Raw genomic sequence first — 121,896 nt, 5'->3', positions numbered from 1 at the left:
ACCGAATAATCCTTTTGGCCACACCACCAACATTAGCGTGGCGAAACGGCTTGTCGGACTATTATCGGTAGCATGGCAACATTGCCACGCCACTGACATTGGCATGGCAAGACGTACTGCCACACCGACCCGACAGCGTTTGGCACGCCATCAACACTGGCGTGGCCAAAAAGTTCAGTTTTAAAAAAATTTTGTATGGTGGTTTAGTAATAAAATTACTTCTAAAAATATTATTTAATGGAAAATTTCTGGTCAATGATTTACTCTCATGTACTCCTCCAGAACTAACTAGTGTTCAGGCGTGTGCACTAACTGAAGCAGCTGAGCCACTTGTCTCGTGTACCAATAGGATCACGGGCAATACAAGAGAGAATTAGTGTGTTTTTCTGATCAACAAGTTGCCAAGTTACCCATGAGCCACCATGCTATTCTTTCAACTTATACTCCCCTTTCCTCTCTCAAAAAAACATGAAAAAAGAGGTGGCTCCAAAGAAAGAAATATTTTACATAGGGTTCAAAACAAAGAAAAAATATTACGAGAAATGGCCTTTGCCATCTCACTTTGTTACTTCGCTAATTACTACTAGTATCACTAGCATCTCGCTGCTGGCGCGTAGCACTCCTCGTGTATGGTCTCCAACGTCGGCCGCCTCGACCGGCGGCCGCCGCTGATCCGCTGCTTGAGCTCGCCGATCTCCGCCTCAGCCGCCGCGTCGCCCACGGGCATCTCGTCCAACTTCGGCCGGGCGCCGTCGTCCGCTGCCGACACAACCGCGACGGAGGCGTCGTGCGGCGCCACCACGGCCGCCACCTTGGCCGAAGCGGACGACCTCCGCGCGGCGGCCTCCCTGGAGACCGCGGCCGCCAGGCGGGCCAGGTCGGCCGGCGCGGCGGGCGCGCCCAGGCGCTTCATGGGGAACGCGGCGTACAGACCGCCCAGCTCGAGGTCCTCGTCGGCGCCGAGCGCCGCGACCCTGCGCCCCGCCCGCAGCGCGCGCGCGTCCGCGAGGAAGTGCCCCGGCGCCTCGAGCATCAGCTCCGCCGCCTTCGCCGGCACCCTGACCACCCTCACCGCGCCGTCCGGCAGCACCACCTTCGCCCCCCTCGCCGCCCCCGGCACCCTTGCCATCGTGCACGACGCGAAGTTCCCCATGCTGACGACTGAAGAGATGAGTGTGTGTGCCTTTGGTTCTGACGAGTGAGCTGCCGCGAACCGCGAGAATGTGTCTGCCTTGTCGCGGCGGGCGGCGCTGCGAGATATATAGGTGGGGCGCGCGGGCGTGGTGGTGGTGGTTGCGGCTGCGGTTGCGGTGGAGTGGATTTGCTTGGCGGAAACGCGTGCGAGCGAGCGCAACAGCGGGCTAGTTCGCAATACACTTCAAATTCTCTTTTTTTTTCCATACGCACGTTTTTCTCTTTATATGAAAGTTGTTTTAAAAAATCATATTAATCTATTTTTTAAATTTATAATAGTAAATACTTAATTAATTATATGCTAATAACTGTTCTGGTTTTGCGTGCGTTGATTTGATGGCTTTGAATTCCCTCCTGCGAACGACCCCAGCGAAAAGGGCAGCGGGCCGGCGGGCGAACTGGCGTTCGATGGCGCGATGGATGTGTTGTGTTGGGTGACTCGTGTGTCAGAAATGACGGTGGTGCCGGGCGCTGCCGGCTCGGTGGTGGGTTCAGGGGCGCCTCGTTGTCGCGGTGGTGGTGGAATCGGAGTGGATTTGCGCGTGGTGTGCGGTGGGGGGCCCGACGACCCGACCACGGCGCGCCGGGGCGGGTTCCCGGTTGGGTTGGGGTGAGGGATACGCTACGGCTAGGCCGGTACTACGTGCTCGGCAGCTTTGGTGCCGTGGTACAGTGCATGCGTGCCGCCGTGTGACGTGACGACTGACGGCCGACGCCGATCGGGCTCGACCGGGGCGCACGGCGTGTGTTTCCGGATGTGCTGGGTTCGTTCCCCCTCGCCCCCGTCTCGTGCTCGCCTGAGGCTGCATTCGGCAGTCTCTCCCCTTAGTTAACTTATTTCTCTCATTTTCCGTGCGCACGCTTTTTGAACTGTTTAACGGTGTATTTTTTAAAAAAAATTCTATAAAAAAGTTGTTTTAAAAATCATAGTAATATATTTTATATTTTTTAATAATTAATAATTAATTAATCATGAACTAATTTATTACTACGTTTTTCGTGCTGCCAGGGCATAAGTTATTATGCCCCAACTTTGAACGCGGCCTGAGTCTCCCAGCACCCGAGAATGGAAAGCCGTTGCCTGGTTGCGGCCTTGCGGTTGACGATGAGAGCGGAATTGGGCAAATCTGCGAGGAATATAGTTTATCACAAAACACAGGGACATAAAGGTTCGTTTAGAGCGCTGCATCTTCCTTGATACCTCGAAAGATTTCTGAACAAGGCAAATAAGAATCTTTAGGATTCAAATAGTACAAAATTCCTCAAAATTTTGTTTATTTTATTGGAGGCCTTTTAACGATGGACGTGTTATAATGGGATAGTTGGATAACTTATGGAACGAGGAAAATTGTTCTTATGGACGGATTAATATCATGGCGCTGCTTATGGACGGATCTAGCAAGAGCGCTGCGGAGGCTAAGCCCCACTAACCCCGTTAAGATCATGAAAGCCCCCACTAAACCTCTTTAAAATTTAATGTCAAAGGTTAATGGAAAGGAGGGCTAAAATTTTTGTAGTATAGATATATGTGAGGCATGCAAAAAAAATCAGCACCATCGTCTTTTCGCTTATACTTATGTTTTAAATTTTGATTTTTTTTAATCTTATCTTAGAGTAGATTTTATGGTTTTTTCATCGTTGTTTATTTTTTAGACTTGGTTTTTAGATCGAGCATCTATATAAAAATTTTATCTATAAATTAAATTATTCATGGGAAAAGACAACTAATCACCCTGTGTCCTTTTGGAATTGAGGAAGTCATAATATCCCCTTTGTCATTTTTTGATCTGCCCACAGTGAATAAAAAGTTCAAAAATTCGGGTGCAATCAACGCGTTGCGCAAGAACACGTGCATGTGTTGAGGGAACTGTGGTACATGGTACCTTGATCAATACGGTTTAAATTCAGGATGTAAGAGATTTTCGTTGTGCTTGGTCTCGATGCAGAACCCTTATGCGCATATCAAAGTTGGATGGAGGGAGTAATTTAAAGAACATATATCTAAGCAATGCTGATGTTGATCGTTTTAAAGAAATCCTACTTTTAAAAGTGTGAGAGAAGAACAACCCATACCTAAATTAGATGTTTAGATGTGGCATAAATTATGCGAGATTTACGGTGTTTCAATACACATGGTATCCCCCAGAATTACCCCTGCACTGCACCGAGGTCCTGGGCCTCCCCTCCACTCTCTCATCGGGCATGTTTAGGAAACAAGCACATACGTGCGTATTGTGGCGTTGGTGTAGCGTACTCACCCTGCCCTTGTTTGTTAAAGAAAACAAATTAAGCATCGTTGCTGTTACGCGCATTTGCACGCGAATTGACAGGTCGGTGTGTGGACAGATGCTCCGTTCTTTTTTCTCTAGGAAAGATGAGAGAATATTTGATTCTTTTAGCTATTTAATAATATAGATGATAAAATTAACTATTATAAAACTTAAAATCTACTCAATAAATATAAAATGGTAAACTTATATATATCTTTTCTTAAAAGATAGTATTACGTAAGAGGCGAGAGATAATCCATCGCAAGCTCTACTTGAATGACTTGACACAGCTAGAGCACACTCGATCAGCTGGACAAATGACCCAGAACTTGCATTGAGTAACCAGCACCGCAGCACGCCCCAGGACACCAGAAATATTGTCACCAATTTCACTGTCACTGCACCACGAAGTCGCGCCTGCAAATTCCAGGTACAAGCCTGTACGACCTGTACCCAAACGGAAGGACGCCGACAGTGAAAGTGACAGTCCAGTGTGAAACAATCCATGATTAGTGCAGTAGTGCTCAACTACTTAAGGGGACATGCAGCTTGACTCCGGAGGAGGGCGCAGGCTTGACTCCACTCTGCTCCTCCTTGTCGCATGGGACCGCTCGTTCGTCCGAAAATAATTTTATTTTTCATCAATACTACGCATACCAATAAATAAAAAATATAATATCATCAATATTAATGTAATTATTTTTATTTTATTTACTTTTAATGTATTTATTTTTGCTTTCATAAATTCTAATGCAGTGGATCTGTGGATGCAATAGATAAGGATAAAAATAAGCGTATTTTAGAACGAAAGTATTACTCTCTCGGTTTTCTAATATAAGATGTTTTAACTATATTTAGGTTAGTCATCACTGATTTATCATGTGGGGCCATGGCCTTATTGAATACCTCGAAGGTACTATTTTTTCACTATATTGATCAACATATATTATTTGTATATATCTCTATATTTATTAGCATATATATATAATATTAAAAAAATATTATATCATAAAATAGATGTATTATTGATCATCATCAAACGTGACATGATTCAACCGTAACCTGTATCAGTACCAATACAGCTCCACGACCACGAGTCCACATGGAATGTCACCGACGAAGCTGCCCGGAAGCTGCACGCGCGGGTGCGCTTTGCAAATGGCAACGGAGCTAGCGCATGACACAGGGCGGCGCACATGCCCCGCGCCCCTGGGCACTACTATGCGTACAGGCGACTGTGCGTTCTGTGGCTGTGGGCCTGTGGCGTTGTGCCCCGCCGTCAACACCCGTCGTCGGCCACCGCGCGATCTCGCCGTCCGCCCCTGGGCACTATGCGTACACGCTCGCGGCGGCCTGTTTATCCTTGCATTTACTGACGTGTCAGTGAACAGTGCTGGTAATTACTTGTCCAGCGTCCGATCAACTTGCGCTGTGCGTACCTGCGGCTCTGACTCTACCCGGCATTGCAAGGCAACTCTCTCGTGCCGTCGTGCGGGTGACTGAAAAGCATGGTGCAGCTGTCTCATGGTGTTGATGGAATGATAGGCACAATGTAGTGTTCTCGTTTTGGTTGGATCTTTGGCGGTGATGGGAAGTGATTTGGGACAGGATCAGGGGTGAAAAGATCATGTCTTTTTTTTTTTGCTTTTATTTATGTTTATAAACCAGAATTTTTAAACTTAGAATTGATTTGGTGTTTTATCAGATTCTATCTTTCAGAGTTTGTTTTTAGGTCAGAAAGAACATGCACATAAAGTTTTATGTCACAAACTATTTTTTGTTTACGCATAAACCATTTCTCTTTTTTCACGAAAAAGCCTAACGGTGGAAAAAGGCTGTCCTGTTTGTTGGTTGCTGGAGTCAGTCAAGTCAGTCTTTGGGGGCCTGCTCACTCTGCAGTGGCACACATCATGTTCGCCCGTTCAATACGATAGCTTTCCATGTCTCTAGAACTCTAGGATTCTTTCAAGTAGTCAAGTGGAGGGAGGGACAAAACAATTACCACAATCAAGAAATTTCTATCTTTTTTCGGGGGCAGATATGTAATGGCAACTATCCACGACACGGGCATTCATAAAAGGGAAATGTTTCGTGCTGCCGAGAAAGCTGTACTGAGCAGAAGCTAATGTATAGAGCTGTTTTTCTGGTTGCAGAAAACATTAAAACAATTGCAGTAAATTAGAACAGTGCTACTGGAAGGGCCGACTATCGTCGACCAACATAGGCAATGGCCTCCGTCCTCCGACAAGAAAATGCAGTCAGGTTTCAACTACGTACATAAATTCATCTCACGAAATCCCACAGCAGTTAAGCCACCATTCCCTTGGCCAGATAGATGGCGAGCCGCCTTTCTTCAAAGGAGTACTCGATGTCGTCCGGCAACGTTACCTCTGGTTTATCGTAGACAAGGGAAACAGGAGTTGCTGAAACCTTGTTGGCCAGACCGGGAGTCATTGCCATCTGCATTGGAGCCGTGACAGTCATCGGAGTCTTAGGGTTCAGTGCTGTGAATGTCTTCGGGGTCCTGTTCTCGTCTTCCTCGGTGCTATTGGTGATAGGTCGCACAGGCGTCGACGAGACATTGCATCCTGGCGTGATCTGAGCAAATGGTTTACGAGGTGTCTCCATCTCACGTAGAGTACTGGCATTGAAAGATAACTTCTTGATAGGCAATCCGGCAATGTCCAAGCCTCTACTACCTGAAATTATTCATTTGCGTTAGACATATGTAGTGAAAAGAGGAAAAGCTTACAGACATGCTAGCTAGTAAGGGCTTACCAGGGGACAACGTGCCAATTTCTTCAGTTTTCTTAACAGCACGAACAGACTTTGAATGCAGAATATCAGTCTTTGGGGGTTGCAACGTGGCTCCACCAAGAGACAGCCTTCGGTTTGCACCACCCATAGAGTGTCTAGGTGCCTTCTTTGTGCTTTGAGGCTTGGATGGACTTGGTTTTGATCCGTACAGAGCTTCCTGCTCAGCTTTGAGCTGATCCTGGATCTTCTTCTGATCCTGCAGGTATAGTCAACAATTAAAGCATACTCACAGAAGGTGAAACAGATGATTTAGCCAATACAAAAGGAGCAATTTTACAGTTTTTAAGTAGGTACTGTGAGGTACTAAAATTTTAGTGTAAAATTTGATACCTACCAAGAGGTACCAAAATTTCAATGTAAAATCACTGAAATTTTGGTACCTCTTGGTACCTTCTCAAGAACTATAAAATTGCTCATACAAAAAAGTTATGGGGTAGCATAATACCCTTTGTCTCTTCTTCTCTTGCTCTTTCTCCTGACGAACAATTAAGTATTCTTCAAGCATTGTCAAAAGACTAACCTGTAGGTATTGCAAGCAAGGCACTTCAGCAAGAAAAAAAAAATAGACCCCATCCATGTAAAGCGTAAAGAGTAAGAAAACTTACACCATCGTATGTGAATTCCTTTTGCCTTTCATGTTCCCAAGCTACAATTTTTGTTCTCAAAACGTCTACCATTCCTACGCAACATGAATCAGCAGTACATCAGAGCATAGTAATGACAAGAAGTAAAACTGTTAATTAAATATACATTTGATCAAGAAGCTCAAACACACAAATCATTGAGAAACATTACCGGGAATCTTGTTGACTAAAATACGAGCTTTTTCAGCCCTCTTCAGTGTTAGATGTGCTCCCCTCCCAGCATTGTAACGATTATCATCCTAAAAACGCCAAGGCCAGGGAAATATCAGTATCACATTATTTGTTAAACAAATACACAAAGGCGATTACATATAACTTCATCCAACATCCATACTTTGTTGTAATCTTCCAGCCATGCTTCCTCTTCACAAGCATTTCGCCATCTTTCAACTTTCTCAAGAATATCCTTCCGGCTAAAGGCTTCCTCCTTCACTGTTGAAATATGAGCTTCAATTTGTTCCAGTACTAGTGAGGGATCAATAGCTCCTGCCAACAGAAATAAAACACACATTACGTACATGAATCTGTCTGGTATAACACTTTCCAGGCACTTTGAAAGGTAGTAATCCCTCCAGTTTCTAATAGTGACGTTGTTGACTTTTAAATTTATGTTTGACTATTTGTATTATTCAAAAAAAATATATAGTTATCATTTCTTTTGTTATGATGTGGTTTATCATTAAAGGTACTTATGTCTTACATTTCTACATATTTACAAAAAAAATGAACAAGACAATGTATACGAAAAAGTCAACCGCGTCATCTATTAAAAACCAGAGGGAGTAAGAAAGAATATCTTACCTGCTTCAATAGCTTCAATGCTAAACTCAGCTGCATAACCCTCCTCACCAATTAGATGAGCGCGTCTTCTATGTTCTTCTAGTTCTGCTTTCTTTTTTAAAACAAGATCTTTCATCTTACTTGCTTTCAGCTGTTCAAGCCTTAACACCTCAGATTCCACCTACAGTTATAAATATAATCGATGAAGCATTCATATGTCAATAGAAAATAACATAATAGGAACACAGACACTTAGCTATCTTTGTGACAACTTACGTAATTCAGGAAATCAGTGGAGAGGGTGTTGGGTTCAGTTATCTCTTGTTCGGAAGCAGCAATGTTGCATGTTATATTCTGGAACATCTGCTGCTCTTCAAGTGGAGTATCCATGAGATTCCATAGTTCAAGCATGCTAGAAGCAAAATCTTGAAGCTGGCAGAATCAGATTAACCAAGTTAAATGCTGAACGTGGTCTTTGATTTTTCTACAATGATACAGGAAGTGCTGACCTTTTGCATCCTTTGGATCTTGATTTCACGCAATCTGTTTACAGCAGCAGCAAGCATCTCAATTGTAGTGTTGCTGAGGTTCTTTGATCCTTCAGCTTCGTCCAAGCTAGGGTGCACCTCGTATACAGTTTGCTTGAAGTCTATGCCAAGCACCTCACATAAGGAATGCAAGGTATTCAAATGCTCTATCACTTGCTTTAGCCGATCGCTCTGTTAGAAACACACACATAGATGGCATAGTGAGATTTATACAAGAAATGAGCAGTACTCCTGATGGACAGGGGCAGAACATGACTGGTGAAAATGAATCAAATTGGCATTAGTGATGATAACCTTCTCCTTCTGAAGGGATTCCAGATCCTTCGTCAGCTCGTCAATCTTTCTTAATGACATATCAGACTGATCAACAGGAACTTTAAAGGGAACAAAATCGGCTGGCCTTATTTCAGACGAAATCTTCTTAATCTGCTCTATGATATCAACAAACTGGTTCCAGCGTTCCACCTTTTTCTTTCTCATTTCCTCCAAATATGGAACAATTGCATTCAACTCCTCCCTTAAGCCATGAAGCTTCTGATTTGACTGCCAAATTTACAGATGAAAAATGTATGTTAATGCATGAATGGCCGCAGCCGCATTAGAGCCTACAATCAACAAGATTCAAGTGCCTTGCAGGTACAATGGATTCAACAAATCAAACGTACTTCAATCAGTAACTTAGTCCTATTGCCAGTAAAATAGTACTAATATTTTATTCACGTCGGACTGGTTCAAAGTGAATGAAACAATGTAATATCCTAAATTGCTAATGCATGGGAACAACAGTAAAATGTATGAAATAGATTGAGCGGTAGCTTATGAAACCTATTGATTAAGTGAGCGCAAAGTCCTCTAGAAAGTGAGCGAAAGGAATGTAAATTTTATCAGCACTCTCCCCTAATATATATTGACACATCGCGTACTAAGAAACATTAACCGTTGATGGAATTCCAGACGGTTTGGCTCCAACAGATCAACAATGCACGCAATATTACTATCTCACATTACAACAGAAATTTTAGGTTCTAGTAGTTCTCTACTGATATTTCCTTTTTTTTAATTGCCAAATAGCACTGCTGAACAGCAATTCAACTTCCTTCTTTTGATCTAACCATGCAAAACATCGTTGGCAGCAACTGGTGGAGCCAGAAACAAACCTGTCTAACGTGCACAGGCGGCTCGCCCATGGATGAACAGATGCCGGCGAGCTCTGCCTCGGCCTCAGCTATGGCCTGGCGCAGCTGGGCCCGGCTCCGGTTTGCCTGGTCGACCTTCCTCCTGTAGACCTCCAGGCACTCCTGCTCGAGCTCCAGCAGCATCCTGTCCCTCGCCGTGTCGGGTTCGCCGACCTCATCCCATATCACCTGAAACAGCGAAGAGGGAGAGAGAGAAGGGGTAAATTCATCGCCACTGTCACGCACAGAACCAACACTGGTGGGTAAGTGGTGGTGGTATCACTAAGCGCAGGCATACATTGAGCTCGAGTAGGAGCGAATCACATGTCGTCGACATCTGCTGGAGCTGGTCCTTCACCGCGCTACTCATCGCGAGGAGCGAAGAACAGAAGGCCTGCAGAGAGCGGTCACAGGCATCAAAATCCAACCCAGCGAGAACCCCGCGCGGCGAAGAGCACACGGTCACGCCAGTGGAGCAGAGAGAAAGGGGACGGGATCGCAACCAAGCCTAGGGTTTCGAAGCCCGAGAAAACCGCGGGCGAGACGCTTTCGATCCGAGGCCGAGGGTGGGGTGGGGGGGGGGGGGGCGCTCACCTCTTCGCCGCTCGGCGCTGTCTCGTCGAGCGGGGAGGGCGAGACGGTGGGCGGGGGCGGTGGCCGCGGCGGGTTCCTGCGTCGCCGGCGATCGGAGCCTCAGATGCGAGGGGGGGGGGAGCGGAGGAGAGGAGAGGAAGAGCGTGTGATTTGAAATGTTTTGAAATACTGTAGGAGGGGGGAGGGGAGAGAAGAATTTGGGATTTCAGAATTCGGGAGAGATCAGGGGAGGAGAAGGGGGGATAGCCGCAGAGAGACGTTGGCGTGGGGGAAGGAAGCCTTTATTGGGCCGGCTCCGGAGCGATCGCATCTCTGGGCCTACGTTTTGAATTGGGCGGTCGCGATTGAGCTGTTCCGGCCTTCTGGGGGAAGGAGCTTGCCAAGTCGGACGGGAATGGGATAGGCATACTATATGTGAAACGGCGTACTGAAAGGTGGGGCCAGTTTTTCTATGCATGTTTATTATGGTTGCCGCCCGTTAACGGTTACATTGCCGAGCATCCCAACAACTCATCTAAATTTAGTCCTCTATATCTTAGTTTGGATGGTCGTCTAAAATAGTTTTATCCTCTATATATTTGTGTGCTCCAGTAGATCATCCATATTAGAGCATCTATATTCTAGTCTATTATATTTTATATTTTATTGATACATGTAACCATCATGCATTTGTTTTATGTTTTATAGTGGCCAAAGTGGGAACATTTAAGTTTTAGATGATGGAGAGAGAACATCTAAATATAGAGGTTCTCTCTTCTAATATAGAGTACATTTAAAAATAGAGGATTGAATAGATGTTCTGTTGGAGCACTATTTTTACCCTCCATTATCTATTTTTAGGATAAATGATGGGATAAAAGAGTTGTTGGAGATGCTCTAAGGGTAAAGAAAATTTTTGAGCATCGCGTCAAACTTTTGACCGGGTATCGGAAGGTGTTTTTAGACACGAATGAAAAACGAATTTCACGGCTAGCCTAGAAACTGCAGGACAAATCTTTTAAGCTTAATTAATACGCTATTAGCACATGTATGTTACCGTAGCAATTGTGGCTAGTCATGGACTAATTAGGCTCAAAAGATTGTCTCACTATTTCTCTCATAATTGTGCAATTAGTTTTTTTGTTTTATGCTATATTTAGGTGTCTAAACTTCGATGTAATGTTCTTGGTGGGAATTTTTTTGGGAACTAAACAAGGCTGGCTTCCGAAAACTGAAATGGTTCAGGTACAATTTTTTTTGCGATTTGCAACAATTCCATAGGGCTTTTAGGGCCTGGTTTGGAGGAAAAAATAGATAACTGAATTTTTATTTTTTTTAAGAACACAGTACAACGCACGCACACCCTCCACTAAGAACGCACGCATGCAAAACTCCCTATAAGCACCTCTAAAAACTGGCCGATAAATCTAGAGAATCCCGAAGTCACCACGGACGTCTCATTATCGACGGACACGTCGACTTCCACTGAAAGTAGAGTCATTTGGTTCATAGGGACGAGCTATACTAAAACCAAAAGAAGTTTGTCTTTCCTACAAATTGTAAAGAAAAGAATAGAAAATTTCCATGCACCCAAATCTCTTTGGAAAATTTTCCGTTGATTGATATAGACATACATTTTTATTCCTCTAATTTTTCTATTCTATGGATCGAAGTTCATCTAAACCAAATAAGCTATTGGGATGTCAACCAATCTGATGACAAGTAAGTTGGTGTTTTAGCTGAGGTTAAATGATTAAACTATTATCTGATTTCTGGTAGCATATAAACTAAAGAATTTGCGTTTACTCCCACCATTTTACATTACAAGAATTTATAGACATATAAATTCATATTGACCAATTGATACTAATGAATTTAAACACATATATAAATACTAGTAATTTGCCCGTGCTAACGCTACGGTCATATTTGATATGTAAAGGAAATAACATAAAAACAATAATTAATCTTCAACCAAAGCATATCATGAGATTATTTCGAGGCACATAAACATTACCCTTATATCACTCCCTGGGGCTAAATAAAATATTGAAATGCTCATAGATGTATGCCTTCAAACCAACTCAAGTATAGTTACACTAAAAAAAAATTCATGTCAAGGTGTATCCAATTAAGATGCAATTTTTAAATATTCACTACTACTAATTAAAATAGTCAGCTTCCTATATATCTTTTGTCTTTTGTCATAAGACAAAATTTGAATGTTTAATCTTAAGTTGAAGTTGATTTTAATGTTTTTTCATTGTAGTTTATTTTTTAGCCTTTGCTTTTAGATTGCTATAAACACACACATAATTTTTATTTGTAAATTATTTTTCATTTGCAAATATATCATTTGACTTTTTCCTTGAAAAAGCTCAAAACCCCAAACTGCAAAGTACGAAAGAAAATCATTAATGGTATCTAGTGTCTCAAACAAGCACATTGTGCATTTTACAAGTACCGTATACAAATATCAATACACCAAACATTAAGAACCTTGATCTATTGGATTACCAATAGTTAGATCTAAAATTGTAAATCAAACTATTTTATAGATGGCATAATATTTTTTTTACTGTGAAAATGTGAGCATGTAACTTACATGCTATCAATAATCAATTATGACTGAGAAAAACGGATGGATACGTGAGCAGAGCAACATAGTTAAAATCAGCGTGAATTTCATTGCGAACATGCAAGTTACAAGTACCTGGGGATGATCTAATCCTCGACTTCCAGAAAATCCGCGAGAGATCAGCCAAGGCCAGCACCTCCACGGTTTGCTTCTTTCCTCCAGCATACTGAATATTCTTAATCTCCTAAAAGCGTACAAAACTAAAACCAAATCAGTTACATGATAATATGAGGCTACAATTACACCAAGTCTAACATTTAAATTGGAAATACATAAGCGAGCATTGAAATAAAAATATACCTTAAGAAAAATGAAGTTTCATGGTGCCGACCTTCAGAAATGATGATGATCTTGTGCGTGCTACATCAATCAGCTGGTTAACTGCACTTTCTATCTAGATCGACCCATTTTTTCTGAAACTTTAAACTGAAGGCATGTAGTCTCTATCTCTGCATCAGTCTGATTGGAATTGAGGTCCAAGCAACTGGGAATACTGACTGGGATTGATGATCAAGATTATGGAAATACCTGACTGTAGTATCTCATCATGTAGTCTTCAAAGTTCAGAGAGGAAATCGAACAGTTAGTAGTAGTGCGAGAAAGGCAAGGCAAATGGTTTCAACTGCAGTGCTGCACTTGCTGAAATCGGAAGAGAAGATGGAGCCATAACGTGTCACACCGATTGAACTATTCAAGTCAAGCAGAAATGTCTTTGGTAGGTTATCGTTTCTTGAGAAGTTGAGCTCACCATACATGCATACCACACAAATGTACAGGTCAGGACGACAACGAGCCGACCGGCCCGACCCTTAGCGTCAGTGGCTTCTGCCGTCCTGCGCGGCTGCCTGTGCCCGTGCCGCGCGACCGCACCTCGACCACCTGCCGGCCTGCGCCTCCTGCCCGCCGCTACGCCGCTATGCTGCCGCACCGCAACCCACCAGTCCTCAGCCGGCCCGGCAGCCCGACAGATGCCATAGAGGCGCAATCATCTCGCCTTCTCCGGCCTTTCGCTGCTGCCGCCGCACCATTGGAGATAGAGAGACTGGAATGGCTCGTTGGGACACCGACGCGAGGAGGGGGTGGTTTCGGCCGGGGTCGATGGGAGCTCCACCCCTGTTTGAGGCCGTGGGGGAAGGGATGGGGTTGCGGCGGTGGTGGGAGAGGGTTTTGGGTGAGGCCGGATGGAGAGGCGGTGCATGAGGAGGACGACGTCAGTTGCGGCGGCGTCGTTCGCGGGGGCATGGGGCGGGAGCGAAGGCGGCGTCGGTGCGGCGACGACGGTGCGTCGTTGGGGGCGGCACGGTGGAGGAGGGAATGCAATCTGCGCACGGTGGAGGGACGAGGGCGATGCGGCGTCTGCGGGCGAAGGGCGAGGCGCCGTCTGCGTCTGCGCTTGTGGAGGTGAGGGTGGCTCAAGTTGATCTCTGCCGTTCTATGGATGTGGATGCAGATAATTGTGTCCGTTAGATGTGTCCAATGAGTAATGAATTAAGGAGTAAAATCTCTTGGTGCACTGTAGAGTAGATCCAATAAGTAAAACCTCTTAGTGCACTATAGGGTATAGGGTAGATATACATAATTCATGAATTCCCTCTATTTACATAATAAAAAACTTTGTAGCATTATCTGCATATAAATACTAATGCATATATACAAATTATATAATTGATCAACAGGTCTTAGAGTACAAAACAAAGAAACTTCAAAGTAAACAAAAAAAATCTTACTTTAAACACGTCGGATGAAAAACTTTCATATCAACATTTTTTCATAAAAAAACAATTTAGGAGTACAATGTCAAATCCAAATTTTGATTCAAACGGGTCCTATGAGGCTATGAAGATGGGAAGTGAAAATCGAAAACTGCGGCATTGCAGGTAACCACGCAAATTGAGTTCAGAACAGAACTCAAGGAGCATCATGAACAGCAAAGAAAAAATGCATGCCTCATAACGAATGTGTGCGGTGTCGGCTCTCAAAACATGATGCGAGTATAAATATAAACTATGAGGATGATGCCGGAAGTATGGAGACCAATATTTCAGTGTTCACGGACTAGCAGCACATGGATCAAACAAAAAGAGAACTCAATTCTTCCTTGAAGGGCAGTAAGCCAGACAAATAGGTCACTGCAAATCCTTATTTGGAAAAAAAGTGGAGGGGAAAACATCGATCAGCAGGGCCGGGCCTCCTGCATGTAAGTACATGTCCTGGCTAACAAACATAAAAGACAACATGTTGACCTCCAAATGTTAAAAATTGCATCGCTTATGAAGCGGACTCCTTGGCAATCTTCTCTGCCTTGGCAATGACCTCATCAATTCCTCCAACCATGTAGAATGACTGCTCCGGCAGGTCATCATATTTCCCATCCAACACACCCTGTGCCATGTAGAGAAAATTCATTACTCGGTAGAAATTTAAACAGCACAGAATGAAGAGTCATAATTATGTGACTGCTGGGGGAAAATAGGTAGTCAATAGTCAGAGTAATGATTTTGCAAGAATCCAAGCCACTGAGGACAAAAGATAAACAGACATATTGCTTTTAGACATGTTTTGGATGTATGCAATACAAAACCTACAGCTCTTCACTTATCAAAAAATGGCCAATGTATAGGGGTAATGTTCGACATGAATCCACAATAGTGTTAGCACTTCTACTTTCTATACTTCCTATATGGTACCATGTTTGACATGTTTCAAATAATTATCTCATTATAAAGTTAGCATAGCTGAATAGCTGGTAAAAATTGACCATGTCATGCAACATCCAGTTTTATCTCCATAACCATAACAGACAAGTTCATCTATGTTAGGTTACATCCAGTCCCAAGTGTCAATAAAAAAAATATGAACATCAATTCTTGTCAAATTTGATTCCAACTAAATCATAAAATCATGTACTTTCTTGTATCTAAATAATAAGCGATAGCCTAAGCATGCTAACTTGCAACCAAAAACTCTAGTGCAGAAATGCTATTCTAAATGTGGATAAAGAGCAACAGTCAAAGTCCATACCTGGAAACTTTGAACACTCTCCTTTAGCTCGACATACTTTCCAGGTGCACCCGTGAAAACTTCAGCAACATGGAAGGGCTGGCTAAGGAACCGCTGAATCTTCCTAGCACGAGCGACTGTCAACTTATCATCCTCACTGAGCTCATCCATTCCCAGAATGGCAATAATATCTTGAAGATTCTTGTAGTTCTGAAGAACCTTCTGAACACCACGAGCTGTGTTGTAGTGGTCCTCACCCAGCACATGGGGTGACAACATTCTGGATGTGGAATCCAAAGGATCGACAGCAGGATAAATACCAAGCTCAGAAATCTGCATATCCACATATAAATCCATTTATAATAGGAATGATGTTAATACTTCAAATTGTAATAAGATACTAGCTGAATGCCTGTTCTTCGTTACAGAATTAAAGGAAATACTTCTATCCCAAAATGTAAGCATTTTTATGTTGTTTAGCAGTAATTAAGGTTGAGAAGAAAAGAATATGGTGCCCCTCAATAAATGAGCAATGGAGGAATGGATGGGAGTACAAGGGTAGGTGGGGATAAAATGGCAAGAATTTTGAATGAAAAGTGATTGATATGAGAAGTAATACTATGAATAGTGCCAGAAATGCTTATATTTCAGAACAAGATTCAAATCCACCTTACATTTTGGAGCAGAGAGAGTATATTATAACATAAATAAAATAAAAAAATCATGAAACGTGTTACCCATCCTTTTGCTATGGGGAGTATTCATCTTAATTTGATTTTATATGTTTAGATTTTTTGTTTTTAATATTAAAGTTCAAGTGGTGTTTTCCAAATTTTGCAATGGGAATAGTTGGGGTGGCAAATTCACTGCCGGCACCACTAGATCCTTATAAAGGAGTAACAGCAGTTTATAGTAGAGATTAGGTAGCCATACCTGTCGTGACAACACAGTAGTAGCATCAAGATGGGCAAATGTAGTAGCAGGGGCAGGATCTGTCAAGTCATCAGCAGGCACATAAATAGCTTGAACAGATGTGATAGAACCCTTCTTTGTGGTGGTAATCCGCTCCTGCAGTCCTCCAAGATCAGTAGCAAGGGTTGGCTGGTATCCCACGGCAGATGGGATACGTCCAAGCAGGGCAGACACCTCAGAGTTTGCCTAATACAGAGTAATCAAATGAACAGTTTTGTCAGGTGTAATAACACATATCAGCAAAAAAATATGTAATGATACATAATGCCAAGAATAACAAATTTAAAGCTCCTGCACTACGGTGCTAAATATACAGAAGTACAACCAATGATGTGTGTGCATTAACATGAATACCGTTGCTGATATTGCCAGACTCACATCCTGCAGTGAAACGGAAAATGTTACCTGAGTGAAACGGAAAATGTTATCGATGAAGAGAAGCACATCCTGCCCTTCAGCATCACGGAAATGCTCGGCAACAGTCAAACCAGTCAGTCCAACACGAGCACGAGCACCGGGGGGCTCATTCATTTGCCCGTAGACAAGAGCACATTTGCTCTCACTCTGCCCAAGGAAAATATGGCCGCTTAAGGATAAGTTCCATTAAAGAGATTCGTAACAATGACATATTAGAAATGTGAATCATTCACCTGCTTGTCACCAAGCTTAATCACACCACTCTCAATCATTTCCCTGTACAAGTCATTACCCTCACGAGTACGTTCTCCAACACCAGCAAAGACAGAAAAACCACCTAAAATAAACAACTCAACCAGATAAGGCAACGCAAAGAACCAAGAACTCAACCACCGAGCTCTATAAAAAGCAAACCATGAGCCTTCGCGACATTGTTGATCAACTCCATAATAAGCACAGTTTTGCCCACCCCTGCACCACCGAAGAGACCAATTTTACCACCTCTTTGATACGGTGCAAGGAGATCCACGACCTGACAGAAGTGCAATCCTTGTGTTAAGACAAAATGGTACATAAATGATTAAAGGGATGTATCCTGACAATTAAGAAACCTTTGAAGAAAATCAATTCAGTCGAGACAGAAATGAGTACCTTAATTCCAGTAACGAGGATCTGTTGCTCTGTAGCTTGCTCAACAAAAGCAGGAGCTTCACGATGGATAGGGAGAAAGTGGTTTGTCGCTGTGGCAAAGGAAGGTAATCAGTAATGAAAGATCACAGAGCCACAACTGTATACATACACCTATAGTGTATAAATGGAAATAAGGTAGACTTACTTATATCTCCCTTCTCATCAATAGGCTCACCAATGACATTCATAATACGCCCAAGTGTAGCCCTACCAACAGGAACCTAAAAGGGGCAAAACAAAGAAAAATATATAGAACATGGTTTAGATTTAAAAAATGGGTATACTAATATGACAATATCTAAGTTCAGGAAAGTATATATAGATGGCTATGATAGGTAGCTTTTAAAACAGGTAATAACAATTGGTCTTTGTATAGATGTAAGTTGTGCTACAGAGAACACACCACAATATATGTAAGCACAAAAAATGGTTAACCCCTATCACATAATTTAAAACTTTCTAAGCTTCTCAGGAGACCAAGAAAGTGTAACTATTTTCCCATTATCCCATAGCACATTTTTGGGTTGGGAACCTACATTGGGTCACTTGCATTCTCTCTCAACCCTCCCTTCATAAAGCCCCTACACCAAAAAAAAGGGCCCTTCTTGATTTCTGTGGTTCTGGGACCATATAGGTGATAGGAAAAAGTCACAACAGGGCATGCACTACGTCACTAACTTTACTAAGCTATCAGAGGCAAGTGTTTTCTCCATCTCCAGATGGCATGAATGGACTGGAAAGATGAATTGATGCGACAGCATTTGAACATAGGAAAATTATGAATGCTAGCAAGAGTCAATTTGCATTTGTTTCCTCGCCATTTGATATGTAAATCCACGCCGAATCAGGGCATGGATTCGTTAACAAGCTACATCTGTAAGGTGAGTATGCCCTAATCAACACGCAGATCCGCACATCTCGATCAAATCTACCGTTACTGATATGTCATTACGTCAGAGTAGATCCAAATAAACAGTTTCGAACACGGTGAGGTAAAAGGAACAAGAGCGGAGGGCATTACAGTGATGGGAGAGCCGGTGTTGAGCACGTGCTGGCCACGAACGAGGCCCTCGGTCCCGTCCATGGCGATGGTGCGCACCATGTTCTCCCCGAGATGCTGCGCCACCTCGAGCACGAGGCGGATGTTGTTGTCGAGCACCTCCAGCGCCGTCAGGATCGGGGGCAGGCCCTCGTCGAACCGCACGTCCACGACGGCACCAATCACCTGGCACACCTGCCCCACGGCGCCGGCGCCCGTGAACTCATCGGTGATCTTGCCACCACCGGTGGCCTTGCCCGACGCGGGGGGAGGCGCGGGGGCCGACTGGGCCGCGGCGGACGACGCGTAGGCGGCGGCGCGGTTCAGGAGGAAGCCCGCGGGGGACGGGCGGTGGTGGAGCGGCGCGCGGCGCGGGCACGGGGAGGGGGAGGCGGCGCGGAGGCGGGAGGCGGAGCGGAGGACGGAGGTGAGGGCCCGGCGGGTCGCCATGACCGCCGCCGCCGTGAGGGGAAAGGCTCGGATCTAGGTTTTCCGAATGGCCTGCGGGGTGGGGTGGGGGGGGGGGGGGGGGGGGAGTGGCGGCTCCGCACTGCGGGGAATGGTAGGGGTTTGGGGATCGGGTCGGGGAGTGGAATATGGAGGAGGAAGGGAGAGGGTGGTGGCCTGGGGTGGGGTGGGGTGGGAGCGCACGGAGGGATTCACGGAACGGATGGACGCGGTCTTCGGTGGACCGAGATGAGTGGAGTGTCCCAGCTGATGTGTCATTACTCCTACACTCTGGGGGGCTCGTTCTTGAGACACATTTGAGTATAATTTTTCGTTTTTTTTTCACGCGTATATTTTTCGAACTGCTAAACGATATATTTTTTCTAAAAAAAGTTTATACGAAAATTGTTTTAGAAATCATATTAATCCATTTTTCAATTTTTAATAGCTAAAACTTAATTAATCATATACTAATGGTTTTTTTGTTTACGTGAACTGATTAGACTGCTTAGCAATCTCTCCTGCGAACGAGCCCTCAGTATCCTCCGTCGACCCTAACCAGAACAATCCTAATGCAAACACTAAATCTAATTATAATTATATTTACTTCGATATTTGACTTTTTTTCTTATAATTTTTGACCATTTGTCTTATTCAAAAATTTTTGAAAATATCATTTATTTTGCTTGTGACTTGCTTTATTATCAAAGTAATTTTAAGCATGACTTTTCATATTTTATATTTATACTAAAATTTTAAATAAATGAATACTCAAACGTTGCAACCAAAAAACATTTTATACTATGAAACGAAGGTAGTATTTCTTATTATGTCTTAGATATTATATAGAAACTATGTCTCATGCAATACGTTGTTTCATTCTTAATCTTTTAGTTACTCACTTGCCAATCTCCTATCCTATAGACACCATTTTAGCCATTATATTATGAATGCCCTATTGGTTGTGGTTAACTATTCTCAGGGTTGGTCTTAAACTTCTCGGAGTCCTAGGGCGAGGTGAGAGTAGAGGCCTTTGTATCATCGTGAAAATCTAATTACTTAGGTTGCATTGTTTTGAAGATTATTGATGAAAGATAAAAGATTATTTGATTTTATGATAGATATTTAATAATATAAATAACATTAAGTATTGTAAAGTTGAAAATATACTTAAAAAATATGATATGATGAACTTCTCTATAGAAACTTTTTGTAAAAAACACAGTTTAGCCCTTCGGGAAGCGTGCACATAAAACCCGAGGAAAACTCGGAGAAAATCTAGCCTAAAGAACCCAACCTATTTGTGTCTTCATAGGTCTAGTGGAAATACAAAGTTCTAATAGCAAACAAAAATTTAGAGAATGAGAACGAGGGAGTGATTTTGTAATCTAGAACATTGAAGCAGATTATTGTAATCTAAATTATTATAAGATGAAGTAGGTAATGCATGTTAAAATTGATAGTGGATAATTAATTTAAAGTATCAAAGAGTAGTGTGACCTTAGCCACTCAATAATCTAGAAGAAACCTATGTAGAGAAGTATATCAGATTGCAGTAATATGGGATCTAGATTATAATAAGTCGACACAATAATCTAACTATTTGTTTCAGATTATTTCTATAATCCAGATTACTCTAATCCTAAGCTGAAACAAACAGAGCTTGAGGCACTCGATGTTTGTCTTTCCCACTGAAAAAGCCAAATAGCATATTAACAAACGAAAAATAATGTGCGAATAAAACTTTTATATACATGTTATTAATGATCTAAAAACAAAGGCCAAATTATAAACTATGATGAACAAACGCCCAAAATCAACTCTAAAATTTTGTTTTATAAGATAAATGAAAGTGAAGGGTGAGTATGTAAAAACATCAAACTACCGTTCATAATAACATAATATGAAATCTACAAGTTTAAAGATTTTTTTGGATGACTTTATAATTTGTTGCTCCCAAGACATGACTGAGGTTGACGGTTTGGCATCATATATCTCGATATCATTGAAACATGTAAGGACTCCATTAAAACACATGATTCTTAAAACACATGAACATATAACACATGGTATTGTGTTGCCTAAGAAATTTAAATCCTTAGGAATTAAAAGAATACACAAGCATCCAGATAAGTTGTTTAGATGTTTCATAGGTAAAAAGACCAAAAAAAAAAGAGAGTAGGACACAAGACAATATTCTTATGAGGTTAGATCACATGTTATAAATATCTTTTAAATTCCTATGAATTGAAAAACCAAAGATGAATAGGACACAGTTGGTTTGGATATGACCATACAAACATTACGCAATGATGAACCAAAGATGCATGTTTTCTATATTAGATTTACATTTTACATATTTGAAAAAATAACGATGAACCATGAATTTTGTATGCTATCGGTTGCAAATGTACTTTCATGGGTCAAGAAAAGGGGAGTGAGCATACAAAATACATGGATGATAAATGAAGTTGATTGGGGACTAAACCATGGCCTGTCCTAAGTCTACTCCTACATCTCCATGTCACTTTTGGCTCATACAAGACAAGAGATAAAGTTTCATATGTTTTTTTTATTCGGATTTGGTTCTTTTGAAAGTGTAAACTTCAAATAGACTTTCTCGCTGACCCAAAAGGTATCTCCAAACCCATAGTACTTGTTGGAAATCTTAGGAAGTATTCTTTCAGAGGATTTTAGTACCACGTCAAAATTACGCATAAACTATCTAGAATCATCAAAACAAGCCACATACCCAATCTAGTCTGAATAGGTTTTCAGCCGTGGGTTGTAATTATGTCATGAGTTAGGCTTAGGTGATAGACACCCCTATGGCTAACCCTAGGACATCATAGTCATGTTATTCCATAGCAATCATCAATTATTTTGGTATCGCAGATTCACTGCTAGATTGGTTTGTGGAACCACAAATTTATGAGACAATTTTTACATATGCAATTTAGATTGTGTTTTCCTTTCTGTTTTCCTTGTTCTTATGAATTTCTTCAATTATTTGCATGAGCAAAATCTTTGTGGATGAGGTTGGCTGCATGACATCGTGGTTGATAATGATTAGATGTGCATGTGCAGTGATTGTGAGATGATGATAGCTAATCGGAAGCCTAAAAACGTAAACATCTTTATATCACCAAATCGAACCTATCAGAAGATTAGACACATAATCTTGCATCAATAGGATTTTGGAACGATCATGCCTTTGTTTCAACACAAACAAACATGAAAAGAAACACATTCGATTCAAATATTTAAAAAATCCTTCAAATACGCTTTGTTCCAAAGGAGCTCTTAGATGTCCGTATGGATTGAAGGCATTTTAGATGAAAGGTATATGGATCCAATCCAAATAAGTAACTCCTTCATCAGTCGTTTGGTTTGTAAGTTTGATTCAAATGAAAATGGGACATGGAAATTTCCTTGACATTTTAGAGGAATACTTCTTATATTAATAAATAAACTATACCTAAAAATGTACATACCCTTATAAGATGAGTTATGGTTGTTGATGTGAATTAGAGAAGAGTTAATCCTAGATTATATATTTGAACACACCCTAAGGTTGTTTTTCGGATTCCTTTAAGAGCTCCAAAGCATCTGGATTGATTGTTTAACATATTTACAAACAAAAAATAATTTATGAATAAAATTTTTATATATATGTTGTTGGTGATCCAAATCAAAGGCCAAAAAACAAATTACAATAAAAAAACCACAAAATCAACTTTAAATTTAAGGATAAAAATTTAAACTTTGGCTTATAAGTATAAACAAAGTGAAAAGCCAAAAGACGGGAACGTTGTTCTCTCTTTGCGAAATAAACATGTAACCTTTAGGATGTGTTTGGATCGTGGACTAGATGGGATGAGTTGGATCCAACCCTGTTTTGCAGGATGAGTTGGTTTCATTTTCTGTTTGGTTGTAGGGATATCTTATACTTTTTTTGTTTGGTTGGAGGGACGTGATGAGATATATTGAACCCATCACTTGTTTGGTTCTAGGGATGAACGTGGAATGGTTGGATGTGATTACCTCTCCATAATGAGTTGGTGAGGTTATCTCTCATATTCAAAATGATATATTGAATACTAGGATTAACATATGAAGTAATTAAATATGTAGTTATACATTTAACATATTTTAAATAATTTTAATAAAATAAAATGGACATTTCACAATAAATATCACATATGCACATGTAGTGCGATAAGCTTCTCAATTTATGTTTCATCATAAATACATTCACCGGTTAAACAACATCAAATGATACATCAGTTAACACTATAAAAACTCTAACGTCGCATGGATCCATTCTACCATTTTGGTGGGATGGTTTAAACCCGAATCTAAGAGAAATATTTCTCTCATGGGTCGAACCCATTTTACCCATCCACCAACCAAACATGATCAATCTATCCTATTTTTAGAACCAAGCTCATCTTAGATTTTCGGTGTTTTTCCTATAGTACAGCTAAATATATTGTTGTCTTAAGTAATTTACGTCGCATTAGGTCCTGTAGGATATAATTTCAGCATCTTAATTCGGTATATATATCTATTCATGTATTTCGAGAATAATGAGTACAAAAGGTTAGGAAACCAATTAAATTTGCTAAATTTTCCTGCGTTTCTCTAATCGTACTTTCCCGTTCTCCACTCGTACCCTCCTCTGTCGCGCCACACGGCACGGCGGCACCGCCATGTCCTTCGTCGCCGCCGTCGCGTCGCCTAAACCCTAAACCCGCCGCCGGCCGCCGCGCCCAATGGCGTACCTCTTCTCCTCCCCGGACTCCAAATCGCTCTCGATCACCACCTCCACCCTGTTCCTATCGTCGCTCGCGTCCCTCCCCAACGAAACCCCCTCTACCTCCGCCGCGTCCCCGCTCTCACCCGTCCCCGCCTCCGTGCCGGCTACTGCGCTCATCCCCGGCTCCCGCTTCCTCGTCGACGCCTTCCGCCACGCCGGCGATTACTCCGTCTCCTACTTCCTCTCCCACTTTCACTCCGACCACTACGTCGGCCTCGGGCCCTCCTGGCGCCGTGGCCTCGTCTTCTGCTCCGCCATCACCGCGCGCCTCCTCGTCTCCGTGCTCTCTGTTCCGCCGCAACTCGTCGTCGTAGTTGATGTTGGTACCCACGTCAACGTAGATGGGTGGGGCGTCGTCGCTGTGGATGCTAACCATTGTCCTGGTGCCGTTCAGTTCCTCTTCCGCTCATCTGGACCAAACGCGGAGAGGTATGTCCACACCGGTGATTTCCGGTTTTCTCAATCTATGAGGACCGAACGTAATTTGCTGGAGTTCATCGGTGCTGATGCTGTATTTCTAGATACCACGTATTGCAATCCCAAATTCACATTTCCTTCACAAGAGGAGTCACTGGATTATGTTGTGAACACAATCAAGCGGGTGAAAGATGAGAGAGGAGCAGCTGGAGAGCGTGTGCTATATTTGATCGCGACCTATGTTGTGGGCAAGGAGAGGATTTTGCTGGAAGTTGCACGACGCTGTGGCTGTAAGATCCATGTGGACAGTAGGAAGATGGAGATTTTGACTGTGTTGGGGATTGGTGGGGAGAATGGAGTTTTTACTGAGGATGCTGCAGCAACAGATGTGCATGTCACTGGGTGGAATATTTTAGGTGAAACATGGCCCTATTTCCGGCCAAATTTTGTGAAGATGAATGAGATCGTGGTGGAGAGAGGATACAACAAGGCTGTTGGATTTGTACCAACCGGCTGGATGTATGAGACCAAGAAGGAAGGGTATGCAGTTAGAGCGAAGGATTCACTTGAGATCCATCTTGTACCTTATAGTGAACACTCAAGCTATGACGAGTTGCGGGACTACGTGAAGTTCTTGCACCCAAAACGGGTAATTCCAACTGTGGGACTTGATGGTGGAAAGCTCGATAGTAAAGAGGCATTTGCTCTGCAGAAGCATTTTACTTGCTTAGTGGATGAGACTGCAAACAAACAGGAATTCCTGATGGCATTCCACCGAAAATCAAGAAGTGTTTCTCTTGGCCCTGAGGATGCAGTTACTAGATTGAGCCAGCAAGAAATGGAGGAGGCTACTTTGTTACCTGCAATAAGTCCAGCTCTTGAGCGATCAGATAATTTGCAAGAGAAAATTACAGTGGAAATGAAGAAAGATTTGTCAGATTTCCTACCCTCATGGGTCAGCCAGGATCTAATCTTGGACCTGCTAATTAAGTCAGGCGGTGATGTTGTTCAAGCAGCAACTGATTTTTTTGAGAAAGAAAGAGATTTCTTTGAGCAAGCAAATGTTTCTAATAGTGAAACGCCTAAGTCAGAGATAAATCTCACTGATCATGGATCATCTGTTGATGCAAGTAGTCAGCAAGAAGTTCCCTTATTTTCACAGAAGCCCATGGATCAACAAAAAAAGCTGATTAATTTGAACTCTATGAGAATGAAGTCAAATCCTCCTAAAAGGGAAAGAAAGAGGGGCTCTAATTCTGCAGACAAGCCAAAAAAGAAAGGACGGTCAATTGCCTCAAAACCCTCAACAGAATCCAGTGGGCGCAAACAGTCCACAATTACAAACTATTTTGTTAGAACTATCACAACTGCTTCTAAAAGCGATATGTCCGATGAAGTAACCGTGGATGCAAATCAAAGCAATGTGAAGAATGGTGATCAGTTTACTGATCTTGTAGAGTCAGAGAAGCAGAGTGTAAGCCAGCTTCTTCAGATTATAGATGGTGGCATTTCAAGAGAATCTGCAATTTCTTTACTTGAGAAGGCAAAAGGGGATGTGAATGTGGCAGTTGATATATTTTACAGTAAAACTGACAGCAGTGATGTAGATGAAAATGATAAGAATATTGCCGTAAAAAACATAGAAAATGACATGTCAGATAAATCTAGTAATAAAAGCATGCTTTGCAACTCTTCTGAGGCTACTCCAAAGATGCCAAACTTATGTGTACAATCTTATGTAACACAAGCAGAATCAGTCAGTATATCATTGCCAATTGAAAAGTATGTACCCATCGAGCATGGTTAGCACCTACTGACCTACCTTCTGGTTCTTAGCATCTTGCTTGACACTGACTAATGCCATAAATGTGCTCTTCTACAGCTTGCTGGACAGCAGGACAGTCTGCACCGTACTTACATTTGGCTCGCACTTTTGATCTGGTTGAAAGAGAAAAGGGAAAGATCAAAAGTACTGCCATGCTTTGTAACATGTTCCGAAGGTTTTTTTGTACAACTCCTAATTTAACTACGCTTGCAGTTTTTGATTGGGGATTATAATTAACACCTTACCTTCTTGAATGCAGTTTGCTTGCCTTATCACCTGATGATGTGCTACCTGCTGTTTATTTATGTACTAATAAAATTTCTCCTGACCATGAAAATATTGTAAGTGTTTTATTTCCTGCCCCCCCAACACACACACAAAAGAAAACTGCTGTTTGCTTCTTTCTAAAACTTTGTTTGAAATATAAAGAGTTCTGGAGGTATGGACGTGGATGTCCTACAGGCTGAAAATTTATAAAGTTGCATTTCAATAAGCATAAGTTGATTCTTTTTTTTAAGTTGTTGAGTAATACCTGCCCTTTCCTTCTGAAACTTGAAAGGCTTTCTTTCTGTCATTATTTTCAAATGAATAACTGTGTCATATCCTATGGTACTTCTTGTTATGTACAAAATCTATTATAAATACTTTAGCTTACCCTTCTGTTATGCCTTGTCATTTGGCACATCAATACAATAACCCATGTTTGTTAATGAAGCTAGGAACTAAACATTGGTGGGAGTCTGGTTGTATCTGCTCTGGAGGAGGCATTAGGATCGAGCAGATCTAAAATACATGAGATGTACAAAACTTACGGTGATCTTGGTAAGGCTGGAGGTTAGAAGTACCAGCACTGTTGATGTTGATAGTGTGAGCAACAAGCCTACTATATGGTGTAATTTTTCATGGCTGTATCTTTACAAAATAGGAGTTTGATGCATGCTTGCATGCATTTGGCAGGCTTATAGCGAGTTCCAACTGCCTTGTGTAGCTTCATCTACTGGTTATTTATTCTGAAATGGCCTTGTGTAGTATTAACAGTGGATGTAGTATAATTTGTAGGTGATGTTGCCCAAGAATGCCGCCAGAATCAAATGTTACTTGCTCCTCCTCGTCCACTTTCAATTTGCGATGTGTTTTCCACACTTCGCAAGCTAAGGTATCACTTAACAATATACTCTATCAACATATGGAGTTCCTTAAATGATAATCTCCTTTATTTCATCATTTGTTATTTTCATTATCAGTGCGATATCAGGTAGTGGGAGTACTGGAAGGAGAAAGGCTCTTGTCTTGCATCTTATTCGTTCTTGCAGAGAAATGGAGATGAAGTTTCTTGTTAGAACACTGGTAATGTACCCTTGTTTCTTACTGACAGTTTCCAATTTTATTTTGAGCTGTCGTATGGCATGAAATTATTTTGTACTGTACATAGTTTTTTTTATTTCATGTGCAGATGTGTTCATGTATCGCCTATTTATCTTCTCAATTGATTTTGTTTGATTATTGTTTTTAATGGATAGTCGTCATCTACTTACACACTCAAAATTGTTAACTTTTGATATTTGATGCTCTATGTTCATAAAAGTGGTATTTAGGAAAATTTAGACCTCAGTTCTGTTGCTAGTAATGCATTCAATCTTCAACTGATCTCAACCTATTAAAATTACTACAGACAGTAACTATTTCATGCTATAATTTATTTTGCTCTCTATACGTGTGTTTTACCAACAGGTCCGTAACTTGCGTATTGGGGTTATGATGAAAACAATTTTACCTTCACTTGCACATGCTGTTGTTATTGATGGAAAATATTCAAATAGTCCTGTGCTATCTTTGGAAGGCATAAAATTACAACTACAGGTTTGTTTAACTAGCGTGAATTTCCTTTTGTGCAAGTAAATATCTGGGAGCGCTATCTTGTTCGTAAGACATAAGCTCTAAAGATCCAAAAGTTGCGCAAATGTAATTTAAACTTACTGCTGATGTTGCTTAAGCTTTCCTGCAAAGCCACCTGAAGCAGCACACTCAATAGTTTTACCGAATTTTGCAACATCTTTTGAACTCCCTATTCTGTTATTAACTAAGGATATGGGGAGGTTTGTTCTTCTGTCTCTTATTATAAAATATTTTCTGAAAAATGGAGGAAGCTCAATTATGAAATCAAGGATAGAAAACCTAATTTCCCCTTTTTCGTATTCTTGTGATTATTTCTATACCTACAATAGGGATTTTTTTTGGGTATTTTTCTCCCTTTTTTGGCAGGAACTTTCAGCTGAAGTTGCTGAGGCATACAATGTCATTCCTAATCTTGTGAGTATTCTAGCCTTTTCATTTGATACATCATGGTGCATGATCTATAATTATTGGATACATCCTTCTCGAATCTGTTAGTCTTGCATTGCTGGAAAATTAGACCTTCCATAAATGAATTTTGTAGTTTCTATAAATCATGGCCCCTGGTTACGAGATCTAGGTTCTGATCGGGTCGTTTTGGTATTTCTATACATATGTTTTGTTTTCAGGTTGTGTGTGAGGGTGTTATGTATGACTCTTTTATTGTGATAATGCAATGATACACATCTCTCCTGTGTGTTCGAGAAAAAAATATGAATTATATTATTGAAACATAAGTTTGTATTTTATAGTATTGAATTTCCCTCTACTATTTGGCCCTTGCACCCTGACCTTTTCTAAAAGGTAATAATGTTGTCTTATTGAAGGTACATCTCCCTTTAGTACTTGACAAAATAGTGATCGTTAGCCAATCCATGTGCTTATAGAGAATTATGCAAGTTATGGCCATGGCATTCTATAGAATTGATAGAAATAATAATTGTCTGTAAACTACTAAACTCTCTATAGCCAATTATGATTGGATAAACTCAATCCAACCAATCAAATTCTTGCTTCAGGAAAAAAAGGCCTTTACCTTTTTAATGACATTATCATCAGGATTTGCTTATTCCCTCTCTTCTGAGAGAAGGCACTGCATTTTCGGCTTCATCGTTAGCAATGGTACCTGGCACCCCTATCCCACCTATGCTTGCAAGGTATGTACATGTTCAGTACAAATTTCTTTACAACCATTTTTTTATCAATTTATTTTCTACTGTAGGAATTTCATGGTTGCGTTCGTTCTTTTGCAGAATTACTAATGGGGTGACTCAATCGCTGAAATTGTTTCATGGTAGAGCATTTACCTGTGAATACAAGTATGTTCATTGCTCTCTAGGAGATTTCTATACAAACCTACCTAGATGACTTACATTCGTTTTTGTATAAATTGCTGTCTTTTAACCCCATGGTGTATAGCCACGCCATGTTGCAGTCTGCCTGTTTTAAGCCCAGGCTAATTGTTTTCCTAGATTAACCTACATATAAGCTTCGATGGGTACTGTGAGATTGGGGGGGTGGGGGGGGGGGGGAGGCTACTATTTAGTTCTTGATGGAGTTCTGTCATGAAGAGCCAATACCTAGGAAAGAGGATTGTGTTTGAGGAATTATGGTAACCATGGAGCATGGATGAAGAAAGAACTGACCCTATTCTCATGCTAGTTGTCAAGCTTGAAGTTCATAAGTTGTCTAAAAATGTAGTAGTTAATGGGAGAGCTACCATTATCCTTTCTCTTGTATCTGTTTCTAAGAGAAGGAATTGTCCATTTCGTACCCACGATTAACATAAGTTCAAGCCTTTTCTTGCATAACCCCTTATCAAGATCTTAAATAACTCCAGTTTATAGGAAATACTATGACCTAGTAAGCATATCTTTACTGCCGAATAATTGCACCCTATTCTCATGCTAGTTGTCGAGCTTGAAGTTCATAACTTGTATAAAAACGAAGTAGTTAATGGGAGGGCTATCATTATCTTTTTCTTGTATGTGTTCCTAAGAGAAGGAATTTGCCCATTTCATACCCACGATTAGCATAAGAAGTTCAATCCTTTTCTTGGATAGCCCCCTCTCAAGATCTTAAATAACTCCAGTTTATAGGAAATACTATGACCTAGCAAGCATATATTACTGCTGAATAATAGCACTCTATTTTTAATGTTGCTTCCAGGTATGATGGTCAGCGAGCCCAGATTCACCGATCAAATGATGGATCTGTGCAAATATTTTCAAGGCAAATGAAGGAGTCAACCTCTCGATTTCCTGATGTAGTTAACATGATCAAAGAGCTGTGCAGCATAGAAGTGTCCAGCTTTATAATTGACACTGAGGTAAGTTGTGTTTGTGAGGAAATCATATTTGTTCGTTTGTAATATAACACTGCTTCACCTTAGGCCTGTGTTTGTTGTACTTGTGCATTAATAACAAGGTTGTGGGAATCGATAGAAAGAAAGGAAACAAGCTGATGTCGTTCCAAGAGCTGTCTTCAAGAGAAAGAGGGAGCAAGCACTCCTCAATTGCAATTCAGAACATAAAGGTGCTGTCATTATTATTTTATTTACAGAGTTAATTACTACACTACTTTGGGCTTTTGAACATTTTCTGGGCAATGCTTTTACGCGATGAATTCCTATAACTGTAGAATTTCACCAGGAAACATAATCAAGGAAATATGTACTTAATTGTTTATGTTTATCACCCACAACTTTAACTGAATGAACTGTCCCTTAGCAGGTGCCAGGTCCTGTTCAGTGCTTATTACTTATCACTAAAATAATCAGATACGCAGTTAGCAAATTTTCAAGATATTCCTGCAGTTCCATTACTACATAAATATTTTGTAGTTCATAGCATGAATCAGTTTTCCTAGCATATAGGATGTTCCTTTATACTCCATCAAATAGTTAGTCAGTGTATCTATTAGGAATGCATAATATTCTTACTAGTTACTCCATAAAGTTTCCTTTTTTGTAAGTTTTGAGCTGACTATATTTTGACTACTTTGCAGGTGGACATTTGTGTTTTTGTTTTTGATATTATGTTCTGCAATGGAAAAAGGTAACACTATGGAATATTTTACATACATAGAGTGCGTATAGGTGGGGTTTGTTTTTTTCTTTGGATTAATCGGCTCGATTTTACGGTTTCTTCAGAAATCGTTTTTTTGCAAAACACAAACCCAATAGATGTTCTAAAAAAAACATAATCGAGCAAACAAAACCCGAATAAAATCGGTTTGATATCATTCGGGCTCCGGTTTTTACCGAAGATGTGCGTAGCGTGGCCTCCTTCTGTGCCACCGGTCTTTCCGTGCAACTAGCAACAACAGTTCAATCTAATCTATCTGGGGTTGGGGCGGCACTGCTACTTGATTTGCTTGATGTAGGAAACGTGGATAGGTAGGGGAAGAGTTAATGGGCCTTGGTTCTTGGGCTATTGGGCCAGAAACACGTGGACAAGTTGGTTTAGTCGGTGTCCTCGGTTCACACCAGATAGAAACTGAGAGAAAACCAAGCACCAAACTACGTTAATAAAAACCGAACGTACACCGAAGACTGAAGAAAACCAGAAATTCAGGTCGGTTCGTCCCAGTCTTTCGTTTGCGGTTTTTTTCCTCACCCCTAAATATTACATCAAACTGGACACTTTTTAAAAATAGGAAAGGGTTAGGAAATGTACTTTTGCAATCACTTTTCAGATATCATTACCTTTTAATTTTAGGTCGCTAATGATTTTATTGGTACATAGAAATGAGAAATTCTTGTGCTTAGACAGCAAATGATTCAGAAAGCTTAATTCATGTTAGTTAAAGGTTATGATGCATGGTTTATGTATTGGAAACGTCCACCATTAAGCTGCAAAGGTGTAAAAATATTGTACATGCATGTCAATTGTTATATGAATTGTTTGTTAACTTTATTTCAATTCAGAAAATTTACACAGTTTTTTTGCAGGCTACTGAATTGCCCACTTCGGGAAAGAAGAAAGTGTATGTTCCAGTACCACGAGTACTTGAAAAAAAATATGAACTAGCATAAGTAGGAGATACTTTAATGGTGAATGCCTTGGAAAATGTGACAGAACTTCTTTCTGCATTTTACATTGCAGACATCAATGAGCTTTTTCAGGAGAAGCCAGGACATTTTGAGTTAGCTCAGCAGCTTACTGTAAGTTGCATCCTTTTTCTGGATTACATTTTTTTGAATGTATTACCGTTTGCCTGTTTTAAACTTTTCTAATGATATCACCTTCTACATCGTGCCATGATATTATCCTTCCTTTTTGTTTAATTTATTTGAATTGAAATTGCATGAGATGCAAAGCTAAGCAGCTATATTATTTCGTTAGCATTTTCCACTTTCAAATGAAGGATGGTAACCAATTTTCTGAATCACAGAATCAGGTTATATTCTGAACCAATCAATCAACTAGAATGGACATCACAAAAACAAAGTGCCTGCCTTTTCAGGCAATGCAAAATCAGTCCTGCTCACAACTAATTCGTTAACACTACGGCTACCATTCCTGTGCTATTGCATGATACTCAAAACATTGCATCTGTTAATGTAAAGCAGCTGGTCCATGATAAGAAGACAAAGTGGTTATACTGGATATTATCCCTATGTCCACACATTTAGGAAAACAAAAATTCCGTTTGATCTTCTCTTTTGTTTGATTTTTGCCAGGTGAATATCCAGTTCCCCAAAATTTCCCCTTGGCTAATTTCCTAGCTTACGTTTCAAGTTGGCCTCCTGGATCCCATCAAATTTGTCTATTTGGGCCAAACTTGTTGTTAGGGTTGTCTTGCTGTTCCACATCAAGGCACTAGGCACCAGTGTATGTATAATGATTATTTCCTCCCTCATCATAAGAAAAGCTGGATTATGCCACAAGGAGAGCTGCATATACTGGTTGAAAAAAGAGAGACTGGGATAAATAAAATCAAGGTGAATGAAATAGCAAACCCATTTTCTGGTTGTAGTGGTAGAATATGCATTTTCTCAAGATGAATCAGCTACAAGAACACAAATCATTTGACTCAAACGTGTAAATGTGAACTACCATGTATGGTAAGTTCTTTGGCCTAGCACAGAAAGCTAGGGGACCTAGGTGGCCATTTCGTGAATTCAGCCATGCCTGCTGTCTTTTACACTATGAGCAAAAACAACTAGTCACACGGCCTGAATTGTTAGACTTCAGCAAAATGACATAGCTAGCCTGGGAAGTTGGGGGCATGTACCAATTGAAGACACTGCAGTAATGCTTTTGTTATGTTTTCAGGGTAATGCCTCAGCATATCACTATATGCTTCTGCTCAGCATACTAGTTCTTCTAGAATAATAACCCACTACATTTTGGTCGACATTGCAAAGTACTCTTGATTTTCTTTTTCTTTGCTTGCTTGTTTACGATCTGTTCGTGCATGCTGCACTTGGATCAATTTACCATACAGGTAGAAGCAGATGAAGCTTATGTGGATAATTCTACCACTTTGGACAGAATGAACACCTTTTTCAAAATGGCATGCCATTCTTCTTGTGAGGGTATTATGCTGAAAACACTGGATGTTGATGCTGGATACTCTGCGTCCAAGCGCTGTGATTCATGGTTAAAGGTGCAAACCTATGTATATAATCAAGTTCCTGAATTTATTGTGATTTACTCTAATGCTTATTATTTTATCTGAAGCATAAAACTATGCATCACATGTGTTGTTTGCAGGTTAAGCGTGACTATGTTGAAGGCTTAGGTGATAGCCTGGACTTGGTTCCAATTGGTGCATGGTATGGAAATGGCCGGAAAGCTGGATGGTAGGTTTAGTCCCTGTGCGGAGAATCTCTTTATCCCTCCTACCACGCTACTTGCCCCAATGCTTCTCTTCTCTATAGTTTTATTTTTTTACAGGTATAGCCCTTTCCTTATGGCATGCTACAACCCTGAATACGAAGAATTCCAAAGTGTCTGCCGTGTTATGTCTGGTTTCTCAGATGAGTTCTATAAAGAGGTATAAATTTCGATTTTTGGTTTATTAAATCATGCAATACTTTTGCCTACAAGCTTTATATCGTTGTTCTGTTTCGTGACATTCTGAATGATTTTGATAAAATGACATGATAAATAAAGAATGAGGTTCAAATCTTGTCATATTAGGTTAATATATATACAACTAATGATGGAAATTAGACCAACAGTGGGGTGATAGTATAGTTATTCCTATCATGCTATTGCTATTTACTCCCTCTGTTTCATATTGTAAAACATTTTGGCTATGTCTAGATTCATCTATATATATCAATGCATATTGTTTATATATATATATATCTAAATTTATTAGCATCCATATAAATGTAGTAGACAATACTAGAAAGTCTTGCATTGTGAAATAAATGTAGTACTTCACTGAGAGGCTTACTCTAACAAATATTGAAGATTTTATTTATTTGTTTGGGATGTGTAGAACATGTCACTGAAAGGAAGAATTCTCTTTGTATCTGCTTTGGTTTATTGTTTTAAACTTAACACAATTTACTCTAGGAAATATTGCAGATTTTATTTATTTTTTGAGATATCTAAAACATGTCTTGACACTGGAAGGATAAATTATCTTTGCATCCACTGTGGTAGTGGTGGTTTATTGTTTAAATTTAACACAATTTATATCTATCACCTGGACTTTGTGTTATTTCTGGAAACAAAGCTTCTATGCGTATTAGTATATATATGCCTTGTGATTTTGGAATGTTGACCTGCAGATGAAGGAGTTCTATTCTGGAGACAGAATACTGCCTAAGAAACCTGTCTACTACAAAACAGATGAACTTCCGGAATTGTGGTTTTCTCCGGAACAAGTTTGGGAAATCCGAGGTGCAGGTAATCACGCATCTCTAATTAACCCCTACTAGCAAATAATATTGCATGATAGCACATAGGGCTATATACCAGGTTTTCCCTGGAACACGTAAGATTTGTTTCAATAGGCTTATATGACATGCACTGCATCTCTATCTCTTATTTTTACTGTATAATGTTGGTGATGTTGGGTATGTAGCCCCATCACCACCTTTTCGAGCCTTGTTTGGATGGGCCTCAATTCTGACCCACGCATATAGATAGGCTAGGATTGCAATTTAAAATCCTGGTTGTGACCCACGTGAGAATGGGCTGGAATCGTGGCCTGCCAACCCCCTCCCCCCCTTAATATGATCCGATTAAGAAGAACTTCTACATTTGGCTTTTAATAATGCTATTTATGGATTGATGTTTAGTTATAAATTATTTATTATTTCTTCTTGGAATTTAGGCCTTTAAACTTAAATCGTGACGTGTTTTTTTTGGGGTGAAATTCACTATTGCATGGCAGCATGCGTAAATTGCTAGTAGTGTAAAATCACGAATTGGGTGTATCTCTTTTTGGGCAGACCTCACGCTATCCCCTGTTCACCATGCGGCTATTGGTCTGGTCCATCCGTCGCGTGGGATCTCAGTGAGGATGCCGAGGTACATATGCTCTCGTCCTGATCGGAGCCCAGATGACTGTAGCACGGCTTGTGATGTTGCTAGCTTGTTCAAAGCTCAGACCCGGAAGATGGAGGTCAGCAGCGATGCCCAGGACACAATTCACTAGCCAGAGCTGATCTGTCCCTGCCTTACAGGGTGTTTTTGTAGATGTACAGATGCAGAATAGTTGGAAGCAAACACCTTTGTTGTCCACCTTCTTTATTACTACTACTGTGTAAATACTGAATGGCACTAGCTTTTTAATTCTTCTTACTAAAAAAAAAAGAAGTTTGCTTACGTCTTGTGACTGCAATACTTATCTTGCATTGGGCAGGCATTTCTGATTATTTTTTGGGGGTCATCTCCGATTTGTGTGGGGCTTTCACAACTAAATCATACAAAATAAAGAACAAAGACAATAGGATGCATTCATTCTAGTTACCTTCCAAGCCACGAGGGCATCATTTCCATGCGCTTGACAATCATATGTGTTCCTCCAACGAGAATAAACAACCACATGACACGCTAACATGCTTAAGAAACAACTACTAAAAGCCCCACAATTAAAAGAACAACTCCAGGCAAGGCTGCCCCAGCCGACGCTATCTTTGGTTGCTTGCATCTGATAAACTCTTAAGAAAAGACGTCGGTTTTTCCAACTCACTAATGTGACTTGACAGCCTCTCAAAACTAGGTCAACGGGAACAGGAAAATGGCTATTATTGCTAACAATAAAGTCATCAACTTGTCCAACTTGTCTAAAGAAAAACATCAAAGGGAGGAAAAACATCAAGGTCGATCTGAATTCTGAAGTCTCCATTTGGAGTTGCATGGCAGATTGCATATAGTCATCCTAATATATATTTCTTTCCGTGTTTGCAGACTCTTCATTTTTCAAAGCATTCCGCTTAATTATAATACATACAAGTCTATCTTGTAAGATCAATGGACCACTAGGTTCACATAAGTTTCCATGATAACCGACTTGTTTATTTATAATACACAATTACACTCATGTATCATGCTTAACGTGATCAAACGCGACGACCAGTTTGACCACTGTGTGAAAGCCTGGCCTTCTTTGAACTACACACTATTGGCCTATTGCTAGCTTGGTGCTGGTTATTATACTCTCATGCTTTGGTCTTTAGACTACACAGTATATATGTCATGACAAAATGTACTATTGACTTGTAAAGTTTGCACAAGCTAAGACTTAAAGGTGGCAAGTCGGCCATTCTTTAAAAAAAAACAGATATAGAAGAAAACCCAGGATATTTTTGGCTTTTAAAAAAGACATATTTGCAAACAAAAAATAATTTATGGTAAAAATTTTATATATGTGTTCTTAGTGATTTAAAAACAAAGATTAGAAAATAAACTATAATGAAAAAAACTCAAAATCAACTCCAAATTTAATGTTGAAAATTTAAAATTTGGCTAATAAGCATAAGTAGAAAAAAAAGACAAAGGTGCAGGGTTTTGACACAAATAATGATGTTATGGCTATCTAGTCCCTCTTTTCCTAAATTAATTTTATAATATAATATAATATAAGTATTTCCGTTACTCTTTACTATACCGCGTGTTCCACCGATAACTTCACAATTAAAATTTTATTTTTTTTATTCTTATATATCCTCCTACCACGTTCATTCCCTTTTTTTTTCTGATAGGTATTATATTCTAGAACCGAGGAAACACAGTGACTCCTGCATGATGGCTATACCTACACTAGTAGACATCCATACGTACTCCGCGTTCGGCTACGGCGGCTACGGCTAATTTATACAGCACGAAAAATATAATAATATATATTATGTATAAAAAATTAAAATAAATTAATATAATTTTTTAAAACAATTTTTTTATATAAAATTTTTGTAAAATGTGTAGTAGAGAAAATGTGCGTGTGAAAAACGAGTGAATGTGATATGAGCAGTTGGAAACGAAGGGGCCTAGAGCTAGACAATAACCATATATACTTTCTTTTTTTCGTTGTTGCAAACCTATCTACTACTATGTATATATAAAAAGTCGTAACTCGCAACATTCTCCGGCTGCATTTACTCTAGCTAGTTTTGATGACGAGGATAAAATAAAAGTCAGCACCCTCTCCATCAACTTTTGTTATTCAGCTCTGAAAAGCGGGCATGACAGGTAGCCATAGGGTTACATGCAGATAACCTTGCTTGAAACGCCTCTCCTTCCTGTTCCTTCTTTCAGCAATTAGATGTACTGCACCCTTGTCCAATCTCTCCAGTCCAATGACATGATCGCAGGGCAAAGAAATGAAGAATTGTACTGGCTAGCTCGACGATGCAGGTTTGGATTGGAAAGGTAATAGCCTAGCTGATCTTTCCATTTAAACCTGCGAGATAATTAAAGGGCAAAGTTGACAACACCCCAGATGGGCTAGCTAGCTATATAGCTAGCTCGGTGTCGTCACACACACACACACACATGCGTTAGTGGGTGTCGCGATCCATCTCGTCTTGCCTTTCATTTCACCTCCGTTTCATCTCATGCATTTCTCATTTTTCTCTCCGGTTGTTTTTATATATATAGGCCTCTCTTTTTTTTCATCTCTGACAAAGTGACAATCATGGAGGCCTTTTCGCACTGTGTCCTGCTAATAAAGCAAGGCAGCCGGCCATAGCTTTTTTTTTTTTCCAATCTCTTCCCCATCTGGAGCACTGCGTGCATGAGAAATCAGTGACATGAAATGAACATCGAGGCGAGGAGGAGGAAAAAAAAGTCTCGGAAAAAAGCATGATCCTGTCGTCTGAATGGTCGTCGTAGATACGCTGCCCCCGTTGCGTTTGTGTAGTACAAAAAGCGAGGACAAGTCTGTACGGTTGGTGAGGCCGACGTACGGCGTGCGTATAGCCGTCGCCGTCGCCGGCGAGGCGAGTGAGTGAGTGCGTCGTTCTTGGCCAAAATTTTGACTGCAATATTATACCAGTGCGTGCATCCATCGCCCAGCTTCAAAAGCATATGTGTACTGGTGTGCTACGTGCTGCAGTAATGCCTTTTTCTTTCTTGGTGATCTGGTTTGTTCATCATGGGTGCCAGGACTGGTTGAGACGACGACGATGACTTTCAGAGAGGTGAGATCGATCCGTGCAAGTGGAGTACAGTGCATGAGATCTTTTTTATCCACCGGGGGGGAATGCAAGGACAAGAGGACCCGTCCAATCGGCCATCGCACGCGTGAGGGAGCTTGTCAGCACCGTGCTGTCCGTCCTGGCAGTTGCAGAATTGGGAATATATACTCCTACCGGAGGTGAAGGCATGAACAGGCAAAGGTAGTACACGCTTGATTTTACTAGCTACGGTAGCATAGCAGCAGCAGCAGCAGCAGAAGAAGAATCATCTTGTTCAGAGACGTTGAGGGAGGCCATGCCGACCGACGACCTATCTATCTAGACATGCATGCGTGGCTTGTGAGCATATATTTTGATGTGTCAGCAGAAGCAGCGTTGACCTTGCCCTGCAATGCATGCAGATGCAGGCCTATGTTTGGTGAGATAGTTAGCACATCATGGCACCACCAGATGCAAGCATGGACAAACACTAGTAGATAGTTTTGAGTTCTGCAGCACAGCTGATGAAGAGCGAAAGGCACTGTTTCATCTACCTGGATTTACACAGGATTCATTCATGCATGTACAGTGAGAAATGCCAAAGCAGAGAAAGAAAATGGGTGGATCACTCACTACCTGGTTCAGTTCAGATTAAGATTAGCTCCAGTAAGAACCTGACGAGGATGCTGTCGAGCTTTACTAATTGGCTGGTAGTTTCCTTGGTGATAAGAAGAGGCTTTCTTTTTCCCAGATGCCCCTAAAGCAGCTTAGGAATATTCATGGCCTGCTAGACGACACGCGCAAACGGCAGCAGGGGAGACTGGTTTTCCCGGCACGCACAGTTGTTTAAAGCAGATCAGCAGTTGACGCTGTGAGAGAGACACCGCAGCAAACGCATTTGGTCTGCAAGGCCGTCAGTTTCTGACCTTTTTATTGCAGTCACGGAAAACTAATCAGTTGCAACACATTTGTCAGAATATAGTCTAATCTTATAATATAATTCTGCCAAGATCCGGATTTTCTGTCTTCACAACAATCAGTTGCAACACATTTGTCAGAGCAGCCACCAGTCTCTTTTTCTCAGAAATTCAGAGAACTATTACTGGCTTCATATTGATGTTGCATTCGTACTGTTTCTGTTTCTGGTTGTGCATGTCCTGAGATTTGCAGGTGTTCTTGCGTCGAAGACTTGCATCTTATTTCGTTCAAGCATTTTCAGAATGTGCATGTCCTTTTCTGACAGCGATAATTACATTTGGAGTGCAGCTAAGATGTTGCCCGTTGTTCCATACTTCCATTGATCCTTTTCAGGTTGGTATGGAAAGAGATTGGACAGGCAGTGCACAATTTGCACTCTCAAATTTGCATTCGAGGCACCAACCGTAGTTAGTTCATGCACTTTACTTGAAACCGCAGCCATGCAGTGAGCCAGTGACATAAGGGTAGACATTTTTTCAGAGCGTAGTGTTTGTTGTCTCTTGCACCGTTTTCATTCAAAATTTAAGATCAGGATAATGGATCCTTTGTTTATTTTATCAACAAATGTATTTGAACTTAGTTTTCTTTGATTTTTTTTCATTTAAGTTCATTTTTCTCGATGTTTATAAATATCAAATAGTGATGCAAATATTGTTCTGCTTTTTGAGAGAGAGCATTAGTTAGAGCAAGTGAAGCAAAAGTGATGAAAAGCCTGAAAGCTATACCACAATAGCAGTCTGTCACAACACATAACATTGATCAGTGTGCAGCTTTTGCTCTTAAATAATCTAATAATCTATAAGGTATCCATACACACCAAGCAAATTGTTCTAGTTACATTTCTAGTAGAGTAAATGGTGTCTGATGGTTGATGCATTTGTCTTTTACAAATATAAATGAAATTTTATCTCGAAGGAGTGTTCAAAGAGTTGGTTTTTTTTTTTTTTGGAAAGATTCAAAAGCGTTCAATTTGGCATGATCTATCCTACGGGAGGACATTGACCTAATGCAAAGCGCTGAGTCAATGGTAGGTGGATGAGGACAAATTGATCACCAAAATTGCTCAGCGGTTGCAATCCAAGTTCATGCATTACTAGCGAAGCTAAAACCGAAAGAGCAAACGGCCACAATTATTTAGTTACGAGTCTTATGACAGAACACACGCATAATATAACTAGATGGAATAGGTGAATTGAAGTGTAATGATTGGTTTATACAGAGATGAACGCGTCCATGCACTCTCAGCACTAGTTATAACAAAAAGAAGATGGTGATATGAACATTGGGCTACATGATGATCCCTGCATTGATAGGGTTGATTGTTGGCTTTTTTAGTAAAAAAATTTCAAACGATATATTTACGAAATAAAAATAATTTGTGAATAAAACTTTTATATACTTATACTTAATGATCTAATGATCTAAAAGTCAATACTGGAAAATAAACTTAGGTGAAAAAACCCTAAAAACAACTCTAAATTTAAAGATAAAAAATTTATATTTTGGCTTATATAAGAATAAGCGAAAAGATGGAAGAGTAGTCACTTTTTAATACCCTGAATAACAATATGTTACTTTAACCCTTTTCTTTTCTTTTCTTTTCTCAATACTTATATTCTTATATGTTGCTTTTCTCAAATTTATTATTGCCACTTCAATTGTTAATAGTACCCTAAAAATATAATTAGCATACAACGTACATAACGATTTCATCAACCACTGATTCATACCAGTAATAATACTACAAAGTACAAACACTAAAGAAAATACTGCGGAAATGTGCCAAATATTATGTTACTTGATAGTATCTGATATTATATCAAGGTGTTGGAAACTACTTAACTAATAACCACAGTACACTAGGGGTCTCATTTTTCTCACCTTGTATATAAGTTCAACTCTGCTGTACGTCGGGCGCATGTGTCCGACGCATGTACGACTGAAACAACGTCGATAGATGAACCTTGTACCATTGACGACTGAAACTCTACTAAACTAACTGACACCATCGACTAGTCGTATGATAGTTATATAACTCCATCGTGTGTATAGCATTTTCGATATAAGCTTCTGAAGAGGTATACCTTATTTTCGATATAAGCTTATGAAGAGGTATACCTTTGATTTTTTTTTTTGAACTCTGGTAGTGAAATTGTAAAACTAAACTCTCCAAAACTTCTATCCATAATTTCATATGTAAACCATCTGCCCAGCTACTGTAGGGAATTCCTTGATCAGTCCATCTAGTGATCAAATATTTAAAAATTTTAATTGTGTCAATCAAATTCGGCTTCTGCTGTTAAATGATAATCTAAAGACATATACGCAAGTTTAAAAAATCCATACACGCCCTCCGCCCTACGTCCCATGCATCGACGTGCGTTTGATACGAGAAAAAAAAATCAAGCTTTTGACATCAATAGTAAAAGTGTTCCTTGATATAGTGCCATGCGCGTTAAAGATAATGGTGTGGCAAAATCACCTTTTGCCGCTCTGGCATGGCCATTAATATTTATTTCTAAAAATAAGCTAATTGAGTTTTTCAAAATAAAAGTTTATAATCAAAATACAAAAAGTATTATTTTTTTTAAAAAAATGCTATACCGTCGAGATATGCCTCGACAAGGCACAAACCCAAACGGTGCACTCAGGTTTGTCGAAAAATGTCTTTTAGATGGGTCACCGGAGGGAAGAGTTTATCGGAAAATGTTAAAGATTAGCAAAGCCAGTTCGTAGTTTCTACTTCAAAGTTCAGACGACGATGAGCAGCAGCCATGCGCTTCCTGCGCTGTGGACGTTGCCAACTACTCCCTCCGTTTCGAAATGCAGTTACCCAGAAAGAGATTTGATCAATCCTAAGACCATGAATCTAACGGGGTGTTTTTAGCCCTCTGATGTTTGAATATTAATTTAAAGTATTAAACATAGACTAATAAAAAAACTAATTTCATAAATAAGTGGTAATCCACGAGATGAATTTTTTAAGCCTAATTAATCCATAATTAAAGCATATTTACTGTAGCATCACATAGGCTAATCATGGATTAATTAGGCTCAATAGATTCGTCTCGTGAATCAGTCCAAGATTTTAGATAAGTTTTATTAATAGTCTATATTTACTATTTATAATAAACGTCCAAACATTCGATGGGACGAGAAACTAAAAATAAGTCCCTTATCTCAAATACCACCTAAATATATATATTCTCTGTGTAGATCTGTAGTCGAAGGATAAGCAGTGGTTGCTGTCACCTCCCACGTCGCAATCTGCCTCTTTGACTCGATCAGAAACCTATCAAGGGCTTGTTTAGTTCCTAAATTTTTTTTCTAAAATCATCGTATCGAATCTTTAGACATCTAAATAAAGCATTAAATATACATGAATATTAAGACTAATTACACAGTTACGGAGGAAACTATTTGACAATTCTTTCGAGCCTAATTAGGACATGATTAGCCTAAATGCTATAGTAACCAGCATGTGCTAATGACGGATTAATTAGACTCAAAAGATTCGCCTCGCGGTTTTCAGACGGAATTTGAAATTTGTTTTTCCATTGGTGTCCGAAAACCCTCTCGACATCCAATCAAACGTTCGATATGACTGTTTAGAAAAAAATTTTACAAATTAAACAACCCCTAACTACTAGTAAAACCTTGCAGCTAATCAGGTGATCACCAAAGCGTCCAATCCTAGCCCCCTGTTTCAGCACGCCAGCTGTGGGATCGCCTTGTCCAAACCAAAACCACCAGAAACTCTAAACGTTCCCTACCAACTAGCCCTACAAGTATCATCAGTGAAAAACACAGTGCTCCTAGCTTCTACTTCCATTCCGGCAAAAACAAAAAACAAAAAACAAAACAAAACAAAAGAAAGAAGCCCTCTACACTGTGTGGATCATCCATACCATTTCCAACCCCAAAAGTGCTCACCGACCGCCACTTCTTTAATCTGCCACCATCCAGTAAATTAACAATCTTCTTCTATACATGTCGTGTTGTTTTTATAGTAGTACTAGCAGTGTGTGTGTTTTTTTTGTCCACATCTTGGTTTCTCCTCTCGTGTGACGTGAGATGTGACAATGCCAACTTTCGCCATGCCGATGAGCCGATCGATCGTCGATGAGAAAGGAAGACCTGGACCAAGTGCTGCGTGTGTTGTGGTGTGGTGGTTAAAATAATATTGTAGTAACCATTTGGACCTCTCGTCGCTCGCAAAAAAACCGAGCCAGTTCGAACCTTCCCTTCAGCGCGATGTCAGCTGCGTCGTCTGCATTGCTGACCAACCGGTGATGCGCTTTGACACGCACGGACTGCAGAATCGGTGTGAGAAAAGAAAAATATTTATCCACCCCAATCCATCATCATCATCCGTCCATATCTCCCAGCCTCCAAGTTCCAATGCGAATGCGTAATGATGTGAGCATACTTCTCGTATTGTATATAACTAGTGGCTATTGTATAATGTGAGCATACTTCTCGTATTGTATATTCGGCATGATTGTTTCCATATAATCAAGGAAAAGCGAAATTAGTTATTAACGATTTAAAAATAACTTACGAATAAAGTTTTATATACCTATTCTTAGCAATGCAAAGTATAGGCTGAGAGGTAAAATAGATGTGAAAAATCTTAAAATTGACACTAAATTAAAATTTTAAAATTTAAAATTCGGATTATAAACTCCGTGAAAAGATGGGGTGATCGACTTTATATCGTATATGATTGACATTACTCACCAGGGATGCCATGATAAATAGAAAACAAGGGCCGTGTTCGGCGGGACATGTGTAAGTTCACTTAGAGCAAGTTCAATGATATAGCCAACAACTAACTTTAATTTATCCGTAGTCAATCTAATAGATAATTCATACAATAGTTATCTACCAAATATTAGTACATGATCCCACATGTCATATACATACTCTGTGTGTTGTAGTTCATGTGCAGCTGACTATAAATTAGTAGTCCACCTTTCTTCTCTTCCCTTTTATCTTATTAAAATATGATTATAGCCGACTTATAACCTGCTATTGTACATGCTCTTATGTATAGCATGCAAAACATAGTAATAGATTAGTACATGATTAATTAATTATTAAAAAAAATATAAAATAGATTAATATGATTTTCAAAACAACTTTCCTATAGAAAATTTTTTTAAAAAAATACACCGTTTAACTGTTCGGAAAGCGTGCGCAAAAAACGAGAAAGATAAGTTACTCAGGAGGCCTCCCGAACGCGGCCCTAGGTAGCATTTCCTAAGTAGATAATGTAGTTGACTTTATGCTACATATTTGATTAGTTATTTTATTTAAATTTTTTTATGAAAATATAAAAAATAAGTTATAATTAAAATATATTTGGAATAAATTCAATCATAAAAAATAGTTATATAAATTTTTTAAATAAAGTAAATTCAAATATAAACCGAAAAAATAACGATATCACCTATTAAAATGTAGAGGGAGTAGAATGAACCCTACGGTGCACCTTGCAAGTCCTTATTTCTATAATGCTCAAACCTTAAATACCCTATATCTAACTACTGCAAATCCTCGTTTCTACCATCCTCATAAATCTACCTCCTAGTGTTTAATATGCGACGAAAGTTATGTGTGGTTTCTTGTAACCAAGAACCAAGAAACATGCTTCAGATCGGGTGCCGATATTGTAGGCATGCACGGTGTTTGAATCTTTTGCCGACCGAGTTGAAATAGTCGTAGCTTAGTCGTGGTTACTAACGCGATGGTTAAACACTTCAGAGTTCAGAGTGCCGGAGTGTGTGCAAGGCAGCCATGAAGCTTCTCCGAAACTGAGATGATGATGTTGACACGGCCATATGGTGTTCTTGCTTGCTCGATGATTGCTGTTAGAATTTTTATTTCAGATTATTTACTTTTTATCTTATTATATAAAGATTACTCTGCTCTTAACTACTCCATCCGTTTTGCAACGTAAGACTTTCTAGTATTGTCTATATTCATATGAATTCTAATAAATCTAGACACATACATAAATTATATACATTCATCGATAAACGAATTTAGACAGTACTAGAAAGACTTATAATATGAAACATATACAGTAGTAGTTACTTTCTATTTCCTTGAAAATTGTTATGATATTTTAAGGAAGACAAAATTCTTTAAAGAAAAATAAAGAACTTTGAGTTAATTGAAAAACTAAATGAATAAACTAGGAGATGCTCAATAGTATCCTTGTTGTCTAACTACGTTAGAAACTTTTTTTGCCACTTTCTTGACTCTACTTTTTAATTAGATTTATGTCGTGCCAACCCAACATAAGCCTTTATTTTTTTGCCTTTTCTATCGCATTTCTTTCTCTTACTATTGTATTTCCATTGACAAAGATCGTTTCATCCGGAACCAAATTTCCATTACGTTGTTGTTTGTAAATAAGCTAAGTAAATAGTACACGAGGGAGCTCGAGAGGACATAATTTTTCTAATATTTTTGTTAAGGGAAAGAATCCAGGGTTAGTAAAAACTAATAAATCAGGCTAATTTTTCTATTCTATAGGTTAAAATAAGAACAAAGTCTATTTTTGAAAGATATGTGAAAACTCTTTCGATTAAAAATCTATCAAAATCAATCGCTCATATTCAATGTCTATAGAAGAGGGAAACGCTTACAGAAGGAAATAAGGGGAAAAAAAGGGTACGCTGCTACTCTCTTGAGAGAGAAAAAAGATTAAGAATTCCCGAATTGATTTTGAACCCAAATATTTCACAAATCAAACATAAATGATTCCGGAACAGGCAAACACGATTTTCATTACCCATCTAAATGATTACATAACATAAAACCTTAATTAAATGCCTTTTTGTCTTTGATTTGATAACCCCACAGCATTCTCAAAGGGTTCTCAAAAATTTTGAGATAGATCTAATTAGACTCTTTTATTTTTTTCCTTAATTGTTTTAGTATTTCAACTGTAGAATATAGAGTGGATTAGTGGAAAAAAAGAAAAAAGAAAGGATAATAATTGGATAACAGAGGCTCCACCTTGTCAACGGAAAGCGAGAGAAGGTGCAAAGGCAGTTATAATTAATATTAAACTTGTACTCGTATTATAATTATGACGTCTACTAATTGAAAGTTTTGAACTTTTGAATTAGATCAATAAGATACTCCAATTAAGTACAAGGTAGATACAACTCCATGTTTCTTTAACTCCGAATTTATCAAAATTTGAAGTTAACTACCCAAAGAGTCCACATTATCTCCATTGCACGTTTTATTAAACTCAAATCTTTAATACAATACGGAATATTAGTATTTTAAGAAATAAAATTGGAACAAACGGTCTAAACAATATATGGTAAAAATGTTTGAACTATCTGCTCCGGTGCTTGACCAACAAACCTGTTTGTTGTCTCGTTTTACAGCTTCCAGGTCGGACAGGTGCCGAGAGCCGAACCCACCCAAGCCGGCAGTACACGCCTGGCAAAGCAGCAATAGCTAAATGCGGCTAACTAGCTCGCTAATCTAACGCTAATCCCAGTAGTGTGTGTGCCCATGTGCGTCAAAGAGCGGCACGGTTAGAATAAGATTGCATTGAGGGGAATATAATTAGGCCTGGTTTAGTTTCTAAAACTTTTTTCTAAAAACATCGAATCGAATTTTTGACACCTAAATAAATCATTATACATATATGAACCAAAAAACTAATTGCACAGCTACGAAAGAAATGTTAAGACGAATCTTTTGAGCCTAATTAGTCTATGATTAATCATAAGTGCTACAGTAACCAACATATGCTAATGAATGATTAATTTTTAAGCCTAATTAGTCTATGATTAACCATAAGTGCTACAGTAACCAACATATGCTAATGAAGGATTAATTAAGCTCAAAAGATTGTCTCGCAGTTTCCAATCTAAGCCGTAAAATTAGCTTTTTCATTCGTGTCTGAAAACCTCTTTCGATATTCAATCAAACATTTTACGTGACATTTCTCCCAAAAATTTTCTGAATCTAAACCCCCCTTATCATGCAACGATCTCCTGCAACCGCAACGTGATTGCGGCGCAGTTAGCTAGAGCGAGAGAGATAGAGAGAGGAAGAATCTAATCATCGATCGACACTTGAATCGGCGTATCGGTTGCATCCGCACGGCTCGGTTCGATCGGCTGCTCCTGGAACGCGTCGCGCGCTCGCGCTCGCCCGCATGCTTGCGTGCTATACCGCTGGTCCAGGTTGATCTCTCTCGCGCGCGCCCGCGCGCAACCGCCGCGGCGCCGGCGTCGTCGTCGCCGTCGTCATCGCCATCCATCACGCTCGACCGGGGCCGGGTGAAACAGAAAGCGCCCGGACACGTGCAGCACAGTACATCATGCGCTTCTCGCCGCCGCCGGCCGTTTCGAAATTTTTTGATCGGTCCATCCCTGGCCTCATGCCGCGCGCGGATAGATAGATAGGCTACGAGGTACGAACACGCTAGCCGAAAATCAACGATGGTTCTTGCACTAATTGAGATACGTTCAAAGCTGATGGATACGCATGCATGCGTTTTGATTATCTCGGAACGTGACAGTCTCACAAGCACACGCAAGTCACAGACATTAACTGCTGCGTGTGATCATCTTCTACGCCTACTAATTGGCTATACTTAGACTCCTACAGGCGCATCTGGAGCAAGAACCGAACTCCATGCACGAGTTTGAATGATTTCTCACATCGATGAAAAAAAGTCACACGCTTGCTGAAAATTTTACAGTACTTGGACTGGCTGGTAAGCGGAAAAGAACAGTGACAAATTTGCAATCAACATCTAATTAACTTCTCTTTGAAACAGCAGTCGCGACGTACATACAGGATAATGTACATGTAATAATCTCGTCGAGAAAAAAGAGAATGATGATCAGGTAATAATCAATCAAGAAACAGCCACGCAAGAACTAAAAGACTACTGGTAGTAGTGTACTAGTGTCCCGGTGAATTCACTCAACCATTCGTGGATGGATCCTCATGTCAGGCTGTGGCACAGCCCGGCCGGCTTGTCCGCGGATGTCCACATCTCCGCCGCCAGCGCGTTGGGGAAGTAGCACGCGGATAGCTCCAGGGATGACCTGTCCTGGAGCAGCGGGCCGAACCCGCCGAAGAGGTTGCCGTTGGGGAACTCGCCGGCTCCGACGAGCTCAGGCAAGAACACATCGTCGAGGGTCACGCAGCTGGGCCAGCAGTCGGCGGCGATAGGCGGTGGCGCCTGGCAGATCAACTCGGCGAGCGGCGAGTGCTGCGCGCCAGCAGCAGCTGCAGCCGCTGCCGCCGCCACGGAGTTGTAGCCCGCGAGCGTCGGTGCCTGTGGAACCTGGGACGGGGAGGGTGAGTACATGGCGGCGACGCCGAAGCTGCACGCGTCGCCGCTCGTGGTGGTGGCCACGGACGACGCGGACGCCGGCGACGGCTGCATGGACGCGCATTGGCTCTGCGGTGCGGGCGGAGTCGACACAAGCGTGACGCGCGCGCCATCGGCGCCGCCACGGTGTTGCTGTCGTTGATGGTGGTAGTGCTGCTGCTGCTGCTGCTGCTGCGGCTGCGGCTGGTGATGCATAGCCATGGCCTTCTTCTTGAGCTTGGTGTTCCAGTAGTTCTTGACGTCGTTGTCGGTCCGGCCGGGCAGCCTCGACGCGATGACGGACCACCTGCGCTCGTCCAAGTCCAACACGCACTAGCTGTTAGACACCACCCTGCAAACTAGCCTACCAAAACTACTAGCTATGACAAGTGACACCTCGTGCAGATCTGTAGCAATACCTGCTTCCGATGGAGTTGTACAAGGAAAAGATGATCCTGTCCTCCTGCTCGGTGTAGCCGCCGTGCTTGATGTCCGGGCGGAGGTAGTTGAGCCACCGCAGCCTGCAGCTCTTCCCACACCGGTTCAGCCCTGCACCAGCACAACAACGCCACACAGAAGTCAGTCAGCCTGTCAGTCACCGAGCTATAGCCAAGAGGAGAGCTCGACCGAAACCCGGCGTTCGGGCACGCCACGCGCGCACCTGCTTTCTGCGGGAGCGCGATCCAGTTGCCGCCGGTGCCGTGGCTGCGGACGTAGCTCCGCAGCAGCTCGTCCTCCTCCGGCGACCACGGGCCCCGCTTCACGCTCGCCTTGTCGCAGCACGGCGCCCTCCCCATCCTCTCGGTCGCCTGCCTCCTCCCTAGCTAGCTCCAACTCGTGCCTGGAGCACTACCTATCCTCGCGCCCGCTGGAATTCGATCGACGGAGACCGCGGCCGACCTCCCTTCCCTCTCCCTGCCACGACACGCCGGCGGAGCGTGCGCGTGGCTGCGGCTGCAACTAGCGTATCCGCTTGGAGCGGCGAGCGCGGTGTTGGGTTGGGCGTGCAGGCAGGAGGCAGCTGAGCTGAGGGCCTCAGGCTATGCTGCACCCTGGCGGTCTTTATAGGCCAGCGAGCCTGCGAGCGCTCGCCCGCTAATCAGAGACCACCACCACACTCGGTGGGTGACCCGGTGGGAGTGGGACAGCCTGCTGCCCAGGCGAGACCATCCTTGCGTACGCGCGTCTCCGCTCTCCCCGTCACGAATCGAATCGGCTCGACCGGGCCGGGCTCGTGGCGTGCCGCGGTGCTGTGTCCCCTCCCCCGCTTAAAAAAGGAGTATTTTCCTGGTGGTGTAGAGCCTCGCGCGGTTGACTAGAGACGCGACTCACGCGAGGCGAGACGTCGTCGCGGTTGCTTGCGTTTTACTTTTCGGGGGCACGGTCAAACACAGTCCCTCCCTGGTCTTTGTACCAGTGCTCGCTGCTTTGTACGAGCACGAGTATATATTTTGCTCTCCACCACCCGGCACGCGGACCAGTCCGTGAAGGTGTAGTGCGGCGCATTGACGACTGTGCGTGTGCGTTTCGTGACAGGGTGCGTTCCGATCTTCGCCGCGGATCGCTCGACGGGAACTGCATATGTAAATACTGCCTAAACTTCGCAACTCTGGACTCCTAGCTGAAGCTAGGAGGAGGAGCTAGAGATTCAGAAAAAATCGTCCATTCCTCAGCTGATGAATGTTCAGGTCGAAACCACCTCGGCCGCGTTCGAAGCGGTGATAAGTTTAACTTATCCCTCTCTCCCTCTCGTTTTTCGCGCGTACGTTTCTCGAAGTGTATTTTTGCAAAATATTTTATAGAAAAATTATTTTAAAAAATCATATTAATCTATTTTTTATTTTTTAATAATTAATAATTAATTAATCATGTACTAATCAATCACTCCGTTTTCTGTGTCATGTACCACGCCATGCCATGCTAGCTTTACCTTCTCCCCGATCGAATCCAGTCTCGAAACGTGTCGGTCTCAAGTTTCTCAACTCGATTGACAAACGCACGGAGCGCTTGCCAAACTAGCGCCCATGCAGATAAGGGCATACGGGACTAAAGAAAAGGGCATAGGGAGGGGGGCATGGCTACGAGCATTTGTTTTATCAAAGATTGCAAGAATTCTAAGCATTTTACTACCACAGGGGAGGTCAAGGGCTCTAACTCACAAGTTTGTGTGCACCCGGTACAGCCTTTCCCCTTGCGGTTGCACCGAATCCGTTTGACATCACAGCTCAGCTGCATGGACCGTCACACTTGACCTCGGCTGTGCCTTTGCTTTTTGTTGGCAAACCTTATCTGTTCATGCTGCTCTGTATTATTTGACCAATTGTGCTGTTCCGACAGCTTTCAATGGATGGACTTTGAAGAACACTAGTACCATGATGTTTTTTTTTTAAAAAAAAATGAAGCGCAACAGATTCACATGTCTCATTATATGACATCTGACTTAGTTAAATTAAGCCTGGCACATTTTGTTTGTCCTGCTGCACGTTGCAATGCAAGTGTAGACTGGTAACGGAACAGGGAAGACCGTTTTATTCACCGTTGGATTTGTAAGCTATGTGTCAACTACAAGAATGGGACAATTCCATTTTCTATTAGAAAAAATGACCTGTTCAATTGATGTGTTTTGAATGGGGGTAGGTTTGGAATATACCGTTCATTACAAGTATATTTTACTTTCCGTGGTTAATTCTTTCGGGAACATTTGTTTCCCATCGATAAAACTATAAGCAAACTACCAATAAATTGCACATACTTGTTATTTAAAGAAACAAAGCACATATGCAAAAAAATGCATAAAAACACATTTTATAGAGGATACTGAGAAAAAACTTAAGCGACGTCCTTTTCGGCAGAGGCTATTAGCCGCACGCAAACGAGAAACATAATTACCATACAATTAATTAATTAATAATTATTTAAAATTAAAATACGAATTTATTTATTTATTAGAGAATATTTTATATATAAAGTTTTCATACGAAAACACCATTTAAGTACACTCAGATGGTAGAGAAGTAGTTAAGTCCGTTAAGGCCCCGTTTAGTTCCCAAAAATTTTCGCTCAAAAACATCACATCAAATTTTTGAACACCTAAATAGAGTATTAAACATAGATAAATCGAAAAATTAATTACACAGCTATGTGAAAAATCGTGAGACGAATCTTTTGAGCCTAATTAGTACATGATTAGCCATAAGTGCTACAGTAACCAACATGCGCTAATGACGGATTAATTAGGCTCAAAATATTCGTCTCGCGGTTTCCATGCTAGCCGTAAAATTCGATATCCGGTCAAACGTCTGATATGTCACGCAAAAATTTTTATTTCCCCAACTAAACACCCCATAAATTGAAAAGGACTGGCCCCAAATTGTGTGCCAGCCCATCAGCCCATCATTAGGCACAGCCCACAAAGCCGAATCGAATCCAACTCGAATCGGCCCATGAGAAGCCTCCTGCTCCTCGGTGCCAGCCCGGCAGCGCCGCCGAGCCAGGCTGTGCACCACCCCGCCCAACCCCCCCCCCCCCCCCCACCCCCGGGCCACCTCGGCTTGATCACCACACCGCGCCTCGCCGCCGTCGGCCCGTCGCCACCTCGTCCTCCCCAACCGCCGTCCTGTTCAGGGCAACCAATCACCCTCGCCAGCACGAGCTCGACGAGCGGCACCGGGGGTGGGAAGAAGATGAGCGTGATCGACATCCTGACGCGGGTGGACGCCATCTGCCAGTAGTACGACAGGTACGACGCCGACAAGCTCAACGGCGCCGGCGCCGCCGGCGAGGACCCCTTCGCGCGCCTCTACGCCTCGGTCGACGCCGAAGTCAACGAATGCCTCGAGGTAACCGCCTCCCTCTGTCTCTCGCATTCCGCCGCCTCGGGGATTAATCAGCTCCGGTTGGGTGCTCCTCTCTGTGGTCTGATCTGATCGGGGTGCCGCCCCAGAAAGCGGATGCAGCGAAGCAGGAGAAGAACCGCGCCACGTTGGTCGCTCTGAACGCGGAGATCCGCCGCGCGAAGGCCAAGCTCCTTGAGGAGGACCTGCCCAAGCTGCAGCGGTTCGCATTGAAGAAGGTTAGTAATGCTTCTCTAGGCCTCTCTTCTCTGTTGTTCTGCATCTCTACTCGGTAGATCTGCAAGGAGGTTGGTGCAGGAGTTTGTTCCTGCTTGCATTGTGCCTTCTTAGAGTGACCTTTAGCTATCTGGGATGAGCAGCAGACTGGCGATTCTAAATATAGTACACGGCATTAACTGATGATCGCAAAAAGAAAAAAAAACTTCTATGCTAGGAGAGTGTTTCTTATGCTTTGTTTTAAGAAAATGAGGAACATACAAGTGATTTGGGCTAGACCTAGTTCATTTGCAACGCAGCAGGTAACATCGCCTCGAAACATACATTCGTTGGGCACATAAAAATTAAATTGAGGAGGTATGCAGATCCTGTTTGGAGCAGTAAACCTATATGGATTTTGTAGAGCCACTCTTATTAGAACTAGGGGATTGTCCCCTGCAGTTTTGCATGGAGCTCTAAAATTTTGTTTCTATAAATACCACTGTGTAGAAGTATATTTGAATTTCATATACAACTCTTAGCTTCTCTTTCTATAAGGTTTGGAATTCATATACAACTCTTATATTCTATTTCTATAGGTTTGGATTTCATATACAACTCTTAGCCTATATTTCCATAAGGTTTGGATTGGATTTCATATACAAATGTTGTATTCTATTTTTATGATTGAATTTCACATATAACTCTAAAATTCTATTATATAACTATAATTGTATTTTGTATATAACTATATCGGTCAATCTATACCATTGTGATCTGGACCCACCATGATCTAAAGTTAAGATCTTTTTTGTTGTTCTTAAATTAATGTGGTAATTTCTAGCTCTAGAGCAAACGTGATGACTTATTTTCGAGCTGTCTTTGTAATATAATACAATAGATAGATAGATGCCATGCGTATTATGCTTATATGTTGTTTGTAATGGCAATACAGCTTAAGAAAAATGCATGTTTCTGGTCGTGGATCTGTTGTTTTGATTTCCGATGTTGAGATATATCTGAACAGCTCTTTATGTAGAGCTTGTGGGTTCGTCTCTTGAACATCTAGGACATTTAATTTTCGAGTACACAAGCTGACTGCTGATGACACCTAATTCACCCTGTGGAAAATCCTCTAGATTCTTTGGTACCGTGTGATGTAGGCAGTGCATTATACCAAGGATATTTATATGGTATAACAATTATGTTATGTTAGAAGGAAAAAAAGGAACAAATGCATAGCATAGGTACTCTGTTGTTTATTGAGTCGGTAGGTGTTTGGACAACTTTCCTCGTCAACTGATTATGTTTTGTTTCTGTACAAACTTGAATCAAGTGGTATTCACCGGAAGGATGTTAGTCATAGCAATATCGGACAGTTAACGTCATACATGTCTTTGTTTAAAGAACTCAGACATGTATTCAAGGTTTTCCTGGTGCACGTCCAAGTTTTCTTTCAGAAATGTTTAACCCAGATGACCTATTCATTTGCTTGAATTAGTATTGCTGCAATATTTCCCTTGAAACAAAATGCTAGTTCTAAAAGTTTTCCGTGGCAGGTTAAAGGGCTTTCAAAAGAGGAACTTGCAATCCGCAGTGATCTGGTTACTGCCTTACCTGATAGGATTCAGTCAATACCAGATGGCAATGCTACATCATCAAAGAAAAATGGATTATGGGGGTCCTCTGGATCTCGTGCAGGAACAGGGATTAAGTTTGACTCAACATCGGGTTAGTAATCATCATAATATTGTCAATATTCCATCTGATTGGTGTTGTTATGTCAGCATTCTTTAGTTTTGTTACCCCTAATTAAAACAATTTACCAATTAATTTTAATTTCACATGTGATGTTGCATAATAAGAAAAGGACGATATTACTGTAATTTACCACCGTTCATTTTTTTTCCAAACATTTATTTGGCTCTTTTGTTATCAGGATCATATTTCACTGAAAATTTGACCTATCTATGACCTTTTCTAGTTATAAATAGTTGACAGCACCATCAAATTTGTCTTTTTTTTACTAGTAAAAAACTTGTTATTCTATACTCCCTCCGTCCCAAAATAAACCAATTTTTTATTTTTTACCTACAATTTTTGACTTTTCGTCTTATTCAAATTTTTTTTGCAATTGATATTTTTGTTTTTATTAGATGATAAATCAGTATTTTACGTGTGACTAATTTTTTTCTAATTTCCTAAAATTTTTTCAAATAAGACGGATGATCAAACGTTGGACACGAAAACCGGAGAATTGACTTTTTTTGGGGACAGAGGGAGTACTTCTGTTTTTTAGGAACCTATTCTGTACCTTAGTCTATGCAATAAACCCTATCTCTTACACACTTTTATCCTGGCCAGCATTATTTGAGTTGAAATTTCAAGTGCTTACTGCTTTGATTACTTATGCAGGTTACAATGCATTTCTTGTCATACTTATTTCTCATGCAGGTTATGATGTATCTGTGATTTTTTTTTTTGAGTATGTAACATGCTTTGCTTTAATACAAGTCTTTTGTGCCTGAACAGAAGTTTTGTACCTGTCGTTGCCTTCTTGTCGTGTTGAGCAGAGTGCTCTTTTTCAAATTTATTTTAATTAGCACAACTGAATGCTGTTATTTTGAGCAATTTTTAGTGGGTTACCTTTTTTTTTTCCTTACGGCATATAGATGGAGACTTCGATAGCGTGTACTTCAAAGGGACAGAGGAATCAAATCAGTTTCGCAGAGAATATGAGATGCGCAAAATGAAACAGGCATAATTTGATATATCGAACACTTTATTCTTTTATTTTGTTTCATCCTTGATTTTCATACAATGTCAAGTTAACTCTATTTTGCAGGATGAAGGTTTGGATATTATTGGTGAAGGGTTAGAAACTCTGAAGAACATGGCCTCTGATATGAATGAGGTATGAGCTTACCTACTGTGCTTCTTTTCAGTTTCATACCAAGCCCTGCCTAATGGATTAAATATTTCAATTTCTATCTGATCAGGAATTAGACAGACAAGTTCCATTAATGGATGAAATAGAAACGAAGGTGGGGTATTTAACTCTGATTAGTTTTCTCATTGGTGATTATCTTGGATGTTCAGTTTGTATATAATAAAGATGAATGCAGGCCGATAGAGCAAATGCAGACCTTAAGAATACTAACGTCAGATTGAAGGAGACGGTTCTTCAGGTAATGGCTAATTCTTCTTAAGTGCTTTAAAACCAATTATTGCTGATCGCCGGAGCTAAATAATAAATTACCTTTTCTTTGTTCCCTTTACTCGTATTATCAGCTGAGGTCCAGTCGCAATTTCTGTATTGATATTGTCTTGCTCTGCATCATTCTTGGAATTGCTGCATACCTTTACAAGTAAGTCCCATTTTCTCTACTAATAGCTATTTCTTTTTTACACTGCCCCGTGGTTCGTTTTCCTTGCAATCGAACCACCTTCAAAGATAATTGGACATCTTTGGGAATGCTATCTGTTCTGAAAAGCACCATGGTTAGATTTTGAGGCACTTGTAGGTTCTTGCCAATGATTAAAAGGGAAACTGTTCCTATGAAACACTCCAACCTTTTTTCAATGTACTCTCTCTCTATTTTAATAAATGATACCATTGACTTTTTGTTACATGTTTAACTGTTTATTTTATTCAAAAAAAAAATAATTATGATTTATTTTATTGTGGTTGGATCTCTCTATATATATTAAGCATAACTTACATTTTTGCATAAACGAACGGTCAACCGTGTAGTAAAAAGTCAATGATATCATATACTAAAATATGAAGTACTAGTAGTGATATATTTGTGTACCGTATGCTTGGTAATTATAGATAAATTCTTTTGCCATGACATAGAACTTAAACATTATCTTTGTTTTTTTTTTGTTGCAGCGTGCTAAAAAAACAGTGAATAGGGGTTTGGAAGCGCTATCTATTCTTCCATTGTTCAATTATATAAGTTCTTCCTTCGATGCTATGGTGTGTGCATAATCTCTTTCTTCCATTGTCTTGTTCATCACTGGAGTGCCAATTGAGTTATAATGTGAAGTGGAACCTTGATTACGTGCACTGAAGTAGTGGACATTGTGTGTATACGTAACGAGTCGCTTTCGATGTATATATTTGACTCTCAATTAGCTTGTAACTTTAAAGATGATTGACATGAGATTACATAAGAGTTTATTCTGTAAACTTTTACGAGAGATAAGGAAACCTGCTCATGTATATTCTTTGGAGCTTGTTGTGCTCAATTCAAGCAGTTCAGTGCACGGAAGGTTTTTACGAGAAATGCCTCTTATTTATTTTTTATGTTTCTAATCTATCACATCAACAAAACCAAGAACATAGTAAATCATACATTCGTTGTCCAGAATTGTCGTTGCCACATTAATGACTGAAGTGTAAATTTTGCAGAATATTTCTATAGCCATTTGTACTGTTGGACCATCTGATACTCCATACCGGTACTACGTAAAATTAAACCTGTTCTTCATAGTACAGCACTCTTACCATTCCACAAAACATGCCTATTTGGCTGTTTGGCTGCCTGCCTCAGGTTTTTTTTTTCAGCCTATAGGAAATGAGAAAATGAATCTACAAGCGTGCTTTTTCGGCTTCTAACGTCGGAATCTTGGCGTCCTCCAAAAACGACCATGACCCTCCCGCCAAACCCTATCTCCATTCTCCAGGCTTCTCGCCTGAAACCGCCACGTCCCCAACCCGTAAACAGTAGTACTCCGTAGCTGCTAAACCCACGAGAAATAGTCTTTTCATTATTAAAACCCAACCACATCGCTCAAAAATCATCGGTTCCATTAAAAAAACAGAAAAGGGAATAAAGTGGTTTGTTAAAATAAGGCTTATTTAGTTGTCAGAAACTTTTTTTTCAAAAACATCACATCGAATCTTTAGACATTTAAACAAAACATTAAATATATAAATATTAAAACTAATTATATAGTTATGAGAAAATCATGAAACGAATCTTTTAAGTCTAATTAGTACATGATTAGTCATAAGTGCTACAGTAACTAATATGTGCTACTGATAGATTAATTAGACTCAAAAGATTTATCCTACGGTTTTTAGGCGAAATCTGAAATTTTGTTAATTAGAGTACATTTAATACTTCAAATGTGTGATCGTATCAACGTTACCTCCCTCACAAAAGTTTTTTGGAACTAGATGCAGCCCAAACAGTTTATTTTCTCTGTGTGACTATATTGCCCATCAACATTTACACGGATACGTTTCATTGGACAAATAGTAAAAATGAAAAAGAGAAAAGTAAAATAAAAAAAGAGCCCCATTGTATTCGTCGCCGAGCGCGCGCCCTCTCTCTCTTATCTCAAATTGACTCCCAAAAGCCCTTCCTCCCTCCTTCCGGCGATCGGCCACGGCTGCGGCGATCGCGATGAGCGCTGTGAACATAACGAGCGTGGCGGTGCTCGACAACCCCACCGCCTTCCTCAACCCCTTCCAGTTCGAGATCTCCTACGAGTGTCTCATCCCCCTCGAGGATGGTGAGCCTCCTCCCCTCCCCTACCGCTCCTCCTCCTCCTCCTCCTCCCGCGAGTCCTCAGTTGTCTCTGGCGATTCCCGGTGCTCGTTTGGATGCTATTGATGACCCAGAGGGCATCTCATCCGGTTCGGTTGTTGCGAGGACGGATGGCGCTGCGCTGCGCTGGAATGGGGTGGGATGGGAAGCGGGGGTAGTGTGGCTTCTAGGGTTTAGGTGTGGTGATGGAGACAGGCTGGTAGTTGCATTATATATGGATTGGATAAGTTCCTCGAACTGGGGTTACTAACATGCTTGTGCTGTTGAGGATCATGTTGAGTCGTCAATCTGCAGTGTTCAGCACTTCGATGTTCGGTGCATTTCAGTGGATTAAGAAATTAGTCGGATCATTATCGTTTGTTTCTGAGAGATCATTTGAGGATAAGCTTGAAGAAGCTTTTACAGACGATAGCAGAGATTGGTCACGTAAGATATTGGTCATCGTGACACATAGGATGAGTCGGTAAAGAGAATTCAGGCAGATAGGGCCTCTGAATCTGTTTGGAAAATAAATCCCTTGTGATCAATATTTAAGTTTTTGTTATCATTATTCCATAGTTGGCGCCTGTAATGCAATATGCTTTGTTATTTTTCACCCTTACCATTTCACTGTCGTATGACTGAACTACTGATTTAGAGTTAGAGAGAATCAATGAAAATAAGTGTGATCCTACTATATGTGAATTGGACTGGATGGACAGTTCAGTTCAAGGATGTTCCTGTTCTCACGTAAAAGGTCTGAGGGTGTTGCTTTTCTTGGCAAGGAGTCTGCACTCTTGTACATGTAAAGCTTCACCATGTTTTTCTAGTTCAATGAAAATGGTATATATCATAAGGAATTTCGCATTCATTTTCAACAATGTTCATTGATTGAGGTGCATTCTTTCTAATTCTTTATCATGATGTGCACTGCTTATCATCTGTTCTCACGAATCTGAACCCTTAAGTATTTTTATCCTACATAACTCCAAACATATATAGTAGTGCTGGTTTATCTTCCTCCTAAACCAGCTTCTCATGAATATTCATTTTCCGGATTAGTCTATGAAGTGGGAGTACTAATATTTATTTACTTTCAGATCTGGAGTGGAAACTTGTATATGTTGGATCGGCCGAGGATGAGAGTTATGATCAGATGCTTGAGAGTGTGCTTGTTGGCCCTGTGAATGTGGGGACATACCGTTTTGTTCTTCAGGTAAATAAGTTCTTACTGGCCAACTGAGTACAAGATATGCATCATGAACTCAAAGATTAGTGTTGAACTTGAATCTGATAAGTCATTCCAGTTTCTCAGCTACGCAGCGACCTGTGCTCATTTTGCAATGGACTTGCTGCATTTTGCTGCTATCTTGGATGTAGGTCTGAATCATGAGAATGATATGTTTGTTTCCGTTTTAGGCTGATCCTCCTGACCCTTCAAAGATCCGTGAGGAAGACATAATTGGTGTTACTGTTCTGCTATTAACCTGTTCCTACATGGGGCAAGAATTCATCAGAGTAGGCTACTATGTGAACAATGACTATGATGATGAGCAACTTCGGGAGGAGCCTCCCGCAAAGCTGCTGATTGACCGGGTGCAGAGAAACGTATTGACAGACAAGCCCCGAGTCACCAAGTTCACCATCAATTTCCATCCTGAAACCAGTACTGGCGCAGGACAAGAGCAGCAGCAACAACAACAACCACCATAGCCTAGTTCACCTGAAAATCACCCACACAAAGGTGGCAAGCCCAAGCCCGATCAATGATCCAGGTTGAAACTTGGAGTCCATTATTTTATATCTTGATGCCTTCTAGGATGGATCGTAAAATCAGATGGCTTCCTATGTGGTTAGTTGAACTGTCTCTTGTGATGAAGAAGCTCACGTCACTAAACTAGAGTACTTTAACCGGAAGTGTGCATTGGTTAGTCATGTGCATGTAGTAGGTAGATTCTAACAAGCTACTGAAATGGACAAATGTTGAATCCTTTTCCTGGTGATGATCGCAAGATCCATGCCTGCTTGCCTTTGGTTATGTCAGCAACCATAAGGTGATTTTGATAATCATTAGTGACTTCATGTAGCAATGGTCTACTGTAAATCAAAGATGCACCTTGGGCTGTGCTTGGTGCTAGGCTTGGCAACGGGGCGGAGCTGGGGATGGCAAGAATGGCCCCGCCCCCGGCCATGTCCTCGAAAAATTTCCTTGGCCCTGAAGACGAAACATGAAAAAATCGCTCCCTGCCCCTGTCCGTGGCCCCAACGTGCCCCATTGACCTTGAAATTTTTTTTCTCATGCTCAATTGCTCACCTGGCCAACGCGCAGGCGGTGGCCAAAGAGGTGGAGACGGAGATGGTGTGCGTAATGATGACAGCGGCGCGCGGGTGGCGACTAGAGAGGTGGAGGTAGAGGGGGCACGCGAACGGTGACGGCGACAACGGCAGCGTGGGTGTAGAGTGGCGGCCTGGGTGCGGGTGTGGTCTGTTAGAGTGATGACGTAGGTTTGGGGCTTACATTCTTAATGGACCAAAGTGCTAAAGACTTTTAGGGCACCTTCGATGCAGACTGTTTAGTGAGATACTTAATAATATAATTAAGCTAAACATTATATTGATCTTTTTACACAAGCTGGGTCCCACAGGTTGATTTCCTCCCCTGTCTTGGCCTCTGAAATTCTGGGGCACTAAACCCGAATCCTCACGGGTAAAAGATTAGCCCTAAACCTGGCCCTGTTTGCCCCCGATGGGGATATTGCTTAAGCCTACTTGGTACTTATTAGCTTACTTTTGGTTTTCCCTTGATCTTGATAATTTATGTTGAAGTAGATAGCTCGTGGCTGAAATTGGTACGTTCTTTGTGTGCTTCTAACCCATCACATATATATTTTTTTAACTTCTTATCCTTTGTTATGCTGTTCAGGATTGTAATGTGGTGGTTCCTTTGTTAATAACCAGTAATCGCATTAAACTTACCTGCGTTCGAACCATAGGGTTTGGCACCCTCTCCCCCATGCATGGAAAACAGAGTGATCCATTAGCACATGATTATTTAAGTATTAGTTATAGAAAACTTGAGAAATAAATTAATATGCTTTTTTAAAGTAACTTTTCTATAGAAAACTTTTAAAAAAATATATCATTTAGCAGTTTAGAAAACACATGCATAAAATACGAGAGGGCGAAGGTGGGAAGAGAGGAAGATACATAACACCAACCTTCTTGAAGGTAAAAGAAACTAAATTAAGGAAGTATTCTTTTGCCGAACAACAACAATAAATGAAATCGACGGGAGGATACGGTATTACCGTGAATATTACATCCACGAGCCTTTACTAATGTGCTTACTAACAAACTGACAATCCCTTCAGCTAGCTCTACGATACCGTTCAAGGTTTGTTATTGAGTTGTAGATTTTGTACGAGCTTCATCGGACCCAACAAAGTTTTGTCATGGATTTCGTTGTCAAATCGGACTATTTCAGTCATGTGGACACTTAACTTGAACAGCGAACTCAACATGGTTATCGTTATAGTCAATAGTAACATAAGAAACACCCTTAATCAAGTTAGCACTAGGCCTATGAAGCTTTTGTCTAGCCAATACAATCCAGATCACAAAGGGGGTGGTTGGGAAGGAAGGGACAAGCGCATGCTTTTGATCTCCAAGAAGGTCATACATGGGTGTTGAAATGGAAGGTTTGAATGGAGAGGCGTATCACATCGCTAGATCTACCATCCACCGCCACCACATTCAACACTAAGTCAGCAAAATTAGCCATGGAGATAGCAGCAGATCCATCACCTCCAGATGCTTGTTTGGCCAAATCCACCATGCCCAACGCCTACCACCATATGGCCCATTGATTGGGAGTGCAAGGATTGCAACCACCCCTCGGTGAAGCCATTGAGATGAAGATCCACCGAGACGAGAGTTGCTTGATGAGAAAGACCGCGATCGCTACATTCTCTGATTCACCATTCCAGAATCAAAACTACCAAAGCCACCACCTCCAAAAACCAACACTGGATTCTTTATTTCTAGCCCGACCACCATGGCCGGCGACCTAGCTATGGAAGAGACCCAGAAATGAGAGAAACTGGACTCTATTCTAGGTTAACCTACTAGTTGGGAGCCCAACCCAACCTCCTGCTATCACTGACGACGAGCTGCCGGGAACAAGGAGGAAGAGGGGCTCAGAGAGAAGGGGACTTTCGGCCACTTCTAGATATTTTGCTTGTAAAGAGAATTTGGAACTCGACCTTGTCATTTGGTCCAGAACCCACGATCATCGATCGGTTCAGACAATAGATGAAAGACCACCTTAATTTGAGGAAAATGCTAAAGGATGGTCTTTTTTGGTTTAGGAAATGGATTACATAAAAATCAGGCCTCTACCTCCATCCGTTTGGATGTACACAGCCACAAGCAGCAGGCTGGCATGTGTGGTGCATGCAGCAGCCAATCTTCTTGTACTTTTACTGGGCATCCATTGACGCATCAAATCCAACTCCCTTTTTGTCTAGACTGATGAGATCAGATGTCCTCTGAGCATGGGGCTGAACATGGGGTCCACGAACACTTCTCTACGTCCGTAGAGAATTTTCCATCTAAACTCGTGTGTTTGTTTTGTTTGCCTTCCGTCGATAGTACAGAGGATGTTCGACTTTAGGCTAAAGTTTAGTGGCTTTCAAATGATTAGAACTATTTTGAGATTTATGTACTTTTAACCCTAATCTTGATCTCTCGTATTACCGGTCCCTATTTGTTCCGTTTATGCTAGTCTCATACTTCAACTATACCGCTATACTCCACCATCTAGCGACACACTCTCCTCCCCCCCAGGTATCACCATATTTTTTCAATTAAGTGGTGAGTTCTTGGTACCCTAAGTCTATTCCATAGTTTTTTAACTACCTCGAAAGAGTTACTCTTATCTTCAATAGCAATTCACTACACTTCTCTTCTGCTTTTCTATGCTAAGCGATAGTAACATCATCTAGTTGCCTCGCCGTGGCCACCACCGAGCTTTCATTTTGGAGGCATCCACTCTAAAACCACCCTCTCTATGTAACATCCTTAGGTCCCTACTATCTAGCATTTATGTTTAGACCATCAATTTAAGTTTTTCATCGCATTATCATTGGAGAAGAAGCCATTGACTATGAGTTATTTGATTTGCACAATCCTCATCTTCTCTGTCAGCAAAAGATGACTCCGTAAGCTCTAAGTCAATGGTTTGGGACTAGGTGACCGAGATTTTAAAAAAATCCTACTTATATGATGAATATAAAATGTGTAAAAAATGGATATTAAAACTCTATATCTTTGATGACTTCGACTACCATGGTGTGCTCGTGCACTTACAATCACATAAGTACACCATACACCATATTACGGTAGCACATACTGTCTGATCATTATATTACATATAAACCTATAATTTTTTAAGAAGATATGCCATTTCTATTAATAAAAGCGGCACCGAGCAATCATAAATATAGATCTAAACTACTTAAAAACATAATTATCCCTTCTCAAGGAAGGAGAAAAAAATAGCTCCATACGTTGAATGTTCGTCCATTCGTTGGCACATTTCTAACTAAACTGTTGACTACATGTCCTTCACTGACGATTAGGGCCGTGTTCAGCTGTAGAAAAGTTAGGGTTAGTTGTCCGGCACGGATAAGTAATAAATTAGTATATAATTAATTAATTATTAATTATAAAAGATTATAAAATATATTAATATGATTCTTTTAAGCGACTTTTCTACCTAAAATTTTTTTGAAAATAAACTATTTAACCGTTTAAAAATCATACGCGCTGAGGTGGTGTGAGCCGAACGCGGCCGTAGGCCATCTCAGTACAACAAGCCTGGACGTGGACGAGACGAAATGGACGGACCTCACGAGTCGTGGCAACGCCTGCAGTGCAGCCTGCTCGGTACTACTTTTCACCGCTCGGTGCCGTTTTTTTTTCCATCCGCTTTCCTTTCGCCGTATAATTTCCGTCTCAACCACGACGAGTCGACGACCTTCGCGCCCCGAGGCAGCGGTCCGAGGCAACCACCCCACCACTCGCTCATCATCTACTGGAGGCCGCGCATGCAACGGCGAGTCTGAGAGAGAGAGAGGAGAGGGAGGAAGCGATGGCCGCCAGGGAGGAGCCGCTGCTGCGGCGGCGGGGGGAGGGGGAGAAGGGGGAGGGGGAGGAGGAGGAGGAGGAGGAGGAGGGGTGGTGGAGGAGGTGGGGGAGCGAGGCCGGGAAGCTGGCGTACCTGGCGCTGCCGATGGTGGTGGTGAGCCTGTCGCAGTACGCGGTGCAGGTGTCCTCCAACATGATGGTCGGCCACCTCCCCGGCGTCCTCCCGCTCTCCTCCGCCGCCATCGCCACCTCCCTCGCCTCCGTCACCGGCTTCAGCCTCCTCGTCCGTACACCTTCCTTATCCCCGACCCACCATTTTTCAGTTACTGCCTTAATCTGCGATCTCTTCCTGTTCCTGCGGGGGATAGCGTTAGAAAACAGCTTCTCGCTTTCGCTGGTTGCGCACTTCTGGTGGATAATGGATAGAACTCCGGACTCTTGTGTCCACTGGTGGATATGGTTGCATACTTGCACCTCGTCACTGTTGGATTGAGCAACACTGGGTCAGTGAGTTCGATTTGGGGACGCAAGATTGTGCTTAATTAGATCTTGGGTTCATCATCAACTGTTCCAGGATGATCTTGAACCAAAAAAAAAAAAAGAAGAAACCGAGAAAGAGATGAGATTAACGAATTCCTTTCCCCCGCAGTTTTAGCATCGGTCAATGTCCATCGTTTGCTGGTTCAGCCGGATGGCCATGTGATTTTTCGGAATATTTTACCGTCGAACACGTGAAACTGATCTAGTGTCTGTCTCTTGATTTCCGATTGGTTTAGGGGATCATTTGGTCTAAGTATTTATCTATTCCAACTGGGCTACTAGCGACAGCCACTCTGCAGAAGTCTGCTATCAAGTGGGACTAAGATCAGTTATTTTTGAGGAATCGTGCAAAATGTCTACTCGCCTCAGCTTAAAGTTTGTTGTCTTTCGGGTAGAAATGGTTGTTATTCCAAGAGTCGGTTTCCATTGGAAATGAGTACCACATAATATATTATGGTACGACCAGGCTCTGTGGGTAGATTTTATGCACGTCGTTAGTGCCTAGCAACTTTTTAGTCATATGACTCAGATCATGCAAATAAGAAACTGACATCGACATCCCGTTGAATTTATCTTTGTTACTTAGTAGACCGGTAAAATTACAATTCTTCTTCAAAGTCGTAAAGCAGAGCTGAATGTACTGTACAGTTGAAGTGAAAAGTTGCTGGCTATTTACACCTCTACTTTACACTTCACAGAGAAGAAACAATTTTTATTTCACATGATATTGGCTATTGTTTGCCCTACCAACATCAATTGTGAATGCAGATTGGAATGGCAAGTGCACTGGAAACTCTCTGTGGCCAAGCTTATGGGGCAAAACAGTACCATACGCTAGGAGTGCACACCTACAGAGCCATAGTCACTCTTCTGGTGGTGTGCATTCCTCTATCACTTCTATGGGTTTTCATGGGCAAAATCTTGTTACTCATAGGTCAAGACCCCTTGATCTCGCATGGAGCTGGGAGATACATAATCTGGTTGATTCCAGGGCTTTTCGCAAATGCGGTGATTCAGCCTATCACGAAGTTTCTTCAGTCCCAGAGCCTGATAATGCCCATGCTTGTGACATCCGTTGCAACCCTGTTGTTCCACATCCCTCTGTGCTGGTTGATGGTGTTTAAGACTAGCTTGGGGTATACTGGAGCTGCTTTGTCGATAAGCATATCGTACTGGTTGAATTTGGCCATGCTCGTGGCATACATCTTGCTATCAAGTTCTTGCAAGGAAACACGCACACCTCCGACAATCGAGGCTTTCAAGGGAGTGGACGGGTTCTTACGTTTAGCATTGCCATCTGCACTGATGATTTGGTAATTAATATAGAATCTACTCGTCAATGCCTCGAAGTTTTAATTATCCTTGTTAGCTAATAAAATTCCCCCTTTTTTCAGTCTCGAGTGGTGGTCATTTGAGCTACTTATTCTTATGTCAGGACTTCTACCCAACCCTGAGCTGCAAACCTCAGTGCTCTCGATTTGGTACGAAATGGTGTCACATTTGTGTAGCATAAATATGCTTATGTAGGAAAATTCACCTGCTACTCTTTGTTTTGGCAGTCTCACAAGTATAACCTTACTCTTTACTATTCCTTATGGGCTTGGAGCTGGTGGAAGGTATGAACTATATGGAGGATGCATTGTTCTCAAGATTTTCCATTTGATAATAGCTTTTGTAAAATCGATTTCTTAATGAATAGCACACGAGTAGCAAACGAACTGGGTGCTGGGAACCCTGAAGGAGCTCGTGCAGCTGTCTATGTCGTGCTGTCAGTTGCAGTGACAGAGGCACTTATCGTGTGCGGAACTCTGTTAGCATCACGGCGCCTCTTGGGCTATGCATACAGCAGTGAGGAGGAGGTCATCTCTTTCGTCGCGATGATGGTTCCATTGGTTTGCATCACTGTGATTACTGATGGTCTACAAGGAGTTCTGTCAGGTTACATTTTCTTGCATCTGAAAATGGCTGCCAACACATTCTAAAAGTTATCTTTAATCTTTGATCTAACTGGTATCTGTAATAGCTTCTGACATTTAGAAATGATAAGCAAAAATATGCTATGATACATTTGTTCATGGCAAGGTTTATCAGTGTTCACTGATGGCTGTTCTTCATCAGGCATTGCTCGAGGGTGTGGATGGCAACATTTAGGCGCATACGTCAACCTTGGCTCGTTCTATTTGCTCGGAATTCCAATGGCAATCCTTCTCGGCTTTGTGCTACATATGGGAGCAAGAGGACTTTGGATGGGCGTCGTCTGTGGTTCAATATCACAGACCACACTTCTATCTGCTATCACTTTTTTGACCAACTGGCAAAAGATGGTCTGTTCTTCATCTGAGCCCATTATCACATAGAATTTTATACATGAAAATGAGCAGTGCAAATGAATCATTCCATTACTTGCACTAACATAACATGTATTATTGGTCCATTACCCATGTACGCAGGCTGAAAATGCTAGGACGAGAGTATTCGGTGAGAAACCAACGGACTGCTCGAGATATCATCTACCGGAGTAGTTCCACTCCAAATTTTGCTGGGGCAGTGGGTAAATCTCATTGCTCCGATCTCCGACTTGCTCACCGAAGTGATCAGGTAGTGAAGGCATCGACGAACCACCTTTTTTTTTGCGTCATCTTATGTGAAATCCACGAAATGAGCCAGCCAGTCTATCCTGAAATGTTGGTTCATTTTCACGTTGTTTTGCTCAGTCACACGGTAGGCAGGCACTTCCACGGCCACTGTACTATTTGGCTAGAAAGAAAAATAGGGGTTCCTTTTGTGCGTATACAGTAACAGAAACTTCAAGCCGTTTCTAATAAGCGCATCTTAATAAAAGGTCATTTTATATTCCCGTTTGGCTTTCTAATTCACTACTTTTTATATCTTTACTTACTAGTCACCGTTGATCTGCTCATCCACAGCAAACAAAAGGTGATATAGTGCACGTTTCATTAATTTCAGAAGATCCAATGGAGCATGAACATTACCAGGTCGTTTGGCAGGCCGAAACCGCACGCTGGCGGTTTCACATAATCGACGATTATTGCTTAAAAACAAAGGAAATTTGAAACCCAAAATTTTGACTGAAAATCGCACCAGTAGCGATTAGCGTGATATAATTGATCAATATCGATAATAGTCATATATATGCTAATTGCAGTGGCGTGATCAATATCAATAATCATGGTTTGGGTGTGAAAATCAATAATTATGGTGGAACGATCAAAATCAATAATCATAATATATACGCTGATAATCACGGTGACACCCTATCACAAGGATTCCACCTATAATCATGTAATATCTTCCAATAAATGATGTTTTTGTGGCTAGCTAAAAAATCGATCAGGATAAACAGTCTCAACCTCTCTAGTTTTTATTCATTTATTCAAATACAATTTGCTTTTCAACCATAATTCAATACTACATGCATTATATTTGAAAAATATTTTCTCCACTAGGTGAAAAAAAAAGAACTATCACCAAAAAAATTTTCAGTCTTTTTACCATTTTTTAAATTTTGAATTGTCACGAAAATTTCCAACACTACCTCTTATTATCAAAACCATGCCCCGGCTGCTCAAGCGATTTTCATGATAATTGCGGGCAATATTGCAAACCCTGAGCATTACAGTGATCTCATTCTAATCAAGAATGGCTAGTCAACCAATTCTCATTTATCTTTCTCTTTGTTGTGCAATGTGCATTGCCATTTCAGTATTTCGACTGCATAACCCCAAAGTGAACTGCCGTCCTCTCAACACTAAACAAATGTGCATTGCCATTTGCAAAATTATAATGTCACAGTTGCAAATTTCCCCACTAAGTACTGGAGAAGACAAATCAGAACAGTTAGCCTACAGTACTAGGTAATCATAGATCATAATTTCATTAGAGACTCTGTATGCTGCATGTCCTCGTTCTATTTTCTATTGTCAAGCTATCAATTGCATCCACAGTCTACTTCTCTCCGGGCAGGCCCTTGCTAAAACATCCTCCAGGCTCCCCACGGAATGTAGCCTTTCTTCCAGCTTTATTTTCACGGCTGGAACTTGCTGCATGCAACAAAATGCTCATGCTCAGTTTTTCAAATACGATTCTTTGTGCACGGGATATATCGAATTCAATTTGGGTTCATCAAGGGGGTTACCCTTGATATCCAGAGAATGTAGAGCGCCGCAAGCCCCGCTTGGGCGCACGCCTCACCAAATTCATCGGCAGGGGCATTCAGGCAGTCTGACAGGAGGTATATCTCCTGGGATAGGAAGAGATCCACCAGGGATGTGCCTGCAGCACACTCTGTTTCTTCACTGTTGAGCAAGAACTTCACCCACCATTGCGAGAGGAACCTACGATGGTTCCACAAAGACTAAACCAGCACATCAGCACAATCAATATAAGGGAACAATATTCACCATACATTATGGTGCTAAAGTAATATGTCAGAAACACGCTGGGCATAATTTCAAACCTCTCTCCCTTGGTAGCGTCTGATGAGCATCTCATTCCACGTCAGTTCCTCCTGTAAGATGCAATTACTCACACACCAAATAAATCAGTGTTTGTCATAAAATGAAATGCACAGGCAAGTTCCTCCTTTGTAACATACTCTATCCTTTTCATACTATAGGTCACATTGGGTTGTCTTAAGTCCAACCACTTTAAGTTTGAGCAAGTTTATAAAAAAAACTTGAAGAGGTTTGACAAACCCAAAGTGATTTATAATATGAAACGGAGGGAGTATGTACAACGGAAGAAAAAAAAAACTGAGGGCAAGATGGCACAAGGGGAACCATACGAATAAAGCTAGCAGTAGTAGCTTTTAATGAAATACAACATACCTTCCACAGCAAATGAACTTCTGACCTCCTATCAAGGGAATCTTCTGTGTTCTTTACTTGGCAAATGTCTAGTGATGCAAGCAGTAGGCGCTGCAAACAATCAATAAAATGATATGTTTGTGAAGGCTCAAAAGATATGCCAATGTGCAAATACTAACTGTTGGGTGGGATACAAGTTTCTTTTGAATAGTAATTAGTATAGCTACGTAAATATGGGCAGGACTAACCTGTCGATAGTGAAAACAGCAGTTGTCAGTGACATGTAACTCATTCCATCTTGTTGATTTCTTCAACTCATTCAGAACCTTCAACAGAAAGTAGATGCTGATGGGGATAAGAATGAGCTGACAACTGACAGGCAGAAATTCTGTAGGGTCTTTGCAATATAACAGAAGTGATGACCAGGAAAACAACTACCATGGTAGTGCTCGGAAGATTGTACATAGGATTAAGAAATGTAGACAATGAATTTTAAGCAGCTTGATTTTCCTTTTACGCACACCTGTTCTCTTGTCATGTAGGGAATAAGCCAGCAGCGATGCCTCCACGCACGGTAGTTCATCTTTGATTTCTGCATAAGGGATCAAACTATCTTGTTGTACACTGTTTATCACAAGTGTGAAGTCTCAAAGTAATTTAATAACCAGTTAAATAAGGAACTGTATGAAATGATAACATGATGAGTTCAGATAATTATCTTCTGCGAAAATAAAGGCTTAGAAAAGTAGGGTAAGGTTCTAGCAGCATCCCAAACAAGTAAATATTTATGAGTATGACCTCTGCTATCTCTTTCACTAGTAAAGATTCTCTCTCTATAATCTCCGACATATCATGGTTGTGTTCTGAAACCTTCTTGATCACCCATCTCCTGTAGTAGGCAATCACTTTAAAGTATAAGTTCTGTGGGCATGAAAAAAATCAACATATTTCAATGCTGCACAAATGAAATCCAGCTGCAATAAGTTTTTGTTTGGCAGTCCTTGGGAGGTATTGAAAGGTAGAGGATCTCCTAGTAAATAATCATGCCGCATATAGCTCATGATTAAACTAGGCAAAGGTAACAATACCTCCCAAGGACCATTAAAACTAATAACCATTCAATACGAACACTGGATGTTATTCAATCTAAAGCAGAAGAACGATGAGTATTCCAAATTAAGAGGAAAGGTTGTTTATCCTACTTGCCGATTGTAGGCATTTACTTTTTCCAAAAATAAATCCCTAAATTATTCAAGAGGTGATCTGAAAGAGTTGCCCAAACTCCATAATTTGGCAAATTGACACGTGAAAAGACAAACTGTACCTATGGCTCCAGGTGCTTTCATTTTTTGGTGAGTACGAAAGGATTAAGGCACACAATTGCAGCTCATCCTTGAGCTTAGTGAAATCATAATTCACTGATAGCACCATCTTCCTGCCAAAAGAAAAGAAGCATGAAACAACCATGTGGAACCCCTTCCAGCCAGTGATGGATATTATTTTCAACTCAATCAAGTCACAGCTTTTAGCTATTAAAGATGCAATCTTTTGGCGATATCGTGATAAGTTGACAGCATTACCTTGAGTTCCATGCAGTGAGCATGTCAGGGCAAAGAATGAGCAGTGCCTTGCTGTGCCTCATCAGATCAGTTTCCATTAGTGGACCATCCTTGGCTGCTGCTGAATTGGTGTATGCATGCCGTGCAGCACTGTAGAGCTTAGGTAGGATTTCCATGGATATGGCAAGCTTGTGGTCTTTGCACCAGAGGTATGTCCAAGGACATTCAGGTGCTTCAGATGTCCAGTTACCAGTTTGGATGTGTTCTAGTGATTGGAACTGTGTTGGGTGCAAGAACCCCACTTCATCTCTGCATGAATGTTCGTCAGGGAGAGTTAAAAACAGTCAAATTGGGCAGGAAATGAAATTCCTAAAAAAAAAAGAAGTGTTCCAAAATGCAAGAAGCGAGGATGGGGAATTGCGTGCAGGGAAAAATTTGAATGGAGAAACCAAATATGGTTACATGAGGGGGTCTTGATGGAGGATTTGCTCGAAGTGGTGGAGGATACCCTCCCTGAGCTGCACCATTTCCTTCTGCTCGGCTACCAAAGCTGCCACTGCTTCTTGCTCCATTGCCCCCCTCACGCTTCTCTGTTCTTGCAAAAATATGTGCTGATGCAGCGGAAAGGGGGACAAAGTACTCGAGAGTGAGCTTCCTTGATAGCTTCTCAGTGCTGTGGGGGTATCTTTGTCACACCAGATCTGGTGTGCTCACACAAACCTTAATTGCCACAAAGTCTTCATGCACAAAATACAAAAGAAGGTGTTAATTTATTAAAAGTACAGCAGAAATAGTTTGGCTGAAGTTTTACATAACTCAAACATGAAATCGAATGGTGTTTATCATTGCGATGTTTTTTTGTAGCACAGATAGAAACAATCGATCACATCATTGGTTATCATTCATCATGAATCTTTCAAAAAATCTCTCTCAATGAAGTAACTAATCTTTATGCCTTTGAACCTATCGTCACTTCAAATGTCATCAAGAAGTTACTTAGATGAAACATAAGAGAGAAGACTCATATTCACACTAGGATACAGCTTTTTTTTTTTTACTTTTCGAGTAAATTATACTTTTTTGACTCATATTCACAATAGAGGGAGAGCAAGGTCGCCGGGGGCGGCGGCGATGGAGGAGGAATAGGGACGGAGGGAGGGGCTGGCTCACCTCAACGGAGCGTAGATCCGAGGTAGCCTGACTTTGCCGCCGGTGACCGAGCGTGCCTCCGTTGGGCGTCAGCGTCCGCGTCAAGGCGGGCAGGGGCAAGGCCGCTCAGAGCGTGGCTGAGTGCTGTAGGCTGCACCGGACGCCGCCGTCGCGCTTGCCGCTTTGCCCGCGCCGCAGACTCGGAAGCAGGAAGTGCCCCAGCGCGTGCCGGCCGCCGGCGTGCGCACTCGCGCTGTCCCGCACCTACGAATGGACGCGCTGACAGTCCTTTACCTGCCTGCCATTAAAAAAAAATTAATAGTTACCTATGTGTCACTAAGAAATTTTTAGGCATAGACCTAATTTTTTCTATCTACGCATCACAGAGAGACTTAACTGCATAAAATGGAGATAATAAAAAAAAAGACTGTTTTGCCCTTGTTAGTAAATAAATACAGAAATAAATTTAAAGCAGTAAATAAATATGGAAAATCAGTAAATAATTTAGAAAATGACAGAATTAATTTTAAATCAGGAAATAAGTAAGAAATTCATAATTAAATTATAAAATGGGTAGAAATTCAGAAAAATTGGCTCATAAATCCGGATCTAGAAAATACAGGAAAATTCGTAAATAAATCTAAAAAATCCAGATAATTCAGAAAAAATCAGAAAAATGTCCAAATTAATCAGTAAATTATCATAATAAATCAGAAAAATATGGGAATACAATAGAAAAAATGACATTAGTAACTTTTCTAATCTTTATCATATACTTTTCTAATTCTTGTTTCTTTTCTCATCAAACTTCTTAAGTAACTTTTCTAATCTTTATTATATACTTTCTTGATTAGTCTTTTCCTCTCACATAACCCACATCATTTTGGCTTAGATTTCTGACATCGAGAATTTAGTTGTCGCACCAATATCCAAGGCATCCGCAAGGCAAAGAGCAGGCAGAGCTGGAAGTAAAAAATCAATACATTTGTGCATGTGATTGATTGGTGTGTGCTGCAGGCTATATACAGAGGAATATTACCTTAAAGAAATGCAGCCAGAAGGCGCCGGCCTGGGCTGGCCATGCGGCGGCGGCGGTGGCGGCGGAGGGAGGAGACGAGCAGGCGAGGCGAGAGAGCAGGGCTGGGCGCCGGGTCGGGCAGGCCTGGGCGATCGGACCTGGGCTGGTCGTGCGGCGGCGGCAGCGGCGTGTAGGGCTTCTCGGGGATGCAGCGCACGGGAGATAGAGTGAGAGAGCCAGGCAGAGGAAGCAAATGATTCAGGGGCAAAATAGTCATTTTCATACGTGGCCCCCACATCAGAGCTCATTTTCTAACCGAAGGTGAACGGAATGACACACAGGTAAAATAAAGTTTGTCTTATGGTATAAATGTGTCTACAAACTTTTTAGTGGCACACTAATAACTAGTAACTTTTTTAGTGATATATAGGTAAAGGACTCACGCGGTGAAGCCGAGTGTGTCGGCCTAAGGCTTTCTCTTAGGTTGGTACTCTTGGGTGATTAAAAACAGAATCGTTAACTTTCTTGTGATTCACGTGAAAACCTGCATCATGTTTCTGTGTTTGATATGAGAATCTCTATCAAATAGGATCGTATGTAAACTCTCTTGGGATTCAAAGCCACCCATTTGGGCAACGAAAAAGTTCACTTTAGATCCCTCGATGATAGGTCGAGTTTCTAAGAGTCTTTACTTAACCACAAAACCAGATATAGTATATCTCTTAACTATTAAATTAGTGCAAATTGAGTTCATCAACGGTTTAGAAGTTGATTCCATCCTATGCGTTATCTACGTCTAACGTTGTCTAGTCTTCATGTGATAGTGATGTTTATGTGACAATATAATTAGCATAATAATAAAATAACTTAAAAAGATGGGACCTATAATAAGTTTCTTAGTATAAAATTAAAACATTTTTAGTGGATTCCTTTTTGATCCCTTCTTACTCCTCTCTCTCTCCCCTCCCTCCCTCCTCTCAATCATTGTTTCTTCTTTTTCCAACAATAGATTAATCTCGACTACCGTGACAGCGACAACGGCAGTGGAGTAAAGGTGGATTGGGACGAGGGATCTCAATCTCGACCCTAAGCTCAACAATAGGGGAGCTCACCTCAACAGAGCCGATGAAGAGAGCAAGAGCAAGAGCCAGGGCCAGGGCCGCTATTGCCTCATTGGGAAACAAGATCAGAGAGAGAGAGAGAGACAATTGTGAGAGGGCACGGTTCAAGGAGCATGAGAAAGTGAGGTCATGGATGGAGGAGCATATGGAGGAGGAGCCCAGAAACGACGATGGCAGAGCTCAGAACAAAATTTGATATGGAAAGAGGGGACTCCCAAAGCTAGCGCTTGCCCACTTCTCTCCCGAGGGGTAGAATTAACGTTGTTTTATTTGAATCATGTTATAAGATATTACAAATAAACGAGACATCATATCATTTTTAGTAGGTGGAATAATGTAATTATGGATAACAAGAAGATGCCGCCAATAACTTAAAACTAAAGATAGAGGGAAAATGAGAGACAAATATATAATAAAATTTATGTATCTTTGATTTATTGTATTATTAAGAGAAAATTAAAGGATCCATCATGTTACTTATGGACATATGAATTAATATATTAATTTAATTAGAATATCAAACATATAAGTTTGATAAATTTGGCTGAAGTTTTAAATGATATTACTGTTTTACATATTTTTTACATTAAAATGTGAAAGTATTTGCTATTATGTGAAAAAAATATAATGTTGCTAGCCATGCAATATATTGGGGCAACCTCGCTATTTCAGTGAATTTCATTTGAAAATTTGTCACATACCGAGTGTTTTGAGGATAATTATGAATTTTCAATGAGTAAATTTGGATGACTGTGTAAACCCAGGCGTGGACAAAATGAATCATGGATCTCCCGCTACTTAGCAACTTTACAGGAAGTAAAACTAGTAACAAAAAGCTATATTTTCATTAACAGATTATAAAATTTCTTTAGAAAAAACTTTCACCTACAACTTAAAACAACTTTCTATAGAAAATTTCAACTAGAAAAACTTTTACCTAGAAACTAAAAATATTATTATCTAAATATGAACACTTTCACCCTTATGGTAGAGAATCTCATAAAGATTTAAAATTACCATATGAAAACTCTCATATGATGATTAATCATTTATTGTGGAAATATATTGTGGTAGGATCTCGCATACTATTTCAATTAAAAAACTTGCTTGTGGAGAGAAAAGGTTTGACCAAATATACTATTGTATTCAATTAAATCACCCCATAGAGTCTTTCATGCAAAATTCTAAAAATAAAATTAAAAATCAGCGTCCATACGTAGTACTCCATCCGTCTTAAAAAAAATACTTAACATAACACCTTTTCTAGTACAATGAATCTAGACAACTATTTAGATTTGTTGTAATTAACTCATTCTAGGACAATAAATCTGGATAGTGGCTCAGATTCATTGTACCAGAAGATATCATATCCCTTCCTAGGTTGAGTGATTTTGGAACGAAGGGAGTAGAAAACGTGTAAAAGGATCTCTGATCCAGCTCTATGGCCGTGTTCAGGAGTGGGGGTTAGTCATCCGGCGTGGAAAACGTAGTACTAGAGTAGTACATGATTAATTAATTATTAATTATTAAAAGATATAAAATAGATTAATATGATTTTTTAAAATAATTTTCTATAGAAGTTTTTTTAAAAAATACACCATTTAGCAGTTCAGAAAACATGTACGCGGAAAAAGAGACGGATTTAGATAACTTAGCCATATGGACGAACGCGGGTGTGCTAGCGTAACGGAAAGTGCGTGGAAGCATTCAGCTCATCCTGCCCTCCGGATTTGTACTATCTGCACCTTTATTATGCGATATTGAGCCATTTAGAACTATATCTATTGTAGCTAGTTTTGTAACTCGTCTTAAATATACGATTTATTTACTCGTCTTAAATACGATTTATTTATTGAGATTGTACATATCCTTATATTAGTATAAATATGAAGGATGCAGGAGGAGACATCTCTCGGTCGCGCACGATAAGAAATTTCGATGGCAAAACGCATAGCTAGCTGTGGAAAGGTGCTCATGTTCATCTACCTTCTTGGAAGCTTTGTTGCCCAAGGTAAGCAGATGGTCAAGAAAAAAAAACGTGCTTTCTTTCTCTCTCTCTCTTCTTGTTCTTCTTTGATTTTATTGTACTTGATCTACATTGGATTCACCACACAGGTGACATGATGCACAGGACGGAGCCATCAGAATCGATTTGGGAACAAGACCACAACAACAACAAATTAACTATTATCCCGTGCTTCCAAACTTCTGATTGCATCTCTATTGGTACAGAGGTTTGTTTCATGTGTGCGAATATTCGATATGGTCACCCTGATCGTCAGTGGGCTACGAGAGAATAATGTCAGGCAGTATGCCCTCCTGCTTAAACGGTTCAGGAATTTGGCATTAACGCACTGTGAGTAGTCTGTTAGGAAACAATGCAAGAACGTATGCCATATATTCAGAATGAATTAGAAAAGGTTGTATAAGACAAGTTTTTTTTGTGTGTATGTCTAGAGTTTGTTATCCGAGTATTACATATGATATATACTAACATTATAAAAACAGACATCGAAAATACTCCATATCTAAGATAATACGAAAGTCAAACACTAGATAAGAAAATTGGCAGGACTCCCGTCCTACGCTCATCTGTAGGACTTCGCTTCGTCACATCACACTTGTTGGCACAAATCTCACAACATTGAATCTCACGCTCTTCCGTCCCCTTTCTTCTTCCTCAAGCTCTATGACTACAAATTTATCCTCTCTTTCACCTCATTTCTTCTTAAGATTAAGATTCTTTTACGTAACTTTACGTTTGATGTAGTGACTGACATATGGGTCCTATAGTCACTAAGTCAAATTAAGAAAAGTTGCATCGAAGGAGCTCTTTCTTTCTTTCTATGGCCTAGTGACTCTTCGCGGGCAAACGAGGCTGGCTCATGCCTGCCATGGACGGAGTCCGACATCTCCAACCGCATGAAGGTCATGGGGCACACCTTCACGTGCTTCTTCCCTGGAGGATATTCACCTGGCATGCATGCCCACGATGTGCAAATCGAGTAAATGCCATTGTTATTGGTCAATGAACTCGCATGCACCACAACTTGAGCAACATCATGCGCAGTTGCTGCTATACAGTACTCATGGTGATCAGGCCTGACATCGATCAAGGGTGCTCGACCCAAGCACGTGGTCGATCAATGCTGCCGCGAGCCTGCGGCCTCACCGCGGCTGACAATTTTTTTTTTATTTTTTAAACATTTTTAATAAATAATTTTATTACTAAACCTCCGAGAAAAATATTTTCACTGTATGAACCTTTTGACCACGGCGCTAACATTGGCATGGCGAAATAACTTGCCTGATATGACAGCATTGTCTTGTCATGTCACGGACAATAGCATGCAAGACTACCAGCCATGCCACGCTGACGATCAAAATGTTCAGTTTTGTAAAAGAAATACCCAATAGTTTAGTAATAAAATTACTTGTTAAAAATGTTTATTTAATAAAAAAATTTCCCCGGCGGCTGAAGATGCTACGTCTCGCTCGGTAGCATGAAAAGTAGAGATCGGAGATGTCGAGATGACAGAAGAGGGAAGAACTGCTGGAGAGAAGAGAGGCTCGCTGCTACCATATTCGTGAGGACAGGTGTGTGACGTGAAGAAACAAGTCTTTTAGATAGATGAGCGCAGGAGGGAAGTCCTACAAAATTTTCTTCGTGCATGCATGTACGTTTGTGTAAGGGAAAGCGCGTGGAAGCATGATTGCCCTGAGGATTTGTTGTATCTGAATTTTTATCATGTGATATTGAGCCATTTATGGCTGTATATTTATTGATACTAATTTTATAATGTGTCTTAAAGATGAGATTTCCTAGCATTATTGCCCTTAGGATTTGTTGTATCTAAATTTTATCATGTGATATTGAGTCATTTATGGCTGTATATTTATTGATACTAATTTTATGGTTGTATAAATTTTACTACATCCGTTTCAAAATATGAGATTTTTCATAAATACTAATGAATTTAGACATGTATGTGAACAATATATATTGATATATGGATGAATTTAGATATAGCCAAAATATATTGCCATATAGATGTACTGGAGGCAGGACATACCTTGGATCATTATAAATACAAAGGATGCTGCAGGAGGCGCCTTTCAGTTGCGTACGACAATCACAAAGAAATTTTGATGGCAAAAGTCATGTCTAGCTGCGGAAAGGTGCTCATGTTCATCTACCTTCTTGGAAGCTTTGTTGCTCAAGGTAAGCAGATAGTACTCAAGAAAAAAAACATGTATTTTTCTCTCTTCTGCTTGGATATATCGTACTTAATGTACGTTTGGATTTACCACAGGTGACATAATGCATATGAGGGAGCCACTGGAATCAATGTGGCAACAAGGCCAAAGCAACAAAATAACTATCATCGGGTGCTTCGAAACTTATGATTGCACCTCTATTGGTAAAGAGGTTTGTTTCATGTGTGCCAACGATCACTATGGTGACCCTGATCGTCGGTGGGCTACAAGAGAAGAATGTCAGGCAGTGTGCCCTCCTAGCTAACTGGGTCAGGACTTTGGCATGTATGAGTAGTCTGTTATGAAACAATGTATGCCATATATTCCGAATGAATTAAAACAAGTTGTTCTCTGTGTGTATGCCTAGAGTTCGTTGTCAGAGTATTATATATGAAATGCCATATCATCACGAAGACAAACACCGAGAATACTTTGTATCTAAGATAATACAGAAGGCAAACACTAGACATGGATTCAAATATGATCAAGGATAGAAGGTACCCCGGATAAGAAATGCTATGAATAGTCTGATCTAGATATGATCAAGATTGTTATGTCCGTGTATGTCAACGATGCCTTGAGTTCTAATTAGAGAAGGGGCTATCCGCGGTATAAATTCAAAGGCCTTCCTAGCGTAGTAAAAAGAACTAGATTAGTTGTCGGTTCACCGATCCGATTTGTATTATTTTTAATATAGAACCATCACAAATTGGTGAAAATATACATAAATAATCCAGTATATATATCTATTATTATATGGCCATAACATTTAAAAATAAATTTAGTGGGGTAACATAATAAATTCATCATGCTATAGGACAAATTTAACATCGGTTCGTCTATAAAAACCAGCCACCAGTTCATCGGGTCATCAAAAAGCTGGGTTGGTGGAGTGGAAGTGACAACCAACCCTCCAAAATAGGGGTGGGGGCTTTAAATACTCCACCAGTCCCTAGTTACCGTTACTCGATACTGGAGAAACGTACTCTGGAGTACCCAGTGATAATCACCGGAGAATTTGGTATACTTTCTTTTCTAGATAGAGAAGCTATAGCGGAGACTCCAACCCTAGGATCGTATACTCCGGTGTGCTCACAGTATATACTGAATATTTCGATAATTACCACTTCAGAGATGATTCCAACACTAAGATTAAATTCCAAGTGTGTGCGGTGCAAAATGTTTGCATCAAATAGACTAAGTTTCTAGTGGGAGCACTTGGCATCTCTTGTGACCTAATTCCGAACCCCTCTTTATAGTACGATAATCCTAAGAACTCAAGAAATGAATATTACAATTTTTATTTATTCTTCCATTCCTTTTAACTTTTTTTAATTTTCTTTACATGGGGTTCTTCTTTCGTCACATTCATTGTACAGGGATTAACTTTCTTTACTCAATTTTAATGCACGAATTGTCCCCTACATATTTAGCACATCATAACCAAAACCCACATGAGAAAGCCTAGATGCACTTTCACCTTGCCGAGTGACTTTTGTATAGAGAACCAAAGCATGAACTCAGACATAGCTTTTGGGAGCTCCTCTGATGATTACATGATTAATGGGTCGCCCCGGTTCCCCACTTCCCCCAACAGTCCCAGCCCAACCCTCTCCTTACATTAGGGTTAGGCAATATTGGGCCGGGTGGGCTTTAGTTAGGTGGTATGGTATGGGCCAAAACAAGAAAAATGACCCACTGAGTCTATTTTTGGTCTGTTTGGGTCGAATTGTGTTTTTTCTTTTTATTTTACTGTGTGTATATATATATGCCAAAAATTAGGTATACATATTAATACCCTTAAATTGTTGTGGGCCCACCTCTGGAATGCATAGTAATATTTTGTTGAACTAGTTGAACGCCGTGTCTTGGTTCGTAATTAATATATCATGTCTTGAGCCCTATACGTGGCAATTTTTTTTAGAAAGGACACAAAAATTTTGTTAGAATTTCAAAAAAAGAAAAGAGAAAGAACTATATGTTTCGGCCCAACCCTTGATAAAATTCTTCCTCTGTCCCTCTGCTTTACAACTTAGCTACGAGAGCAATGTAACGTAGAAGAATATTAAATGATTTTACCACATGTACTATAATCACGCTATACTAAGACATGGTAGATATTTACATCCGTTTTATATTATACACGTTCCAATTATTTCAATATTTATATGAACGTTTATCAATTTTCGATGCACACATAAAATCAAAATAAAACAAAAATATATTATGATATGAAACGGTAGAGGTACACAATAACGTAGATGGCCTTCTCAACGGAGGATACGTACACTCCTACTACAACAACCTAATAACATAAACCATCATAATCCTCGACAAGATCAGGTGAGACCTAGTCCTCGGCACGACGAAACCGGGATCCGAGAAGCCACAGCATGCCTAGAAGCCCCAACAAATATCGCTAGCACAGCGACAACTATGAACCATTTGCATACATCCGTGCTGGCGCAGAGGTGGTGGTGTCTAACAAACAGCGCAGTGCTCAAGGCTGCATTACTCATGCCCCACGTGCAACACATGAGAACCTGGAGATATAGACAACAAATTAGTGAAATTAACTGAGCGTTTAAGGAAAAAATGAGTTAAAACCGAAGCACGTACTCGTTATCCAAAATATAACTGCTTTAGAATAATACGAAATCAAACATTTTAATTTTCAACTATTAGAAAAAAGATCAACCTCGTAAAAGCGACGCTACTATATTTATCATTAAATAAACTATTATAATATACAGCTCTTTCTATTTAAAATAACCTACCCGCTTCATCCTAAAATTACTTTATTTATAACATAACTCAAATATACAGATGCAAAGCTATAAGGACTATAATGTCCTTCACTTTTCAAACCACGGAACATTTATCTCCTATTCTTTTTAAGTCTTAATACATTTATTCTCTCTTTTACCAAACTTCAATGCAATAATTGTTTAAAATAAAAGTTTTGTGGGACAAACATGGGAGCTAAAAATTAAGTATTTTGAAACGGTGATAGTATTTTTACAAATACTATTGATCAAATTAGTATCTCAAAAATTGTATCAATTTAAAAGATAGTAATATTTTAGAACGCATTATCATAATTCACTGGTGGTAGATTTCTTTTAAACTCTAAGCAGATTCGGGAGAGTATGAAGTGCGAGACAGTTAGTATTTGAGTTGCTGATCATATATACCATGTTGACCATGACCATTACTGTGAGCAGGGAAGTCGGTATGGGTACCGCCCCATAAAAGATCAGGTGTGCTGCTTGGAGGAACTCCAGCACACCCCAAATTATCTCGAACCACATTGCAACCAGCATAAACCTGCGCACGCTCCGTACGTAGGTAGATTAGTAAACAGTGGAGAAGCTCTTTAGATTAATTTCGAAAAGATGTGGCCATGAATGATAAAGAACGCAACGCCAGGCTTTGCTTGTTCAGACTCAGTTTGTAAGGAACACGTACAACATGCCTGCCTACGTACAAAATCACACAAATCCATAATGTGCATATGTATGTTTAGTGTTTCTAGCTTGTTCGTTAAGAGGGTGTCAAATTTCTTTATATCCCCTCCTGTTCCCTCTCTCACCACGCATAACGTGCCCGTGTCTCTCTTTTTTTCCCCACGTCGTCGGTAACAAACTTACAACGTTATTAGTGAAAATGGCAGCCTTCTTAGCCCATATTTGGCCATCCTCTAGAATGAGCATGTTCCACGTGCATCGATCTCTCCTCTCATCCATCATCCTAGACCCACCCTCTAGGGATTATATTGGGCCAAACGTGGTTTTGTGGGCTGCGAGTTACTGCCTCCGTTTCATAACGTAAGATATTTAATTTTTTTAATGTTTGACCATTCATTTTATTAAAAATTTGATATAAATATAAAAAATAATAAATCATGCATAAAGTTTTTTTTTATAATAAAGTAAGCCACAAGCAAAATAAATGATATTTCTATAATTTTTTAATAAGACGAATGGTTAAATGTTACGATAAAAAAAGTCAAACATCTTGCATTATGAAACGGAGTGAGTAGTAAATAACTAAATACAGTAGCAATTTGAACAGCAAACAGAGAAACACCTACCTGAAAGACGAGGTTTGAGACAAGGCGCCGAGGTAGGGCCGTGCAGCGCCCATGAACACCACCACGACGGCGAGGACCATCGAGCTGAGCCTTGCCGCGTGAACGGCAATCTTCACCTTTCTGCTGTCCATGACCCCGTTTTGCTTGTCGTCGACGGAGGAGCTAGCCAGCTAGCTAGGAACCGGCCGCCTGCCGGCATCGGAGTCTCGGAGTCGGTGCAGGTGAAGCGAAGCAACGAAGAGGAAGCAGTCGATCGACGCGGAAGCGAAGGGGAGGAGCCTTGAGTCGTCGATCGGGCGTCGAGGCTTGGACGTCGGTGCAAGCGAAGCCGTGAAGGAGAAGCAGCCGACGCGTGAAGGCCAATGGAGGAGATCGAGGAGCTTAGTCGTCGGGCGTTGGAGAAGAAGCAGCCGACGCGGCGGCGCGAGATCGAAGGGGGAGAGGGTCGATCGAGTCGTCGTGTCACCCAGCCGGTCGGAGGTGATCGGATCGTCGTCGTTTTTGGAGGGGTTAGCTAGAACGTCAGAGGAGGGCGGGCGGCCGGAGAACGTCGACTAGCTAGAGGAGTATGATCATGCATGCAGGTTCCTTGTCGGGGAGCACCACGGGAGCGACGGTGGCTTTGAGGCATGACGGAGGCGGAGGTGGTGCATTCGACCTGTGGAACGACGGCGAGGAGAGGCGAATGTCCCATAGAATTAACGGCGGTGAGAAAGTGCATCCATATATAGAGCTACGGTGCAGAGATCGAGATGGACCCATGACTGACTCCATGAGGCCAAGACCACCCATGCATGCAGCGACGGCGCGGCCGGAGAGGGCAAGATAGAGAAGCGCTGCTAGCTGCTGCGGCTGCGGCTGCTCTACGATGTGTCATGGCGAGTGTTAGGCCAGAAAGATTTTCATTTTTATTTCTAGGTGCACATGCATATCCAAATTTGACATTTATAAGTTGCAAATTAATTAATTAAACACTTACTACTATATGCATATTCAGAGTTTTATTTATTTATTTTCATTGCAATGTGGAAATCAAACTTTATCTTATATGTTAGTGTAGTGATGTATCATACATTAATTTATCTTATTTTTTAAAAATTTTGCCATTACCATTTAGATTAGATGACATGAGGACGAGGGGTATATCTTAGGATTTAAAAGAGTTTCCCAACTGTGTACTGCTACGAGCCTTACTTAATAAACATACAAGTCTAAATTAAATCTATAAATCAAGAAAAAATAAAAATAATTTGCATTGTGTAAGCACTGTTCGTTATCTTTTTTTTTAATTTTTAATTATGAATTAATTTAGCCTTTCATGTTTATCTGTACACTTAAATCCTGATGAGTGATGTACCCTTTTTTTTATAAAAAAATCTCGATAACTCTTTAAGTTGCATATAAATAATAGGTGTAAGTGTACCCTAGGCGTAAAACATCTTTTTCCTTCGTTAGACTGTTAATCTGATTTCATGGATATGACGAGATAGAGGTTCGCTGAGGAGTAGTGAGGGACGCGCGCCAGTATTCTCCAAAAAAAAAATGGCTATAATTTACTTTGTATGATTTTATCCTGAAAATGAAGTCTCGATCACCATCTTCAATTTATGAAGACACAAGAACCTAATCCATGACAAAAGTAACTGAAGTCATGTTAGTTTTGTGGTTGTCAGAACTTAAACTTGGTGGATGAATTGATGACGAAGAACTCTGACAAAGCAGTTGCTTTTCCAAAAGTAAAAGTGAATTCTTTCGTACCAATATGATAGACACCAGGAAAGTTTGCTTTACATTGGCTTGGCTCAAATAAGGGCATGAGGAATTAATGCCAGAGGAGCCTAAAAGCATAGTGATTTCCTTGTCTACACAGACAAAAGCAAATGATGCCACTGTTTAAGCCCGTTCAAGCCGCTCTGCTTTTCAGTGCTCGGAGTGGTTTCAAAGCTCGCGCACAAGTTCTGCGCCAGTTCTTGTTTTATCCGTTCACAAGTCATGTATAATGATTTAAGAAATTTATATTCAAACCCTTACAAACCGAAAATAATTTGCATCCCATTTTCATCGCTAACACCAATCTCAAACGTAGCCTCTTCCCAATCCCAGCCCTAACCCTCTTGGCCCGTTCGTTTCCCCTAAAGGATTTTGGATTTTTCACGTACGCACTAAGTAAATCTCTAAACAATATATTTCATGCAAGCAATTTTCTATATAAAGTTTTCCTACATAATATTTCTAAAGCATTTTTTTAGTTTTGTAGTAGTTAATTTAGTGTCCATACCCTTAAATAGGTTTCACAAAATCATATAGTCCACAAAAATCAGAAAATCTCGTAGGGCCTTTGTCTTCGCACAAACTAAGCGACACTACGAACCAATAATACTCAGAAAGGCTACTTTATATAGGTAAAATTTATGTGTTTAAAGTTTACATGTATAAAGTTTATATATGTTAGTTAAATAAAGTGTTAGCTAGGGAATTATTTCCATATACGTTCGGTAAACATCATATTTGCAAACAAAAAATAATTTATGAATAAATTTTTTATATATGTATTTTTAACGATCTAAAAATCAATGCTGTAAAATAAACTTCGGTAAAAAAACCTCAAGATCAACTTTAAATTTAAGGTTGAAAATTCCAAATTTAGCATATAAACATAAGGATAAGAATAAGGAAAAAGATGAGGTAAATACCTTAGTCACTTACTCTTGTCTGCTTTATCCCCTCTTTCCCATAGATAAGCCTCTCCTCGTCCATGACAGCCGCGACCCTTCCCTTCCTTCCTGTCCTCCTTGGCCTTAACGTACCTCACCGCGACCCGTTATACTTGCTCTAGGCTGGATTCACTCGTCTCTAGTAAGATTTGAGTCCGATACAATCTTTCCCAACGAGATTCTCCGCTTCGTCAAGACAAGCCACAATTCCTTAGGTTATCCTCCTTGCGGCCTCACCGTACTGGGATAGTTGGAGCTAGTTGGAGCGTAGTTATTTATCATGCATGTACAAAGTAAAGTTGTACATCGATCACCATAATTCATATCAAGATAGGAAAGGGGTAGGTGTAAAATTAGAAACATGCTTTTTGGCATATGAATATGGTATGATGCCCCAAGATGGCAAAATAATTTGATCTTTTTTTTGCATATTTTTTCCGGGATCAATTATAAGCCTTGGATCTTTGGTTTTTTTTACAACCTCATATTTTGAAATATTTTCCATGACTAGCAAATCGCTCATGCTTTGCAACGGGATTTATATTTTAAAAATATCATTAAGTGAGAGCAGTTGACACATGTAATCCTTGGTTATTTTTTCGTAAAAAACAGAATATAAATAAAAAAGAGAAGACATTATAAACTTTAAAAGGAGTCCAGAAAAAATAGAAGCCCACAAAACCCATTTAAAAACCCTAACCCTACTCTCACTTTTTCTCCCCTCACTCACTTCCTCCCTCCCTCCCTCTCCTGCGGCGGCGTGGCAGGCCTGCACTGGAATGTTCTGAGAAGTGATTCTCAGTCCTTCGTGTGTGACACGTTGTTAATTATTTTCAACATCAATAGCATGATAACTAGCCAAACAAACGTGTGGTACGCGTGCCTACTAAACGCGCAAGTAGTACTCAGTAAAAGTAAAAGTAAAAGAGGACAAAACTATATGCGGTGATGGACCAAGATCATTGGTTTTTTACAACCCTATCTAGCTCTTATATATTTGTAACTCAAAAATCTATAAAATTTTAGTTTATCCCCTTTTTTTAATCTCAGCCATTAAATTTTCTAGTTCAAAAAGTTAAACACATTACCTCCCTAAGACAACATTTTATTCATCTATTAAGCTGTATTTTGAAATCTCTTTCGAAAGATGACCTACTCTTTGTTGTGGCGAGTTCATTACTAGAGCAAAACAATCGTTGGTTCTATAGATGTACATACATGCAACCGATCGAGAATAGTACGCGGTTACACGGTGCTGTCCTTGTGACCATGGTGGATGCTGGTGGTCACGGTGGCGCGCTCCCTGGCGGTGTCGAGGAAGTAGAGGAGGCCGCACATGAGCACGCTGCACGCCAGCATCGGGATGGCCCCGAATGTCCACATGAAGAGCGCGAGCGACACGTAGAAGGCGCGGAGGCCCAGCGACCAGGAGTGGCTCCCCCGGTTCACCGTCCGGGCCACGTACGCCGCGAACTCCTCCCGCGCCACCGCCTCCCCCTCGCCGGCGGGCACGGGCGGCAGGCCGAGGAGGAAGCTGGCGTGCGCGTACAGGCGGATGGCCTGCACGTTGCAGACGAAGGCGAGCATGAAGCAGAGCGAGATGGCCAGGTACTTGACCGCGAACACCTCCCCGGTCTTGCTCCCGTACACCAGCAGCGGCGCCCCCGACGACGAGGACGAAGGGGACGCCGGGGGCCGACCCGCCGTTGCGCCGAGGAAGACGCTGATGACGGAGACGAGCGTGATGGCCGTCGTCGCCAGCACCGTCGACGCCATGATGTTGTTCCGCAGCGTCTGCACGGCCAGCACCCCGTTCTTCTCCGTGTTCTGCAACCCCAAGAACGACCGTATAGCATCAATTCCAGAGAGAGAGAGAGAGGAAAGAGAGATGAATTTAACATTTGTGGAGAAGGAAGTGATTGGTACCGACGGCCATCATGACGGTGACCCAGCGCTTGCGGGCGAGGGCGTTGAGGCCGACGACGGTGCGGGTGGGGTGGCGGAGGACGGCGTAGAGGAGCCACGCGTGGTAGACGGCAAGCACCGCCAGGCCGAGCGGGACCAGCACCAGGTCGAGCTTCTCCTCCCGGACCATGGCCGATGCTTCCTCTGCTCCCTCAAGCCTCTGCACCGCTCAACTGACTTAGCTAGTGCTATAGACAGAGATGCTCTTATGACTTGAGGCCACTGAGACGTCAATGGTGGCAAAGCACGATCTCCTTCCCAATCGTTGCTTGCTGCAGAGTTAGAATTCAGACTATACACACAATCTCTTGACTCGCATTCATTCCTCCCTCCCTCCTCCCAATACACATTCATTCATTCCAATTTTTTTCTTGGCTTGTATTCGTTCCTTTTCCCAATTATTCATGCCAAACAAGCCGTAAAAGCAAACTCTTTGAACTGGGAACCAAGAAACCGTAGCCTGCGACCCACGCGTCTGCTGGATGCCTGGATGGGGAGGGGGTGGTCAATTGCCATCTGACCTGTAGCTAGCAAATTGGCAGGACTAGAAAGATCAACGTCTTGATAGTGAAGTGCTAATTGAACACTTCCTCAACAAGCAACAAGTTGTAACCAACATTATGCAAGTTAAGAGCTCCAGAGATACCCCCTCGTCCCTCCGTTCCTTTATAATTATCACCATTCAGAAATACTGTTATAACTTTAACCACTACCACTGTTTCGTGATATAAGATATTTGACTTTTTTATTAACGTTTGCTCATTCGTTTTATTAAAAATTTAGTATAAATATAAAAAATAACAAGTCATGCTTAAAGTTCTTTTAACAATAAAGTAAGTGACAAGCAAAATAATCATATTTCCATAATTTTTTGAATAGACAAATAATCAAATATTGCAAGCAAATAATCAAAACATCTTATATTACGAAACAAGGGATATTTTTTGGACATCTGAATTAGGATGAACGGAAATATTAATACTCTTCGATAAGATAAGATCTATTTAAATATTTAGAAAATATTTGCAGAAAAGACAAATAACCGATGTTACATATGAAGTGTGACAAACAAAAATGAGGTTATGTATAAGCACACTGAGAAGCACTAATAAATGCAAAATGACCAGCTGTCCACTACCGGGCAAGTTCTAGATTGTTCAAAAGAATAAGGACCATACTTGCCAGCAATTGGAGGTGTCACTTCTACATCAGTTTGTAAATCAAACTTAATCAACTTGCATCTTTCTAAAGTACAGGGCTATAACTGATACATGAGGGGGGACAAAACAGGACAGTAGTCCACTGAATGTAGATTATGTAATCCTCCAGAGTTGGTGTGGTTACACGCTAATTTAGTTCAAGGAGAAACCCCACAGCACCCTTTGGGTCTCTTCCGAATTGAGTTGTTTTGTTCCATCCATCAGAAGATGTGCACAATATCATAGGCAAACCTGCTCATTGTTAAGAACAAACTCAAGCATAAAATCGGCATGCATTAGAGTATATAAATATATATGACCACATTTCAAATATAAAATCGGCATGCATTAGAAGTCTCTGGTTATGCTTATAAACCAAATTTTAAAATTTTTATCTTAAATTTGAAGTTGTTTTGGGGATTTTTTTATCATAGTTTATTTTCAGCCTTTGTAGCCCTGCAGGTCGCTAAGAACATGTATATAAAACTTTTATTCATAAATTATTTTTCGTTTACAAATATGTTGTTTGGTGGCGTCCTCAAATGTATAATCACAATGATCTACTATTCATACTACATATGATTGGCCTAGAGGCTGGCTACATAATACTAAGGCTTTATATAGTCTAAGTTATACAGCTAGTATGTTTCGATGGTGGTGAGCTTATTATACCAGTTAATCACATCAGACCTTCACCTCACACATATATACTGAGTAACATAAGCTGGAAAGGAAAAAAAATCAACATTGAAAATAGCAGTAATCTTTACAACGTCAAGGATACGTCCAAAACAGCACAAAAGACTGCACAAAAGAAAGCAAGGAAATAATGTTAGTCCATCATCCAAAACAGGATAAAGCTCATTGTAATGAAGAAAATTGAGAAAATAATCTAGTGATCAACTATATAAAGACAACAGAATCCTATACTGGTATTAGAATAATAGCAACACCAACCATATAGTTTAGAAAATGTGGTTGCAACACGAGAACATTTACCAGCAGTTAACAAATAACCATTGAGATGTGAATCATTAGTCAGAATAGATATAACGCTCATAAAGTTCACACTTTCCCACCAAAATCTGAATTCTATCACCAAAAAGTAAAAACAGGTCACCTTTTAACAGCTAGGCTGACCATGCTAATGCCGCACTATTCCTAACTAAAAGGTTTCTGGCAAATAACAATTGGGTTAAAAGGTCAATTCGAAAAGATAATTAAGTGATGTTACAAATTCAACAACTTCCTAAACATTCGATCTTCCCAGGCTTCATGACAACATAGATTATAGATTAAACAAGAAAGATACAAGTTCATATACATGTTGAATGATCTGGACATTAGTTTTAGGAAGATAAAGGTGCGCATGACATTGTTACAGCTCCAGCATGGCTTACCATAAGGCCACCAAAAACTCCTTCAATCAAAATCCTGTTCCAACTGTCGAAGTAGGTATGGATTGAAAACTTGGCCTTCACCAAAAGCCCGAGAGATGCCACCATCATTACAAGAAGGTAGAACACAAACCCCATCAAACCTGTGAATCCCCAGATTCCGGCAACAACTCCACTGATGATTGACAAAAATGTCCGACTGCAATGGAAAATAAATCCCACACGGTTAAGACATATCATCTTGGTATACAAATGAACCAAGTAAAACAATCATTAATGTCTAGAATTGCAGAACGGTTAAAAAAGAGTTGTAAATGGGAGGAATTTTAACATATATCTGAGCATTAAGTAGAATAGCACGTAAAACATGTTCAGCGTTTCTTTGTATATTCAAACTTTGTTCCTCTTAATACAAAGATACTATATACACCGGTTATCTAATTTGAGTACCTAAATTGAGCACGTAGTGTAAGTGTGTAATTTGACCTAGTTTCTTCGTACAGTTTCTGTCGTACGAAGTGATATCTTGTCCCGCAAAATACAAAGGATAATTTACCGTATACATGATACTTATGTTTTGGCCCTAAACTGCAACCCAGATTTCGAAATTGCAACTAAAAGAGGGGAGCGAAGCATGCCTACAGTGGTACAGTCCCGGATCAAATCGAGAGAACTAGGACTGATCCGGGAAGATAAAACCATGTCGAACAAATCCCAGATCCAATTCAACGAACATAAGCATGGCCCAACCTATCAGATCAGATCGAATCCTTAAATTCGGTTGCGGAAAGAGAACGAGAGGAACCTGTAGTAGATGGATTTGACGTTGCTGGTGAGGTTCTCCGAGTGGAGGATGGGGACGTCAGCGGAGATCCCGCCGCCGGTCGCCGCCGCTGCCATCTTCCTTCCTCTTCTGCTGGTTTCTCTTCGCCGATTAGAAAGACGATATGCGACAGCGAGGGCTCCAACTCCAAGTCGTCCGAGCCTCCCAGACCCAAGCGGCCAAGCCCAGCGGCAGTATTATTGATTTGCATATATACCCTCTAGTATGTTTTGTTTTCTACACGAGACCTAGCATTTGATCACCTTAAAAAAAAAAAGGACAATTCAAATCGGTAAAACGCACCCAAAAATGTCTGCTTTACCTCCCTCGCATCTAGCCCCTGCCTGGTTTTTCTCCACCACAAAACCAGATAAAAAGACTCACACATATTAACTTGGTTTAGCTCCCTCGCTAATTTGAATGATGGTTTCATTTTGTATGATGTGTTGACTGGGTCAGTCTGCGCTAATGTGGTATTTGTGTGATATTTCCATGATATTACAAGGATAAACAAATAAAACTTGATTGAGATCAAAATATTATTGGCATACCTTCTGCACATCTTTCTTCCTCATTTGCATTTTCCCTCTTTGAATCTCTCAATGCGATGTCGGCCTCTTGCAAATACATGGCAGTGATGGCAAAAGAGTGACATTGATGGTTGCACGAACCTTAACATTATTTATAAAGGTGGATCGATAGCAAAGTTCGCTCTCCATGGCCACTTGCCTTTCGTTGCATCAGTGTTATCTCTCATAACCACACGCACAATGGTGGTAAAGAAGCCCAACACACGACGAGGCCGTGCCTATTCCTGCAACCATTAATGACATAGTCTCCCATCGTCCAATACACCACTCAAGAACTTTACCCAAAACATCCATGTACGATCCCGCTCGCCTAATTCAACTTTCCTTCTATTTGAATTGGGGTTTGGCTTGTCCCTATCAAAAGCTTTCTTTACCTAGAAATTCACCTTCCAATTCGGTCCCAATCAGTGGATTTTCACCTACTGAGTTCGCCTTCCTCTTCTCACCTCCCACTGACATCCACCACATCATCAAACAGCAGCAACAATAGGTTGTCGTGCTCTATCGACACTAATCTTGAGAGAACTCGACCTAGTCGGAGCTAGAGACACCGTGTTGCTTGGGAAAGAGTCCGACAATGACATAGGAGAAGACCAGTGGCGTGGGAGAAATGAGAAGTGGAAAGAGATACGGAATAGAGGAGAAAGATAAGAGGTGAAGACCACCTTACATATTAAGCCCGCCTTTTGTTTTTTTACTAGGGCCCACTACTTTTTTTAGTTTTATACTTTTATTTCTTATTATGATGTCACGCGTATGCCACATGTATTAATTATTTGTTTTGCTTGTCATGATGCCCATGTAAACACCACACATGCGCTAGCTTAGACAAAATATCTGAGAAAGGTGAAGTGAACCAATATTAATATATGAGGGAGCCTTTATATTTGTTTTTGTGTTTGAGGGACTAAAATCACACGGACTCGAGTTGAGAGATGCAAAGTAGACTCTTTCCACGAAGAAAAGAAAAAACAAGATAGCTTGTATGATCATGTGGCATTGTGGCACACTATTAAAAGGAAAAAGTCCATTCCACCTCCCTCAAGTATTGCTCCAGTCCAAATTACCCCCCTCCCCCCAACCATAAAACCAGGTATATCGTCGCCCTCATTAGTTCAAGCCAGTTCTTTCTACCTTCCCTAGCAGTTTAGATTCTTCCTCCCCTAGCAGTTTAGATTGTTTGTGTGGAATACCCGGATATGACGTATCTATATAGGAAGGGGGATTCTAAGTTGCAAAGAAAGTTTTAAAGATAGATAACATTGTTATAACTGACTAGGTATATGACAAGGAGTAGTATTATGTGTCTAGGTTTTCATAACTAGTTAGATACGAATCAATTTAGGTTTAGTCGAATCAGAATAGATCTTTGTCTCTTATAACCCTGTCCCCCGGTACATAAGGGGAGACAGCCCGGGTTGGAATCACACGGGTTTGTGAGCACTCAGGACAATCGTGGTTGTGAGAACTCGGGAGAATGTCGCTCGTGTTTGGATTACTCGGTATTCTAAGGATGCCCTGGGTTATATTCTTATTATACTTATTAGACTCTATGTTTAATTGTTTTGCTTTCTACGTGCTACGCGTGAGCGCAGAGGGAATACATACAAATACGTTTTTTACCCGTTTAAAACAGAAGAATTTCGTAAAATCCCTGCAAACATATATCCAGTGAAAATTCCAACCTGCTACTACAAACACTCGTAAGATATAAACGCATGGCACATGAGTGCCAGCCCGGAGGCCCGGCCGGGGACCTGATCTGCCACACTGCCAGTGCGTCGGACGGAACACGTGGGGCTACCCCAAGCCTGAAAAGGCAGCCCAGCCCGGCCCAGCTCAGCCTAGGCGATGGCTTTTCATTGCTGCTGGTGAAGTGGACGAGGCGATACAAACACACGCACGAGTCACGACGCCTCCGCCTCTCTCATCTTCTCGACTGCATAAACCGCCGTCGCTTCTACAGCATTCGGCTCCCAAATCGCCGTATGCTTCCTATGCTACCACCTCCCACAGCTTTCTGTTCCCGTATTTACTCTTCTATCTTGTTATTTATCTCCTTCTTGTGATCTTTTTGCCCGGATTCTCCGTCGGATTCAGCTCGTGAACTCCGTGCCTCGATGCTAATGTGTGCTTTGCTGCTGTTTTGTGCCTCTTTGATCTTGATTCTAATTCTTTACTCTCACTACAAGCGAGCGTTTAGTTTTGATCATTGTACTTGCTGTATACTACTACCTGAAACCCTGATCTGTTCATTACTGGTCTCTTCAGCCGAATTTTTTCACGGTCACGCAGCAGGGAGGCGAGTGAGCGCTTAATTGATGCCAGCGGTGAGGCCGAGCCGTGAAGGTGATGGCTGCAATGAGGATCAGACGGACGGCGGCGTGGAGGAATACGACCCGTGGACGGCTTGGCTTTACAAGCCACGCACGGTCTCAGTTCTGCTCGTCGGTGCATGCCTACTTGTGTAAGTAAAAAGATTATACAGGTTTAGGTAACCAGCTAGCTGAGATCGCTACTTTGGTAGCGCCAGATTTTTCCAAGAATTGTCAGAGCGTAATGGCTCAGGGATGTAGAAAGTGGGTTAGGTTCTGCTAGTTCTTTGGAGATAACCGGTGAATATATCTCAATGTGCAGATTAAATTGATAGCTTAGTTTGCAAGATGGTAAAAAAAATAGGATGCCTATACTACTACTGTTTTTACAGATTTTAAGAATTTACTTGCTACTGCAATAGGAACTTAATAAATCATATTTTGATCGAAATGACAGAAATACCCGGTGTGCCTTTGGACTTTTCAGTGATCCATATATGCATAGTGTGTGTGGCATTAGGCTTCGAAAGTAAACGGTACAAAGTGTTGTCTTGTATGGGATACATTCTGATGTTGCACGCCACTTCACCAAACATTTCGTGGTTTTCAGTTGGAATTTCAGTATTCTTATTACAGGCAGCAAACCTTCATCTGCACAGATTCTGTTTGTTTGTTTGTTATTTTTTTTTTTTTTTTTGCTCTCTTTGCTTTTCTGTGTGAGATGTGGCTGGGATACTGAAACAACCATGTGTGTTAGTCTTGTTGGACCACTCTCGTACAGTCGTACTACTGTACTAGTACCATGAAGCACGAGATGTATTGGCTACTGCTTCTTGTTTCCAGTCATCTAAGTTGGGTGCCAACCTATTCTATTCATATACAAAGTACAAACATTGACAATTTAACAGTTTTATTATTAGTAAAAGTGGTGTAGCTAGATCTGAATTTACTCTCTCATCAGTCAGGCAGTTGTTTCCCTTTTATGCTCTTGCAGCTGGGCAAGTAGGGTGTTTGATCCAGAGGTTACAAGCTCTCCTGATAAGGTCATACCTATTAAAAGGTATGTTTTCATTCTTAGGAACTATTACACTGAAACACATTTATTCTAAATGATAAGAATTAGTAGATGATGGTTTCCATTATTATGGTATTATTGGACTTTCTGTTGATGTTTTGTACTAGTACTAAGCAACAATGACAGGGAACTGATTCACTCACTGGCATTTTCTCAGGGGTGTCTGGGCTATGATTGCAGTTTTTCTAGCATATTGCACTCTACAGGCACCTTCAACGTAAGTAAATTGTCCCTTGTTAGTTAAACCATATGTTGTATAATTATTAGAGTAATAATTATTTTTTGTTTGTCTCCAATATTTTGATATATTCCAATGGTGGTTAAATAAATGCTTTGCATTATTGCATCCTTGTGGATCTATCATGCCAATTCTTGTGCACTATGGTCACCTGCTGGCTAGGAAGATAACTATAGTTATACATTTTCTTATTGACCCTGGTGAATACATTGACACTGAGTGTATACTTTAGCATTCCTTTCAGTAAGGCCCCGTTTAGTTTGCAAAAAGTTTTTGCAAAACATCAAAAGTTTTCAGACACCCATTTGAAGTATTAAACGTACTCTAATTACAAAACAAATTTCAGATTCCGCCTGGAAACCGCGAGACGAATCTTTTGAGTCTAATTAATCCGTCATTAGTACATGTTGGTTACTATAGCACTTATGGCTAATCACGTCCTAATTAGGCTTAAAAGATTCGTCTCACGATTTTCCACATAACTGTGTAATTAGTTTTAATGTTTATGTATATTTAATGCTTCATTTAGGTGTCCAAAAATTCGATGTGATGTTTTTGCGATAAGTTTTTACGAACTAAACGGGGCCTAATTTTGCTCGTAAAGTATCAAAGGATTGGCATTGAAGACACATGCTGAAATGTTCTATCCTACCAAAAGCCCATCATATATGCTTTCTAGTAAATGAATTAAACCACATCATCTTGGCAGCATGCTTCTACTGGTCAGATAACAAATGAAATATGTTATTCTTTTCGTATATGTTATGTTCCTGATTTAGCAAAGAAAACTCGCTCTGGCTATATTACTTGTTTTTCACTTGACCAGAACTGGCCACTGGGAGTAGATACCATATACCTTATGGGACTTTTGTTTAATTTTGCCATGTAAAGAACTATAAATACTTATGAAGGACGCTAATTGATCAGGCTAATAATCTTCATACAGGATACTTATTAGGCCCCATCCTGCTGTGTGGCGTTTGGTGCATGGCATGGCTGTTGTGTACCTTGTTGCTCTCACTTTTCTTCTTTTCCAGGTTGGCTATGTCTATAGTTCGTTGTATTTACTAATATACTACTCTTAAAATTTACTCATTAGCCTTGCACTTGGACCATTTAAAATTGATGCACAATGTAGATATTGTAATTACATGTTCACATTTAGTCTGCTGTCTAATCTATATACCATTTTTTCAGAACCGTGATGATGCCAGGCAGTTTATGAAGCATCTCCACCCTGGTCTCGGAGTTGGTAGTATATTTATGCATAGATTCATGCGGAAAAAATTAACGGTATCATCTCTAGGTACATATATTCTGAGCATTTATTTATATCAAAATGCAGAATTACCAGAGAGATCATATGGATCTGACTGCCGTTTGTATGTTCCGGAAAACCCTACCAACAGGTTTATAAATATTCAAGTATGATATTCCATATGGGCATCGTCATTAACAAGACTTATATTTAATGTTATTTCATCCAAAATGATAATACGTTGCACCTATAGGAGACATTATTTGATGAATTTGTTAGTGCCCATGTCTTGGGTTGGTGGGGTAAGGCAGTAATGATACGGAATCAACTTCTCCTATGGGTCATGTCAGTTGGTTTTGAGCTCATGGAGGTTAGACAAGCTACCTTAACAAGTGAATTGTTCTTTCTTTTTATTTAGAGCATTCGTTCATTTAGTAATTTTTCATGTACTATTCTGACAATACAGTGTGCCTCTTATCAACTTCTGCAGCTTACATTTAGACACATGCTGCCAAATTTTAATGAGTGTTGGTGGGACAGTATTGTATTGGATATCATGATCTGTAATTGGTTTGGTGAGAATCTAGATTTATATTTCATCTATCTGGTTCTGATTCTGAATGAAAAAAATGTTATCATAGTCATACAAGGTAAAGTTATAGAAAAAATATCTAATAGATGCTTGTTTTCTGGATGCTGATGAACTCAAGATAGTATGCCAGATTTAGGGATATCAAGTTGTCAATGCAAAACATTCAAGGTGCTGGTACAGGCTAGCAATGGGCTTAGTTATGTCGATGTTTCTCATGTTACCATTTCATACTAGATTTGCTTGGCTGATTAGGACAGCTTGTCTGTAATTTCATTTGGAATGGCCATCTGCAAGATAATTCTTTCATGATTTTCAATTCTCAATCAGAACTTCACTTTTGATATGTCTCAGTCTGCACTAAATAGGATGCCATTCTCTACAGTTTTGTCTTGGCTCAAGTATGTAGAACCTTGGGAATGGCTCAATGTGCCTTTTTTTAAAAAATATATATTATTTCTTGTTTAAATAAGGAATATGTAGAGTCACAATTCAGTGTATGAACATCGAGTGGTTTACTATTGTTCCATATAAATGCTTCCATTTAACTAGTGTTTTGATACAGGTATTTGGGCGGGGATGCAAACAGTCAGTTACTTTGATGGCAAAACATATGAATGGGTTGGATTGAGCCGTCAGCCAAGCATTATGGGTAAGGTATGCTCAAATGCTCAACGGGAACACATGAATACAATAGGCAACATGTTTCTTTTCTAACATTTTTAATCTCTTAATATGATTATTGCATGCATAATAGAAGCAACAATTTTTTTATATAAATAGACCAGTGGTCCAAGTTTTTGCTGTTCTTTCCTGCTCTTTTATCGTCCAGACACATACTTCTACCATTGTTCGATTATGTGCACCAATGCTACTGCTGTAGGATCGACAGTATGCAATGTTGATTTATGAGATTGTGTTATATGATATAGAGGTTGGGTTGTTTTCCATTGTCACAAAAGTACTATTGAAGTTAGACAACCTCTAGTGGACTTGGCAGAGTACTAACAAGAGACGAGTTATCCTATAACTGCATGTACCATGCAAGCGTAAAGATTTTTACTCCTTGCATGCAAGATGCCAGGCAGGATCTGAGATTTTCTCAGTGGGACTGTACGATGAATTTCTGTTGCCAGGGTAGTAAGGTTGTCTTGTCTGCAGTTTGGCATCCTTAATCCCTGAACTTCTGATCAAGTAATTATTTCACTTTGTACATTCTCTATGCATCACTTAAATACTGTCTACATGTGCGTCATAGTCTCAAGATTTTGTTTCAAGGAAAAAAAAACTCCTGGGTCATGAAAATTCATTGATCATGTCTAAGGCTCTAAGCTAAAGCTCACTGCCTCAAGAGTGAGAATTGAGCTATGGGCTGCAAGCCTGCAAGGAAGGCATTGGCTAATGAAAATACCTCCAACACACACTGAGATATTTCTGCTAGATTAGAGCTATTGGGACAAGAAAAGGAATCTTGAACTGGTCTGGTAGGGCATTTTCTGAATTGGACAGATTCATAAACCACACGTGTATCATAAACTCAAATTTATGATTTTTGGTATCAACTGCTTTCTTCTGCGCAAGCTAGTTAAGTTCACTTGGCTTCCATTGGTTAACTACTTCCGCTGTGGCAGGTAAAAAGGTCACTATGTCAATTCACACCCGCCAAATGGGATAAGGATCAATGGCATCCTTTCATGGAGCCAAGGAGATTCATCCAAGTGTTTTGTCTCTGCGTCGGTTTCATGACAGTGGAGCTTAACACCTTTTTCCTGAAATTTTGTCTCTGGATTCCTCCCAGGAATCCCTTGGTTGTGTATAGGCTGATCCTTTGGTGGTTAATTGCTATCCCGGCAATTCGCGAGTACAACACCTACTTGCAAGACAGGTCTTCTTGACATAGATTATTTGCCCTTACACTTTCTAAAATCATTTGTTCCTGTACCAGGTAATGTTTATGGGTGTACAACCCTTCTGTTGATGGAAACTAATATTTTTCAATTTCAATTATCTCAGCAAACCAGTGAAGAAGGTGGGAGCTTTTTGTTGGCTGTCATTAGCTATATGCATGGTAGAGCTTCTTATATGCATGAAGTTTGGAAACGGTGAGCTATTTTATATGCAGCATATTCTTGGCAACTTAACAGGGGCACACAATTTATTGAAAATTGGTATCTAAAATTTACAATGGCATGAAACCAATTTTATCTACAATTTATGTCAGTGCGTATTTGGTCATTTTTTGTGCTAACACGAAGCAACATAACCAGGTTTGTTTCAAGATCCAACGCCCACTTGGTTGATAACTTTTTGGGTTTCTGCGGGGATTTCTCTCGTGCTTTTCTTGCTGGAATGGTCACGAAGGAATCACTTATCTTTCTTGAGAAAGAAGCTGTAATAGCTTCATCAATCATCAAAGGGTTTCTGCTCCAAGCCCCCAAACCTCCAATTGCTTTGTATTTGTTTGTTTTCAAGATAACCAAGCTAATCTCTTTAACAAGAACTTGAGGTAGGCAAATTTTACTTGAGAACAGCTGCGCCATTACGGGCGTGAGGTTGCAACAGCTTCAAGAAAATTTTAATATTTGGAACAAATTTATTTAAGAAAACAATACACATTTGTTCAAAATGTGTTTGAACTACTCATGAAACCTAGATTCTCAGTATCAACGCATGCACAGGATTGGTTGAACATGCACCATCTAAAGATCTACTGAACTGGAAACAACAAATGTTCATCCTAGGACGCTTGTCATGAGCACAAAACTGACGGTTTCAATTTTCCATGGTAATTCAGTAAGTTTTACTAGTGCAGTAGCGTGTTTTTCTTGCATTGTAGAGTATCAACTATCATCCATGCACACGCAGAGAGGGCATCAAATGAAATGGTGTGTTGTTGGTTTGTTACCTTGCCAGAGACATGTTTTTTTTTCATCTTGAAGGCAAATTTCTCTTTGCAGTAGATAGCATATTCCAGCATGGTGTTAGGTTGCACCTGACAGCGAATCTGCCCAACCATAACAAAGAAGTATGCCAGCAAAACTTAATCAACATCACAACTTCCGCAAACATATGTAGAAACTTTTACATGATTCTTTCACGGTCAAGCAGCTTCTGCAAAACAGCCTGCAAAAGTAAACGGGAGCACCGTCATTCGCAAAGCATAACAACCTGTTTTCGTATTGAGGGTGAACGGCAGGCCACAAAAGGGTTAAGGATTAGATGATCGTCAAATTGGATAACACGTTGACGTTTAACTCACAGGGCAGGTTGTGTTCAACTTCAAGGACTGGGCTAGCTCACGAGAAGATACCAGAAGTTTGACAGGACGATATTCAAGCGTCTGATTTCTCCCTTTGTTGTCTACAAAGCTAATCAACTCACGATCCAAAAGATGCTCAAAAGCCTGCATAGAAGGCAAAAATATGAAATGGAATTTCAATGTAATGGATGGATCATGAATTCTTCATTGCAGGAATACTTACTCTAAAACAAACGGTGTGTGAATATTTATCAGAAGTTTTGTAGGCATCCTGTACAGATTTGTACTCTAAAAGACAACCAGTTCATCAACTGTTAGTTTCTTTCCGTAGGACTGAACATAGATGGAAAGGAGCAGATTTTACCTTTCATTATATTGATGAAGTTGTATGAACTGTGCTCCTTATCTTCTAGCCTATTCATGCAGACAAGAATGTACAATTCCAAAATGGAGAGATCTGCTATCAAAATTTCGACGTCAAAAATATGATGCCATTTCATGTCCAATCAGAAGTTTTATGGTGTGGAGTAAGGAAGGTAGGCTTCTTTTAGTATATAAATCAATATAGAGAACAATTCCATCCTACATAAGTGAGGACAACGAACAAAATAAACCTTGCAGACTGTCCATCTTAGGCTGCCTCTGCATGGAAGATAGCGCATTCATGAAGCTTTGCATTGACAGAAGTCCAGAATCCATGTCCATGTATGACACCACTCTGAAACTGAAGTTTTCATTATTCCACATTTAACTAAGTACTAAAAAGTGTGGAAATGTGAAGAAAAGGGAGGATAAAAAATAAGTTGCTGAAATAGTTACAGAAATCTAAGGATGTGGCTCGTTGTTGCGTCGGCATCCGTGAGGGAGTTGAGAACTCCTTTGAACTTTTTGTCATTAAAAATGCTCTGAGGTGTATAGGATAACATAAACTTTGGAGGATTAGTTCCTTGTATGACATTGAGTTTTTGGGAAATCCCTCATTCAATTATGACAAAGGTGGATCCAAATAATGTGAACTTTCAGCAGCACACAAGGAAATCCCAAGCTTATAGTGCAATTTTCTGCAGCACTCTAAGTAGGTGATTATATTGTTTGTATTTTTGTTTTTACGCAATAAAATAAATAAGTGTTACAGAACTTGATCGGAGGATATCTTATCGCCACCATGCCATCTTTTTAGCAAAGAAAATCACATCCGTTATCCAATTTTGGAAATAAGATTGCAGAAAAAAATTATTTAAAGACATGAACTGCTGATATGTCAACTATTCAGGCATTCAGCTACCAAGTGCCACGAGGGTTTAAGAACAGTAAACTGCAGACTTTGTAGGCACATGAAGTGATGTGTCACATCGAGTAAAGGATACAGTTACCCGTGCATTATACTCCATGATATACTTCGTCAGTAAGGGAGAATCTTCGGGAAGGGTTAGCAATTGCTCCATTAATCTGCATGTATTCAAATGCCAAAAGGTGAATCAAAAAGAGATCTTGAGGAACAGCGCAGGTTTTCGTTGAGAAAAGAAGGGAAAGCACAAGGCAGACCTCCGTAAGCTATCGACTGAAGAAGGAACAAACAGAAGCTTTCTATGAGAGAACCGGGACCTAACCCTTTTTTCCAGGAGTTGATCTGCATCCTGAAAAATGAATTGATATCACAAAGCTGTTCACGAAGCAAACTTTTATTTTTGGTGGATCCATCAATGTCTTAAATGTTATCAACCGTTTCAATCCCATCTACCATGTTGGTATCATTAATTATCATACTGCATGTGACAGATGTTACTGCGCTAGTGCATATTGATTATTGATTACCATAAGATTAAGAGGTCATTTGAATAAAAGTTAGGAAGGTGTTCTTATAACAGTCTACTAACACAGTTACAAATGTATAAATACTTGGCTAGGATGCAGAAGCATGGGGAAGATTAGTTCATACCAATCGGCAACTCACACCGATAACAACAGCTTGTGAGGTGAGAGACTGCATTGCATCAAGTAAGCTATAGAGTAACCTCTGCTTCCCCTGTAATAGGAGATCATGGAGTTATATGTTATCCTATTATGTAAAAATTGCCAATAGCAATTTCAGAAAGGAAACTGATGGAAGACATTTTTTTAGAAAATGGATCAAAACCCAGCCTCTACGTCCAAACTATCCAATGCTGGAAGACATATGTCCCATAAACCATGCTACAATTTTATGAAGCTGACATTCAGCACAAGTTAAGTGTAGTTGAACCAGAATGCATGTATTTGTTTCAACCTGAGCAAAAAGGTCAAACTCTTCTAGGACAAAAATTATCGTCTTGTGAGCTAGTCCACACTCCCTGCAAGATGATACAAATGAGCAACAAAAAAATTAGGCATAAATTTGAATACCCAAGGATTATGTCTCTATGATGTACAGGTGTCCATCATCTTAATGCATCGTTTACCGTAACATGTCAATCATGAATTCAGTGTTGTCATCTGAAGAAGCCTAAAACAGAGCAGGTAGGAGCAGTCTGTTTTAATACATTTTGAATGGCAGAAAGGACAATAATTGAGTGAAGGGAAGACTAGAGTAGGCAGTAGATACCATTTTGGAAAATGATAATTGATGCTCCAAACAAAGCTGCCTCACAATTTCCTAAAATGGTATGTAGAAAGTATTAGCATGGCTGCATAGGAGTTGATAAAGCACAGAAACAACTATGGAATTAACTGAATTGGTGGACATGAGTTAACAGAGAGATTTGGTTGAGAGAGCATATCGAATATGAAACTAAACCAAAACAAATAGCATTGGAAAATTCTGACCTTCATGGCACAGTTATCATCGGTATGTAGCATCCCATTCAGTCTTATCTGAAAAAGGTTTGCACAATGGTCGTAGTTAACAAAGCTTAAATACTTGTTTATTAACATATATTGTCCTTTCGGCTAGGCGCAGAACATAAAATGCAGGGAATTCTACATTTGTCCATTGTTATCCCCTTCGATCTCTAAAGCTCTCTCAAACAAACTATCTTGTTGTTACCTGTAACCTATTTTTCATGGCCAAACTACTACGTAGCAGCAAGAGGCGTGGCAAATCATCATAATTGTTTTACACAAGTACATCTGTACATGGGTACATTTCTAGCAGTAAGTAAAACGTTACGTTTTGTACATACCACAGATATTGCGTCAGGATGCTCCTTTCTCAGATCATCTAGAACCATGTCGACCACCTGCGAAGAATTAGATCTCAATCCTGAACAAATACAAGCCATAGAGTAATTTCGTCGACCTCCCACTGGCACATTTAACCGAACACCACCCCCGCATCCCGGCAAACCGGCAAAATGAGAAGGCGGAACAGAAGAGGAGTACGGAGGAACCTCACCGCGGCTTTTCCGCAGCCGCGGGGGCCAAGAAGCAGGACGGAGTTGTTGCAGGCCTCGGAGACGGAGCTGGCGACGAGGTACTTCAGCTTACTGCCCAAACCCAAAAAACCATGCGGATCAGTCGCGCGAAGAGTCCCAGCCCCCAACTAGCTTCGCGGGAGGAGCGGAAATGGGGCGATCAGGCTGACCTGTAGTTGGTGTCCGGTGAGGACCTGAGGGCGGCGTGGACGACGGCCTGGTCGCAGAGCCTGCCGCGGAGCACGGCCTGCGCTCGACTTGCCACGGAGGTAGCCGCCGCCATGTGAGGTGGAGGGGGAGAGGGTTTGGAGATCGGAGCAAGAGCGCCGCCAGCGCGGGAAAAACCGAACCCGGCGCCTCCGGTTCGCGCCCTCAGCTTGAGGTGGAAAGTCGAAAATACCCTCTCTCATACTACTGGGCCTCGCGTGGAGCGTAGTGCCGCCTGTGCTGGTTGGGTGACGGCCTGCGAAGATTCGGCCCAAGCGAGAGGCGAAGGGTGGGCATTCGCGAACTTTCTGGGCCCACTGGCTTTCGGCCGAAATAAACTGGCGTCACGTTCCTATGGTGCAGCGTGCCGGCGTCATGCTGAATTTTTTTAATAAATATTATTCTTTTATAGAAAATCACATATTATTCTTTTTATAGAAAATCGAAAAATTGTAGGCCTTCCCAAAGAAATCACCAAAATAGCATCCTGTCGAACTTCGGGTAGTCGATATGTGCTGTCAAACTCCCAACGTTCGACTAGGCCCACCACCTGGCTCAAAAGGCCCGTCGAACTACAGAAGGCCAATAGGCCACCACCACCGTGCCTGTTGAACGTCACACTATCGTCCCAACAGCAATGACCTAGGCCGCGTTCGGGTCCCCCATAAGTTATCTTATTCCTCTCATTTTTCGCGCGTACGCTTCCCGAACTGCTAAACGATGTATTTTTTACAAAATTTTCTATAGAAAAGTTGCTTTAAAAATCATATTAATCTATTTTATATTTTTTAATAATTAATTATGTACTAATCTATTACCACGTTTTCCGCGTGGTGTTAGTTAACTTACGTACCTTCAAAACTAACGCGGCCCTAGTTCGATATGTTGCTGTACTCAACCTGTCGACCTCTGAAAGAACGACAGGGCACCTATCGAACCTCCCCTGTTCGACAGGCGTCGTCGTCGTCCGATCGCCTATCTAGTCGAACTCTGGATGTTTGATATGCCATCTATCGTCCTACGGAAGGTCGACATGATGCTATTTTAGAGATTTCACTACGGTGGCCTATAGTTTTGTAATTTTCCATAAAAGGAATAATATTTTTATAAAAAAAATTCCTTGTTGCAGCCTTGGTCGCCACTCACCGTCACCGATGCACAGGCCACCACGAGCTTTCGAGTCTGGACTCTGAGTGGTGGGGTACAAGCCTCCCAATGCAAGGGCATGCACGAGGGTGGTTTCACCGTGTGAACCGACAGCCCTCGACGAGGGTCCTTTGCATCGAATGCGGCCAACGAGGAAAGCCGAGCCGGGGCCGGCAAGGCCAGGGCAGGGCAGGGCTTTCTCACAAGTCACGCGCAGCAGCGCAGGCGGAAAGATTGATCATATGCGCTTTGGATTTGACTTGTTTGTATCATCGATGGATCCCTGCAGTCAACAAACACGATGCCGCCCCAAGCCCACCATCCCGTGGCTCATAGTAGGGCCTACGTGCACGCGGCTGCCGCTCCTGTCATCCAGCTCCATGGCTCCGTGTTGTACGTGTTTGTTGACTGATGTAATTAACTCACACTGTGTGAGCCGAGCCGTCTCTGGCACCTGTTTAGACGCTGTCTCGCCCATAGCTAATTGCATGTCATGTCCTGTCTTGTCCGTGTGATATGATGCTCGGAGAGAGGAGAGCGAGCGTGCCCGCGCTGGTACGGTGTACGTGCGTGTGCTGTCTGCGTTGTAAAGTCGCAGGAATCTTCTTTTCCGAGCGGCATCAGAGGTTGAGAGCTAGCTAGCCGTGCGGCGCGCGCGGTTGGTGGTGGCAATCGATCGACCGGCAGCAGCTAGCAGCACCGCCCCCACCCGCCACCACCACGACTCCACGAGGAGAAAGGGGCGCGAGAAGAGTGGGGGGGAGGAGAGGGGAGCGGGAGGCGCGCGCGGTCGGTCGAGTCGTCGGGCCACGCATGGGCGTATGGACGCCAACGGCACGGCGCGCACGCCTACCAAAACAAGGACGTGGGAGCCGCGCGCGCGTGCGGTGCGGGGGCCGGGGGCGGAGGGAGGAGGCCGCACGGCACGGCACGGCACGGCACGGCTCGATCTATCGCTCGCGTGGTCGTGCCGAGCCGCCGTGTCGACGCGCCGTTGGCGCCCGCGCGAGCGCGGGCGGGTCCGTCCGTCAGCGAGGGGGTGAGGGGGTTGAGTGCTTAATCATTGGCTAGGGTTTAGGCCCAACTTGCGATCTTTTGGGGGTGTTTTCTGGCCGTACGTGCGTGCACATCACTTTACACCTTTCTCCTCGTGGCGAGTCTAGTCGATCGTAGGATGTTGGCTTATTTTTGGCTAGCTTTTCCGTGAAATTCATGCACGACACTCGATCAGAAAAAATGCTTTGCGCTATGTTTTGTGATCAATGGCCATTTACTCGTTTCCAAACCTCTACAGACGATACGGCCCCGCATGCATGCACGCCCAAGCAAAACCAGAAAAAATGAGAAAGAAAGGAGAAAAAAAAATTAAAAGGGGTTCCGCTAGCTAGCTATAGGCGGACAGGAAGGACGAACGTACGTACGCATATATTCCGAAATGGGGCCTTCGGCTGCAAAAGCGGCCCTGCGTTTTTTTGACTCCTCCCGGGCGTCCTAAAGCGGCCATCATTCCCCATCCAAGAGACCGGCCGCGGATGCCCGCCCCGCGCGCCCGGTGCAATCCTGCATGCATGGTCTGCATCTTCCAAGGCCTGCCCAGTACACGCGCGGGCGCTGCGTGAAAAACACAGCACCGGCACTGGTACGCTGGCGCGCGGCCTCGCGAGCAGCACGGCGCACGCGGACGCAGCGCAGGCACACTCGCGCAAGCAAAACGGCAGGCATGCGCCAACCGGCCAAGCGCCCCCCGCGACCGAGGCCTCCCAAAGAGGGAGCCGCCCGCGAGAGAATCTGCCCATTTTGACCGCTTTGCTCGAGCATTTTTTTTTTCTTTTCTTTCCTGTCCGACGTCCGTTGATGCAGGATTGCAGCCGCAGGTGATCACTTCTGTTTAGCATGATGGAATCAATGCCGTACTGTGTACCCATGCATGCATCAATGCACGCTCCTACGCATATATGCTCGTCGCGTCGAGATGCAAAGGGAATCAATCCCCAGCTAGAGCCTCCTGCTTAGCTAGCAGCCTCCCACATGCATGTGTGCTGTTGTGTAATTTGTGGCCTTGTGGGTGCACGCATGCGTGCGTGCAGCACGGATGCATCGGCCATTCGGGCCATCCTATTGCCCGCCCGGCCGATTGCTGCGAAGTGACATGGCCCTGCACCTGAATCCCCACTAGCCCGTGCCTTTGCTTTGCTTCGCTTCTGTAACGCTTGTCTCCGAGCATATTCACCAGTAGTCGCCACTGGGCCGCCGTCTTGATGGTACCTTTGCCAGAAAATTCTTCTCCCTTTTGCTGTTCGATCATATTGCTGTCTATTGTTCATTTGTCATGTGAATTACTAGCTGAATATATGTGCATAATCATGTATACAGTGTGCATGGAATTTGTACTCCGTACTTAAATTTGGATTCACAGTGCCCAATGCATTCGTCTCCATCTCTTCTTTCTTGAGCCATGTATGGGATGAACACTGAGAAATGCAGAGGCAGCAGAGCTGTACACACTAGCTAGCATTACATGACGTTGACGGATTGATGGGTGCTATGTCCAATGATAACAACATGATTTGAACCACCCCGGTGATAAACAAGTCACCTGCTTTCTCTTCTATCATGGGGTGAATCCTTTTTCTACATACTGTGTATACCTTTACGAAAGCAAGAGACACGGTTCCTCTGATCGGTAGGCAGCAGCTAACATATATAAAAAATTACTAATAGAGTTTATTACTATTAACCTCTACTACGTGCACAGTCTGAAAGCAGAAAAGAGAAGAGATAGGAAAACAGAGAAAATGAACTGGTGAAGCTTCCATCCCTTCATAACCTAAGTAAATGAGTGACATGCACATGCAAAACCTTTGTCTAGCCGAACCGTTCTTAAACAAGTCTTAATTTCACTTAGAGCGAGTATAAGTATAGGTGTCGGTTCTAAAATAACCATATATGTTTATGTTTGTGTGGATAAGAGAGAATAAAAATGAGCTATAAATATAAATTTATAGCTAATTATAACATAGATTTCAAGTCACCGTGTATAAGAGGTGGATTATATATATTAATAATGTAATATATGTTTATATGTCATTCTTATACACGTTAACTCAGTTTTAAGTTTAGCGGCTATCTCTTATTGATTTAATCTTAGTCACTTATAGTTGCACTAACTGACCAACATCTCATATCTACCTAGCTGCCACTACAAAAAAACAGTGAAATGCTAACTTAAGTTCTTTTTCTGGTTAGACATATGGTCAATTACTTATTGTTAACTCCATCCATCTAGGCAGTTTATTCTGTCGAGATAAATCGGTAAGAGAGTTTCCAGACTGGTTTTGGGTTGAATGATCCACTAGCAGTGCTACCAATTTTGTTATTCTCCTAGATGATCAAGTTGGTCATTAACGTGAGGTGGAAATAAATATTCTCTCCGATGTTTAGACATGTCTATATTTATTTATTAATTAAAATATATTATTTATATATGTTTTTAGATTCATCAGCATCTATATAAATCATTTTTCTTATATTACAAAATGGAGCCGGTGTGAGTATTACTAATGTCTTTATCTTTTCACTTGTGTTTATGCTTATAAGCCAAAATTTAAATTTTCAACTTCAAACTTGATTTTAGGTTCTTTGCCCTGAAATTTATTTTCTATTATTGGCTTTTAGATCGCTAAGAATATATATATATATATAAATTTTATTCACAGTTTATTTTTTATTTGTAAATATGAGATTTGATTTTTTTTCATATAAATACAAACCATCGCCCCTAAATTACGTCTCACTGACTGACAAGTCGCCCACCTCATATCAGCCTTACATCTGAAGAATGTATCATACGAACATTGCGCTGTATTTTTTACCTTACACACCCCAAGGCACCTCGGAGTCCGTGTAGGTGCGTTTTGCGCGCGTTCCCCACAAACATGCCTCCCATCATACTTTGTTTAACGTTTAGGCCTATCAATCTGCATTTTCTGTGCACACACACTCACGCACCAACATTCCATTTAAAACACTAAACTTGTCTCATCCTGTCCCCACATTATTCTGGAGTGAATCTTATTAATCCACATGTATAATATTGCTCAAGAAATGCCAACCCTCTCACCCAAAGAAAACTGAATTGCTGTGAATTCAATTTCTACAAATACTCCCAAGTCCCACGCAATGAGTGCTCTAGAATGAACATGTCGCCATGGATGGACCAAGCTAAGACAAGACCATAATGCACATAACATGACCATGTAGGTATATATGTACTGTGCAATGGTACAATACAATGAATTTTTTTTTTTGCGGTTGCTCGGAAAGGTGTACACACTTTGTCAGGCTCTTCTGTAGCTGTAGCAAATTTACCCCCTTCTCTCTCGTTAAGCGCTCTCTCTCTCTCTCTCTCCCTTGTAGCCATGTGAGTATATAAACACATCACCCTAGCTTTTCTTTATTGTCTTCTTCTACTTCTCACAGCCCTTGCACTGAACTCGCAAAGCGAGACCTCCTTTCGTCTCATGGAAATGCCTCATCCTGCTGCTCATCTTCCTGCCCCAATGGAGCTCACTGGTGCTGCTGCTGCTGCTGCTGTCGCCTCCTGGCTAGCATTCGACGATTTGTTGAAGGGAAATGAGCCTCACAGATAGGAGAGAAGTTGGGGAGCATCTTGCATTCGAGCTCTAGCTCACCGCGATCTCCTTCTGCTCCGCGAGCTATCTCTAGCTACTGCGGAGCATGAGGGGGCAAACGGGCAGTGTGAGCGTTTGGGGAATTGAGGCGTCATGGTCCGAGATATATAAATATCTCTAGGTATCTTAATTAATTAGCTTCTTATTAGTCCTAGATTACTCTCATGTTTTGTTTTGTTTTGATTCTGCTTGATATTTTTTTTGGGTGTATTGAGAGGCTGTAAGTGACGCATTCTTGGTGTGGAGCTTGTTTGTGATGTTCAGACATCTTAACAGCCTTCTTGAGTAACATAGTGTGAAGAGTTGGAGAAAGTCTTGAGCCTAGAATGCATCAGTTACACTTTGTAATGCATGTAATCCCCCCTTTTCTTTACTTCCTAAATTTCTCGTCTCTGTCTCTGCTTATTGTATTCTACCAGTATTGCTAGTGAGTAGGAACTTGAACCTGTATCTATATATTCCTGTTTTATATTTGAACTTAATTACTGAATAGTACTCATCTTTTGTGTCAGATTTTCTCTGCTAGCAGTGCGTGTGAAACAGTCCTGTAATGTGTATTGTAATTTCAGGGTCGCAAGAAACCTATATTCTCCTGTTTCTTTATTATTTCCATCACCAGATAACATGTTAGAGTAATTTTACAGTCCTTGAGAAGGTAATATGAGATACCAAATTTTTAATATAAAATTTTGGTACCTCTTGGTACCTAGCTACTATAAGACATTAAATTTTACATTAAAATTTTGGTACTTCTTAATATCTACTCAAGATCTATAAAATTACTCAACATGATATGTATCTTGAAAATCAATTACCGCTTGCTACCTCAGACATGCATGTATTCATGTGCACCCATATACACGAAGAAATCTTCCTTGATAGTACTAAATGATAAGTACACGCCCAAATTCCCTATCCCCACAAGCGCACTCACTCAACTGTACAAGTAAATGTAAGTTACTCCTACCTCAGACGTGTTTAATGCATCTGTTTAATTACATCATCAGTCAATTAACATTAGTGACATTCTTCTTCCGATCCAGCTAGCCGCAGGGAGAATAAGCGGAATTGAAGGTGGTACCGCCGCACACAGTAGTGAGGCCAGAGCAAGAGACGAGATGAGTGCAGGGCACTGCATCCATGACACCTCTCTCTCTCTTTCTATCTCTCTGCTGCAAGTGGATGGGAGAGATAGAGAGATCCATTCCATCTCCATCCATCCATCCACAACACATACACACACACACACAAAAGGCACACAGACCTTGCTTGTGTTCTAGATAGTCAGGTGTGGCTAGCCTTGAATGCGTTTCACCGTTCCACATCTGCTATAGCCTTGTGTGGTTGGTGCACTGGCCCTGACCCTGATTGGTCATACGCTGCATTGGCGCTGCATATATGTGTACATACATGCATGCAGGGCCGGGGGGCGGTGTGCAGTGCAGTGCAGCAGCACTGGTGGTGCATGCAGTGCAATAGAGACCAGCTGGATCTACCTCATCTACTCTCATCCGGCCTTGTGTGTTTGCCGCCTCTGGATAGCTAGCGTTGGTGGTCATTTGCAAATTTTGCGTTGCAGCAACAGAATGGGCTGGCTGGCCGGGCTACTACTGTCTGTGTCTGGAGGCTGATGAGGCTGAGCAGCACAGTGGCGCTCAGATGCTCGTCTGATCTCCTCTCCACCACCATTCAAACTCTGGCTGTTAATGCTTGTTGCAGGGAATATTCAGCGGCTGTGCAGGGGCCTAATGCATGCAAACACTGTGTGCCTCATTTATGGGGGGCCTCCTCTTCTTTATACCTTTGCTTTTAATTAGAGTGGCAGCACTCACTGCATCACACTGCTCCATAGTCCATACTACTTGCTGGCCCTCCCCTCCCTTGGGCCATGGAAGCAGCAAGCTGCTGCATGCAGTAGATAGCTAGAGGTACAAGAAGAATAGAGGAGCAATGGAGCATACCAATATCATAGGCTTGGCACAAGCAACACACTACTCCAACTAGCATATCCCCACACAGCAGGCTGCAACATCACCATCTCCTTGCTTGCCTCTTGCTTACATTGGACTCTTGCGCTTGGCCCTCATGTGAGTGCATGCTCATGCTCATTCAGGGAGAGACACGACAAGCAGAGAGAGCGACACTACCGTACGCGAAAGAATGTGTTTAGTTAATGACCAAGAAGATATGTTTAGGCACATGGCAAGCGTAGTTGTATCTAAGATTAATTTGTAGCTTTGTGAGGAAGTACACACGTAATATACTCTAGGGTTTCTATAGCTTTAAAAGCCATGCATAAGGACAGCAGCTAGAGCAGGGGCGATTAGGCACACCCCCGAAAGATAGCGTTTTTGCTGCTTGTGCCTTGTCCATTCGTCATTGAACAGTGAGCTGTAGTAGGCTACAATGCCGGCAATCCAGCTATACTGTGAGACGTGAGTTGTGAGCTGTGTGACTACAGCTAGCTTAGCTACCTGCATGCATGCTCGCCAGTAACAGTGGATGCAGAGTAAGAGCATGCCTAAGAGCTCATCCATCTCATTCTTCATATTAGAAATAGAGGACAAAGAGTAAAAGTTAAGCTCCAACAGATCATCTATCTCATCATCTATTTTTAGATGTCATCCATATTAGGGGAGAGAAACTCTATATTTAGATGTTCTCTCTCCAATCCTCCAAATAGATATAGAGGATGCCATATATAGATGATCTGCTGGAGTACAAAGGCACCGTTCGCAAGCCACAATCCACGGAAACTTTTCTATCCTTTTCTGTGTGCACGTTTCCCGAACTGCTATATGGGGTATTTTTTTCAAAAAAAATTATACGAAAGTTATTTAAAAAATCAAATTAATTCATTTTTCAAGTTTGCAAAAGCTAATACTCAATTAATCATATACTAATGACTTTCCTCGTTTTACGGCTTTGATTTGACTAATGGCCATTATCATTTACGAACGGTGCCTAAAACAGTCTCGCACAGCTGCATGCCCATCCTATAGTCATCACTGTGTAAATGTATATACGGAGGGGTTAGTGGTGCGTCATATATATGACATATACAACAAGACGCAGATCAATTGGGGTCGACACATTTCTATTCCTGATGCAGCATAGCAGATCAATTGACTCTTTCGCCACTTCAATTCGTTGTTCGATATGTGCAATTTGACTCTACGCTCTGAGTTAGACTACAGTTCTACAGTTTCTAGTATTCATTGAAATGAGTTTCTACGGCTAACTGGACACCGCACCTCACCTCCCCAAAAATATATAAAAAATTTGTATGGAGGCATACAAGTGTCATAGCAACATAGGAAGGTTTACACATGTGTCGGATCAGCGATCATGCTCCCCAGCTGTCATCGATAAACCACGGCTACCGCTCCGTTACCACTAAAAACCAGTGAAAGTAGACTTAAAAAAAAACAAAAGGATTCTTTGAAATCTTTAGCTTGGCTAGTTAATTGAGATCTGCTTAATAAGAACAAAAACTGAGCGATTACCCTTGAATTTATATAAACATGGTACATGGTGCATTATGCGAAGTATGAGTTTTGTCTAATTTTGCATATTCGTTGGATAAGTTTAGCAACATAGCATGCATGCTGAAGATATCTATCAATATGTTCATTGAACACACACACCCTCTCTCTCACCAGAACCAATATGACGCTAGTACAATGTCATCATGGAATACACAACTTGAGGACTGAGGATTGATGCAATCTACGAGTCACTTTAAAAATTATATTAATCTATTTTTAAGTCTATAAATAGCTAATATTTCATCCGTCAAAAAAACTTTACTTTTGGCATATTTCATAATACTAGTACATCTCCCATTCGTTGCAGTGGATTTTTATTAAAAAAATATCTTTAGCATATTATTAAGTAGATTTAATTAATACAAGTAGTTTGATATATATGTCTTAGTTGTTTTTTCTACAAAATAGGAGAGATTTGGTTGTGGAGTAGGTGACTCTATAGGAGCATAGATCAATACAAAATAAAAAAATAATAAAAAGTCATTTATTTTTTAAAACTTCAATGCAGTTGTTTAATACATTTTCAAATCTTAATGTATATGTACCTCGTCCTACGAAACTATAATACAATACAATAATTGTTTAGAAACAAAATCTTTATAAGATAAATAAATAAGACAATGATAGAATCTTTTTAGGACGGAAGAAATATTTAATTTATCATCGTCCACTGAATACTTCGCTTTACGTGATCCTCCTCCACCCTCAAACCACAAGGCGAGGAGGAGATCAAATGTCACGGGCAGGGATTGACACTTGCATGGTTTGAGAGGTAAGGTTAGCCGGTGTGGGTCGAGGGCACGCGGCATGCAGCGCGCCGGCAGAAAACGTGCAGGAGCAGATGCGTACGCGCGCCTCGCGCTCTCAGCCCCCGTATGACGGCTTGTCCGGCGGATCTGCGCTTGTCGGGCGCGCAACGCGACATCGGCGACACCACACGGCTCATCAATACAGTCCATCCCTGGGCCAGCCATCGACCCCTCCTGTATTTCTTCCTCGATCCTCTTTTACATCTCTTTTAATTTGCTGTTTAATTTGCACGGTTACTCCATTAGCATATTATTTCAGCTGCCAGCTTTGGTTTTGGCGAGTTATGATCTAAATTTATCTATGCTCATATAAAAGACACTTCGACGAAACAAAAGGAAGACCCGTCGTCGGAGGCTTAAGACCGAGAGTTGAATTCTAGAGTTTCACACACATAAATATATATATATATATATATATATATATATATATATATATATATATATATATATATATATATATATATATATATATATATATATATATATATATATATATATATATATATATGAAAATTAGATCCTACTACCAGGTGTAGCTACTCCCTACACGTCTATAATGAAAAACATTTTCATAACGGTTTCTGCTCTCACCCAACAGAAAGTATGAACACTATTAAATCTCATGTGAATGATATAACTACATGTATAGAGTTTGTACTTTCTGTTGGAAGAGAAAAAAATATGTATAGAGATGTTTCTGCACCTTAGACGTGAAGGGAGTAGCTACACCTGGTAGTAGGATAGAGGCTTCCGAAAAATTAGATCCTACTATCAGGTGTAGCTACTCCCTGCACGTCCATGATGAAAAACATTTTCATAACAGTTTCTGCTTCCACCCAACAGAAAGTATAGACACTATTAAATCTCATGTGAATGATACAACTATATATACAGAGTTTGTACTTTCTGTTGTAGAAGAGAAGAAATATGTATAGATGTGTTTCTGCACCTTAGACGTAAAGGGAGTAGCTACACCTGATAGTAGGATAGAGACTTCCTCTATATATATATATATATATATATATGATTTTGTCATACGTTGTAAGTTGTAATTTTATCCCGATACAGTGAAGATATTTGCTGGCTGACACCATAATTTTTTCTCTTTTACTTTAAGAGGTTTTTCTATTTTATTGTTTATTTACCGATCGTTTCATAACAGGTTTTACCGCTAGTTTTACCGGTCTCATACCACTGTAGTACAGTACAACGGAGCTAGTACTGGCAAGGTAGGTGATACAGTGTGACCCCTGTGTGTATGGATGCAGAGCATGGGGACAGCATATACGATGACGCCTTGTTATTTTTTAGCATAATGGCACTGGAGATGATGAATTGGTGAGGAGATCGATCGAGTTGTGACAATATGCTTCACTGATGGATCACATCGGCATATGTTTTTCATGTGAGGTAGTAGTAGACAACCGAACTGTCTCTGTAATTGCATTTTTTTTCCCATTTCGCTACTTCTGCTTCTTCCATTTTGTCAGGAAAGAGCTCGTCCTACCTAGGCTGCGTTCGGCCTCAATGTTAGATAACTTATCTCTCTCGTTTTTCGCGCGCACGCTTTCCGAACTGCTAAACAGTGTAATTTTTGCAAAAAATTTTTATAGAAAAATTGTTTTAAAAAATCATATTAATCTATTATATATTTTTTAAATAATTAATTATATACTAATCTATTACTATTTTTTCGCGCGGGCTAAATTATCTTATCAACGTTTCGAACGAACGCGGCTCTAATCGGTTTTATTGCAATGCATTGCCTGGGAGGAACCGAACAATGTTGGGCGACTTCCCTGCCACCAAGATCCGGATTCCCGGCCGGGTACTATAGGGTGTGTACATTGCACATGCGTGGGTAAATTTTAGCTCAGCTGCCAGCTCTGTCTTATTCGATCTATATATTCTCCCAATGTTAAACTAAAATGGCAGCACTGTCTGTTTCAAAATATAACCACTTCTAGATTGTTTGTTTAGTAGAGACTAGCAAAATATACATGCTTTGCTATAAAAATATGTTATAAAATATCATAGATTTTTTTATCAACTATGCTAATATCACATGTTTGAACCAAATCTAAATTATTCTATAATATCAGAAAAAAAGCAGGGACTAATTATAAAAAAAAAGTTATAAAAAACAATATGATGGCAGATTTATTGACACCATCCACCACCAGAGACATTTAAAGTAGTATAGATAAGGAGATATAAAATAAGCTATTTTACTCACTTCAGTGTGGTTATTTTTTGAATTTTGAATTAATTAGGTTCTCTTTTAAGTATCTGATTGGCTCTAAAATTATTAGAGTGGTAGATATTTTTGGAATTGATATAGAAATAACTATATATTATAATTCGAATCCTATAAATGTATACATTTTGAGACTAAGACAATATGTGTTTGTTAATGTACAGAATGCCAATTATGCTCTAGTGGGGGAAAGGTGTGCACAATAATACAGCTACCTCCTTTTTTTAAAGACTCGAGGTATTATTTTGAATTAGAAACCTTGTAAATAAACTAGGGAATGGTATTCCCTGACGTACCGTACGTCTTCTAGGATAAAGTATACTGAACCAACTAAAAACCATCCTCTCGGAAGGGTAAAAAAAATTGAACTACGGAAGAAATCTTCCAAATGAAACCATATAGCAATATATGATAAAATCTTAGGGAGCAAGTGAGCAACGGTGTCGCCATGCTGATTATATCTAAAGGCCTTGTTTGATGTGCAAACGACTTGACATGCCAGCGATTCATATGGTTTCGGTGAACCCCTCGACCTATATGAACGGGAAAACCCGAACGTGAAAGATACCCAATTGAACTTAAACGTGAGACTACTGGTGGGGGAGTTTGACCTCCTATTCTATTGCCACCGATCCGGAAGTTGCTAGAGACAGAAGGGAAGGGGCCGAGAGGACAATGATTTTTATCCTCATAAATATTACTACCTCTGTCTCATAACGTAAGATGATTGACTTTTTTTAATGTTTGATCATTCGTTTTATTTAGAAATTTAATATAAATATAAAAAATAATAAGCCATGCTTAAAGCTCTTTTAATAATAAAGTAAGTCACAAGCAAAATAAATAATATTTTTATAATTTTTTGAATAAGACAAATGATCAAATATTGTAACAAAAAAGTTAAACATATTATATTATGAAACGGAGGGAGTATAAGTTTGAAAGTGCGTAGAAAAAACATCATTCGGTGAATAAATGGGGTCAACTTATAGTCTCACCCTGTCTAGAATCCCACCCTAAACCAGTTGCATTCTATTTGTTTGATTGTTTTCATGCGCACTTAGAGCCAAACCCTAAGCAGGCATTCACACAGTATTGACTACTCTCTCCGTCCAAAATATAGCAATTTGGTATTACAATTGGATACCACATACCACTTCAAATCTGGACAGATCCCCTGTCCTAAATCAGCACTAGGTTATATAGTGTTTTATGGTAGTATTAGGTTATTGGCCCCAAAAGATTTCATTGTTAGCTCCTCTTAATTATTTGTTCCACGCATAATTCATATTTGAACAGTTATTGCATTAAAGTTGATAAAATGAGACACAAATATGTTGAGATTTAAAAAGGTAGGAGACAAATACACTAGGTTTTAAAAAAGTAAAATGTATTTTAGTTTGTGTATCTTTGTATAAAGTAGGTTAAAACTAAAGTTTTTTTTTAAGAACGGATGAAAAATCCGTCAGAACAAGGACTACTTGTTTGAACTCCTAATTCAAAGCCTGAGCATTCATGCAGATGAGCTATGTATCCGGTGTCCCCCATGCTTTTGTCATATTTGTCTTTAGGGCGGTTGAAGAATTGGTTGGTGAGGCACCATTTCAATGCCATCGCTGACAGCACAATCTTTCTTGCACGCTGCTGGGCTCTGGCACTGTGTCTGTGTGCAACCAGCCGAAGCCCAGGCTATCGAACAAAGTCGATCATAGGGTAGCCTCTAGCTACCGATCGACCGGAGCTAGACGGGGCCGATCGATCGATCGATCGGCAATGACTCTAGGCTAGCCGTGGGAGACAAATCGTAAACTAGCTCTGCGTATAGGCTCTGCTCCAGCTACTCTATCTGCTCCAACTCCGGAGCGATAAAAGGAGAATTGAAGAAGGTACGCGTGCATAACTGCGTATCAGCATGGAGGAGTATACACGCACGCATACGGCACGTACACGCGCAGGCTGCACCGGTCTGAGACTCTGAAGCAAGGCTGTACAGGCTACTACTATACTAGCAAAAGGATCGCACATATGGAGTTCGTCGTGTACGTACGGTATTTTTGGCGACTGATAGAGTCGGTCGATCCCTCGAGGAGTGGAGGCCCGTATTTAATGTGATCGATATGGCCTGGATGGGGTGCAGGTGCAGCAACAAGACATGCACGATCCATGCGACGGATCATGGGCAGTGTGCACAGGCGCGCGTGGGCTAGCGAGAGGCTACGGGGCGGGCGGGCTACAGCAACTACATACTAGAGTATATACTACGTATGTGTGCGTGTACGTCGATATATCTGTCCAGTGTCCTTTCTACGTAGTACAGTAGTACTAGTGTAACAGTACACGTATCGATACCGGGTCTCCTGCCTCCGACCGTTGCACTGTTCACGAGCGCTTTCTCCCGTGCCGCTACTGTACGCTGTTGGCTGCCCGGCGCGGCGCAGCTGGGTTAATGCGCGGCACGCGGTGGTGGTTGCGCCCGCGGGCCGGTCGATCTCCGAGAGGAGGTGCGCGTGGCGTGGGGATCCCGGCGCTGTGCGTAGGTAGGTCGTAGGCCGTGTCGACGAAAAAATTGCGGGAACTTGCAACAAAACAAGTGTGAAATTTGCTTTAAGGTTGTGGCAGCCAGGTCGTTGTAGTATAGTGGTGAGTATTCCCGCCTGTCACGCGGGTGACCCGGGTTCGATCCCCGGCAACGGCGACAAATCTTTTTATTTTCTGCAAGGAATTTTTTTTTTCTTCCGATAAATAGGCTCTCATTTTCGGTTCATTACCAGCACAGATTTTTTTTTTACTTTCGATAAGTGACATAATTTTATATCCCACCATACTAATATGTGCCAGATTTTTAGACAGCAAATTCAATCGGTCGTAGTGAAAGGTTGGATAAAGATTAAAATAGATGGTCACCCCTTTCCCAGCAAACATGGTATATATCAGCCGATCGACCCAGGGAGAGGTTCGATGAGAGGAGGAGGCAACTTCCATACCACGACAGAACCAGAATCACATCATCGGACATCATCAGGAAGTACCAGGATCGATAGGACTGGGAGATGAAGGGGTTGTTTAGTTGGCAAAAATTTTTGCTATAGAAGTTACATCGAACGTTTGACCAGATGTCGGAAGGTGGTTTTGGACACGAATGGAAAAATAAATTTTAGATTCCGTCTAGAAACCACGAGACGAATCTTTTGAGTCTAATTAATCTGTCATTAGCAAGTGTGACGACCCGTCTTGGTACAATAAACACTGGGACTGTCCCTTTTTCCAATTCTGCTAGGACCAAGATATGTGCCTTCCATTCATAGAAGATTGTCCTGAATGTAATCTTGGCAGACATGAGGGGAGTAGCTGATCAAGGAGCACACCAAAGTATCCGCTCAGCAATGACAGAAGGTATCAGCCAGGGAGGAAGCTGTCAGTTCATGAAAGGCTTAGGCCGATACATCAAGACTTTTTTGAAGACGAGGAGGAATTTCTGGATGATGAAAAGAAACAGCCGAAGCTTCAGTGGTGCCCTAGTGTTTTTTTTTTATACAGAGAATCAGAAAAGAAGGATGCAACGATTGAGGAACTGAAAGATGCAGGAAAAAGAAAGCTAGGAATCGGCCATGCAACGATCTAGGAAGATTAGGAAAGAGTGGAGAATGAAGTAAGAAGTGGCCAAACCTTCATCGGACGTGAGCATGATGTTCATACTGCCGGCTGAATACAGAGTATGAAGAAAGGAGAGGAGGCAACTGCACACATTTCTGCAAAGAGTTCTATTTTTTAACAAATACATACAGTGTGCTTCAGATCTTCAGAAGCTATTGCTGCATAGTCCCATGAGACGTCACACATAAAAGAAAGTCAAGTCCACGACTGGCAGCTGCAGCAGGCACTCCGATGGCGTGTAGGACAAGTAGGTTTTCTGGTCATGGCACCAGATGGGAAAAAAGCCACGGCATCGGGTCTTCCATCTTCAGACCTGAGATCGTCAGACACCTGCTTAATCAGGCTACCCCTGTTGGGCGCTTTTCATATATTCCCACGAAAAAACCAATTCTTTGATTTTCGTATCCAGCGTTTGATCATCCGTCTTATTTGAAAAAATTTTAAGAAATTTTTAAAAAATAGCCACACTTAAAGTACTATTTATGATTTATTATCTAATAAAAATAAAACTATTAATCGTAAATTTTTTAAATAAGACGAAGAGTCAAATATTATATGTAAAAAAATAGAAGATTGATTTATTTTAGGATGGAGGGACTATGTTGAGAACCCCTTCAGTGATGATAAAGTATTCTAAGCCAATGTCTCCTCGTCTAATGTATGCTATTTAAATAGTTATTAAAAAATTTCAAAAACTTTGTAAAGATATATGAATACATGCAAGTTCAAATATGGCTTCTACAATTCATAACAAAAATAACAAATTGAACTATAAATAGCATACGTATACTCACACTCATATTTGTTATGAAACGTAGAAGTCATATTTAAACTTGCATATTTATATAATAATATATCTCATATTAATCTATCTTTATAAACTTTTTAAAGCTTTTTTATAATTATTTAAATAACATATAATAGATGAGAGGACGTCCTATCGAGGTTTAAAATCACTCCCTTCGTAGCTGCCGTAAAGCAGATGGAATGAGTAAAGAAACATACTGTTCAAACGAGCAGTAGCAACTGCCCGCGCGAAACATGAAAGTCTGATATCATCTGTTCAACATGGTTACAGAGCGGGGCAACCGCGGTTTTGGTAATGCCATGTGACACTCAACCCAAGCGCATGTCTGAGGAGCTTTCCCTATCTGTAACTATTTTAAAAGCTGCTTCACCCAGAAGCTGCTTAAACGGTCCACAGCTTATGAGAATATGTAATTATAGATTCTGAAAAATAAACTAAAAATCCAGAAGCTAACTGCCAAGCAGCTGCTTTTCAGAATCTAAAACTCCTCAAACAGGCTCTAAATCAATTCCTTGGCCAAAAGTCCTCTCACTTCCTAGGGGTGAGGTGATTGTTAAAATAGTATACTTATAAATAAAAATAAT

The 121,896-nt window shown here is 40.9% G+C and overlaps 12 protein-coding genes, 1 non-coding gene and 1 pseudogene across 25 annotated transcripts; 6 read left to right on the top strand and 8 right to left on the bottom strand.

Moving 5' to 3' along the window:
• Positions 1-252: 252 nt before the first annotated feature.
• LOC102700857 lies at positions 253-1,220 on the bottom strand. Its single transcript, XM_040519854.1, has one exon. The coding sequence runs from the start codon at positions 1,151-1,153 to the stop codon at positions 593-595; it is 561 nt and encodes a 186-aa protein (XP_040375788.1). The 5' UTR covers positions 1,154-1,220; the 3' UTR covers positions 253-592.
• A 4,331-nt stretch (positions 1,221-5,551) lies between these two features.
• On the bottom strand, positions 5,552-13,987 carry LOC102700583 (65-kDa microtubule-associated protein 3-like). 7 transcript variants are annotated; one of them, XM_006646152.3, is made up of 16 exons: positions 13,388-13,987; positions 13,168-13,278; positions 12,940-13,098; positions 12,715-12,823; positions 9,727-9,822; positions 9,411-9,617; positions 8,548-8,796; positions 8,215-8,424; positions 7,982-8,137; positions 7,727-7,886; positions 7,260-7,411; positions 7,077-7,164; positions 6,887-6,960; positions 6,727-6,801; positions 6,243-6,477; positions 5,552-6,163 (listed from the first exon to the last, which is right to left on the bottom strand). In XM_006646152.3, the coding sequence occupies exons 4-16, from the start codon at positions 12,802-12,804 to the stop codon at positions 5,772-5,774; spliced, it is 2,184 nt and encodes a 727-aa protein (XP_006646215.2). In that variant the 5' UTR covers positions 12,805-12,823; positions 12,940-13,098; positions 13,168-13,278; positions 13,388-13,987; the 3' UTR covers positions 5,552-5,771. The 7 variants fall into 7 exon arrangements, with proteins under 7 accessions (XP_006646215.2, XP_015691604.1, XP_015691615.1 ...); XM_015836118.2 differs by having other exon boundaries at positions 12,940-13,088; XM_015836129.2 differs by having other exon boundaries at positions 12,940-12,999.
• A 663-nt stretch (positions 13,988-14,650) lies between these two features.
• On the bottom strand, positions 14,651-19,318 carry LOC102700296 (ATP synthase subunit beta, mitochondrial-like). Its single transcript, XM_006646151.3, has 9 exons — positions 18,740-19,318; positions 17,864-17,939; positions 17,680-17,768; positions 17,443-17,560; positions 17,262-17,365; positions 17,017-17,175; positions 16,573-16,797; positions 15,661-15,972; positions 14,651-15,021 (listed from the first exon to the last, which is right to left on the bottom strand). The coding sequence occupies exons 1-9, from the start codon at positions 19,205-19,207 to the stop codon at positions 14,908-14,910; spliced, it is 1,665 nt and encodes a 554-aa protein (XP_006646214.2). The 5' UTR covers positions 19,208-19,318; the 3' UTR covers positions 14,651-14,907.
• Positions 19,319-23,870: 4,552 nt separating this feature from the next.
• On the top strand, positions 23,871-35,915 carry LOC102700016 (DNA ligase 6). 4 transcript variants are annotated; one of them, XM_015843838.2, is made up of 21 exons: positions 24,318-24,452; positions 24,545-26,242; positions 26,323-26,440; positions 26,525-26,606; positions 26,985-27,087; positions 27,325-27,421; positions 27,510-27,612; positions 27,997-28,125; positions 28,528-28,575; positions 29,218-29,315; positions 29,412-29,477; positions 30,328-30,487; positions 30,586-30,693; positions 31,165-31,214; positions 32,111-32,145; positions 32,265-32,323; positions 33,610-33,771; positions 33,879-33,967; positions 34,062-34,161; positions 34,910-35,027; positions 35,576-35,915. In XM_015843838.2, the coding sequence occupies exons 1-21, from the start codon at positions 24,365-24,367 to the stop codon at positions 35,779-35,781; spliced, it is 3,717 nt and encodes a 1,238-aa protein (XP_015699324.1). In that variant the 5' UTR covers positions 24,318-24,364; the 3' UTR covers positions 35,782-35,915. The 4 variants fall into 4 exon arrangements, 3 of the variants coding, with proteins under 3 accessions (XP_006646213.1, XP_015699323.1, XP_015699324.1); XM_006646150.3 differs by having other exon boundaries at positions 23,871-26,242; XM_015843837.2 differs by lacking the exons at positions 34,910-35,027; positions 35,576-35,915 and having other exon boundaries at positions 23,871-26,242; positions 34,046-34,129.
• A 12,571-nt stretch (positions 35,916-48,486) lies between these two features.
• LOC102699742 (transcription repressor MYB6-like) lies at positions 48,487-50,100 on the bottom strand. The gene is made up of 3 exons (XM_006646149.3): positions 49,744-50,100; positions 49,502-49,631; positions 48,487-49,389 (listed from the first exon to the last, which is right to left on the bottom strand). The coding sequence occupies exons 1-3, from the start codon at positions 49,877-49,879 to the stop codon at positions 48,711-48,713; spliced, it is 945 nt and encodes a 314-aa protein (XP_006646212.1). The 5' UTR covers positions 49,880-50,100; the 3' UTR covers positions 48,487-48,710.
• Positions 50,101-52,636: 2,536 nt separating this feature from the next.
• LOC102711385 lies at positions 52,637-57,414 on the top strand (annotated as a pseudogene).
• A 1,042-nt stretch (positions 57,415-58,456) lies between these two features.
• LOC102711106 (probable histone chaperone ASF1A) lies at positions 58,457-60,848 on the top strand. Its single transcript, XM_006644469.3, has 3 exons — positions 58,457-58,657; positions 59,772-59,887; positions 60,091-60,848. The coding sequence occupies exons 1-3, from the start codon at positions 58,549-58,551 to the stop codon at positions 60,382-60,384; spliced, it is 519 nt and encodes a 172-aa protein (XP_006644532.2). The 5' UTR covers positions 58,457-58,548; the 3' UTR covers positions 60,385-60,848.
• Positions 60,849-64,687: 3,839 nt separating this feature from the next.
• On the top strand, positions 64,688-68,215 carry LOC102699462 (protein DETOXIFICATION 12-like). The gene is made up of 7 exons (XM_015832822.2): positions 64,688-65,101; positions 66,127-66,671; positions 66,753-66,839; positions 66,918-66,974; positions 67,058-67,296; positions 67,477-67,682; positions 67,809-68,215. The coding sequence occupies exons 1-7, from the start codon at positions 64,823-64,825 to the stop codon at positions 67,878-67,880; spliced, it is 1,485 nt and encodes a 494-aa protein (XP_015688308.2). The 5' UTR covers positions 64,688-64,822; the 3' UTR covers positions 67,881-68,215.
• Positions 68,216-68,981: 766 nt separating this feature from the next.
• LOC102710824 (protein prenyltransferase alpha subunit repeat-containing protein 1-B) lies at positions 68,982-74,109 on the bottom strand. Its single transcript, XM_006644468.3, has 12 exons — positions 73,932-74,109; positions 72,914-73,190; positions 72,206-72,480; positions 71,765-72,052; positions 71,509-71,619; positions 70,983-71,073; positions 70,708-70,776; positions 70,433-70,510; positions 70,206-70,295; positions 69,836-69,886; positions 69,515-69,733; positions 68,982-69,419 (listed from the first exon to the last, which is right to left on the bottom strand). The coding sequence occupies exons 3-12, from the start codon at positions 72,313-72,315 to the stop codon at positions 69,300-69,302; spliced, it is 1,227 nt and encodes a 408-aa protein (XP_006644531.1). The 5' UTR covers positions 72,316-72,480; positions 72,914-73,190; positions 73,932-74,109; the 3' UTR covers positions 68,982-69,299.
• Positions 74,110-86,908: 12,799 nt separating this feature from the next.
• On the bottom strand, positions 86,909-88,632 carry LOC102723009. Its single transcript, XM_040530020.1, has 2 exons — positions 88,026-88,632; positions 86,909-87,922 (listed from the first exon to the last, which is right to left on the bottom strand). The coding sequence occupies exons 1-2, from the start codon at positions 88,188-88,190 to the stop codon at positions 87,341-87,343; spliced, it is 747 nt and encodes a 248-aa protein (XP_040385954.1). The 5' UTR covers positions 88,191-88,632; the 3' UTR covers positions 86,909-87,340.
• A 503-nt stretch (positions 88,633-89,135) lies between these two features.
• Positions 89,136-91,674, bottom strand: LOC102710537 (ER membrane protein complex subunit 6). The gene is made up of 4 exons (XM_006644467.3): positions 91,462-91,674; positions 90,660-90,855; positions 90,044-90,063; positions 89,136-89,511 (listed from the first exon to the last, which is right to left on the bottom strand). Exons 1-4 carry the CDS (start codon positions 91,554-91,556, stop codon positions 89,481-89,483), a joined length of 342 nt encoding a protein of 113 aa, XP_006644530.1. The 5' UTR covers positions 91,557-91,674; the 3' UTR covers positions 89,136-89,480.
• A 2,294-nt stretch (positions 91,675-93,968) lies between these two features.
• Positions 93,969-100,378, top strand: LOC102722731 (CDP-diacylglycerol--serine O-phosphatidyltransferase 2-like). Of its 3 annotated transcripts, none has more exons than XM_006646147.3 (13): positions 93,969-94,055; positions 94,341-94,536; positions 95,379-95,444; positions 95,617-95,676; positions 96,644-96,734; positions 96,895-96,949; positions 97,043-97,122; positions 97,209-97,325; positions 97,446-97,530; positions 98,110-98,201; positions 99,176-99,429; positions 99,558-99,646; positions 99,812-100,378. In XM_006646147.3, exons 2-13 carry the CDS (start codon positions 94,391-94,393, stop codon positions 99,937-99,939), a joined length of 1,263 nt encoding a protein of 420 aa, XP_006646210.1. In that variant the 5' UTR covers positions 93,969-94,055; positions 94,341-94,390; the 3' UTR covers positions 99,940-100,378. The 3 variants fall into 3 exon arrangements, with proteins under 3 accessions (XP_006646210.1, XP_040377422.1, XP_040377423.1); XM_040521489.1 differs by adding an exon at positions 94,170-94,197 and having other exon boundaries at positions 94,017-94,055; positions 96,895-97,122; XM_040521488.1 differs by having other exon boundaries at positions 96,895-97,122.
• Positions 100,379-100,413: 35 nt separating this feature from the next.
• Positions 100,414-104,485, bottom strand: LOC102722452 (origin of replication complex subunit 4). Of its 2 annotated transcripts, none has more exons than XM_006646146.2 (16): positions 104,363-104,485; positions 104,174-104,264; positions 103,962-104,018; positions 103,606-103,653; positions 103,385-103,435; positions 103,242-103,285; positions 103,070-103,133; positions 102,743-102,829; positions 102,349-102,440; positions 102,171-102,252; positions 101,623-101,708; positions 101,418-101,527; positions 101,168-101,260; positions 101,027-101,091; positions 100,804-100,947; positions 100,414-100,667 (listed from the first exon to the last, which is right to left on the bottom strand). In XM_006646146.2, exons 1-16 carry the CDS (start codon positions 104,473-104,475, stop codon positions 100,626-100,628), a joined length of 1,269 nt encoding a protein of 422 aa, XP_006646209.1. In that variant the 5' UTR covers positions 104,476-104,485; the 3' UTR covers positions 100,414-100,625. The 2 variants fall into 2 exon arrangements, with proteins under 2 accessions (XP_006646209.1, XP_015691429.1); XM_015835943.1 differs by having other exon boundaries at positions 101,418-101,521.
• Positions 104,486-119,473: 14,988 nt separating this feature from the next.
• TRNAD-GUC lies at positions 119,474-119,545 on the top strand. The gene has a single exon. It is a non-coding gene; the product is annotated as a tRNA-Asp (tRNA).
• The last annotated feature ends 2,351 nt before the right edge of the window (positions 119,546-121,896 follow it).

Source organism: Oryza brachyantha, chromosome 1 (assembly GCF_000231095.2).
Source record: "Oryza brachyantha chromosome 1, ObraRS2, whole genome shotgun sequence".
NCBI classification, from domain to species: Eukaryota; Viridiplantae; Streptophyta; class Magnoliopsida; order Poales; family Poaceae; genus Oryza; species Oryza brachyantha.
Note: the sequence above shows the minus strand (reverse complement) of the source record. Positions and strands in the feature narration are given on the sequence as shown.

Coding starts and splice junctions, on each gene's coding strand:
- LOC102723009 (XM_040530020.1), bottom strand. CDS start 88,190: ATGGTCCGGGAGGAGAAGCTCGACCTGGTGCTGGTCCCGCTCGGCCTG. Junction 87,923..88,025: donor GGGTCACCGTCATGATGGCC/GTCGGTACCAAT, acceptor TTGGGGTTGCAG/AACACGGAGAAGAACGGGGT.
- LOC102700583 (XM_040519906.1), bottom strand. CDS start 12,804: ATGCTGGAGGAAAGAAGCAAACCGTGGAGGTGCTGGCCTTGGCTGATC. Junction 9,823..12,714: donor GAGGATTAGATCATCCCCAG/GTACTTGTAACT, acceptor CGCTCTCTGCAG/GCCTTCTGTTCTTCGCTCCT. Junction 8,425..8,547: donor AATCCCTTCAGAAGGAGAAG/GTTATCATCACT, acceptor TGTTTCTAACAG/AGCGATCGGCTAAAGCAAGT.
- LOC102711106 (XM_006644469.3), top strand. CDS start 58,549: ATGAGCGCTGTGAACATAACGAGCGTGGCGGTGCTCGACAACCCCACC. Junction 58,658..59,771: donor TCTCATCCCCCTCGAGGATG/GTGAGCCTCCTC, acceptor ATTTACTTTCAG/ATCTGGAGTGGAAACTTGTA. Junction 59,888..60,090: donor CATACCGTTTTGTTCTTCAG/GTAAATAAGTTC, acceptor TTTCCGTTTTAG/GCTGATCCTCCTGACCCTTC.
- LOC102710824 (XM_006644468.3), bottom strand. CDS start 72,315: ATGGAGCAAGAAGCAGTGGCAGCTTTGGTAGCCGAGCAGAAGGAAATG. Junction 71,620..71,764: donor CTCACTGCATGGAACTCAAG/GTAATGCTGTCA, acceptor TTCTTTTGGCAG/GAAGATGGTGCTATCAGTGA. Junction 70,296..70,432: donor GCTGTTTTCACTATCGACAG/GTTAGTCCTGCC, acceptor GATTGTTTGCAG/CGCCTACTGCTTGCATCACT.
- LOC102699742 (XM_006646149.3), bottom strand. CDS start 49,879: ATGGGGAGGGCGCCGTGCTGCGACAAGGCGAGCGTGAAGCGGGGCCCG. Junction 49,632..49,743: donor CGCGCTCCCGCAGAAAGCAG/GTGCGCGCGTGG, acceptor GTGCTGGTGCAG/GGCTGAACCGGTGTGGGAAG. Junction 49,390..49,501: donor TACAACTCCATCGGAAGCAG/GTATTGCTACAG, acceptor GGACGAGCGCAG/GTGGTCCGTCATCGCGTCGA.
- LOC102722452 (XM_006646146.2), bottom strand. CDS start 104,475: ATGGCGGCGGCTACCTCCGTGGCAAGTCGAGCGCAGGCCGTGCTCCGC. Junction 104,019..104,173: donor GCGGCTGCGGAAAAGCCGCG/GTGAGGTTCCTC, acceptor AATTCTTCGCAG/GTGGTCGACATGGTTCTAGA. Junction 103,286..103,384: donor AATTATCATTTTCCAAAATG/GTATCTACTGCC, acceptor GCTCTGTTTTAG/GCTTCTTCAGATGACAACAC.
- LOC102700857 (XM_040519854.1), bottom strand. CDS start 1,153: ATGGGGAACTTCGCGTCGTGCACGATGGCAAGGGTGCCGGGGGCGGCG.
- LOC102699462 (XM_015832822.2), top strand. CDS start 64,823: ATGGCCGCCAGGGAGGAGCCGCTGCTGCGGCGGCGGGGGGAGGGGGAG. Junction 66,672..66,752: donor CCATCTGCACTGATGATTTG/GTAATTAATATA, acceptor CCCTTTTTTCAG/TCTCGAGTGGTGGTCATTTG. Junction 66,975..67,057: donor GGGCTTGGAGCTGGTGGAAG/GTATGAACTATA, acceptor CTTAATGAATAG/CACACGAGTAGCAAACGAAC.
- LOC102700296 (XM_006646151.3), bottom strand. CDS start 19,207: ATGGCGACCCGCCGGGCCCTCACCTCCGTCCTCCGCTCCGCCTCCCGC. Junction 17,561..17,679: donor TCCTCGTTACTGGAATTAAG/GTACTCATTTCT, acceptor CACTTCTGTCAG/GTCGTGGATCTCCTTGCACC. Junction 17,366..17,442: donor CAATGTCGCGAAGGCTCATG/GTTTGCTTTTTA, acceptor TGTTTATTTTAG/GTGGTTTTTCTGTCTTTGCT.
- LOC102710537 (XM_006644467.3), bottom strand. CDS start 91,556: ATGGCAGCGGCGGCGACCGGCGGCGGGATCTCCGCTGACGTCCCCATC. Junction 90,064..90,659: donor GAGTTTTTGGTGGCCTTATG/GTAAGCCATGCT, acceptor TCTTTTGTGCAG/TCTTTTGTGCTGTTTTGGAC. Junction 89,512..90,043: donor TCTTTTGTGCTGTTTTGGAC/GTATCCTTGACG, acceptor AACAATGAGCAG/GTTTGCCTATGATATTGTGC.
- LOC102722731 (XM_040521488.1), top strand. CDS start 94,391: ATGCCAGCGGTGAGGCCGAGCCGTGAAGGTGATGGCTGCAATGAGGAT. Junction 95,445..95,616: donor AAGGTCATACCTATTAAAAG/GTATGTTTTCAT, acceptor GCATTTTCTCAG/GGGTGTCTGGGCTATGATTG. Junction 97,326..97,445: donor TTGGTTTTGAGCTCATGGAG/GTTAGACAAGCT, acceptor CAACTTCTGCAG/CTTACATTTAGACACATGCT.
- LOC102700016 (XM_006646150.3), top strand. CDS start 23,980: ATGGCGTACCTCTTCTCCTCCCCGGACTCCAAATCGCTCTCGATCACC. Junction 29,478..30,327: donor GCATTTACCTGTGAATACAA/GTATGTTCATTG, acceptor TGTTGCTTCCAG/GTATGATGGTCAGCGAGCCC. Junction 33,772..33,878: donor GCTGTGATTCATGGTTAAAG/GTGCAAACCTAT, acceptor TGTTGTTTGCAG/GTTAAGCGTGACTATGTTGA.